Below are 144,179 nucleotides of genomic sequence, written 5' to 3' on the forward strand. Positions count from 1 at the left end.
AAAAAGTGAAAACCATGAGTACATTTTTATCCCTTTTTCGAACTCGTTAAAACTTACGAAAAAGTGAAACCTTGGAGTTCTCTTTTAAGCGCTTTTCTGACTCCTAAAATATGAAAAGATTGCCGAGCGTTTCTTTTACACTCGTTAAAACGGAATTAAAAGACGGTCCCCTTATAGCCCTTTTCTGACCGTAAAATCAGGAAAAGATTGCTGGGTTTTTCTCGTTTCAAACTCGATACGGAAATAAAACGACGTGTCTTTGATCGCTTTTTACTTTTCAGGTCAGTGGCACTAATTATGAAAGTACTCCTTGGTCGCAAGATCAAGCGGTTCCCCCAGGTATTATTTTATACTTTTTCGGGCTTGAGGGACACAAATCTACGAAAAAGTTCAACTTGGAGTCTTCTTAAGTTTTTCAGACTCTCTAAAATTGAAAAACACCGAGTTTCTCCTATACTGGGCTCGTTAAACATTTCACAGTAAAGGACCTGTTCAATTACAAACAGGAACGAACCACTCCTTCCTAGGGTTCGAATCAAAACTAGGTTGGACTCATCCGAAGGATGAGCTTATAATCAAGCATATGTTATCCTCCTCAAGCTTGTTAAAAATAAAGAGGTACTTGCCAGAAATGGTGGGGGAAAAGAGAGAAGAATGAACCTATTTGTTACCTTTTGTCTCAAAAGAAACTTTATTACCACTCTTGAACACGACACTTTTCATTCACCTGGGTTGGGAAATCTTTTACCTCACAGTTGATCAAACCACTTTGAAAGTCTTTAACCGGGTTCCGGGGATTAACTTTGAGTTATTCGTCACCAAGCCATCTGTCGTGTTGTTATGTGTTCAAGAGGTCTGCAAGCAAAACTTTCATCTGCAAAATACTTGTCATCCATTTGACCATCCCTGAGTCGGTCCTTACAGCAACATTTCTTCAACTTGAACAATGATTTCGTGTTGCGAGCTTGCCTGCAACGGGTCGCTTTCTATCGACATCAGCACATTATCTAGAGAGATGACTTAGAAATCGTCAGTACCTTGAAGTCTGCATGCATCAATGGTAGGTTTCTCGCCTTTGACGTCAGTTTACATCATTGACTTTCGATCGAAGGATTCCGTGAAATGTTCGACATCAACTCATTCATTCACATCTCATGGATTGTACTGGGTACTTTGAGAACCATTGACATTACTGGTGGTCTCTCTCACGCTTGTTAACAGTTTACATCATCGACTGGTAATCAAGTGGTTTCTACCATGTTCGACATCAACTCATTTATTCGCATGGTTAGAATCGTACCAATTCGGGAAGTAGAAATGAAGACCCTGGATCTAGTTTCCACCATCCAGGCTGCGAGGAGTTTTGTATTCATTATCTAAGTAGACTAATCATAAACAGATGGCTGCGTCCATACTGTGTCTACAAAAGTCTATGATTGTGATGTACTGCAAGATCATTCCTGTATCAGAGTAGTTAGTCTGTTAGTTAAAGTTTTAATCTGAGTATGGGAATGCCTACCTCAGTGATGATATAATCTTATACATGTATTTTGTGTTGAAAATTGCAGGTTCTGACCAGGCTCTCCGCGGGATAATCCTTGAAATGATAAAGCGCTTCACCCTTCCTAGATATTACAAACCCTAATCTATTCCAGGCTTCGCACTTTAGGGGGCAATCTGTTACACTAAAAAATGTCACCATGACTATTTACAGTTAGTATGGCTCAATCAACAGTCATGCTACCCTCTTAGGCAAGTCTTATGCCTCTGCTCTCCATGTCAAACTCCAAAAAGAGAGAAAGTCTTGTATAAATGTATTTATCTCTGGGGACGCAGGTTCTCTCAACCTTACCTGCGGGGACGCTCCCAATGTTCACAAAAGCTGCGTCCAAAGACGCTCTGTATGTAAAGGGACAGGTGCGTCCCCCTGTAAAGGTTAGAATGCGCAAGTTTCATCTTTAAAAAGTTACTTGTGGTCATTTCTAGAGCATTCTAGAAGGTTGTTCGACGTGTATTGGGCGCCTCCAGATGGTTCATGCACTCCTATCAAAGAGGAACTTATCCCATCAATAAGGGAGCTATCCCACCCAAAGAGGGGATTATCCCATTGATGGTGGACCTGATTAACCTCCTCTTGAGCACTATAAATACAGGCATTGGGCCAGAAGGAGGGGAGGTTGAAAGCTATACATTTCTAAGGGTAAATGCTGCAGGAATTAGGACTCCCATTTAGAAGCTTGTGAGGAGAGATTGCCATCTTTGCTTGTTCTATTTGGAAGTGGGTGAGCTTTGTCAAAGTAGAGGAAGACTCTTGTGGACCCTGGAAGGAGCTTGCACAACACCAAGGCTCAGGTTGTAATGGTTCCTTTTGATTACCTTTAATGCAAATTGGTCCATTCTTCTCAATAACTTGTTGTTTATGGGTTATTTCATGTACTCCTTGGTCTATATGTTGAATATGCTTTGTTTTATGTTATAATCAGGTGCTATTTAATTGTTTGACTGTTGGTGATTACAGGTTTTGGAGAAAAGGAGGAGCTCATCTAGATCAACAAAGCTTGGACTTCTACAACAGCGTTTGGACAAAGGTAAGAACGAAACACTTGATTTCTCATATCACAATGCATGTTTAGAGAAGGATAGTTCTAGTTTGTCTTGTTTGTCATTAGAATGTCTTAGACTTCTAGGAAGGTCGTTTGTGTCCGCATTTTTGACTGATTCCGTGTGACATGCCACAATATTTTCTGCTTGAGTTTACTCATTTTCCTCTTCTAATGGATCTTTCATGTCTGCAAATCTCCCAAAGTGTCATTTTCCAATCATTCCATATAATGGTGGTTGAGATTCCTTTTCCTTTTCTGCCACACGTGATTCATTGAAATCTCCTTTCCTCAAACCAACTTCTGGCATTGCATCTAGAAGAAATTGAAGAGCATTAATTCTTTGTTGAATAAAATTGTATTGTAGTGGGTCTCTTTCAATCACAATGCAATTTCTTCCTTTTTGTAGGCAACATGCTAGTGTTGTACCTAATCATCAAGAAAAAAACAATAAGTAAGTAAATTAATATAAACACATCAAAAGAAAAAAAGAAAATATTAAAATTCAAATTTAAATAATAAAACTTACCTGAACTTGAAAATAAATCCAAAACCCAATCTCCTTCATTTGAACGTAAATCTATAATATAGTTAATCAATGTTTGCGGTTTTTGATAAATGTTAACTATCTCTCCTTTTGCATCTTTATCCTCATATGTTAAATCTTTTACGACATCATCATGAACTAGTACTTGGCTATGACTATTTCCATCTACTTGGTTCAGAAGAATAGACTTATGGCTACCATCTTTTGCCCAACATTCAACATGGATGAACTCACAATCACTTGTAATTGAATGATCTCCAGAAGAAATAAGATTTGACTTTTTCCTGTAACACGACATAGTAAAAGTTCAATTAATTTGTAAAAAAAAAAAAAAATTAACATTAATCAAACATACAATTTCAATGTCTTACCATGTAAGTTGCATCCTTGAGTTTGATTTTCCCTTGAAGCTTGTTAATAACATTGAAAATTGTGTGTCTGAATGAAATGTCACAAATCTCCAAAGTGGTGATGTTGTGACTTCTTGAAAGCCCGTAACCACTTTATTAAAATCTTGATAACTGTAAGGCTCACTATCATATCCAATGTCTAGGAAATTGAAACCATGAGGAATGTCTACAATAATTAGGGCATATTCTCTCTTAGGTACGATTTTTGCGATGTCTTCACAATCACCTTCTATTAATTGATATTGGATAGTGTCGAGCCCATTCCAAATGAAATGAATAAGAGTTAGATCAAGTTCAACATTTCTAAGACGATGCTTTCTTAGCCTTTCTAACTTAATTTTTTCAATGAAGCTTTTGAAAGTATTTGGTACTCCATTCACATCCTTCTTCAACACCTTTAATAAAATAAACAAATATAAGCGTAAGTAATAAAATAAAATAAAATAAAAATATTATATATGAATAAAATGAATGTAAAAATCAACATACCTTTTTGAATGCAAGATAAAAATATTTAAGTGTTTTTGTAGAACTTGATTATGGGTAGCTGAGTATAACATCATTCCAACACTCCTCATTCAACATTTTAACCATATGTTCTTGTATTTTCATATAAATCTTATGGAAGAATAAATAAAGCAACAATTGTTAATATAGTGGTATGTATAACAAATAATACCAACAACAATATGCTATATTTAAAAAAAAATATAATCCAAGAAAAAGTAAAAATAATTCAACAAACTTACTTTTGAAATTTCGAGCACATTTCCTCCAATGACAATTCACTTGACATCACACGACATAATATTGATTTGACTAGTTTGTCATCACTCCTTGCAATACTCTCCAAGGTGTGATAGTCATATCATTTAGAAGTTGTTTCATTTCAGGACCTTCCTTACTATTGATACATATTATGGGTTTAGATTTTTTAACCTTCTAATTTTTATGGAAATATTCTCCCACATGTCGAAAATGTCATCAATCAATTCCCTTATCTCCCTTACTCTAAATTTCAGCTGGAAAATGTTATCTATGCCTCTGAATAGTTCTGAATTTACTTGCCACTTTTTTATTTGATTCTATCCTCAATTTGATTACATGTTTCGATACAACATTCATTCTAAAATCTTAAACTGACGTTTGTCTTATCCTCACAATATTTTTCTACAAAATCATTATGAATAAATCTGACCCTTTGGATGAAATTAGTCATTATTTGCATTATGATCCCATGCCAATAATTTTTCCTCTGTTTTTGTTAAACCAACATAAATGATGCATTTCACTGTTTCAAAAAGATAGTTTCCAGGATATTCCTTGACCAATTGTATTTTGGCCTTTGCTGAATGTTTCCCTCCAATTACATAATATCTGTAGTCAAAACATTGTGTCCTATCAAATGCCTCCTTGTTGGGAACTTGATTTGGATCAACAAGAATGACATAATCCACCACATGTGCATATGGATTGTACCTGAACAATGTTTTCAAATTATGGAAATGTAGGTGATATGCCTTTCTAATTTGATATTGAGATTTTCCTTCATCTTGCCTATAGAATTGTGTGACATTAAACTCAAATGTTTTGCCACCATTAATTAATTGATTCTTCCTCAAGTGATTTTGAATGTCATTTTGTTTTGTTTTCATAATGCCATCCTCTAAATCAGCACCTGATGTTATGATTTCTTTGCTGCCTTTAGAACTTTCACTTTGTTCTTCACTGTTGCTTATGATTTTAACAGATTCACCAATTTTTTATTTCTTCTTCTTCCTAGTTAACATATCTTCTTCTACATAAATAATCTCTTCATCATCAAGTGGAAGAGAGACATCCATGAGAATTTTTCTTTTTGGTGTTTTATTTCTTTTCTCCTTTTCAACAACAGTTCTAACCTCCTCCTCACTAATGGAAACATATTTTTGAGCTTCAGCTTCAGCTACAACTGCCACATCTTCAAAAGAAACATGTTTACCTTTGTTAGATTGACCCACCATATGGATTCTTTGTTGATCCCCTATATGTACCATTGCAGTGTCATGGATTGTTGATATTTGCTTCATTCTCTTTTCTTGTTTTGACTCTATATGGAAACTGCTGATCACATTCATAATATTTGGCTCTACATAATAAATACCCTCCAACATCATTGAAAGACTCTGAGCAAAATCCTATCAAAGAAAATACAATATGTCAATGATCAATCATTTATAAAAAATTAATGATCCTTACAATAATACTTCATACATAAATATAAATAAGCATACTTACAATGTTATTTGAAATGTTGGATGAGATTTCTTCACAAAATGGTGTAGATTCTTCATTTGTGTCATACTTGACCTTTGAGAGACGATATCTAATATTTTCATGTGACTTGGGAAATTTTGCAAGAACATAAACAGTGTTTGAATTCGTCACCAAACATATGTCTGGTACTCTGCCTATCACCTCATATGATTCACCCATGTAAATGATACCATAGTATAGATAGAGATGTGTACTATCATCAAATTCAACATCTTTAACATGCCATGTAAAATTTGTTTTATTTATTTCTCGTGAATTCATCAATTCAAAAATAATCTTTGGTGTACTTGATGGGCTAGTTGGTCGACTTTTACGATGTTTCTCAGTTTGGGTATGTTCGGCAGTCTTCATAGCGTGTCCACCTACAACTTTAGATGATGGAATTGTTGTCCTTGTTCCAAACATATTCACAGAAACCTTCCTTGATATCATCTTCCTGAAAAACATATATATATGTGTGTGTGTGTGTGTTAGTTAATAAAAAAACCATATATATTACCTGAAATTAAAAAAAAAATAAAAAAAATTAATAATAATAATTTACACTATAATTGTTATTTAAAATTGTTATAAAATTTATATACATATATATATATATATATATATATATATATATATATATATATATATATATAATTTTGAAATTATTAAAAAAATTATTAAATAAAAATTTAAAAAAAAATAATTTTTTTAAACAATTTATAACGACACTTTTATAAAAATATTATTATATATTAAATCTTAAATTATTAAAATAAATAAATTATATATATATATATAAATTATTATATATAAATTTTAATGTTAAATTATATATATATAAAAAGTAAAAAAATTAAAAAAAAATTATATCTAAAATTTAATATATAAAAATTATTTTAATATTTTTAATTTTTTTCTATATAATACTACCTAAGCACCCACGGGGGATTTGAACTGGTGACCTATCGCAAGGAGTGCCTTAACAGTACACCCATTCACCATCAATCCAAAGCCCCAAGGGCATTTTAATATTTTTTTAGTTATATTAAATTTTTATAATTAAAATTTTTATTTTTTATTTAATTTTATATGAAAAAAAAAAACATTGCCCTTTGGCTGTTGGCCGGGGACCAGACGAGCGGAGGGGGCCCGCTCGGGTCCCCAGCTAACGGCGAAAGGGTTGCAGGTCGGGCGGAGGGGACTGCACGCAGCCCCCCTCGGCCAACAGTCAAAGGGGGCAATACTTTTTTTTAATATTAAAAAAAATCAATTAAAAAAAAAAAAACAAAAAAAAATTAAAATTTAAAAATAAACTTTATTAATAAAGTGTAATAAATAAAATTTCAATTTAAAATAAAAATAACAAATATATATATAAAAACAATATAATATATATATATAATTGAATAGTTTTTTTTCCATCCAATTTTTTTAATGCTCCCCAAATGAAATTAAAAAATAAATAAATAAAATAGAAAAAAAGAAAGTAACATCCATTTTTCATTTCAAAAGCCTAAAAATTAAATAAATTCTTAAATTTTCTCCTAAAAATTCTACAAATTTGAGTCTTTTTCGTTTTCGTACCTATAAAACACACACACACACACACACATATATATATAAAAGAGTTTTTTATGTGGTTTTTCCTATAAAAGCAAAAAATTTCCCCATATTTATCTATAAATAGTCGAAATAGAAAGAAAGCTAACTTTTAAAATGCATAAAACTTCCATTGAATGTGCTACTGATTACAATGCAACTCATTCGCAGAATCGCTCCAGACTTTTTAACAAGACCGAGAAGACTTGATTTGATGTGATGAATAGAAACAATGAATTTTATTTTATAGCGATGATTGTGGGATTGTTTTAGCATTTATTGAATATGGGATTAAACTTAAATATTATATCTATATATATATATATATATATATATATATATATATATATATATTAGTTTTATGTTAGTTTTCATTTATTGTGGGATAAAGATAAAAATTAATTATAAAAATTAATTTAGTTACATAGTCAATGTTAAATAATTTAAATAGAAAAATTATTTTGGGGTTATGTCAATATTTTGAATAGAAACTAGGGTGAAATTTTTCAAAACCAAAAGTTTAGTAATATGTTTTCAAGCAAATTATAGATGAAAATTTTGGAGGGAAAATTTTCAGCAAATGTTTTTGGGGGAAACTTTGGGGGGAAGCTTTGGAGGGAAAATTTTCGGCGAAAAAATTTGGGGGAAAATTTAAATCTCTAAGTTATAAATTTTCAATGGGAGAGAGTGCATTTGTATGATTCGACATCTTCTGGTTGAAGGTCATGGATTCTTCTGATAGTGAATTTTTTCTTTCTTTAACATCGACTTCTTCGTCATGGAATAACTCTATTAATTATGATGAATGTAATAGGAATTATTTCACTATGAATAGATACAAATTTTCCACTTGGTGTTAATCCTAAGGATGATGAGAGTAGCATTGATGAAGGGTAGAAAAAAGAATTTCCCGTGAATAGAGAGTCAATTTTTCCACTTCCTCCCAATCCTAAGGATTATGAGAGCACCACTGATGAAGGGGGGATGAAGAATTTCTAGAGTCAAAGTTTCCACATAGTCCTAAGCCTAAGGATTATGAGAGCACCATTGATGAAGGGGGGATGAAGAATTTCTAGAGTCAAAGTTTCCACTTCCTCCTAATCCTAAGGATTATGAGAGAACCATTGATGAAGGGGGGATGAAGAATTTATAAGGTCAAATTTTCCACATAGTCCTAATTCTAAGGATTATGAGAGCACCACTGATGAAGGGGGGAATGAAGAATTTTGTTTCCACTTCCTCCTAATCCGAAGGATTATGAGAACACCATTGATGAAGGGGGGGATGGAGAATTTGCAAAGTTAAAATTTCCACATGGTCCTAATCCTAAGGATTATGAGAGCACCACTGATGAAGGAGGGGATGAAGAATTTGCACAGTCAAAGTTTCCACAAGGTCTTAATCCTAAGGATTATGAGAGCACCACTAATGAAGGGGGGATGAATAATTTGCAGAGTCAAAGTTTCCACATATTCCTAATCCTAAGGATTATGAGAGCACCACTGATGAAGGGGGGATGAACAATTTGAAAAGTCAAAGTTTCCACATATTCCTAATCCTAAGGATTATGAGAGCACCAGTGATGAAGGGGAGGGCGAGGATGAACAATTTCTAGTAAATAGAGATTCAAAGTTTCCAGTTAGTCCTAATCCTAAGTATTATGAGAGCACCATTGACGCAGGGAAGGATGAAGAATTTCCATTAAATAGAAATTCAAAGTTTCCACTTATTCCTAATCCCAAGGATTATGATACCATCACTGATGAAGGGAAGGATGAATAATTTCATGCAAATGATAATTTGACTATGAATGGAGAGTCATATTTTCCACTTAGTCATAATCCTAAGGATCATACGAGCACCAGTGATGAAGGGGAGGATGAAGAGTTTCTTGCAAATGATAATTTTAGAGGCACAAATGTGAATATTGCATTTTCTCTATGTGAGTGTTTCAAAGGTAGTCATGGTGATAGTGAATTGAATCCTCCAAGGGAGGTTTTCAAAAGTAGGGATGCAGATGGTGAAGAATTTCGTCTAAGTTAGGATTTCAAAAGCACAGATGTTGGTAGTGAAGAATTTCCTTCAAGTGAGGATGGTAATGAATATTTTCCAAGCAATGATGGTGATACATTTTCTAACTATGTTAATCATTATAATATTCCTCCTAATGATGATGAAAATTCTTCTGAAGAGAATAATGAAATGAGGTCAACGTTGCAAGCAAATATTGTATTTAGGAGTAGGAGTAGGCTTTTTCATATCAATCCAAAATATACCAGGGTTAGGAAAGAATATCTCACAAGTAGAATTTCTATCGGTGATCTGATTTCAAGTGAATGTTGTCGAAAGGATTGTTTGAAACATATGGATTTCAAGTTTGCTTTGGAGCAAAGGAATAAATATTTGTCAATGAATAAAAGCATGCAAAATTCATTTTTAGTGGGTTGCATGCAATCTACACTGGCAAGTTATGATTATCATATTGGGAATGTATTGGTCTGTAGAAAGGCTTTCAAAATGTTTCATTCAATTGGTAATTTTCGTTTGTCAAGAATCTAAGAAAGACTAGAAAAATACCCTAAATATTATTCAGAAGTATGTTATAAAAGGGAAGTTGGACCATCATCAATTATTGCAATGTCATGGATGAAAGGCTTCTTTTCAAAGCATGGGGAGTGTATGCCAAATAAAGACACAATACATATTCTAGATAATTTCTCAAGATGAGAAATCTATAGCTTATACAGAGAATATGTAGAAGGTGTTGAAGGAGATGGTAATTTTACTAAATATTCATATTTTACAAGGATATGGAAGAACGAATTCAATAATGTTCGTATTCCTAAGAAGACAAGGATGGAGGTTTGCAGTACATGCTCTTCTCTTCAATCAAAAAGGGATAAATTTCAAGGGGTGGAAGAGGTATGCATTCATAACATTATTTTTAAAAATTGGATAGTTATCAACTATGAAAATATATTTATGAATAGATTTATTTTATTTTATGTGCAGATTCCATTGTTAAAGCACGTCAAGAGCATCACAATCAACAAACAAGTGAAAAAGAAAAATTGTATAAGCATAGAAAAAAGTGTTATGATAATCCAAATAAATATTTGGGTTTGATAATTGATGCTATGGACCAAAAGAAAACACTCTGCCACATTTTTTCTGTACACCAAAAAATTTACAGGAAGAAAATTTTATTCAGTTTCACTTGGTTGGTTGTATGATCTTTAATGGCAAGATGTTGCCAAGGGTTTACTTCACAAATCCATATATTCATAATGATGCAAATCTTACCATAACTATAATCCATGACGTGCTTTCTCATTGGTCTGGTATTCTTCCTGAAGTTTTGTATCTGCAAGTGGACAACACAAGCCATGGAAATAAAAATCAAATTCTTTTTTGATATCTAAACATGCTTGTTCAATTGGGAATTTTTAAAAAGGTAAAGGTTGGTTTCCTTCTTGTTGGGCACACTCATGACCATATTGATCAGATGTTTAGTTTTTTTTCAGTAACATTGAGGAGGAAGAATGTTGGGAGCCTACCATCATTATTTGAATGTATTAAGAAATCATACATTCTAGAGCATGTTTTTCATGTGCTGGAAGAAACTATTGGCATGCGAAGGTTTATTCTGTGATCGCATGGTGAGGAGAAATGCACTGAAAAAATTAATGACATTAGCTTCGAACATCAATTTCGTATCAAAAAAATTGATGGCAAAACACTTATATGGGGCAAGAAGTATTCAACTGCTGTAGAATGGGGGGCGTCATTAGTTTTAGCATTTTTGAAGTTCATTCCAGATCATCCAATATTTGCATCAAAGATAATATTATTACAATCAGTTGTTGAAATCCATAATGCATGAAGGCATAAGAGAGAGAAATTATTCTAAATTCTTGCAAGAAATAAAAATATGTATTAGAGATACATATGAGTACTTTGATGTTGTTGATTCAGTTTGGTGGGAGTCTTTTTTCAATGATCAAAGTGATATCATTTCAATATGATGAAATTAATATACACTTTTGAAGGCTCCATTTATTTGGCCTCAAAATATGCCAAATGAACAAGAGGAAAGACATATTGTTCAACAACAACAATCTCAAGCCATTATTAATTCTTTAACAGGATGAGGAAAGATAAATCTATATTGGTTCTAGAAGATCGTGTCCACAACATGAAGCCATGGAAGACCTTTACATGGGTTTTATGCAGGATATTAAGGAGGGTTGCATGATAAAAATATTAGCATATGGAGATCCACTTGGCTATCCATCTTGGGTTTTGAAGGTTATAAAAGTCATTAAAGAAAATGAAGATATTACAGTTGTTGAGGTACATTGGTATGCCACAAATACCCACCCATTCAATGTTGTATATAAGCCAGAGATAGTAGTTGACAAACAAATTCGCAGAAATAGAAAAAGAAAGGGTACAAATATAAATCGTCGCCGCACAGACCTCTTAAAATTGGAGGATGTTGACATACTTGTCTTTGACTTAAATTTAACAAAGAGAGGAACTCTTTGCTTCAAAACCATAGATATTTTGAAGAAGTTGCTACCAAAAGGAACAATGTTGAGATGGGAGTCTGCTGAATCTAGCCATAGATCTAGAAGACTTTTGAAACCTGAAATGGTGGGCATGCATGTTGACTCAGATGGGGCTCTAGTTTATGAAAGAGAAGAATATGGGTCATCTTTATATACATCCAATCATTCATATAAATATGTAGATTTTGATGGTGTGCCAGATCCTATGGATAATTTTGAATAAATTTCTAAGTCACTTTATGTAAATGATGTTTGCATGGTAACTTGAAATAAATATTTTGACTTCCATATGATCTTACATGAAGTTACAAGTCATTTCTATGTTTGTTGGATTTAATGTTTTAATTAAAATAAATTCATTTCTTTAGAGATGTTTGCATGGTAACTTGAAATAAATATTTTGACTTCCTTATGATCTTACATGATGTTATGGGTCGTTTCTATGTTTTTTGGATTATATGCTTTAATGTATGTGATATTCAATCTATGAAAGTTGATATTTTGATTAAAAGTAAATAATTTTTAGAAATTAATGTTGATTTTTAAAATTATATAGTGATATTGCCATGATATTATTTATTGTTATCATTTGGTATAAGATAGTTTTAAAATTGTTGAAATTTTAATTCTTCATTAAAAGGGACACTTCGTTTTGATGGTTGATTTTTAGGTTTTTTGTTTCAATAGGATAAGTTGTCTTAGGCTAAAATTTGAAAAGAGCTATAGTTTTATCATTTGAAATAAAAATTACTCTTGGAATAATGAATCTTTCATTTTCTTGTTCATTTTTAAAATTTGTTTTAGTCATATAATTTGTCCATAATTTCATGGTTGAAATATGTTAAAAACTGAAGGTTTTTAATTACAAGGTTGAAAATTTGTCAAAATCTTAAGGTTTTTCTAAATTATGATATTTTATCTTTAATGCTATGGTTGAAAACAATTACAATTTCAAGGTTTTTTAAAGTCAAGATATTTTATCTTTAACAATATTGATGGAAATTGTTGGAATTATCAGGATTTGAGACATTATATTTTATCTTTAACATCATGTCCGAGAATTGTTGGAATTTTACAGTTTTTCCAAGCCTAGATATTTTATCTTTAACTCCATTGCTAAAAAATGTCAAAATTGTAACCTGATTTTTATTTTTTTAATTCCAGAATCAACACTTACTTTTTTAAGGGTGTTTTTTTCATCCATTTTGCAAAAAAAAAAAATGGTTTTTACTTCCATTTAAAAAAAATGTTGAAAATTTACCCTAAAAAAAACATCATTCTGGCATACACAATTTTCATTTTTGGGTTGTTTTTCATGTATTTTTGGGGTTTTTTTGCTAGAGTACCCATTTTGAAGTAATAGTTGCCATTTGATTAGTAACTTTGTATTTTATGCCAAACTATCAAAGTGGACCTTTGGTAAAAAGGAAGTTGAATACCTCAGACACATCTTCTATTTGATGTTTAAGTGGAATTATTGTAGATATGTGGACCATTTTTTATTTTGGTCATTATATAACTTTCTTTTTGAAAAGGTGGCCCAAACTCACAGAACAAGGGATGAACCAAGGAGAGACAACTTCAAGAAAACTAGCCCAACTCACAGATGAAGAAGGGTAATTGGAAGTCAAAAAAAGAACACTCGGAAGTGGTGTGAGTTCCACAAAATCCCCTAGCATAACAATGATGAATGTTTCTCACAATCATCATTATTGGCAAGGATTAAAGGAAAGGAAATATATTGTAGCTCTGATACAACCAATCCAATTTGTATAAGGAATGAAATGAAAGGCAGGAAAGGAAATGAAAAATACATACAAAGAAATATAATTGAAAACATAGTAATATGGTGAAAACCCAACTTATACATAAATGGAATAGAAGAATACTATAGAACAAAATCTGGTTGTAGTGGTGATCATTATCTTTAAAGAGAGAGAGATGGAAGGCACACACTTTCACAAAATCTATCACAATAGACCCAAATAATGAGCCTTTAACAAATGTGAAAATGCTCACACACGTAGTTAAAGTGTCTTCTCTTAATAATGACATATCCATAGATAATCATAAAATAACACAACGTTTTATGGATTTGAAAGTAAAATAACACGAAAATATCATCATTACCTCTAAATCATGAACCAAGACAACAAACACCCTAGGAGAACACACCAAAAGACCAAATGTGTGGAAAAAAGAACCAAGACACTATACGTCCTATGAGAACATTACCAAAAACTCACAATTATAGCAAATAATAAGTCTATCATTAACACAATATTGTTTTTCGCACTCTTCCTATCTAGACGTAATTCTCAAATGAGACTATGGCCCATGGCGATAAGGCTAAAAGGATAAATGTCCACTTTAATATGCCTCAAGAAACCTTACCCTTGCTAAATCACAATCTATTGACATATCTAACTTATGGGCTATTAAACATACTCTTGAGGTATAGTGAAAATTAATTAATTTGATTCCAAACTAAAGTATAATTTATTTTTACGAATTTTCAATATTAAAAAATTAAATTAAACAAAAATTGATAATGAGTAGGAAAGTATATATTCAACGCATGCAAGAAAGAATCAAATGGCGAAATAAAATGGATAATGATGTAAATAAGGGGAAAATAAGAATGGATGTGATATCGTGGGGGAAGGAAGCGAGGTTTGGGACTCATGGGGTAACCAAGGTGAGTCAAAGGGTGAATACTAGGGTGAAAGCACGGAATAAAATGATTGCATAAGATGTGGAAGGGTGGACAGCTTCACCTGGTCGAGTTGTGTTCCTTTACCAGTAGAACTTTTGCACTAAGTGAAATCTCGGTTGTGCTCCTTTACCAGTAGAATCCCTGTTGATCTCCTTCACCTAAGAAAGAGGGATTCCTTTCCCATGTGGAATACAAAATTGCTCCTTCATTAGGTGAAAACAAACACTTCTCTTTCGAAAGAGTGACTTTTCTTCACCATTCATGGATTAATTGACAATTGCGTGAATATCGATAAATTAAACTCAAGCTAGGGTCAACCACCTGAATAAATTGGTATGTCATCTTACGCTATTTTTATCTTTCATTACATTCAGTGCATGAAGCGTTTCTTTATTAAAGTGAGATGATTTTGCTTTATTCTACTAGATCCCTTTCGTGGTTGTGCGGTCAATATAGATATAATTTTTTGTTCAACTTTGATTTTTAATTCAAATTGCAGGTAAAGCAAGTAGTTTAGTCAAAATATAAGGTTTTCAGTCCTTTGTTATGATTATCAACATGGTTTAATGCCATATTCCAATGGTTGGGCCTGATATGTTTTCTCAAATATGAAATCGTTCCATTCATTGATTATGTGGGTTAAGTATTTGGTGGTCATCCATGACTATTCTTCAGTTAGAATGGTGCATTAGTCTTACTTTAGATATTTAGGTTAGATATCAAGCACTTAGTGTCCATGATAGCTATTTACAAGTACACATTCATATTTTTGACAAGCTACTTCTAGGCAAACTAATGGGTTTTTTATCCATTCACCAACCTCTATGTTTTGAGTTACTATGCTTTCCCTCTGAAATGATTGCATACACAAGGACAAAATAGCATATGTGACTTCGTAGTTTGTAAGCTATAGTCTTGACAAAAAGATAAAAATTCAATTTTTTCAAGATTGGGGAACATTGTGCAAAACTTGGTTGGACTGGGACAAAAACCCAAAATTGGAGGTTACATCCACAACCTCTCACATTTTCAAGCCCATGGAAAAATATATAAATAAAGAATAGTTAGATAAAATAAATCATCATCAAATTAAATAAATCTCATTTTAATCAAGCTCACATGTTTTTTGAGTTGTGGCTATGAGGGTTTTAAGACCCTTTCTTTTACTAATTTTGCTAGTGAAAAATTCCAACTAGTTAATAAATTTGTTTTTTTGTTTTTACTTTTGTTAGGGAAAAAACAGGGAATTATCTATCTGAAGAATAGAAAAGTTTTGGTAGAACATCTGAGGAAAAATTGTCACCAATCTCCTGAGGCATACTGATTCTTTCTAAGGAAATACTATCGGGATCCTTCTAAGGCTATGTGGATTCATTTTGGGGAAAAATAGTGGAAAATATCCTAATACAGGTAGGGACTTCATGAGAAAAGAAAACTATGATCCTTCTAAGTTTGTGCGGATTTGTTCCGAGGAAAAATTTATAACAATTCCCTAAGGAAATTTCGGTGCTTTTGGGACCGACTTGGAGGTGTTTCTGAGACACGTTGGAATTAGAATTAGGGCACATATTGCATAAAACCTTGGTCAATTTCCTGAGTAGTTTGGTCAGTCTTGAGGTGACTCTGTCCTCTTTGTGGACTTAGAATCCAGTGGAATTTTGGTCAATCCCCTCTGTAGCAGATCTCAGGCATTACCCTGAGGCTATTCGATCAACCCTGAACTAGAACCCACACGGTTCTATCTGCTTTTTCCAGGAAACACAAGGCATTCTAGGTCACTTTGTAGGATATTAGAGTGATGACAAAACTCTGTTATGGTTCAGATTTTATGTTGGAACTATTGCCAAGTTTATTGTGGTTGAATTACATTTACGTAATTGGATGGAATATTGTTTTACTCATTGTTGAGCAAACAATGCTAATTTTGGTATAAAAACTATGTTTTTTATTCATATGTTGTATTGTTGAGTGAACTGATACTGAATAAGTAAAGAAATTTTGTTGAAAACCATAGTCTCAAGAATTATTAAGGATCAAATTTCCCTAGGGAATTACATAGTTTGATCTTTCTTCAAGAGGGTGATTCAAATACCCAACTAGGTCAGGAGGACGACTCTTTTTTGTAAATGTGACTTAAAAGCTATGTTACTATAAATGAGAAATTGGAAACGAATCGAGAAACAACAATGGGATGAGAAACGAAGTTTGGAGGTTTCGTATTCCAGAAATGAGAAATGAAGTTTGGAGGTTTTTCATTCAAGAAACGAGGAGAGAGAAATAACAAAAAATTATAAAAAAACATGAAAAATATGCATGCTCAGGAATGTCTAAGATTTTTGGACAAGTTCTGGGTCTCCAAAAGGGCAAAAAACACTCAAAAAGTGCCCTCTAAGCCACGTTTTTGCCACACAGGAAGCAATCTTGGGAGATTCCATTTTTGAAGGGGAAAATGAACTCCAAATCCAAAAATTCAAGTTGTTCCAAAAGGTAGAATCACCAAGCTTTCCAACGAGCTATCTTGCACCTAATTTGGACTTCGGGAAGCCTTCCAAAAGTGGCCTGGAAAAAGCGCTACGCTTAGGATTAGTGATGTTGCGCATAGGAGAAATTTTGCCTGTTTTGCCTGTTTGTTCAGAATTTCACCCAGTCTAGCTGTCAGTTGACTTTTTCTTCTCTCTTTGGTAAAATAATGATGTAATATGATGTGATATGATGTACTATGATGTAAATATGATGAAAAATTACTTGAGGGGGTAGATACATCAGTTAGAATTGGTTGGAGGATGAATGAATCAGTTTCCATAATTTTAGAGGCAAGCTATTCCACTGCCTTTTTTGTAGTTCTTAGTTTAGATGTTGTTGAAACAGCTCCTTAACTCATGGATTCGACCCCTAATGGCTAGCATAGGTGGTTTGATGCCTATATCTTGTACTTTCTTAGTCATTTGTCAAGGTTGGACTCTTGTGGATGCATTGAGCACTATTGTAAATCACTTCTGCAGTTTGGCAAGGAAATGAACCAGGGTTTTGCAGCATTTTGTGGGATTCTTGTGGTAATGTGTCTTGGCATTGTTTTCTCTTCTGTAATTTAGTTTCTCTCATGTGTATTTTTTCCAGCATCTATTTCTTTCTTCATAACTAAATGAATCAAGAGAATTAGGTAGAATCCATTGATGTTCAGTGCTCTGCCTAGAGGATACATTTAGTTTTTAATGTTTTCTACTATTTGAGGAGGACTCATGAACCTTGAATGCCCTCTCCAACTCCTCACCAGTCTATAGACTCACCATCACATTCATTTCAAAGTGCTAAAACACTTTCCTACCTCGCCCCACAGAAATGTCTGCAAATCTGAGTTGATTTCCCAAACCCAAAGCTGCCTTCCTCATCTGATCTAGCAACCAACCATTAAAATCAATCAAAATCCTCTGAGAAAATATACCTAGCCTAAAATCAGCATTTACTTTCAGTCATCTCAAGCCTAATGTTGTAGGGAAAAGTATCCGACTCGGATGACCCTATCCCACTCTAAGGGTGATAGTACCTTAGCAACAACTGTAAAACAAACTACTTAAGGTTTACTTCTTTATGAAAGCAAAAGAGAATGGAGAAATGCACTAACCGTTGCCTTGCGCTTAATGTTGAATCCAAACTCTTCTCTTTGGCTGCTTGCTCCCAGCTCCTTGCTCTCTTGCTGGCCCAGCTACAATGAGATCCTGCAAAATAACAAAGAAGGAAACTAAAAGAAGCATGCAATCATAACTGGTTCAAGGATTAGTGTAAACCAAAAATGCAATTATCACAATATATTATTGAAACAAGAGCACATAGAAGAACCTCAATAGCTTTTATTAATGAAGAAGTAAAGGTTCTGAGAGTATTACAACCATTGAAGGCTCCAATCCAGCAACACCTCCCAGCAGAAAGAATTTCTCCTCTTCACCTCTCTCAAACAATCACCCAATAGCTCTATAGTGAAACCAACAGCATATCATTACTTTGCACCAAATTCCAGCCCCCCGAGCTCATAGGAGAGAGCTCAATATATAGATGAATTGAGAAAGGATGAGTCAGCTTGCAACTGATGTGTAGCTGCCTTGTGTCCTCTCTCTCTTCAGTTAATCTTTAGTTGATCTTCAGTTCTTGAGTCGACTTGGTGAACTTTGCTTCCACTTGGAGAAACAGAGCCTCTGACTCATCACAAGGCGAAATCCCTGATCCAAGTGTCATTTTTGGAAGATTCCAAAGCAATGACTCATTGTGCCACTTGTCCCATCTCGCTCAGCGCAGGTGGCCTTTGTCCCACTTGCTTTGCAACGCAGGTACACCATGGAGCAACTGAGTTTCAGCGCAGAAACCTAGTGGAGCACCTGCTTTGATTTCAGGATTGCTTGTTTTTGAGTGTTTTCAGGTGGAGAACTGATCTGAGAGCTGTTGGTTTGCTGACCTTGTTCCTCTAGGGGTAGGAACATCATGTTTAGGGAACTTTGGATCCCTTGGATTATTGACAATTCATGCTTGTTTCTGTAAGGCACAAAATTGTCTATAACAGATGCCCCTAAAGTATGAGGTCGTTTATCGGGTGAAATGCTTTATTGAGAGGATCCGAAGTTCATTCAATCTGTTGAGAAGTGTCCTGTAATAATATACAATACAATACATTATTTTTCATACATTTTCATGATCTAGCTGAGGCGGGCATTCCCATGCTCAGCTTTATAAATACATTTTGGTACATAGAACAGACGATCGTCTGATTGTAGACTGATAATTCTCTGCTGAAATTATCATCCTTTGAGAAGGATGATCATCTGCTGTAATGATGTACATATCAAATGTCTTTATGTCCTGAACATATATCGCAGCCCGGATGGATGAAACTAGATCTGGGGTCTTCAATCTCTTCCGATCTTCACTCGATGTACAAGTCGATCCATGTGAGAATTTCTTGAAGTCGAACATGGAAAGACATCGCTTGATTACCGGTCAATGATGTAAACCGTTAACAAGCGCGAGAGGAATCACCGATAAGGATGATGACCCTCAAGGTACAGCAGTACAATCCACATGGTGGGAATAAAGGACTTGGCGTCGACCACCATGCAAAATCTTCTGGTCGAAGGTCATTGATGTATACCTGTCGTCGGAAGTGAGAAACTTGCCATTGAGGCATGCAAGCTTCAAAGTACTGAAGGGTGTTTTCCTAGATCAACTCCTTGGATAATGAGCTGATGTCGACAAGGAGCGATCCGTCAAAGGAGGGCCTTAATGAATCCCACATCAGTGACACGGAACGGAGCTAATGATTGTGATGAGGTGAAAACAAACTGTGATGTATGATTCAGGGTGGCGGTCATGAAGTGGATGAAGGATAATGTATGGCAGTGGATGGGACGCGGTTGACTCTTTGCAGAACCACATCTCTTGAACATATAACGACACTGATGTGATGGATTGGTAGCATTATCCCAATTGTGGATGGTGTGGCGAGGACCATGGTTATGAGACCGGTGAATGAAACAACCCAACCCGATGTGATACGGAGGACAAAGTGTCATGTTCAAGAGCGACTTGCTACCATTAATGCAGTGAGGTTCTCCCAATTTTTCCCCAGTCATTGCTGACCAGTACCTCTTTATTTTTGTCAAGCTTGAGGAGGATAACATATGCTTGTTCTATAACCTGCCCTTCGGGCAAGCCCATCGCTATGTTTTAACGAGCCTAGCGATAGGGAAACTCGTTCTCGTCTAAAGACAAGTTTGTCGCTATTTAATCATTTTAACGAGTCTAACGACAAGGAAAACTCGGTCCTTTTCATTTTTAGAGAGTCTGAAAAGGTACGGAAAGTTAACTCCAAAATTCCTTTTTCGTCTTCTAATCCCTTAAGTCCGAAAAAGTATAAAACCATACAGAAGGGATGAATTTTCGATTTCTTTAACGAGCCGAACAAAACAAGCGCTCGATCTTTTTGTGCAATAATCCCTCAGGTCAAAAAAGATTAAAATCTAGAGGAGGGATAGCTCTTCCGGTCCTTTTAACGAGCTGGAAGGCCAAAACTCGGCAAACTTTTCATATTTTACGAGTCAGTGAAAAGAGCTCAAAGAAGACTCGTCTTTTGAGGAACAAGTGATGAACAGGGATAGCAGCAGATTCCAGGTACGGGTTGGAATTCTCCAATGACGGCAGTGTCACAAGGATGGCTAAGTGAAATCACTCTTCGCAGTTGTTCCTCAAAATGGGTAAACACACATATGGAGATGAACGATTGGCCAAAATGAACGGATGGAGGTGATGGCATATAAACACGACCAAGGGCTTTTAACATGGCTTTCAAAGGTTACTTTTCTCAATGGTTATTTACCGGTTCATTTTTTCTGAGTGAGCTTGAACTGCTAGGGAAAGATTGCTCACAATTTATGTTTATTTTTTAACGAGCATGAACTCTACACAAAAACTGCTCGGTTCTTGCGTTTATTTTTTAACGAGCATGAACATTGCTAAAACTGCTCAATTTATACCAGTCTTAATACAAGGAATGCTTTAGGTGAGGTAATCTTATTTAAGGAGCGATACCTCACTAATTACTCCAATTTGGCAGGTTTTAACTTTTGCCTTTCATCCTTTCTTTATGCAAGCTGGAAACGGCTAATCCTACGAGTTTAACGGGTTAGACCTACGGGTTTAAAGGGAGGACCTAAAAATTTAAAAAATAAATAGTCGTCCCGCGCTTACACTTCAAAAGGTTTGCATGCCCCCAGGTATAAAGTATAATTTCGAGATTCTGTCCTCTTACTTATTATCCGAAAAATGGTTTTGTTTGCTGCCGCAAACTAAACTCTCTTTTCGGCGATGTCTATCATTAGGTTGCTAAGGATGGTGACTACTTGTTGCCGCAATTTCCTCTCTTTCTTTGAAGACTGCCCCTACTCTCTTTCAAAACATATTGTTTTAATGGGTGAGGCTTGACATTCAAAGATGGTGCCTTCTTGCTGCCACAAATAGATCTCCTCCTTAGGAGAGCCTACTTTTTTAGACAAAGGGAGCGATTCTTCCGCTTCACATAACTTTGACAAAAGAATTTTATCCTAGAAAAACCCTCTCTTCCTTTTTCGGACGGGGTACGGACTAGTCCATTCTTCTGCGGAAATTAACTTTATACCCAAGGTTTCCTCTGCCCAAGGCAGGCCAGGGTGCATGCCCCTTGGGTCCCAGTTCTTTTCTTTCCGAATTACTCGCATTCATCGGGAAGTAGAACCGGGGGTGGTGGCATTCCTTGAGTGAATAAACCGTTAAGGGATGGTATTTGACTATTTGCAATGCGTGATCCTGGAAATGAAAGTTGGTCTACGAGCTTGACCACCCTTCCTTCGTGCGGAAAACAGATGACTCTAAAGAGCGAGGACACTATTGCCTCCATGCAATATATATAGTCTCGTCCAAGGAGTAAGTTATAAACCAAGGGTCCCTGGACGACCATGATGTTCATATGAACTGTCTTCCCTTTCAATGTAACTGGAACATTGGGGAGAATCCCTAACGGGTGACTGGTTCCTTTATCAAAACCTGATAGATTTCTCATCTCAGGTAAAAGCGTCGGGCAACCCAGTGCTTTCCAAGCAATAGAGGAAAGGATACTCACAGATGCCCCTTCATCAATGATAGTTCCAGCCATCACCATTCTGTAGATTTGGACTATGATTCTGAATGGGATACTGGCTGGTAACCGGGGTCTGCCTAGTTGGTTCCAATCAAAGGATACAACTAGGTTGCTTGGTGGTGGGACCGAATATACGGCCGGATACGACTCTGACGATGTTCCTTCCTGTGATAAAGGAATGGGCGCATTGCCCTGATGCTCATCAGAGTCTGTGTTGATGAAAAGGATATGGACGGTGTCATCTTTATCCTCTTCAGTGAGGGTGTCATTTGAAGACGGGTCTTCAATGACGGAGTCATTGGAGGATGAAACCTCTGAAGGAAGAACCGGGTCAACTGCCGTTTCGACCTTTAGACTTTCGTCTGGTCTGGATTCAGTAGGTTCATTTTCAATGACCGACACTTCAGCCGACCACTTGAGCGGGTCAGCTGGATTTTCAACTATCGAGGGATTAGGCGCGAGTTTTTGGTATCCAGGAGGAAGTCGTAACGGTGAAACTGGACGATCTTCCAAAACTCTCTTTGCCTCATCTAAGAATGGACATCGGTGGATGGCATGATCGCCTTCACACAACATACAGGGTGATCTTGGTCTCCCTCTTCGTCCTTCACTCTCGCTAGTTGATGGACTGCAATCAACATGACTACCAGAGGTTGATGCTACCGGATTGTGCAACCTTGGGGACCAGTCCCTTAGTATCCGGGGAATACAAGGACAATCACGATGGAAGTGGGTCCCTTTGCAAATGACACATGGCGATTTAGGCCCGGTCGGTGCAGTGTGTGGGTTTTTGTCAGCTGTCTTTTGCTTGCCCCCAGTCGCCTTCGCCATAGGCCCCTTCTGCTTCTTTTCTCTTTTCTTCTTTTCCTTCTTCTCCATGGGAGGCTGACTTTTGCCGGCTCTACCTTGTGAAGATGAAGGATCAGAGGAAGAATTGTAAGAAGTGGAAGGCTGGTGGGTAGTTTTAGACTGGTCTGACTGTTGATTCGACTGCTCAGGATTAGTGGCGATCTGAACTACATTAGTTGAAAAGAGCCATACAGGTAGGCCGATTGTCAATCCTGGAAGTGACAGTGTGGCCATATGAGGCGCACCAACATCTCCCCAAGAGGAGAAGGGATTTGGACTTCCGCCAAGGTTACCTCCTTGGTTGGTGGGCTCCATACTTTTCAATTGAAAGATCAACGTGGGAATAACAGGTGATTATGTTCCGTTTAAAATAAATTTTATTAACGACGCTTTTAGACACAAACTTGCTTTTTCATGTTTTAAGAGTCGAGAAAAAGCTAAAGATGACTCTAGTCGCCTTCGATGTTTTAACGAGCCCGAAGTGACAAATGCTCGGATGGACTTTTTCAGTTATAGAGTTTGAAAAAGGCCAAAAGAAACTTCTCTGGAGTTCTAGGCAGAGGGTGTGCCAAACTTTTCGCGAAACCACAGAATACGTTTTACGGTACGGGTGGTCGATCTTCGTGAATGCTGTGTTCACTGCATCGCGATCAGTAGGGCGGCCGACACGGCTTCCTATGGATAAAGGATAATTGCCTATAGGGGTCTCCCAATATATACGCGACGGTACGTGGGAGCACAAGTCCGTATTAGTGCCACCGACTCTCAGGAGGAATCACCCACCTTCGTAGAGATCGACAGTCACTATGTTTAACGACGCTGGAACACGTCTCTACCTAGACCTCTAGATGTTTGCGTTATGTTACAATGCGTTGTTAGGTTCATTCAGTATATTTTAAGTTGATCTTTTTAAAGTTTGCCTTTCAAGGTTCGCCACGAGATGTATATGACAAATTCCTAAATGCAGCCTAAGATGAGAAGCAAGCTTTTTCAAATCTTTTTGACTGATGAAAATCTTAACTACTGAGGGAGAAGAAAGGCAAATTCTTTTCACACAGTTCATACAGCACAAACTAATGCACTTTCTCCTAAATCATCATGCAAACTTTTTCAAATGCAAAATGCACAATGCATGTATTTTCTTTTCCCTTTCTTGATGTTGATGGATTACAAAAAGAAAGTGGTTATATAACTTTGATTTCGATTTAGAGCGAAAACAAACAAGTTTGTCCAAAATCAAAAGACACCTTAAGATTTACTTGCTTAATCACTGGAAATACATGAAATCAAACCATACTGACGAAAGTAAAAATGACTAATCAGCTATGGACAGCAAACAAGCTAACTCTTTAGACCAGCAAAACGCCTAACACAGGTTCAGATCTAAGAGGCCAAAAGCAAGACTAGTTTACTCTTCGTTATGGGAAATTGTAAATGAGTAAGAAATACAAAGAACAAGTACAATTTCGTTATATAACAGAGGCAGAATGATGGCAAGTAATATTGGTTTCAGAACAGGTGCAAGACTGGTAACAGGCAGCCAAATCAATAGTGAAAACAGGCAAGAGAAAGTGAGGAAACCCCAAATGCACTAGGCAAATTTGGGCCAACGCAGGTGCTGCACAGCCAATCTGGCTCTCAACGCAGGTAGCCCCTTCGGGACCTGTGTTGCAAAGCAGGTAGCCTGTGTACTACCTGCTTTGGAAAACGAGAATTGCGTTTTCACAGTTTCCGGGTCATAATTTTCTCAAAAATGCACAGTTTTTGCTCAAATCAGAAGCAATCAGTCAAGCACACTCAAAGGGATGATTAGGAAGGTGAAAAGCTATCTCTAAGAGCTTACAAGGATCCTTGTAGATCAGCTCTTCAAATCATGAACTTGCTCAGAAATGAGCTAGAGTAGCTGCCCTCTACTTCGCTTTTGATATAGTCAAAAGCTTTTCGATTTGGTACTCTTTTGTTCAGGAAATGAATAGCAAAATACTACAAACACAATCAAACGGATACGATCCCCAGTGGAGTCGCCAGTTTGTTGTAGGGAAAAGTATCCGACTCGGATGACCCTATCCCACTCTAAGGGTGATAGTACCTTAGCAACAACTGTAAAACAAACTACTTAAGGTTTACTTCTTTATGAAAGCAAAAGAGAATGGAGAAATGCACTAACCGTTGCCTTGCGCTTAATGTCGAATCCAAACTCTTCTCTTTGGCTGCTTGCTCCCAGCTCCTTGCTCTCTTGCTGGCCCAGCTACAATGAGATCCTGCAAAATAACAAAGAAGGAAACTGCAAGAAGCATGCAATCATAACTGGTTCAAGGATTAGTGTAAACCAAAAATGCAATTATCACAATATATTATTGAAACAAGAGCACATAGAAGAACCTCAATAGCTTTTATTAATGAAGAAGTAAAGGTTCTGAGAGTATTACAACCATTGAAGGCTCCAATCCAGCAACACCTCCCAGCAGAAAGAATTTCTCCTCTTCACCTCTCTCAAACAATCACCCAATAGCTCTATAGTGAAACCAACAACATATCATTACTTTGCACCAAATTCTAGCCCCTCGAGCTCATAGGAGAGAGCTCAATATATAGATGAATTGAGAAAGGATGAGTCAGCTTGCAACTGATGTGTAGCTGCCTTGTGTCCTCTCTCTCTTCAGTTAATCTTTAGTTGATCTTCAGTTCTTGAGTCGACTTGGTGAACTTTGCTTCCACTTGGAGAAACAGAGCCTCTGACTCATCACAAGGCGAAATCCCTGATCCAAGTGTCATTTTTGGAAGATTCCAAAGCAATGACTCATTGTGCCACTTGTCCCATCTCGCTCAGCGCAGGTGGCCTTTGTCCCACTTGCTTTGCAACGCAGGTACACCATGGAGCAACTGAGTTTCAGCGCAGAAACCTAGTGGAGCACCTGCTTTGATTTCAGGATTGCTTGTTTTTGAGTGTTTTCAGGTGGAGAACTGATCTGAGAGCTGTTGGTTTGCTGACCTTGTTCCTCTAGGGGTAGGAACATCATGTTTAGGGAACTTTGGATCCCTTGGATTATTGACAATTCATGCTTGTTGTTGTAAGGCACAAAATTGTCTATAACACCTAAGTTGCCATATCTTTTGAGATTGACAAGGAGAGAGCCCTCTCATGACCTGGTAGGGCTAGCTACCAGGTTAAGCGTGGTTTGATGTTACCCTAGATCGGACTGCCTTCAACCTAAGGTAGATTTAGGAACTGACATAGTGGTGACCATACTGGGGAAGAACTGAAAAATATAACCCCAATACTTGTAAGACAATTCTAGACTTTTGGATGATAGGTTTAGAATTTAGTAGGCTGAAAAGATTGTAATGTCCATTTGAAATTTTGGGAAAAATTCAACGCACTGGCTTCCAGATGATACACTAGAGCCAATCCTAATCCTGACCCTCATCCCGTGTATGAGAACCCAAATCTCATTCCAAGAATTCTCAGGCAAGAAATTTCTTTAAGTCCAGCACCGGTTTTCAAATCTCATTCATGCCCAGTCATTTTTCAATACCTCGAAGATCTCCCATTTGATGAACATTTTGATCTACCATTATTTGAAACTAAATCTGAAAGTGCACTTGCTGATATTGTTTTAAATCCACAGTTTGTCCAATATCTTGAAACTGAAAGAGCGAATAGATAAATTGATGCTTATATTTTGAATTCACTTCAAACATATATTGTGGCTACCAACATTCCCGAGCTCTTAGAATCTGCATCAACTACTCTTGGATCATTTTCTATTTGTTTAGCTCTAAAATTCATACTGAACCTCCTTTTATCCCCACCATTCCCATGCAGCCCACCATATCTGATCAAAGATCTGTTGTCTCTTCTCCCCCTTCAACACCTCAAACATCTATCATTTCTTCACCGCCTTCCACACCCCATACACCCATTTCATCGACTGCTATTGTTGTTATAAATCCTCCTGCTTCTCCAAGGCCAGTTTCCAATCCACCTCGAGCAATGGCTGCCAGGTATGCACCTCTCGTTTTTCCACAGAACTTGGATGATATGCCTGCTAATTACCAAAGTAAAATTCGATTGTTTGATCCTACCCAGGGTATCACAGCACAACAACATGTTGATAGGATGAACGACTTATTTGATCTTCATGAGATAGATGAAGAGAATGTGACTATGTGATTATTTGTGCAAAGTTTTGGAGGCGAGGTGTGAAAGTGGTTTAGAGCACTGCCCACGGGGACTATCAATACATTGCTAGTTCTTCATAAACAATTTCTGGATTGTTGGGAGGTAAAGAAAAATCCTCTCCAAATTCTTTTGGTGAAAGTGTTCAGGATTATTGTGGAAGATTCAATATTGTCTATAATTCCATTCCAACTGATATCAAGCCACTGATGGGGTTGGCTTTGATAAAATTTCCCAATGGTTTTTATCCCGACATGGCATACCAATTGAGAGAGCGAGATTCTGCTACATTGGAGGATATGTAGAAAATTGCAGTGAGTGTGGAGGCAAATCTGCTAGCTAAGAGAGATAGGACAAAGACCAAGAAGAAGGTGAACATAAAGGAAGAAGCTTCTTCCTTAGATAATTTTCTTTGTAAAATTGAGAAAATGTTTGATAGATTAACTATTGCAGATAAGCCCGAGACACAGATCAGAAATCCAAATTTCCGTGGTCAGAAACAGCCACAGTTCAGGATTAAACAACGGGAGCAAAGAGCGCAAGATCAATCAGCATAACAGCAAGTCAAAATACCTCTACAACAGAACTATGTGTATGGCCTGGAGTCAGAGGATGATGAGAATCCAATAGGAGAGGAGAATCGCTTTTTTACAGTAGATGGTTTGCCTATTTATATAACGGAGGATGAGGAATATTTAGAAAGCTTAGTTGTACAAAAATATGAGGATTTTATACTAGCCAATGAAACAATTTTGGAGGAAGAATCAGATGAATATCAAAGGGGACATATGAATGCACTCACAGTGCAGCAAAGACAGTATTCACTCTGGAGCAAGGATGTACTAATCAATCCACTTCAAAATCAGAAGGAAGCAGCACAACCAAAGAATGATTCTCCAAATGTTCATAAAAAAGGAAAGGAGCCAGCAGATCCTACTTCTAGTAAAGTGCAATCAGCAAATGACAAGTCAAATCAGCGAAATGCAGCAAAGGAAAAGTCTGAAAAGAAGGATGCTCGAGTCAAAGAGGTAGATAAAACTACAACCTTTAGCTTAGAGAATGAGATTTCTAAGTTAAAAGTGTCAATACCTCTGACTGAATTAATCAAGAATAGCAGTTATAAGAGTCAAGTGTCCAAGATTTTGAATGTAGATCCCATGTCTGATATGGTTAATGTGGAAGATGACCAACCCGAGCTTATTTTTGGTCCGGCATTAGAAGGCCAATCTGAGGATAGTGATGTAGCCCCGTTTTACATCAGCCTTAGATTTCATGATTTTGTCTTACACAACACCATGTTTGATTCAAAAGCATCTCACAACCTGATGCCAAAGGAAATTATGGAAAAATTGGGTTTGGATATCACTCGCAAGTATCATTATCTTTATTCCTTTGATTCTAGTAGGGTCAGATGTATTGGTCTCATTAAGTATTTGGTTGTGACTTTCGATCAGATTCCAACAAAGAATTTTCTCATGGATGTAGTTGTGGCCGACATTCCCCCTAGATTTGGCATGCTTTTATCTAGGTCATGGGGTGAAAACTCAAAGGGACATTGCAATTAGATTTCTCCTATGCCACTATTCCCGTGTTTGGTCAGCTGAAAAAATTATATAGGGAGAAAAAGATGAAGTATATGATCACAAGAAAGGAGAAACCTTTGAATCATCCGATTAATTATGTACATACAGATTTAGAATCTTTTGTTCTTTATTTTGAAAGTGGTTTTAATGATGGAAATAGTCAACTAGTTGAAGTGGAAGATATTCCAGAGATAATAGAAAATTTCAGGGTAGTACTTGATCAAGAGAGACAAAGGCTTGAAAGTACCGTTGAATAGTCTTCATTCCGCCAGCAATAGAAAATTGATGAACGATAGCCAAAGGTAGAAGAGCAGGCAGAATTCCAGCACTTGGAGGAAGAAGTCGGTTTGTGGAGTATGGATTTTGATGGAGCAGTAGGTAAGGATGTTGTAGGAATTAGTATTTGGATACGCAGCCCTGTTTTCCTACCAAATAAAGTCCCAAGTAATGTAAGAATTTGTTCATATAAATTGGCTTTTGATTGTTCAAATAACGAAGCCGAGTATGAGGCACTGATTATAGGCTTGAAAATCCTCAAGAAGTTGAAGGCAAAGAGAATTTCAGTTTATGACGACTCCGAATTAGTAATCAAACAAGTCAAGGGTGAATACCAAGCCAAACATCCGCAAATGAGGGCTTACCGTAATGCGGTTCTAGATATTTTGAGGGTATTTCCAGATCATACTTTGACATGTGTCCCTCGTACACAAAATGTTATTGTAGATTCTCTTGCTACAGCTGCAAGTAACTTAAAGATCCAAATGAATTCAAACAATAATTTTGAAATTCATGTGAAGCATTGCCTAGATGTCCCTAATAATCTAAGATATTGGCAGGTGTTTCAGGACGATAAAAAGATTGAAAATTTTCTGCAAAATGAAGGCAAATATAAAGATACTTCTATAGATGGTGAGTAAGATGATGGTGAACCAGAAATAGAGGTAAATTAGATGGAGGTTTTACAGTTGAAAGATAATGTCATCCCTGTTAGCACCTAAATCCACCTCAGGCTGAAAGAAGGAAAAATTCAGGGTAACCACAAACCATGCTAAGTCTGGTAGCTAGCCCTACCAGAACAGGAGAGGGCTCTCTCCGAGTCACACTCAGTGAATAGATGAACGAAAAGGACTGAGATGACTTTCCAACGAACAATTTATCTTAGGCTAGTAAGTGAAAATGAACATAAAGAGGGATTTTTATGAATGACTGTGTTTCTGGGATGTTATGGGACCACTGGACCTCAATGAACAGAGAACTTATCATAAAGGCGCAGATTATTTCGTGAGGCAAGGTAGGCGGAACGTATAGCAATTTTAGTTTTAAGATATGGCAGAATGGGGAGATTGATTAAGAAGGTGAAAAGGGCATGGAAAACATGAATCCTTTTCAACAGAATAATGAACACTGTACATGAAATTTTCCCACAGGTAGAGCAATAAAATTGAATTCTACCTAATCTCATTCCAAAAATTTCACCAGAAATGAATATGAAATGAAATATGGAACATAAGAAGATACATATGAAACATAAGGGACACACTTTCTACACTCACAACCATAGGAATCTCATGAAACAGAGCCGCTGCCTTTCATTAATTCTCTGTAAAAATATATAATGCAGAAACAAAGTTTCTTTCCCACAGTCTCCCAGAAGTTACAAGCCAGCCAACCCTTTGCAAATAAAATGTATACAATATATAGAATGTGTGGAGAAGAGATGGAACGCCCAGGGGTTGGGAAGTTACTCAAATCATTTTGAAATGGAAATGGAGAGCCAACCATCAGCTACAGGTGCAACGCTCTCATGCATGACATTTGGCTTAGGGTGACCCTTTGCATTCTTTGCCACTTGGATAGATGCCCACCTAGAGAGAAAACTCTTCAAAAGCCGCCTTTGGTGCCAAAAAACTGAAGAGTGGATGACCGGGCCCACTTGGAGAAGTCGCGACCTGAAATTTCGCGAAACGGGAGCAAACTAGGCAAAATTTCCTTTGTGCGCCGCGCGCTTTTCTCTGTGCGTCGCGCTACTTTGGGGCCTATTTTGAGGCACTTGCAGGTGTCCAAAATGTGCCAAAGTGGGCTTGTTGGAAAGCTTGGCCTATCTATTTTCTAACCCCACTAGAATTTCTGAATTTGAAGCTCATTATCCCCTCCAAAACTTCATTCTCCCAAGACTGCTTTCTGTGTGTCCAAAAAGTGGCAGAGAGGCGATTTTTGGGTGTTTTTTGACCTTTAGGAGACCCAAAACTTATCAAAATTTCTTGCCCGGACACCAGTAGATGTATTTTTTGATGCTGAATCCAAATATGTAAGCCATTACTCATTTAGAGCTCTAGAAGTTTAGCACCGCGCAGGGTGCACGACGCACAGGGAGAAAAACCCTGTTTTTTGACCAAAAAATTTCCAAAAACACAAAATTGCCCCCAATTTTTTGAAATTTGGGCTGGGGGCTCTCTATGGAGTGCCATGCTGAGCCAAGGAAGCCTCAGCCAAGAGTATAAGCCTGTCTTGCTCTTTTTCCCGTTTTGCCCTTCTTGTGGCTTTCCTCAATTTTGCTTTCAAACTCCTTATTCGGGCTCTCAAACTCAAGTTTCGTGCCCTGTAATGACGTGCCATGTGTTGTAGCAGTGTGTTTTCTTTGTCAGCCTTATTCAAAATGTTTACCAAGTGCATGTTGACTCTCTCGAGAACAGACTCACGATCATCCATAACCTGTTGCTCCAATGAAGTGAATTCAATCCTCCTCGGCTGGGCAGTTAGGCGATCCTCATGGATGTTCTGCAGTTCCATGATCACATGCTGGTCTTCCAGCTATTTGTTCCTCTTCTCTAAATACCTGATGTTCCATTTGGCCATCTCCAACTTGAGTGTCAAGGATTGAATCTCTGTCTCTTGCTCCTAGAAGATCTCTTTCATCTATGCGTTTTGTGGACGTGTATTTGCATCATCATCATCATGAATGAGAATGAATCCAGTCTCTTGTTTACCTGGTGGCACACCTGAAGGCCCCTCCTCATGCTTGGGCTTCTTGCCCTTGTCTCGTACCTGTATTTCCGATGTAGGAAGCGAGGCCCCTTCCACCCTGGGTGGAGATAACACTCGCTTTGCTACTGCAAACAAAGGCCTGGTGCCTTTCGGATAGCCTCTCTGATATGTGATGGAAAATGGCACCACAATGGTCTCATGGCCCTCATGCAATTGAGAAGGACCACCTACCTCATGCTTGACCTTCGATACTACCTGTGGAGCACTGAAGAAGTCACGGGAGATGAAGTCCTCCCAATCAATGCCCTGCAATCCCAAATGATGATCCACCAAAATCTGGATGAGAGCAAATTGATATACACTGTTGAGTTGCTGCTGAGGGGTCTTGTGCTGCATGAACTTTCTCATCCTCTCTATGTTTCCGCAAATGAAAAATGGGAGGTTCATCATACACACCTTGGTGAAGTGCATGAGTAACTTGATGTGATAGGCATAAAGGCAAGAAAACCTCCCCTCACAACTGAAGTATTTCATGATCAATCTCATGAGCGGAGCATAATCATCTCTCAGAAATCTGAATGGGAAAACTCTCGTGAGCTGACTCAAACAACTGGCCTTTATGTAAGGCTCATAAAGTTCCCTCTCCACCTTTATCTTCTTGTGCCACTGTTCTCCAACATTTGGTATGCCTGTTGCCACTGATATGGTTTCGGGTGTCAAAGTGAAAGTGACCCCTGCCAAGATAGACTATCCTCCATGTATGTGAAGTGCAAAAAGGCAGGCCAACTCATGATGAATTTTGACATTTTCCACCCTCTGACAAAATTTGAAACATGCCAAGTGCTGGAAACAAGACATAGCGAGAGGGCATGCCTGCAACTCAGTGAGGGTGTTTGGTTCATCCTTGACATGTATGCCACTCCTAGGTCTCCGGGGAGCCTGTTCTCCAGAAGTTGTGTCACTGTGAGTTTCCCCCTCATAATCTGATGAAACTTCTGATGCCATTCCTGCCGCTTGTACCCTGAATTTCTTCGCTTCCCTCTGAATCCAATGACACTGATGAATGCTCTGAAAATCTGTTACCAAGGGGACAATAAAACAGGGGAGTGTTAGGAGGGGAATGATGAAAAGGGGAATAGGGGTTTAAAGGGGAAATTTACCAGGGATTTGGGAGTGTTTGGGGTGTGATTTTGATGGGGTAGGGTTAAGGAACTTTTGAGCTATATGAGTAAAGGGGACAAAGGGATGGGACCGCGCTGTAGCTAGGGTAGCTATTAGGAAAACTTGCTCTAGGAGAATTTGGCAGATAGAGATAGGATAGGAGTATGTCAAGCCATTATGTTACTGTAGCAAAACCCTAGCTCCTTGTCCCTCTTTGTGTCATTTTGTGTTTGCTAAAAAAAAAATTGCTTTTCGATTTCATGGCCACCATAACATGTTTCTCTTTGAATTAAATGCCAATGATGAAGGTATTAGGGCCACTTCTCCAAATATGAGGGCCATACATAAGAATTTGGGCGATTTTGTGGTTTTTTAGGCTCACAGACCTGTGCACCGCGCGCTTTGCCCAGTGCGCCACGCACCGGGTATGCGCCGCGCCAGTGTATTGTTAACATTGTGGCCGGGCTCCCAGTGCGCCGCACCACATTGTGTGTGTGCCGCGCGCGGTCCAATGACACAATTTGGTTGGAAAAACAGGGCATGGGTCTTAGTGGAGGTTTTTGAGGGGTTTTCTTAGGAGATATGGGGGATATGGAGGTGAAAACGATGAGGAGTGAGTGGAGAAGGAGAGGGGAAACAAAACCTTGGTGGATTCTTCAAATTTACAAACCCCCATTATCATTTTTGCTTTGAGGATGATTGGCATGGATGCCAATATGTTTTGGATCTCATTCAACCTCTTCACAAATAGCATATTCTTGACAAAAATTTGATGGGCGGGGATGTCACAAAGCCTACCTATTGATTTGATCGCTTTTCCCAACTATTGAAGTGTTTTGGCACCGTTTTTGGGCCGTTGGACTGTGTGCCCCGCACTCTTCCCAGTGCGTCATGCGCCTTATATGCGTCGTTCCCTTGCTAATTTTCCACTGCAGGTCGGCTGCCAATGCACCGCGAGCTGTGTGTGCGCCGCGCTCACTGAAACCGACTCTCTCTCACTCAAATTCTCCCAATATCAACTTCGCCTTTGCAAATGTAATTCTCCAAGTCATGCAAGAGCTCAATGCCATTTGATTTGGGCAAAAACAAGTATATATAGGCTTGGAGGAGATGGATTTGATTTTTTCTTCCTTGTAAACCCATTTTCTAATGTTTGTGTTTTGCACTTTTTCATTGACCTTTAAACACACTGATTTTCACTTTTTCCTTGAAATTTTGGCTCAAATGCTGAAATCTTTGGCACATCTTTGCAGGGACTGTATGACGGAGCATATGGCTTTGAAATCCTTGACTGCATCTGAAAATGTCAATTGTCGATTTTTGGAAAATTTTGTCATAGTTGACCTTGTTTGACTTTTCTTCAAAACAGAGTTTTGAAGAAGAGTCGATGTCTCTTGCGGTGATGATGAAGCTTTCTGCACTGTAGGTGTATAAGATCTCCCTCTGGCCTGCGTGGCTTGTTTCTGGACATGTTTTTCAGGGACCAAACTGATGAATTTCTAGACTCAAACCATAAAAAATGAATCTGTCCTGAAATGGGACCAGACCTTGACTATCATGACTTTGATTGATTTTGGACCAAGACCTGAACCAGCAGAGGCTAGGCATGAGGGAAAATGAGCAGCATGACTTTCTCTGTCAGATCATGACATGTCCCTAGTGAAATGCAACTGAGTGAATGAAGCGGGACACCTAAAATAGAAATGCACAAAGAGCTTTGATCTCTGACGGAGGGCTGACCAGACCGACTCTAACATTGGCTCTAATGGGGGATGGTAGCTCCTTGGAGGTGCCAAGAATAGCAGATCTCTGGAGGAGCTAGATAGTGCCTCTTGGTCCATTGGGATATGGAGTCATCATTTGATAAACAACACAAGACTCAGACTTATTTACAAAACTGAAGTAACCAAAGGAATTGACTCAAACTTGACAATTGGAATAACTCAAAAACTGACTGTACATACTAAAACCAAACTGAAATAAAAATGGTATTTAAAATGACAGTGGAAGCAGCGTTGATAGATCAACAATGATACCACTTGAGCATCCGACCATTGATTAGCCCTCTAGGATAGTCTTCCCCATTCATTTCCTTCAGAAGAAAGGCATTTTGACCGCTATATGCTGCAATTTTGAAAGGACCCTTCCACAGATTTTCGGACTTTCTGTGCTTGCCTTTCTCTTCATTCCTTGCATCCCACTTCAGCACCACATCATCCAACTGAAATTTGTCCGCTTTAGCTTTTTTGTCATAGATTTTATTTATCTTCTCCTGCAACTTGGATGTGTTTTGGAAAACTTCTTCTCTTGTTTGCTGCAAGTGGATCATTTGATTCAGCCTTCTCTGCACGGGATCTTCCTCACTGCCTGCCTCCTGAAGAAGTCTGACCACCGGGGCAGCAAGGGTGGCTGGGAATACTGTGTCTACTCCATAAACCAGCTCAAACGGTGACATACCAATAGACTTTTTATGACTGATTCGATCTGCCCAAAGTGCATGAACCAACCTCTTGTTCCAACTCTTCTTATTAATTTCCAGCAGCTTCTTGATGATTTTGACCAAAGATTTATTCGAAGATTCAGCCAATCCATTGCCTTGTGGATGATAGGCAGTTGAATGACCCAAAATGATGTGATATTTGTGACAAAATTCTACCGTCCTTTTCGATTTGAAAGCTGCTGCATTATCGGTGATTATTTTGTTTGGACAAGCAAAGCAAGACAAGATGTTATTTTTTAGAAATGAGATGATTACCATGTCCGTCGCTTGTCTGGTAGGTGCTGCCTCAATCCATTTTGTGAAGTAGTTTGTGGTTGTAAGGATCCATCTATGCTGTCTGGAAGATGCGGGATGAATTTCCCCAATGAAATCCAACCCCCACTGCTGAAAAGGAGCACTCACTTCGATAGGCTTGAGTGGCAAAGGTTGTAATTTCTGTTTTCCTTCGAAAATTTGACACTTATGACAGCGCTTTACCATCTTATGCACATCAGTAAACAAAATAGGCCAGTAGTACCCTGCTCTCAAAATTTTGTTAGCTATTGATTTCCAAAAAAGATGACCACCACACTCTCCTCCGTGGAAATCTTCCATGGCTTTCTTTGCCTCCTCTTCCACCAGACAGTTTAAGAAAATGTCACCGAGGTCTTTCCAATACAATGCAGAATTCAAAATACAAAACTTGGTAGCTTTCAATTTAAGTGTTCTCGCTTTGTTTCTAGCCATGCCGTGCGGTGGTGATAGATTTTTCAGCACATATATTATATCAGAATACCATGGGGACAAAGCAAACATTTCGGATAAATGAACTGAAGTTCCTTCCTCATTCTCATCGGACATGGCAGCGATCAGATTTATGTCTAATGCATGCAAGTTTGATTCAGCCATTAGTTTCGCCAACCCCTGTCCTTTGACCAGCTTTGTAGGCTTTATCTCCACATCGTATTCTAGCAAGGCTACGATCCATTTGCCTCTTCTCCCTTCCGGATCACCCTACACCAAAACATTTTTTACAGCAGTATTAGGAACATAGGCCAGAATGTGAGAGTGTAGAATGTATACCCAAAAATCCTTCAATGCTTTCACCAATGCCAGAGCTTGTTTCTCAATGATGTTGTACTTTAACGCTGCATCCCTTATAACTCTGCTGAAGAATGCAATGGGTCTTTCATGATCATCCCTTTTCTACAATAATACTGCTGCCATAGTGTGTTCAGAAGCGAATGAAAACAAGATGAAATCTTGAGTGTAATCCGGGCTGACTAGAACTGGAGCTGAAGAAAGGGCCAATTTGACCAAGTTGAAAGATTTTACAGCCTCATCTATCCATTTCACCTGGCTGTCCTTCTTAAGCATGTTGGTCATTTCTTTCAAGTGTTCCGCAAGATTAGGTACAAAGCGACACAGAAAATTCATCTTACCATTGAATGACTGTATCTCCTTTTTGTTCCTAGGCAGATCGATTTGCTGAATTGCTTGGACACGTGCTGGATCTATGCAGATGCCATATTTTGAAATGATATGCCCAGGTAATTTGCCTTCCTCCATGGCAAACAAGCTCTTCTTAGGATTGAGCGATAAACCATATTTCCTGCATTTTTGAAAGACAATTTTTAGGTGATGCATGTGCTCTTCATATGATTTAGAAAACACCTTCAAGTCATCCAAGTACACCACCAAAAACACATCCTTCTCATTTGCAAACACCAAGTCCATTGCACGCTGAAATGTGGCACCTGCATTTTTCAAACCGAATGGCATAGTGAAATGTTCCCCATGGAGTTGTGAACGCTGTCTTATCTCTATCATCTTCATGGACAGAAATTTGGTTATATCCGGAATAACCATCAAGCAGCGACATACGAGATGCCCCCACTACTCGCTGAAGTATATGGTCCATCTTGGGCAGCGGATAGTTGTCCTTCAATGAGACCTTGTTTAGATTTCTGAAATCGATGCATAGGCGGATCTCACCGGTCTTCTTTCTTACGGGTACAAAATTAGAAATCCAATCTGAAAATCTGATGGGCACAATGATACCTGACTTGTACAACCTATTTATCTCTTTTTCAATGGATGGCAGTAGCTTTGGATTGATCCTTCTCAACTTTTGTCTAAATGGTTTTTGATTGGGTTTGATAGGTATGGTGTGCTGAATGATATTTGTATCATAGGTCTTCAAATCAGAATAATCCCAAGCAAATACATCTACAAATGAAGCCATCAAACTGATATATTTGTCCTTTATTTTTGGCGGTAATGCTTTGGAAAATTTCACCAATTTTGGATTTGTAGCTGTACCAATGTTGACTTCTTCTACACCTTTCTCCGTGGGCTGCAAAGTTGGCTTGCGGGCAACATCATCCTGATCGAAAAGTTCTTCAAGGGGTATCAAGCCTTTAGGAATGATGTTATTCTTCAGCTGTAATACGTCCATTTTATTGATCTTCACTTCTTCTGTACCATTCCCTTTGCTTTCATCGTTTTCCACATCGATTAAGGTTTCTTTGAACTTGCCTTGGTTGAGCAGAAAATCCTTAATCTCTTCATCATCTTGGAACACTTGCCAATGTCGCTGATTGTCGGGAATGGTTGGATGGTGCTTGACATGGATTTCAAATTTGTTGCTGGAGTTCATGGGGATCTTCAAGCTGCTTACTGCCTTGGCAAGAGCATCAGCAATACTATTTTGGATTCTTGGCACACATGTCAAGGTGTATTCGGAAAATAGTTTCAATATGTCCAAAACTGCATTTTGATAGGCCCGCATCCTAGGATGTTTTGCTTGATATTCACCTCTGACCTGTTTTATTACTAACTCGGAGTCACCATATATTGAAATCCTCTTTGCATTCAGCTTTCTAAGAATTTTCATGCCAACAATCAGAGCTTCATATTCAGCCTCATTATTGGAACATTCGAAGGCTAGCTTGTAGGAGCAAACTCTCACGCTGCTAGGTACTTTGTTTGGGGCGGAGAAAGGACTACGTACCCAAATGCCAATACCAGCTCCATCATTCCCTACTGCTCCATCAAAATCCATGGTCTATAAGCCTTCTTCTTCTTCTTGCAAGTGCTGAAAATCCTTTTGTTGTCCATTGTTTGTTTTTTGTCCATTGTTTTCAACTGATTACCCAATCTCTTGTTGCTTTTCTTGTCTTTATTTCTTCAAAATCTCTCTAAAATTTTCTATTATCTCTGGAATGTCATCTGCTTCTACTATCTGACTATCTATTTCATTTAAACTATCTGAAAACAAAACAAAAGACTCTAAATCTGTATGTACATAGTTTACAGGATGATTGATCGGTTTCTCCTTGCTTGTGATCATATACTTCATCTTTTGTTCCCGATATAGCTTCCTCATTTGTCCAAACAAGGGAATTGTCACATAGGAGAAATCCAGCTGTAGTGTCCCCTTCAATTTTGCCACCCAAGACCTGGAAAGAAGCATGCCAAACCTTGGAGGAATGTCTACTACCACTACATCCATCAGAACATTTTTCATAGGAAGCTGATCCAAACTCACAACTAAGTCTTTGATAAGCCCTATGCACCTTACTCTACTGGAGTCGAATGAATAGAGATCGTGATATTGCCGGGTGATGTCCAGACCAAGCTTATCCATGATAGACTTGGGCATGAGATTGTGAGAGGCACCAGAATTGAACATGGCATTGTGTAGCATAAAGTCATGCAATCGTAAACTGATGTAGAAGGGTGGCACCTCGCTCTCGGGAGACTCGCCATTCATTGCTGGACCAAAAATCATTTCAGTCTGATCATCTTCCACATTTACCATGTCGGATGTTGGGTCCAGGTTCAACATTTTGGAAATCTATCCTCTATAGCTGCTATTTTTCATGATTTCAGTCAAAGGGATGGATATTTTTAACTTAGAAATTTCATTCTCTAAGCTAAAAGTGGGAGTCTTTTCTACCTCTTTGACTGGAGTCTCTTTCTTTTCCTTTTCTTTTGATGTAGCTTGCTGCTATGATTGTTTTGCTGTCTTTGATTTGCTGCTCTCCGGGACCACTGCCTCCTTTCCCTTTCTTTGTGTAGATGATGGATCCTTCTTTGTTGTTTCATCCTCCTTCTTTTTCTGAATTGTTTTGACCGGCACATCTCTATTCCTCAGTGAATATCGCTGCTGTTGGGTGGATAGAGCATTCATATAGCCTCTTTGGTATTCTTCTGACTCTTCTTCCAACACGGTTTCATTAGCTAGAATAAAATCAGTGTCTCGGTGTGTAGCTGAATTTACTGCACATTCTTCTTCTTCGATGATGTAAGTAGGCAACTCATTTGGAGTGAAAAGGTGATTTTCCTCGCCTATTACATTCCCTTCCTCATCTGATTCCGGTCCATGAACAAAATTCTGCTGCAAAGGTGTCTGTATGGGCTGCTGCGCTGCCTGCTCTTGGTTTCGCTGATCTCTTTGTCTTATCCTATATTGTGGCTGCTGCTGCTGGCCATGAAAGTTAGGATTCCTAACTTGTGGCTCAGGCTTGTCAATTTTCACTCTTTCAAGCATCTGCTCCACCTTTTTGAGCAGCTGATCCATTGAAGAGGATTCTTCTTTCACCGTGGTTTTCTTCTCCGCTTTCACCCTTGCTCTTTTGGACAGCAGGTTAGCCTCAACGCTGACTGCAATTTTCTGCATATCTTCCATTGTAGCTAGTTCTCTCTCTCTCAATTGGTACGCCATGTCAGCATCGAAACGATCTGGAAACTTCATCATTGCTAGTCCCACAGGCGGCTTTAGATGATCTGGAATGTCGTTGTTAACTGCATTAAATATAACACAGTAATCTTGGACCGACTCACCTGCATTCCTTTTGATTTTCTCATACTCGGCCAGAATTTGAAGGGGATTCTTTTTCACTTCCCATATGTTCAAAAATTGTCTTTGTAGCTCAGCTAAGGTGGTGATACTTGCAGCTATCAAACCTCTAAACCATTTCCTCGCATCACCTGCAAATGTTTGTACAAAGAGCCTCATTTCCACGTTCTCCGCATCGATCTCATGAAGTTCATAGAAGTATGCCATTTTGTCTACATGTTGTTGAGCTGTAACACCGTTAGGAGTGCCATCAAAAAACGGAATCTTACTTTGATAATCATTTGGCATGTCATCTAGGACTTGGGGGAGAACAAGAGGAGCGAAATGGGCAGCCATCATTCTGGGTGGATTTGGCCTTGGAGGTGTTGGAGGAGTGTGCACAGTCTGCAAGGGGCTTGCACTTGGAGTTTGGGGCTGTGTGGCAATGTAATTATCAATTAATCTATTAGCTCTTTCTGTCTCAAGGTCTACAAGAAATTTAGGATCGGGGACGATGTAATCAACAGCCCTTTCGGATTTAGATTCAAACAAAGATATCTCAAATCATTCGTCAAACTCAAACTCTTCAAGGTATTCAAAAATGTCGGGACATGAAGGGGATTTGAATACGGGAGTGAAGGTGCTTTCTTGACGAAGGAGTTTTGGGATCAAATTGGGATTTTTGTAAATGTGAGGAGGATCTAGATCCGGATTCACTCTGGTATATCGTCTTGATGCTAGCATGCTATCGAGAAGAATTACGAGACACAACCAACTTACTCAGCCTTTCCAATCCTAAGCCCGTCATCCGGGAGCCTAGAATTCTTATGAAACAAGGGGATTTGATTTTAACCTTGTATTCCCCAGTGGAGTCGCCACTATGTTAGCACCTAAATCTACCTCAGGCTGAAAGAAGGAAAAATTCAGGGTAACCACAAACCACGCTTAGTCTGGTAGCTAGCCCTACCAGAATAGGAGAGGGCTCTCTTCGAGTCACACTCAGTGAATAGATGAACGAAAAGGACTGAGATGACTTTCCAACAAACAATTTATCTTAGGCTAGTAAGTAAAAATGAACATAAAGAGGGATTTTTATGAATGACTGTGTTTCTGGGATGTTATGGGACCACTGGACCTCAATGAACAAAGAACTTAACATAAAGGCACAACTTATTTCGTGAGGAAAGGTAGGCAGAAAGTATAGCAATTTTAGTTTTAAGATATGGCGGAATGGGGAGATTGATTAAGAAGGTGAAAAGGGCATGGACAACATGAATCCTTTTCAACAAAAGAATGAACACTGTACATGAAATTTTCCCACAGGTAGAGCAATAAAATTGAATTCTACCTAATCTCATTTGAAAAATTTCACCAGAAATGAATATGAAATGAATATGGAACATAACAAGATACATATGAAACATAAGGGACACACTTGCTACACTCACAACCACAGGAATCTCATGAAATAGAGTTGCTGCCTTTCATTAATTCTCTGTAAAAATATACAATGCAGAAACAAAGTTTCTTTCCCACAGTCTCCCAGAAGTTACAAGCCAGCCAACCCTTTGCAAATAAAATGTATACAATATATAGAATGTGTGGAGAAGAGATGGAACGCCCAGGGGTTGGGAAGTTACTAAAATCATTTTGAAATGGAAATGGAGAGCCAACCATCAGCTACAGGTGCAGCGCTCTCAAGCATGACATTTGGCATGGGGTGACCCTTTGCATTCTTTGCCACTAGGATAGATGCCCACCTGGAGAGGAAACTCTTCAAAAGCTGCCTTTGGTGCCAAAAAACCGAAGAGTGGATGACCGGGCCCACTTGGAGAAGTCGCGACCCGAAATTTCGCGAAACGGGAGCAAACTGGGCAAAATTTCCTTTGTGCGCCATGCGCTTTTCTCTGTGCATCGCGCTACTTTGGGGCCTATTTTGAGGCACTTGCAGGTGTCCAAAATGTGCCCAAGTTGGCTTGTTGGAAAGCTTGGCCTGTCTAATTTCTAACCCCACTAGAATTTCTGAGTTTGAAGCTCATTTTCCCCTCCAAAAATTCATTCTCCCAAGACTGCTTTTTGTGTGTCCAAAAAGTGGTAGAGAGGCCATTTTTGGGTGTTTTTTGACCTTTAGGAGACCCAAAACTTATCAAAATTTCTTGCTCGGACACCAGTAGATGTATTTTTCGATGCTGAATCCAAATATGTAAGCCATTCCTCATTTAGAGCTCTAGAATTTTAGCGAGGGAGAAAAACCCTGTTTTTTGACCAAAAAATTTCCAAAAACACAAAATTGCCCCAAATTTTTTGAAATTTGGGCTGGGGGCTCTCTATGGAGTGCCATGCTAAGCCAAGGAAGCCTTAGCCAAGAGTCTAATCCTGTCTTGCTCTTTTGTCCGTTTTGCCCTTGTTGTGGTTTTCCTCAATTTTGATTTCAAACTCCTTATTCGGGCTCTCAAACTCAAGTTTTGTGCCCTGTAATGACGAGCCATGTGTCACAGCAATGTGTTGTCTTCATCGGCCTTGTTCAACATGTTGTCCAGGTGCATGTTGACTCTCTCAAGAACAGACTCATGATGATCCATAACTTGTTGCTCCAATGAAGTGAATTCAATCCTCCTCTGCTGGGCAGTTAGGCGATCCTCACGGATGTTCTACAGCTCCATGATCACATGCTGGTCTTCCAGCTGTTTGTTCCTCTGCTCTAAATACCTGATGTTCCATTTGGCCATCTCCAACTTGAGTGTCAAGGATTGAATCTCTCTCTCTTGCTCCTGGAAGATCTCTTTCAGCTGTGCGTTTTGTGGACATGTATTTGCATCATCATCATCATGAATGAGAATGAATCCGGTCTCTTGTTTACCTGGTGGCACACCTAAAGGCCCCTCCTCATGCTTGGGCTTCTTGCCCTTATCCCGTACCTGTATTGTCGATGTAGGAAGTGAGGCCCCTTCCACCTCGGGTGGAGATAACACTCGCTTTGCTGCTGTAAACAAAGGCTTGGTGCCTTTCGGATAGCCTCTCTGATATGTGATGGAAAATGGCACCACAATGGTCTCATGGCCCTCATGCTGATGAGAAGGACCACCTGCCTCATGCTTGACCTCTGATACTATCTGTGGAGCGCTGAAGAAGTCACGGGAGATGAAGTCCTCCCAAGCAATGCCCTACAATCCCAACTGATGATCCACCAAAATCTGGATGAGAGCAAAGTGATATACACTGTTGAGCTGCTGCCGAGGGGTCTTGTGCTGCATGAACTTTCTCATCCTCTCTATGTTTCCGCAAATGAAAAATGGGAGGTTCATCATACGCACCTTGGTGAAGTTTATGAGTAACCTGATGTGATAGGCATAAAGGCGAGAAAACCTCCCCTCACAACTGAAGTATTTCATGATCAATCTCATGAGCGGAGCATAATCATCTCTCAGAAATCTGAATGGGAAAACTCTCGTGAGCTTACTCAAACAATTGGCCTTTATGTAAGGCTCATAAAGTTCCCTCTCCACCTTCATCTTCTTGTGCCACTGTTCTCCAACATTTGGTATGCCTGTTGCCACTGATATGGTTTCGGGTGTCAATGTGAAAGTGACCCCTGCCAAGATAGATTGTCCTCCATGTACGTGAAGTGCAAAAAGGCGGGCCAACTCATGATGAATTCTGACATTTGCCACCCTCTGACAAAATTCGAAACATGCCAAGTGCTGGAAACAAGACATAGTGAGAGGGCATGCCTGCAACTCAATGAGGGTGTTTGGTTCATCCCTAACATGTCTTCCACTTCTAGGTCTCCGGGGAGCCTGTTCTCCAGAAGCTGTGTCACTATGAGTTTCCCCCTCATAATCTGATGAAACTTCTGATGCCATTTCTGTCGCTTGTACCCTGAATTTCTTCACTGCCCTCTGAATCCAATGACACTGATGAATGCTTTGAAAATCTGTTACCAAGGGGACAATAAAACAGGGGAGTGTTAGGAGGGGAATGATGAAAAGGGGAATAGAGGTTTAAAGGGGAAATTTACTAGGGATTTGGGAGTGTTTGGGGTGTGATTTTGATGGGGTAGGGTTAAGGAACTTTTGAGCTATATGAGTAAAGGGGACAAAGGGATGGGACCGCATTGTAGCTAGGGTAGCTATTAGGAAAACTTGCTCTAGGAGAATTTGGCAGATAGAGTATGATAAGAGTATGTCAAGCCATTATGTTACTGTAGCAAAACCCTAGCTCCTTGTCCCTCTTTGTGTCATTTTGTGTTTGCTAAAAAAAATTTGCTTTTCGATTTCATGGCCACCATAACATGTTTCTCTTTGAATTAAATGCCAATGATGAAGGTATTAGGGCCACTTCTCTAAATATGAGGGCCATAAATAAGAATTTGGGCGATTTGGTGGTTTTTTAGGCTCACAGGCCTGTGCGCCGTGCGCTTTTCCCACTTGTTGTTGGGAAAAGTATCCAATACGGAATGACCCTATCCCACTCTAAGGGTGATAGTACCTCAGCAACAATCAAAGCAAAGCTATTCGATATTACTTCTTTATGAGATGTAAGAGAGGGGAGAAAGAGATCCACTAACCGTTGTCTTCCGCTAATGATTGATCCAATCTTCCCTCTTTTACATCTCATAAAGAAGTAATCTCGAATAGCTTTGCTTTGATTGTTGCTGAGGTACTATCACCCTTAGAGTGGGATAGGGTCATTCCGTATTGGATACTTTTCCCAACAACAAATTGGTGACTCCGCTGGGGATCGTATCTTGTTGGTTGTTTGTGTTTTTGCTATTCATTTCATAAACACAGGGAGTACCGAATCGAACTGCATTTGGATCTTTCAAATGCAAAGTAGAGGGCAGCTACTCTAGCTCAGTTTCTGGGCAAGTTTATGATTTGAAGAGATGATCCACAAAGACTCTAAATAGCTCTTAGTGATAGATTTTCATCCTCCTTTTCATCCCTTAGTGTGTACTTGACTGATAGCTTCTGATTTGGCCAAAAACTGTGAATTTTTGAGCAATCTGTGACCCGGAAACTGAGAAAAACGAAAGTTTGTCTCTTCAGTGCAGGCACTGTGAAGGCAGTCTGCATTTCAGCGCAGTTCCCGAAGGGGCTACCTGCGCTGAAGGTCAAACTGCCAGTGTACTACCTGCGCTGAACCAGTTTTGCCTAGTGCTACTGGGGTTCCCTCCTGTTTATTGCCCTGTTTTCACCCTTGTTTTTGCAGCCTGTTACCAGTCAATGTACCTATCTGAAACCAACTTTCCTTGCCACTATTCTGCCTCGGTTGTATAAAGAAACTGTGTTTGTTCTTTGTGTATTTCTTGTATCATTTGCAGTTTCCCATAACGAAAAGTGAACTAGTCTTGCTGTGGCCTCTTAGATCTAGACCTGTGATAAGTGTCGTTTTGATCTTAAGAGTTAGTTTGTTTGCTGTTCATAGCTGATTGAGCTTTTGCTTTCGTCATATGGTTTGAATTTATGTATTTCTAGTGTCGAAATAAGTAAATCTTAAGGTGTCTTTTGATTTTGGACAAGCTTGTTTGCTTTCACTTGAAATTGAATTCAAAGTTATACAACAGCTTTCTTTTTGTATTGCACCAACATTAAGAAAGAGAAAAGAAATACCTGCATTGTGCATGTGCATTTTGACGGTTTGCATGTCGATTTAGGAAAAAGTGCATTAGTGTGTGCTCTATGATCTGTGTGAAAAGATGTTGTCTTTCTTTTCCCCCAGTGGAGTCGCCAATTTGTTGTTGGGAAAAGTATCCAATACGGAATGACCCTATCCCACTCTAAGGGTGATAGTACCTCAGCAACAATCAAAGCAAAGCTATTCGAGATTACTTCTTTATGAGATGTAAGAGAGGGGAGAAAGAGATCCACTAACCGTTGTCTTCCGCTAATGATTGATCCAATCTTCCCTCTTTGCTGCTTGCTCCCAGCTCCTTGCTCTTTCACTGGCCCAGCTACACCAAGATCCTGCAAAATGACAAGAGAGGGAAACTACAAGAAGCATACATTCATAATTGATTCAAGGATTAGAATAAATCAAATATACAAGTATCAATACACCATTGAGACACATGCATATAGAAGAACTTCAAATGCTTTATTAATGGAAGAAGTAAAGTTCAGGAAGTGATACAACCATAAAAGGCCCAATCCAGCATCACCTCCCAGCAGAAAGAAATCTCCTCTTCACCTCCTTCAAGCAAATCACCCAATAGTTCTATACTCAAACCAACAGCACTTCCTTATATTCACAAGATTCCAGCCTCCCTAGACCTCATGAGAGAGCTCTATATATAGGAGATTTGGAGAGAGGATGAGTCAGCTTGAGCTTGGCATGGAGTTGACTAGTGTCCTCTCCCACTTTAGTTATTCTTCAATTCTTGAGTCCACTTGGAGGTTCTTGCTTCCACTTGGAGATCTAGACCCTCTTACTCATCACTAGGCGAATTCCCTGATCCAAGTGTCATTTTGGAAGCTTCCTGGGCATTGACACCTTGAGGAATGATTGTGCCACTTGGCCAAAATCGCCCAGCGCAGGTAGCCTTCTTTGCAGTTGACATTCAGCGCAGGTACAGAGTGGAGCAGTTGACATTCAGCGCAGATGCTCAGTGGAGCAGTTGACATGATCCAGAATTAGCTTGTTTTTGAGTGTTTTCAGGTGGAGAACTGATATTTAGTGTTGTGGTTTGCTGACCTTGTTCCTCTAGGGGTAGGAACAACATGTTTAGGGACTTTGGATCCCTCAGATTATTGACATTTCATGCTTCATGCTGTAAGGCACAAAAATGTCTATAACACCACTGTGTCGCGCCAGTGTATTGTTAACACTGTGGCCGGGCTCCCAGTGCACCGCGCCACATTGTGTGTGCGCCGCGCGCGGTCCAATGACTCAAATTGGTTGGAAAAACAGGGGATGGGTCTTAGTGGAGGTTTTTGAGGCGTTTTCTTAGGAGATATGGGGGATATGGAGGTGAAAACGATGAGGAGTGAGAGGAAAAGGAGAGGGGAAACAAAACCTTGGTGGATTCTTCAAATTTACAAACCCCCATTATCATTTTTGCTTTGAGGATGATTGGCATGGATGGCCAATATGTTTTGGATCTCATTCAACCTCTTCACAAATAGCATATTCTTGACAAAAATTAGATGGGTGGGGGTGTCACAAGGCCTACCTGTCGATTTGATTGCTTTTCCCAACTGTTGAAGTGTTTTGGCACCGTTTTTGGGCCGCTGGACTGTGTGTGCTGCGCGCTCTTCCCAGTGCACCGCGGGCCTTATATGCGTCACGCCCTTGCAAATTTTCCACTGCAGGCCGACTGCCAGTGTGCCACGCGCTGTGTGTGTGCCGCGCGACCTGGTGTATGCGCCGCGCTCACTGAAACGGCTCTCCCTCACTCAAATTCTCCCAATATCAACTTCGCCTTTGCAAATGTAATTCTCCAAGTCATGCAAGAGCTCAATGCCATTTGATTTGGGAAAAAACAAGTATATATAGGCTTGGAGGAGATGGATTTGATTTTTTCTTCCTTGCAGACCCATTTTCTAATGTTTGTGTTCTGTGCTTTTTCATTGACCTTTAAACACACTGATTTTCACTTTTTCCTTGACATTTTGGCTCAAATGATGAAATCTTTGGCACATCTTTGTAGGGACTGTATGACGGAGCATCTGGCTTTGAAATCCTTGACTGCATCTGAAAATATCAATTGTCAATTTTTGGAAAATTTTGTCATAGTTGACCTTGTTTGACTTTTCTTCAAAACAGAGTTTTGAAGAAGAGTCGATGTCTCTTGCGGTGATGATGAAGCTTTCTGCACTGTAGGTATATAAGATCTCCCTCTGGCTCGCGTGGCTTGTTTTTGGACTTGTTTTTCAGGGACCAAACTGATGAATTTCTAGACTCAAACCATAAAAAATGAATGTCCTGAAATGGGACCAGACCTTGACTATCATGACTTTGATTGATTTTGGACCAAGACCTGAACCAGAAGAGGCTAGGCATGAGGGAAAATGAGCAGCATGACTTTCTCCGTCATATCATGACATCTCCCTAGCGAAATTCAACTGAGTGAATGAAGCGGGACACCTAAAATAGAAATGCACAAAGAGCTTTGATCTCTGATGGAGGGCTGACCAGTCCGACTCTAACAATCCCTAAAGGTCTTATCCCTTTAGAGGAATTATTTGATCAAGATGATGTAGCCCAGAAACCAAGCTTAGTGCCAACCAAGAAGGGTGTTGAAGATGTAAATATCGGAACAACAGAAAATCCAAAGATGGTGAAGTTGTCAAAGGCATTACCTCCTTAGGTAAAATCTAAGTACATTAGTTTGTTGTCTTCATTTTCTGATGTATTTGCATGGGACTATATAGATTTAAAGGAGTACGACAAAATTATAATTCAGCATATCATTCCAACTAAAAGCCAAATCAGAAGCCATTCCACCAAAAGTTGAGAAGGATAAATCCAAAGTTACTGCCATCAATAGAAAAAGAAGTGAATCAATTGTACAAGGCAGGTATAATAGTTCTGATTAGATTTTCAGATTGGATCTCCAATTTGGTGCCCATGCGGAAGAAGACAGGTGAGATTAGATTGTGCATAGATTTCAAAAATTTGAATAAAGTATCATTGAAAGATAATTACCTGTTGCCGAAAATGGACCACATACTCTAAAGAGTAGTTGGAGCATCTCATATGTCACTACTCGATGGGTATTCCAGCTACAATCAAATTTTGGTTCATGAAGATGACAGGGACAAAACAACATTCACCACTCTGTGGGGGATATTTCACTATGCCAAGATGCTGTTTGGTTTAAAGAATGTTGGAGCAACGTTTCAGCGGGCCATGGACAGTGCCTTCGCAAATGAAAATGATGTGTTTTTCGTAGTGTATCTTGATGATTTGACTGTCTTTTAAAATTTAGATGAGGAGCATCTTTACCATTTGAAAATTGTTTTTCACCGTTGCGGAAAATATGGAATATCACTCAATCCCAAAAAGAGCTTATTTTCCATAGATGAGGGGAAGCTTCTCGGTCACATAATATCAAAAGAAGGAATCAGCATCGATCCAGCTAGAGTGGAAGCTATACAGAAAAACAAATTTTCCTCGTAGTAAGAAAGAGATCCAAGAATTTAATGGTAAGATGAACTTCTTACGTCGTTTTGTGCCTAATCTAGCCAAACAATTGAGGGAAATTACAAATATGTTGAAAAAGGATAGTGTGGTCAAGTGGACCGAAGAAGCCATGAAGTCTTTTAACCTGGTAAAGTTGGTCCTTTCTTCAGCTCTGATTTTAATCAGTCCGGATTATTCACAGGATTTCATATTATTTTCATTTGCTTCTGAACATAGTATGGGAGCAGTTCTAATGCAGAAAAGAGATCAGCTTGAAAAACCAATTGCCTTTTTTAGTAGGACATTAAGAGATACAGCTTTAAAATATAACATTATTGAGAAGCAATCTCTCGCCTTGGTGAAAGCTTTGAAATATTTCCAGGTATATATTCTGCACTCTCATATTCTTGCTTATGTCCCTAACGCATCAGTCAAAGATGTTTTGATACAAACAGATCCGGAAGGGAGGAGAGGCAAATGGATCGCAGCATTGCTAGAATATGACTTGGAGATAAAGCCAACAAAGCTAATCAAGGGGCAGGGTCTAGCAAAGCTGATGGCGGAGTCTAATTTACATGCATTGGACATAAACCTGATTGCAGCCATGTCTGAAGAAGATCAAGATAGTTCACTGATTCAGGTATCTGAAATTTTTCTTCTTTCTCCTTGGTATTCAGATATTGTATACATGCTTTAGCACCTTTCACCACCACCGAGGATGGCTAAAAATAAAGGTAGAACTTTGAAACTAAAGGCTGCTAGATTTTGTATTTTGAACAATGCACTTTATTGGAAAGATCCCAGAGGCATTTTGCTGAATTGTTTGGTTGAAGAGGAAGAAAAATAGGTCATGAGTGATTTTCATAAGGGAGACTGTGGAGGTCACTTATTTTGGAAGACGACGGCTAACAAAATTTTGAGAGCAGGGTACTATTGGCCTACCCTCTTTGCTGATGTTTATAAAACTGTCACAAGCTGTCATGAATGCTAGATTTTTCAAGGAAGGAGGAAGTTGCAACCTCTACCTCTTAAGCCGGTTGAAGTTAGCGCATTGATTCAGCAATGGGGCCTAGATTTTATTGGTGAGATTCATCTCACATCTTCAGCTCAGCACAAGTGGATCTTAATAGCGACAGATTATTTCACGAAATGGATTGAGGTGATCCCCACTCGGCAGGCTACAGACTCGGTAATAATTCAGTTTCTTGAAAATAATATTTTGTCACGTTTTGGCTATCCTAACAAACTGATCACAGATAACGCAGCTGCTTTTAGGTCCAAAAAGATGATTGACTTTTGTAGTAAATACAAGATTACCTTGGGACATTCTACTGCATATTATCCGGATTGGTTGAATCTTCAAACAAATCATTGGTCAACATCATTAAAAAGCTGTTGGAAACCAATAAGAAGAGCTGGCATAAAAAATTGGTTAATGCACTATGGGCGGATAGAGTAAGTCAAAAGAATTCAATCGACATGTCTCTGTTCGAGATTGTATATGGTATTGACACGGTGTTCCCGACATCTCTCGCAATCCTGGTTGTTAAACTTCTACAGGAAGCTGGCAGCAAGGAAGATCATTTTCAGCGGAGAATAAGCCAAATGATCCATTTACAGCAGATGAGAGAAGAAGTTTTTTAGAATACCTTCAGGCTGCAAGAGAGAATTAAAAGGATTTATGATCAGAAGGCAAAGGCAGACAAATTTCAGATTGAAGACATAGTGCTAAAGTGGGATGCTAGAAACGAGGATAAAGGCAAGCACGGCAAGTTTGAGAACTTGTGGAAGGGACCATATAGAATTGCTACATATCGAGGTCAAAATGCTTTTCTACTCAAAGAAATGAATGGGGAAGATTGTCCAGGAGGGCCGGTAAATGGTCGGCTTCTCAAACGGTACTATCTCTGAGAAGTTTTCTGCTATCACATTTTGTCATTGTACATACCATTTTATTTCTTTCATCGCAAAGTTTGCACTGTCATCATTCATTTAGTTTCAGGCCCGAAGTGAAGGCTATAAAGCTAAATGTTTGGCTTCAGTCTTTGGTTATTTAGTGTCAGTTGTTTGAGTCATAGTTGAGTCAGTTTTGAGTCGAGGTATTTATTTGGTGTCCTAAAGTTATTGACTCCATATTGCCCAATGGATGAAGGAACTTATATGCTTTTCTAGAGATCTGTGGTTCTTGGCACCTCCCAGGAGCTACCATCCCCATTGGAGCCAATGTTAGTGTCGGTATCTCCATCCCTCCATCAGTGATCAAATTTCTCTTTTTTGCATGCATATTAGGTGTCCCATCTAATCAGTTGCATTTCATTAGGTCAAGGATCAACTGATGGTAGTGGTTTTATGTCATTTTCCCTTGTGTCATTCATTAGCTGACCTGTTGTCACATTTTGCAGGTTATTTACTATCATCCAGTTTCATTTCATTCATAAAACCCAGTTTTAGGGTTTTGTCTCACTAGGTCTAGGGTTTGTCATCATAGTCATCAAAAACTGAATAAAAGTTCAGCAGGCACATGAGGAGGATAAATAAACTCATAAAATCATAAATTTTACTTTTGTTAGGCTCCTGAAAACATGGTTTTTTCCTTTTCATGTACAAATTTCATGTAATTTGAAATGTTTCTATATGTAATAAGTTCAGCCGCTGCTCTTGGTCACCTTGCCGACTCTAGCCACTACAAATAACAACAAGCACCTATGCAGCAGTCCATCAATTGATCAAGAAGAGTCAAACTTCAAATGAAAAACAGAGTTTTTAAAGCAAAGTGACGAAGACTTTAGAAAAGTGGGTTTCTTAAATGAAAAAAATTAAAGCCAAGGGAATATAAAGCTCATCTTTGTGTTTGAAGTCTTCATTTTTTGCAAGTAAGTGAGCTAAAGGCAAAAATCGTGTTTTTGGGAGAAAGAGGCAAAACTGAGCAAAAAACTCGAAATTTCACTGGCGCTGCGCACCTGGGCTCTGGCGCTACACACCTACCTGGCGCTGCGCACCTGGTGCAGGTTTTACATTGAAATTTGTTCAGGTGCTACACATATAAAGTGCACTGCACACCTAAGAGGCAATGCTATGCACCTGTCTGTTGAGCTTCAAAACGATTTTCATCACCTTCCTCTGCTTCAAATTTCACAATTGACCTCTCATCAAGTAATTGAAGCTTCTCATCTTGTCTAGCAAGGATTTTTTGATCAGTTGTGGTGATTTGTATGTCTCTAAAACTAAAACCCTAGCTATCCTCCAAATTGTCTTGTAAATTTGCATAGGGTATTTTCTTCTACTATATGTATTCCCTTACATTATCTTCCTACACTCCATTCCTTTACACTAAATTTCCCTAAATCATTAGCACTCACTACCCAAACCCCATTCCCATTTACCAAACCCTAACCCTTTACTCTATTCCCAAACCCTAACCCTTTATTCTATCCCCAAAACCCTATCTCCCATTTCCCATTCCCTCATCTACATTCATAATATCAGCCATTCCCTCGTTTCCCAAAAGAAAATGGCAGTCACTTCCTACATACATTACTCACCCTCATACTTTAAAAATCTCTTCATACTCATCATTTTTCACTCCAAATTCATAAGTATGGAGACAGATTCAGACTATGGGAGGGAAGATGAAACTTTCAATGATTCCTCCCGATAATTTCATGTGCCAAGAAGACCACATAAAGGAGGGAAATTCATCTGGGAGGAGCTCACCACTCTCACAGAATTACTTGCTTGCCCTCTTGCTGTAACTTGTTTTCAACACCAGTCTTGTTATCAGTTTTGTGAAATGGTGGAGAGGGTGAAATATCATCATGAGCTTGCTAGGTTATTTGTTCTTCATCTTCACAATGGCCAGGTGAACCTTGCTGGTGTCTCTTTCACCTTGACACCTGAAACCATTGCAGCAGCAACAGGCATCCCTAATGTAGGTGAACAGTGGAATAAGGGGCATCTTGTGGGCAGAGAGCATTATGAGCCTTACATTAAGGTTGGTTATTACAAGAAAATCAATAGGGTTTTTCCTTATAAATACTTGCAAAACACTTATGCTCCACTCATGAAACTCATCATCAAGTATTTTACCTGTGAAGGAAGGTTTTCCCATTTATATACATACCATGTCATATTGTTGATGCATTTCACAAGAGTGAGGATGATGAACCTCCCATACTTTATATGCAGGAATATTGAGAAGATGGCTCTATATGTGCAAAGGAAACCTTTTCCTTAGCAGTTCAGCAGCATTTACCATTTCTCATTGATTAAAATTGTTGTTTTGCATTAGCTAAGCTTGTTGAACATACCATGTGATACCTTCATTGCACATGGGATTTTCAAAGGCCCTCAGGTGATTCCATCGGTGCTTCAAGAGGAAGGAGGGCCTTCAAACCAGCCAGATGTTCATGAGACTGAAACTACAAGTGTGCCAGTGTTTGTTACTTATGAGAAAGGCACCAGGAGACTTTTTTCTGGTGCCAAACGAGTACTATCTCCACCAGGGGTGGAAGGGGTCTCGTTTGCTTTACCGGATCACAGTCAAATCCTGTCTTCACCAAGGGTGAAAGGGGATTTGCCTTCTTCTTCAACTGAACAGGTACAGGGCAGAGACAAAGGAAAGCAAGAGGTGCATGAAGAGGGCCCTACTGAAGGGCAAGACAAGGATTTTGTTTTGATTGACGAAGATGACATTGGTTTGGGCTCTCAAAGCTCAAGACTCAAGGATATGATCATCAAAGAAAAGGAGGCTAAAATCCAAGCCTTTTCACTTGACCTTGAGAGGGCCAAATGGATCATTAGCTTTCTTGAGCAGGATAACAAACAACTAGAGGAAAAACAAACTATTATGGAGCTGCAAACAATCAGAGAAAATAGGCAAGTGGAAAAAAGAAGAAAAATCAAGATGACATCTCTTGAGCAAGAAATTGAGGCTGAAAGGGAATCATGGTTAGAGAGGGAAAACATTCATCTGGAGAAATTGATTGAGAAATCCAACAAAGAAAATAAAATGTTGCGCCATATGGCCAACCACTACTTAACCCGGAACAAAATTTGCAAAATAAGGGTAAAGAGGTTAAAGGCCAAGCTAAGAAGAGTTTTGAGGAGAAAAAAAGAACAAGACAAGCTCAAGATCTTGGCTAAAGCATCATTGGCCTAGAAAAGCACATAAAAAGGATCACTCATGCCAAATTTCAAGGAATTTGGAGCATTTTTTGTCATTTTTGAAATTTTTAATGCAAAAAACAGGTTTTTTCAGCAGGTGCGTAGCGCCACCGACTCTATGCTTTTGTTGGGGGCATCCATTTGCAAAAAGGTTTGCATTTTTGGAATCATTGTGAAAAAATATGCATGCTCAGGAATGGTTGAGATTTTTGGACAAGTTTTGGGTCTCCAAAAGGGAAAAAACACTCAACAAGTGCCTTCTCTGCCACTTTTTTACCACACAAGAAGCAGCCTTGGGAGATTCCATTTTTGAAGGGGCAATGAACTCCAAAACCAAAAATTCAAGTTGTTCCAGAAAGTAGACTCACCAGGATTTCTGACGAGCTATCTTGCACCTGATTTCGACTTCGGGAAGCCTTCCAAAAGTGGCCTAGGAAAAGCGCTACGCATGGGATCAGTGGCACTGTGCATAGGAGAAATTTTGCCAGTTTTGCCTGTTTGTTCATAATTTTGCCCAGTCTAGCTGTCAGTTGACTTTTTCTTCTCTCTTTGGTAAAATAATGATGTAATATGATGTGATATGATGTACTATGATGTAAATATGATGAAAAATGACTTGAGGGGGTAGATACATCAGTTAGAATTGGTTGGAGGATGAATGAATCAGTTTCCATAATTTTAGAGGCAAGCTGTTCCACTACCTTTTTTGTAGTTCCTAGTTTAGATGTTGTTGAAACGGCTCCTTAACTCATGGATTCGACCCCTGATGGCTAGCATAGGTGGTTTGATGCCTATATCTTTTACTTTCTTATTCATTTGTCAAGGTTGGACTCGTGGATGCATTGAGCACTATTGTAAATCACTTCTGCAGTTTGGCAAGGAAATGAACCAGGGTTTTGCAGCATTTTGTGGGATTCTTGTGGTAATGTGTCTTGGCATTGTTTTCTCTTCTGTAATTTAGTTTCTCTTATGTGTATGTGTTCCAGCATCTATTTCTTTCTTCATAACTAAATGAATCAAGAGAATTAGGTAGAATCCACTGACGTTCAGTGCTCTGCCTAGAGGATACATTTAGTTTTTAATGTTTTCTACTATTTGAAGAGGACTCATGAACCTTGCATGCCCTCTCCAACTCCTCACCAGTCTTTAGACTCACCATCACATTCATTTCAAAGTGCTAAAACACTTGCCTACCTCGCCCCACAGAAACCTCTGCAAATCTGAGTTGATTTCCCAAACCCAAAGCTGCCTTCCTCATTTGATCCAACAACCAACCATTAAAATCAATCAAAATCCTCTGAGAAAATATACCTAGCCTAAAATCAACATTTACTTTCAGTCATCTCAAGCCTAAGTTGCCATATTCTTTTGAGATTGACAAGGAGAGAGCCCTCTCCCGACCTGGTAGGGCTAGCTACCAGGTTAAGCGTGGTTTGATGTTACCCTAGACCTGCCTTCCTTCAGCCTAAGGTAGATTTAGGCACTAACAGAAGAAGTGCACTAATTATAATTTATCCATTCAACCATGATTATTACATCTAAACACTACTCATTAATTGATTCAACGTGCAAATACAAAACAACAAACAAGAAGAACTCCAACCATTATTCTTATTACCAAAAGGTGCCAAATGCAGTACATATTTCCTTACCACATTGTTTCCCATGGTTTACCAACCTAGTTGAGAATAATATAATTATAGACTCAGCCCAATACCCAAGTGGCTCACTATAGAATGGCATAACCCAACTAACTAATCGACCAACCCTAATTTCATCTTTTTTCGATTTATATAAAATTACATGCATAAATTACCATGGGAAATACTCTGGTAAAAACCATTACTATGGGTAGTTAAACTATTGTTACTAAAACTAGACTAACCCAAAATGTGGGCCTTTGAAATATTTCAAATTTGTCAATTTGCCACCTAGTCACTCCTCTACTTCCACACCATTTATGACTACATAGTTCTCTGCTATGTACTGATGTTGCATGCTCTAGAATGTTCACACAATGTTTCAGTGTTTTGTTTCTACTTCCTCTAACTGCAAGTGCACAACCAAAACTCCTCCAAAACTTGCCTCCAATATGCCCCCAACATACATTTGTGTCTCATCTCAATCCATTCAACCCTTCTGTTATTTCAATTTCTTTACAGAGCCTTTATGCTTAGTGAATTGAACTCCTACTCCCCCATCGCACCTATGTTCGTTGATTGATGTTGTCGTTGTCAATTAAAGGAATTTTTGCAGACATGAAGGCCCTTGTTTCTTCATGAAAATACATATGCCACCTCTCAGCACATGTAAAGCTGGCTCCTTTTGGATGTTTTGGTCCACCCTCAAGTGACCACTGAAACATTTCCATCCAAAATATTCTTGCATATATACACCACAAATAGTGTTGTGATAAGTAATCTGACTCACCCATACCTCCCCACTTGTAATATCTCTCAGAGTGGTTATACTATAATCCAATAGTATCATATACTCCTTAAAAAGCACTCTACTCTTAATCAAAAGTATTGACATATCCTTATACAATAACTCAAATAATATTCCTAAACCTCATTCGATGCCTGACATTGCATCACCCCATAACCTCAACTCGTTTCCTATAAAACCCATGCTTCATTCTCACTGTTGCAATAAGTGAATAAATCTATCCCTTCACATTATATAAATAATTATATGCATTGTAATGCCTAGCAATTGCATGGTCATGGGCAGTCTCTCTCACTTTATCATGATGTGAACCCCCAATTCGTAGATTTTACTTACTTCAAAAATTTATGGCATTAAGGGAGGAGGTGGTGGTCGCGTGCCTAAGAATAGTAATCATCCTACCTCACCTCAGAACTATCAAGTCCAACTTCATGAAATGCCTCCAAACTATCATTCCATTAGTGAAAGAGCTAATAATATGACATGTTGTTGACAGGTATGCATGTCAATCCAAGCCATACAATCTCCAATATCATATCCTTGTAAGGTTTTCGATAGCCATATCAAACTACTAAATTAACCAATCCTTTCACTTTACTATCACATCCCCAACTATGTAAAGTATTGACACATGGCTTCTAGCATGGAGATTTCTCCCAACACTGTATGTTTTTCCTGATGTGATATGTTTACATAATCCCCATCCTTACTATGCAATAAAATTCGTTGTGCAATATGTATACATCTAGAAACCAATTTTAGCAACAATAATTAAATTTATCTATCCTAGAACACAACCAAAAAATAGCATTGCTATATCTTATTTATATTCAAAAGACATTACAAATGACTTCATCTACTATTGTGTGGAATATTTGTTGTCCCTATTTAGTTTTAGCTACCTCTTATTTACATAGCCTTCTAATGGTTCACCGCCCAGCATTTTGACTTGTACTACACCTTCGTTGGTCATAGTCCTAATCTTATATTAACCCAACCAATGCATCTGAAGCTTGTCAAGGTGCTTTAGGAACTTAATATCATAAAGTAACACAAGGTCCTTTGATTGAAATCTCTTTTTTTCAATACAAAAATCATGCCAAGATTTGTCTCAAGCCTTCTACAAATTTTGATGAAATCCTGTGAGCATGTGTTTCTCTTCTAACTGAATCAACTCCCCAAGTTTGTGTTGTAAAGCACCTCACTTTGTCATCTGTGTAAAAATAACAATGTGCAAAATAGGTACTAGGAACTCCATTTGAATCACCTCTTCTTGTTCATATACCAACTGAAAATGCGTGTGTATTATCAATATCTTGCAAGTTGTTTGGTATGCCCAAAGTACAACTGGAATTCAAAGATCCCAGTCATCTCTATTTGCATTGCATACTTAGCTTAGTGCATTCTCCAAAATTTTGTTGAATGCTTCCACTGTGTGATTAGCCTGGGGTTGGTAGGGCATACTCTTATAGTGATAAATCTCAAACTATTGTGTCAAGCTTTAATAGTCCTATTGAGGAAATGCACTCCCTATTCACTCATCAATATTCTAGGAAAACCAAATCTAGTGACAACATTTTCAAATAGAAAATGTGTAGCAATCTCAAAACTACAAACCTTTATTGGTGTTGCTTCATCCCACCTAATCAAATAATACATAGAAGTAATGATGTACCTTTCACTTGATCTCTTAGTTGGTGGGTTGATGGTACCCACAAAATCTAAGGCCCACTTATCAAAAGGTTGTAGTGTAACCTGTGAGTCCAAACGCATATCATCTCTCCTTGAAGATTTTCCAACACTCTCATAAATGTTTTAATTCCTAAAAAAATTCCTTACCATCAACATGCAACATTGGGCACCATAACCTTGCCCACAAACTCTTTTTCGCAGTAGCTCTCCCTGCATAATTTCCTCCCACTATGCCCTCATGTTCCTCTGTCAAGATCATCGAACACTTATGATGTAGGTGCACCTCCGTAAAATCCCATCAACCCCTAAGTTGTATAAGAAGCTTGCAATCAATTGATAATCCACAAACTTGACAACCAATTTCTTCTTATACACAAAATTTTACTTAGTTGGAGCAAACCTAATACTAAGGAACTAAGCAATCTTAGAAAAATGGTTGTCAACCATTGTAGCAGCAAATAATTGGGCATTTGGTAGGTTTTCTTTTAAGTTTTTAGCTTACTCTCCTATAGCAATCATGGATAAATGGCTTGGGCCTGTATTCAATTTCCTAGGTTTGACAAGCACTTCAAATTATTACTCCTGAAACAATAATAACCATCTATAGATGTGCCCCCCCAACACAAACTTGTTCACCATGTATCTTAATGTTGAATGGTATGTGTAGAGTTTAAATTTACTTCCTAGAAGGTAGTTCTGGTACTTCTGCAAGGCATAGACCATAGCCAACCCTTCGCACTTTGTAGTAGTATAATCCTTCTTAGTCATCGATAACTTTTTTCTTGCAAATGTGATTGGGTGATACAAATCCCCTTCCCCTAGTTGTGATAACATGGCTCTTAGAGAAATAGACAAAGCATACACATGCACATGAAATTTTTTGCTCCACTTAGGAAATATCAAAATTTGTGTTCTAACCGTCTTCTCCTTTAAAGTTTCTAGGGCTTACTGACATTATGCCATCCATCTTAAAGGTACCTCCTTATTCAACAAGCGCTACATAGGTGCAATTAACCTGGAATAACATGTAAGTTTCTAATGGAATTAGGAGAATCAAATCAACTATAATTGAAATATTTGCAGGGTCCACCAATATTCCTTGCTTACACACAATGTGACCTAATAAACTGTCGAACGAGGAACAAAAAAAGAAATTCTTGAGATTCAATTAAATATGAAACTACCTGCATTTTTCTAACATCAACTACAATACCTCTATTTTCTTTTTGTTATAAGTTGAACATCATCCAATAATCCAAATAGACCTCCAAAAACTTACGAATAAATTCCTTAAAAGTTGCAACAACAATTCTGGAAAATATGGCAGGTGCATTCCTCAGGTCAAATAAAATTACAATATACTAAACTCAACCCCACTTTGTTGCAAAGGTAGTTTTATGACAGTCTTCCTTAGTGATATGGATCAGGTGGTACCCAGAAAATCCATTAGTGAAAGATGTAGAAAATCTTGTAGATTCACAAGCTAATGCAATTTGCTAAAGCAAGAGACAAGAATCTACTTCTACCCTTTACAGCAGAAGGCCATAAACATCGAGAAAACAATAATAAATAGAGGAAGAGAATCAATGGCACATAACACAATAAATATTCGGGGAGAGCCACAACTCAAAACCCCACTATTTATTTTGTATTAATCTGGGAAATCAAGATGAAATTAGAATGCTTGTTCTCTCTAGAACAATCCCAACACTTAGCAAATTCAATCTGCAACTCATAAGCAAGCTCAAGTTTAAATTTTATCCTATTCACAAGCTCTCCAAGTCTCTATTCCAATGTGCAATTCCTATGGAGAATATCTTGTATTTAAAGGGAAACAAAGCCTCTAAAAACTACGCAATCCCTTAAGGATCAGTTCCTGAATGCATGCACTATCAGTGCAGCTCAAAAAATATAAAACAAATATTACATTGTTCCTGCACTCTAGTCTAGAGTAGCACTGGTGGAGTTCATTAGTGACACCACTGACTTTTAACTCGCTATTAGTTCTCTCAATCAGTTTGAGAACTAATTTAACTGAATTGGCTCATGACACTAAGTCTTCTATTTTACAACTAACAATTAACTCACACTAGACTCCTACAAAGTAGGGAGAACATACACATGCCGACATAAATACTTCTAACTCGTTTCCTAAGTTAAGTAAGTTTAATAAACTTAATTTAACTATTTTAAGTTGCTATGAGAATAGAATTAGAATTTAATTTCCAGTTTAATTCAAGGACAAATTAAACTGGACTCTCTTGTTTCCATTTCTCAACAAAAAACTTGTCCTGACGATGAACCACACTGGTTGGTTCGAAACGCGTCGACAAAAGATTGATTATGTGATTTTGCCGAAGACTATCTTAACAATGTTATGGATCACAGAAGTCTAAATTCCTTAAAAAAATACTCCTCTTGACCATCGAGATTTTCAAGGACTTCATCTATAAAAATGGTAGGAAATAGATCATGTACATAGGATTCATTGAGATTTTTGATATCAACAAAAATACTAATCTCCCATGTTTTCTTGTTCTAAACTACCAAAGGGCTTATCCACTCTAAATTCTCCACTAGCTCAATGATCCCAGCTTCCAAAATTCTATCCAGGTCTTTCTTTAACTTCTATTTATATATCAATTTTATCATATACAATATTTGTTTAACTGGCTTAGCATCCAACATGAGGAGAATTCTCATTTCACCTAGCACCCATCATCTCGGAAAAGGTATTAGGAAACAAGTATTAATACTCCCTTAGCAATTTGTTATCTTCTCTATGGTTTTCTCATCATATTAATCCCCAATCAAATCCATCTTTGGATTCTCTTCGCTACCAATATTTACCTTCTTTATTTTAATTGGCTTAGTGTAATCCTTCATTCCCAACTCGAGTCCAAATACAATGGCTTTCCTTTAGTCTCTGGAATGTACAAGTCCCTCAGATCCTCATTTTCATCAACGTCTTCTACAGTATTATAACATTCCAAAAATTGTCATACCTATTGAAAACGTTGATGGGTGGGACACACAGGCGCCATCTTCTATTCCTACCAACTCTATGATTAAAATATATTTTTCTTCATCACCTCAAATGTGTGATCTAACTCCTCATCTTTAGTTGTAAAGTTGAACATGGCCTTAAAATTTTGAGTCTTCTCCTCACATTGTGTAGTGCCTCTATGTGCTTCTAGTTCCACATACAAATTTCTTGGAATAGTATCCAAGGGGTGCACGAATCCGTGAACCCACTCCTCTTGTGGTATACTCCTTTTATTCCATGTTGTGATGCAACCTTTCACTTGGGTTGTGGGGTAGTCCTATCATAGGCACTTAACTCCCTTGACCTTAGATTGAGACCCAAACCAAATACATAATATATTCTTACATTTCGACCATGTATCTATAGCATCCATGTGTGTGACCCACTGGCATGAAGGAGTGGTTTTCAAAGTGACATATAATGCTAATAATGCCAATTACTTAGGTATCTTCTGTTCAAATTCATAAATAAAAAAAATCCAACATTAGTTAGACCATCATACCTTGGGGGATCATGCACTTTTGTCATGATCCACCTTACTCCATGAGTGATATGCACACACCTCCTGGTAGAAACCTCATGCAACTAGTTCTATCAATTTTCCATCCTTATTTAGAATCTGAAGCATGCAAACAAATGTTGCACCAACTCAACACACCATCAACAGTCAGGTTGACATAATATTCCTTATGCATAGTGATCTTATTGATCTCTTCTAGTACCTCTCCATCCATCTCTTCTCAAACAAACTCTATGTACTCATATTCTTCACTTGTATCCAATGGAAAATTCACTTATACATTCCTAAACTCGAAAATCATTTTCCTTTTCTTCATATTTATGATCACTTGATTGTTAAGGGCCTAATAAATCCCTAATGGAGCTAGATAAGGATCGATATCATAAACAATTTCAATAACTTCAAAATCGTCCATATTGGTAACCACATTATTATACCTCCACAATTGACAGTCTACCAATAGGAAAAATTCTATACTTATTTTCTAACCATAGTTGGATATGGGACCAATTCAACTTGGGTCTCCCCATCATCTCCCACATCTTCTTCGGTAGGATATTAACATCCGAGCCTAAATCAAGAATGATATTATCCATGTCATAAGCTCCAATTTGTGCACTAAACCTAAACTCTTGGCTATTTCTCTTCTTTCGCACAACCTTATTTATTGTGCGCTTGGATATCTGTGTTTCTCTGCTCCCTGGCTCCTTTACACTCAAATCGATCATATTGCAACTTCTATAAAACTCCATTGTCCTGCATCAAATCAAAGCAGCTCTTCAAAAAGGCTTTAATAAACTTATCTCCTCCATCAGGGCCCCTAGAAACTCAGTATTATCATATATTTTGGGAATACCATATACTTGACTATCTTCTGAGGCATCTCACTCTATCGTGACCATGTCCCTATGCACCTCTTTATAGGTGTCCTCTCCTTCTAAATATCAAACTTTGGGGGTGCATTTGTAGCTTTCACAACTGTTATTGGTTAGTGTTGGTCTGTTTTTCCACATCTATTCCAATCTTGATCCCTCCACATGTATCTTTTACCCGTGATTTATCTTGGTGTGGCTCTATTGGTACTTTATGCATGTTCTACCCCTTCTCCTAGATCTTCATAATTAGCAATGGGAGGTCCTCCATCGCATGATCCAAATATTAGCAATATGTGCAAGTTGAACGTCGATTAGGATAGTCTCTAGCAATACTTCCAAGTTGGCCATAGTTGTCATAGATAACTAGTCTCCTCCCTCATCCAGGTCCTACAAATCCTCTAGGTTCTCTATCTATCATATCCTAACCTATACCTAGTTGATTATAATTATGCACCATGTTATCTTGTACCTCCTACACCCTATAGGTATCCATGGTGTTATCTCGCATCAGTTCTAAATTTTTATAGGTGTTTTTCATTGATGTCAACCCAAGCAGCACAAGGAACTACCCTAATATTTGATGGAAAATTTGGCATGGAAATTCGTAGTTTCTTGCCTCCTAATCACTCTAGTTAGATTCTCATCGAAAACATATTTCTGATGATATGTAGTAACCCACACAACTCTTCCCGAATTAAGATATATTAAGGTTTAAAGTTAGTGCTCCACTTCTCTAGGCTCAAACCCCATTAGGAAATACTATTAAGGACAATTTAATTCTCATTAAAAGTAACAACTAATTAAATTAAATATTTCTTATCATTACATTAATTAATTAAGATCAAATAATGGTTCTATTTATTTAGATTGTAATATTATTATTATTAAGGATTTAGAATAGGCCTTCCCATATACACATACCCTAATACACAATACACATTTAAAATTTAATTAAATTTTATAATCTAATTCTCTCCTTAAAACACTCTCCAAAAAAATTTCAATGTTCACCGAAATATCTACCAATAACACCCTACCATCACTATAAAACTACCCTCCCTCTCACAAAAGGTCAAATGAGCTCAATGTTAATCAAAAGTATATGGTCTGAAATTTGGGCTTAAATCGCAGACATCTGAGGAAGTGCGAAAAAATTACATAAGTATCTAAGTAATGTGAGGGTTCCTCTCATCATTGTCTGGTGTTGGTTTGAACCTTCTATTTTGATCAAGACATGTTGAAACCTTTGTTTTAGGTAGCGAAGGATAAGAATTCCCACCATAGCTGATTTTTTAACCAAGCCTGTTGCATGAATTGGAATAGGGCATCGAAGGCTATAGTCAAATCCATCGTAGGCCTGGCTTTGGTGGTTTTTTGTTGAAGAATAGTTTAGTAGGGGCAACGAGGAGGTTAAAGTGTCAGTGAAAGGGCTAGAAACCTCTTCAAGAGTGATCACTTCCAAGATCGCAGACCTGCAACCCTTTTATAAGGTAGCGAGTGGCATCTTTAGGATTTCTCTGTGATGCTTGTTACATTAAGGTGATAAAGAACCCTTTGAACAACCAGTGAAGGGGCATCTGAGCTCTTAAGGAGTCATCCACAAGTCAATGTATGTAGAAAACATAGATGTTTAAGTATTCTTAGGGTAAATATATGTATTGTATAGATTCTTCAATGTTTTGATCAATTAGTCTAGGATTGTTGTGTATAGGGTATTAACTCTTGTGTATTGAGTCTTGTAGATTGTAATAGGGAAGCAAGTAAAGTGGCCTTGTCAAGGTTGTATACTAAAGTTTGTTATTAATGTATGTCTATAGGGTTGTATAGAGAGTCTTGTGATCCTATGGTTGTCAATATATGACAATGATTCAAGCCGCAATCTCATTGTGTGTAAGTTGAATAAATTCAAGAAATAAAGGCAGTGACCCAATCATTGACTTTGTGGACAATATTTCACATACACAGTGAATATGTTTCAAGTTTATTAGAACATTTCTGTATTATAGTCAGTCCAAGACTATTGTGTACCAAAATTTGTTTTCATTTTGTAGCTCATAACTAATTGGTGTAAGGTCTGCATAAATTTTGTCACAATCAGTCCCTTGTTGTAAAGTTTATGTGGTTATCTTTTGGAGTTCCAGTCTAGATAGTAATGTTTCCTATAGTTTTGTCAATATAAACCAAATTCATTAAAACAAAATTGTCACATATCCTGCATTAAGGGTCTGTCACACACCTTGTTTTAAGTCTATTATTAGGACTAACAAGAAATTTGCATGGTCTAGTTCTAGGTTGTAAACAAGTCAAGCATCTTTATGTGGAACCTTGAATAAATTTCTAGACTATGTAAGGACAGCATAAAAGGCACAAGCTACTACAGGTATGTTTCATTTATTAATATGTCTTCCATATTTATTACAAATTCTTGAATGGTTTTGTTATACTAATTGTAAAAAATATGCAACTACACTCAAATTCCTCTTTGGAATACTCATTTGATGGAGATGATGATGTAATTTAGTTCCTCTTTTCGAGAGGACCAAAATCAACCTAAATATCACCTCGTTTGGATAAGCAAAAGTTGGTTTTTTATTTTGTGCACCCACTCATGGATATTGGATCAGGTCGGCTTCATGCTTATGCACACTTGGACAAGTCGACCTCAACATCAAATGGACATTGTTGGACACCCCCTAAAATCCTATAAATACAAGTGAACTAGAGTCTCATTTGGACATCATCACATTCAAGCATCTTCTTCTCTTATATGTGATTTGGTCAGACACATTGGTGAAGGAAAAGGTTGTACAAGGGTCTGAAGTCACAGATCTGAAGTTTGTACAAAATTAGGGTTTTGTTCCAAATGTACACACAGCATTGGGAAATTTCGTCCACAGACGCATGCATGCTAAGGCCAAGGTAGCGTCCAGGGAGATACATATGCATGCACACTAACCTGAAGGGAGCATCCAGGGGTTTGACTACAGTTGACCATCATCTGAAGTTTTCTGAAGTTGTCTGAAGTCTGAATCAAGTTGTCTCTGATATATTCTGCCACTATAAACTAGTTTCTGAAGTTGTTGGGTTGTATTTTTATAATATTATATTGGGCTCATTGTACTCTCTTCTAAAAATTTTATGACAATCTAATAAAAGAATAATTTCAAAGGGTTTTCCCCCTAGTGGGGTTTTTCCCTAGTCTTTGACCAAATCTGGTGTCTCTTGTTGATGTGTTGATTTTCTTCTTTGTCATTTCATATATTGTTCTATCTTCAATTACTATTGATGAATGGAAAGACTAATTGTAATTGGAAATATTTCTAATTGAAGTTTGGAATTGGGCTAAATTAATTGATACATCATAGAACAATCTGAAAATTAACATGGGTTTAGAGCTAAGGTGAAGGGCAAGCCCAAAAGGAGACAATCGTTGAAGCACTCATCTTTGGAAGGTTGAAAGAACCAATCTGGTAAAATTCAAGATGACTTCCTACTTCAAGAGTGATGAGAATTTGGGTGACTCATCTAATTTTGTTGCATGGAAAGTTAGGTTGGAGATCATAGCTAATAACAATGATGTTTTGGACTACATTCAAGGAAAGGTACCTAAGCCTCTAGAGAATGCGTATGTTGTTGCCAAGAAAAAACACAAGATAGGTGAGTTGAAAGAAAAAAAATTATAGTTGATGGATTACAAGATAATCTACTGCATATGTTGGAAACTTGAAAAGGTCTAAATAAATGTATGATAAGGTAGCCGACATGTATGATGTCCATCAAATTCAAGAAATCCTCCTCCTCAAAATTCTAGTGGAAGAAAGGAATATGTGAACATTGAATGCTACAATTGTCGTAAGAAAGGGCACTATGCTCGAGATTGCCCCGAGAAGAACAATGGACCACGCTATAATACTAAAAGCAACAACAAGTTCAATGATCAAAGAAGGAGAGATGACCAAAGGAATGAACACAATGGAAGAAATAATAGAAGAAGAAAAGATGCTCCAAGTGACCATGAGGAAGATTTTCGTCCACAAAAGAAGTCAAAACTCCCCAAGTATGATAGTAATGTTGCAAATCAATCTGAATATATTATTATTTCCACTCTTACTAGTTCATCTCCTCCGAATTCATAGGATAGTTGGTTGGTTGATAGTGGGGCCACTCATCACTTCTCTAGTTACAAGGAAGTTCTCTCTAATTTGGTAGAGAGGGAGTCAAATTTGAAAATCATTCTTGGAGACAACTCCACTCATCTTGTTAAAGGTTTTGGATCCATAAAATTTCATTTGAATTCTAGGGAATATATTGTACTACATGATGTAATGTATGTTCCTAGGTTAAAGAAGAATTTGGTATCAACATCTGCTTTAGAAGACAAATGGATGAGGGTTTCTTTCATCAAAAGAAAGGTTCTTACTTGGCCTATTGGATCACTTATGAGAGATGCATTCACTTTGGGAATAAGATATGAAGGACTCTATAGGGTCACTGGAAGACCACTACTAGCATTGGTTCATAATACAAATCATCTAAGTGAATTATGGCATCGAAGGTTGGCTCATATTCATTATGATGCTCTTCTGAAATTGGAGAACTTAGTCTCAGGGATTGTGTAATATTCCTAATGGAATGTTTACAATGATAACAAAGACATGCACAAATAAATAACACAGAAAATTTCAGAAATGCATACACATTAACCAGAAATTTATGTAAATCCCCAAACTGGCCAAATTTTATTAATAATATTTGTTGTGGTACAAATTAGTTGGACAAATTGCACTTGGGCTTGCACAAGGCAAGCTACAAGCACTAGGTGATGAGTACGAGAAAGCCAAATAGCTGCAATAATCAAGACCTCTAGAAAATTGTGTTGTTGCTCCAAAACTACATTGTTGCCTGACTTCACCTCTTGATTTCCCCACACTAGAGTGCCCAGAAAATTCTAGAAATTTGGGATTATGATCCTTTCATAAAACCTAGAAAAACCCAGAAATGGTTTCCCTTGGTTCCTACTTTCAAAAATTGACTCTTCACAGCTTGGCCCTCCTCCAAATACGAATTTTTTTGTTGTGACTAATCTTGGAAATCTATGCACTCCCAACTCTATAAATCCTCCTCAAATGGCCCTCCAAATGATCTCCCAGCTACCCAACTCCAAAATCCCTGAGATAATGTTGCCCCAACAAATCTCCCTCCAATGACTGCATAGTGGTGGCTCCTGGTTGTGTGTTATGCTCCAGAAATGTGTATGACTTGCAACTGATGCTTCTTCTGGTCTTGGTGGTGAAGGAAATCCTTCCTATGGTGGCACTCGAAGTCCACCGAAGAAATCTTGAGCTTCTCTCCTTGGGAAGCTCTTGTGCTAAACAACACAATGTTAGCTCAGTTGAATAACTAAGGCAATTTCGATTTTCAAATAGACAAAAGATCCTTATTTCTCGCTCATTCCTTCCTTTTATAATTGTTGGCCATGTATTCCTTGTGGGTCCCTCAACCAATTTGATTTTCCTCAAGGAATTCGAATTCCTTCTTCCCCAAGTGTGTACTTCATGTGGGCCCTATATTCCACTAGCAATTTAATCTTTCCTTTTCCCTAATGTTGGTGGCCTCCATCTCTCCAAAAATTAAGTGGGGAATCCCTCCATATACTTTATCTAAGTTTACATGCAAAAATTTTTACCAACACCCAAATACAAAAATATAAATTCATCTTAGAAAAAATAATTTAATTGGGGACATTACAGTTGTCCCCACCAAAAATTGCTTGTACTCAAGAAATGCTTGAACAAGCACCCTCTCGATCAGTTGACCCAAACAGTCACTGCACATAATAATGAGGTCCCAAATGTACCAATGGGTCACCCTAAATCCATGCACCATCATGTCATAAATGAATCCCTTGATACTAGGGTCCCATGCTAATCTCAAAAGAATGCCACTATGCTGACGTTGCGCTACTTTGATTATAGCTTACTGCACATCGCGCCCTTGTCCTATCCTCCTCTCTTGGAACCCAATGGTGAAATGTGGGCAAAGGCCAAATACATATTGCCCATGTATCTCCATGATGCCAAAGCCTACCCATCCAAAGCTAACCCTAATTCACCTTCTCATGCAGGATCCAAATAATCCCTACTGAAGTAGAGGCACATGTTTATGTCACTCTATGAGGTAATGGACTATGATGCAAACCACTCCTTCGACAACCCGGTGCGACACTACACACCACTATGCACCATTGTGCACCTACGTGCTCCACTACATATCGTTGTGCACCACTACATTCCCCTATACACCACTCGGTTCCATGGCCTAAAACTATGTCTGTAAGTATCAATCCATATCTTGTCAGTATAATCATATCCACCCTCTCATCTCCATACTCTCGGATGAGGTGACCTTCCATCCTAATCCTCCCTAAGAGATCTGAAAGGAAAATCTCCCTATGTGCCTATGGTGGTGTCACTAGGGTGTTCCTCCTCAATGACCATTGTTCCCCATATATGCATGGGAAATCCACCCCTCCATACAAGGAACTATCTGGTTCCCTACAAATGCCACCTCCTCTTAAAACCTCCTACAAGGGTACACGAATCATCCAATGACCCCGTACATGACCAACATGCCAAGATGACTCATAGAGTCTGCTAGATCCCCTGTCAGCCCAACCTGTCACTAGTGTTGTCTAGAACTCTGATGGGAATATGAAAATGCGGGTGAGTCTGATCATCAAATCCACCATCCTGCTAGTAATCCCTCCATGATGTGGGCTACATCTCCTAATCTTCCCTGAAAGACCTGGGCGGTTTGACAACTCACATGCCAATGGGAATGACATTATTATGTCTATCCTCAGTAGCTCCAATGTATAGTATACCAATGAGATAGAACCATCTCCATGTAATGCCCTGTATAGTGGTCTGCCGATTCCACCTCCTCCTACCAGCTCCTACTAGAGTAGGCTAATCAGCTTGTGACCCCATGCACAATCAATATGCCATGACAACCCATGAAATCTGCTTGCTTCTCTGCCAATCCATCCTCTCACTAATGTTTTCAATAACTCTAAATGGGATACGAAAAGGTTTGTGCACCCAACCACCGAGTCCATCACATAGTTGCTACCATGACCTACCAATTCCACGATGTGATGGAGAATCCCACCTGGATCCCAATAATAGTCTGGCACTCGAGCCCCTCTGGTAATCCACAGCCTCTACTGAGTTGTGGCCATGGATGCATCTAACCGGCTAGCCAACTCCACCAGATACCAACTCAATATCCCTCACCATCCAACCCCAAGGGAAGGATCGAGAGCATAAACTCTCGTACATTAAACTAACCCTCCATCATGTGAAGGATGCACCCTGTGCAACTCATGTCGCCTCATCTCACCATCCTGGTCAACACATAAAATATGTCGAGGTGACTCTGCCTCTCCCTCTCCAATGTGTAGTGGTAACCTGCTAGCACTATCGACTTGTAATTTCTGAGTAGGGTTTCCCCATCACTCCAATGTGCACTCTAACTAAACCATTAGGGAACCCAACCATTCCCCAACGTAATTCAATTTGGTCTCTAACTCATCACAAACCTCTCTCATGCCCTCCAACTCCTCATTCTGTTGTAGAATGGCCTCTCACACTTTCATAGTCTTCTTTCTCAACGCTAGAAGTCTAGCCCGAAACTAATAAAACTGTGGAGGGCGGTTATCCTCTATAAACCCGGTCACTACCTTGGACCCCTCTGTCTCTTTTGGTACCTCCTCAATGACATGTATGCCTCTAGCCACCTCATCAACCTATTTTGGGTGGCTATCGTCTAGAAACTAGGTCATAGAATTGGGTACCTCATCAATTGTTGGCATCACATCAATAGATGGCCCTCCAAGTGTATGCTCTACTCCTTCAACCAAGGTGTCAGCTGGAGCTAACAAAGAGGCCTCCAAAAATGGTGACTCTTGTGCCACATCGGGTATATTGATGTGCCTCTCACCATATTGCGTGTCCTCCTACTCAACCTCTTCCTCGAGCTTCTGACATCTAAAGCCCGGTCTCCACTAGTAGAAATGCCTCCTGGTCTCATCCTCTAGCTTTCCTCATCCTATACACTCCCTTTGAGGGGGTCTGGTGTCATTTCGATCAAATCTCTCCACAAGCCTCTATGTGAACTCTTTGTAGGATGTGACACATACATGACCCAAAGGGATCAGCCCTTAGTACCATCATTCCATAGCATCTCCATCCAAGTGCAAAGTGGCATGTCTAATAGCATCTGCCTCCCTCATGGGGTTTAGCCAAAAATATGTGTCCATTTCTTGTACCTATTTTCTAACATAACTCCTAGCTGAACCATCAAAGTGGGTGAGGGTCATTTTTCCCTCAATGATACTCACTCTCCCTTGAGCCATGAGTTTGTCTATAGTTCACCCACCACAGTGCATACATGCCCAAATCTTCCATGATCTTGTTGGATACTCCACAACTAGCCAAGATCATGCTCTAATACCACTGTAATATTCCTAATGGAAATTTTACAATGATAACAAAGACATGCACAAATAAATAAGAAAATTTCAGAAATGCATACACATAAACCAAAAATTTCTGTAAATCCCCAAACTGGCCAAATTTTATTAATAATATCTGTTGTGCTACAAATTAGTTGGAGAAATTTCACCTAGGCTTGCAGAAGGAAAGCTACAAGCACCAAGTGATAAGTACGAGAAAGCCAAAAAGCTACAATAATCAACACCTCCAGAAAATTGTGCTGCTGCTCTAAAACTACAATGCTTCCTGACTTAGCCCCCTAATTTTCCCACTTAGAGTGCCCATAAAGTTCTAGAAATTTGGGATTGTAATCCTTGCCCAAAACCCAGAAAGGATTTCCCTTGGTTCCAACTTTCAAACATTGACTCTTCACAGCATGGCCCTCCTCCAAATACGAATTTTGTTGTTGTCACTAATCCTTCCAATATCTGCACTCCCAACTCTAGCAATCCTCCTCAAATGGCCCTCCAAATGATCTCCCAGCTACCCAGCTCCAAAATCCTCGGGATAATGTTTTCCCAACAAATATCCCTCCAATGACTGCGCAGTGGTGTCTCTTGGTTGTGTGTTATGCTCCAGAAATGTGTATAACTTGTAACTTATGCTTCTTCTAGTCTCGGTGGTGAAGGAAATCCTTCCTAGGGTGGCACTTGAAGTCCACTAAAGAAAGGTTGAGCTTCTATCCTTGGGAAGCTCTTGTGCTAAACAACACAATGTTGGCTTAGCTGAACAGCTAAGGAAATTTCAATTTTCAAATAGACAAAAGATCCCTATTTCTCCCTCATTCCTTCCTTTTATAATTGTTGGCCATGCATTCCTTTTGGGTCCCTTGACCAATTCGATTTGCCTCAAGGAATTTGAATTCCTTCTTCCCCAAGTGTGTACTTCATGTGGGCCCCATATTCCACTAGCAATTTAATATTTACTTTTCCCTAATGTTGGTGGCCTCTATCTCTCCAAAAATTAAGTGGGGGCTCCCTCCATCCACTTTATATAAGTTTACATGAAAAAATATTTCGCAACACCCAATTACACAAATATAAATTCATCTTAGCAAAATTAATTTAATTGGGGACATTACAGATTCAAAGGTTCAAGCTCAACATGATGGAGTATGTTCGAGATGTGCTAGTGGAAAAATGACAAGGGGACAATTCCCCTCTAGTGAAAACAAGACCACTGACATCCTCCATCTCATTCGTTCTAACATATGTGGACCAATGCCCGCGCACTCTATCAGTGGATATATCTTCTACATCACATTCATTGATGACTTTTCAAGGAAGACATGGATATACTATTTGAAGCATAAGGATGAAGCCTTCGAAACATTTAAGGAGTTCAAAGCATTGGTTGAAAATCAAATAGGGAAGAAGATCAAAATATTCAGGTTTGATAATGGTGGAGAATACATGTCAAATGAATTCATTGACTTTTGAAAAAAGGAAGGTGTCAAGAAGGAAAAAATTGTGCCATATACTCCCGAACAAAATGGTCTAGTTGAAAGGAAGAACAGGTCTATAGTAGAAGCCACTCGAGTGATGCTCCATGATCAAAAGTTGCCTAAATTTCTTTGGGCCAAAGCTTCACATGTTGTCGTATATGTTCAAAATAGGGTGCCTCATCAAGATTTGGAAAACAAAACTCCTGAAGAAGTATTTATAGGTGTGAAGCCCAACATTAGTCATCTCTGCATATTTGGATGTCTTGTATATTTCCATGTGCCGAAGGACAAAAGGAACAAATTGGAAGCTACAGGAAGAAAAGGTACATTTGTTGGGTATTGTGAAAATTCTAAAGCATTTAGAATATATATTCCTAGTCAAAGGAAGGTCAAAATTAGCAGGGATGTTACATTCAATGAATATGTCACTCTTGGAAAAGCAAGAGACCTTCCTTTGCCTCCTCCTCTCGAGAAGAATGGTGATATGGATATCTTGGATGGCCCGTCCATGCCCGAATCTGAGATTGATATTATTGATGATCCCATGGATCCCTTAGATTCTCCTCCTAGTAATCCTCCTACTAGGAAGAGACCACTTTGACTTCATGACACTTTTCAGGATGTTTATAGTCATGTGCTTGTTTAAAGATCACTTAGAGAAAGGAAGAAGTGCAGGTACCAGGGATATGTTGCACCCATGAGCACTATGATTCAAGTTGAACCTTCCACATTAGAATAAGTTGTAAAAGAATAAGTTTAGAAAGATTTAATGGCCAAGGAATATGAATCTATTATGAAGAATGATGTATGGGATGTTGTGCTAAGACCAAAGGGGAAATCCATGGTAAATTCGAAGTGGATATTTAAGATCAAGCATGGAATTGATGGAAGCATTGAAAAATACAAGGCGAGGTTTGTGGCTCGAGGATTCTCCCAGAAAGAGGGAGAATATTATGATGATATATTTTCACCTGTGGCTCGATATACAACCATTCATTCGATAGTTTCCCTTTCTACAAGTCAAGGATGGACCCTTCATCAGATGCACGTAATATTGCGTTCCTCCATGGCATGCTACAAGAAGAAGTATAAATTGAACAATCATAGGGATTTGAAGTAGAATATCGAAAGAGACACGTGTATATATTGAAGAAGGAATTGTATGGTTTGAAGCAAGACCCAAGAGCATGGTACACCCACATAGATAGTTATTTGGTGAAGTTGGGATTGACAAGAAGTAATGTTGATCCCAACCTCTACTTCAAGGTATTCCAAGGTATGCCACTGATTTTGGTTTTATATGTTGACGATATATTCTTGATAGGTAGTAATACTTTGATGATCAAGTGTAAGAGGGAGCTATCCTATGAATTTGAGATGAATGACCTTGGACTCATGCACTATTTTCTAGGCCTTGAGGTGTGGCAAAGGCTTGGTGAGATTTTCCTTTCACAAGGAAAATATATTGAGAATTTGTAGGAAAGATTTGGAATGATAGAATGCAAGTTCCTACCCACACCGATAGAAATGAACTTCAAAATTTATGTGGAGAAGGTGCAGGACATGATTTAGCGAATCCATACGAGTATATAAAGATTATTGGGGCTCTGATGTTCTGTTATGAAACCAGCTCACAAAAAGATAGAAAAGATAGATCAACGCCTTAGAATTCAGCCTCTTCGAGGGGGGAAGCTCCTTTACATTACACAAATGAACAATTCTTGGATGATATGAATGACAAAACCTCCTTTCTATATATAGGAGTCTAAGGGTTCACAATATAACCAAGCCAACCTAACAATAATAATATAAAGGCACAAAAATAACAATAGTGGGATTCTATGGGGCACAATAATAACAATAAGGGATAAAATGACAATAGTAATGGGGGAATCACTAGTATTATAGGGACCTAACATGCCCCTCTCCTTCAAAAAAGTGTTGTCCTCAACACTTGAGTAGTTCTGGATGCTTCTGTATAAAATTGTCATCCTCCCATGTGGAATCTTCAATAGGTAAGTTCTTCCACTTGATGAGATACTCTGAAATTGATCGATTTCGTAGTTGTCGAGTTCTTGTTTCTTTGATTACTTCAGGTTCCAATATGATTTTTCCTTCCTCATCAAGTTCTGGCAATATTGTTTGAACTAGAATCTTGTCACCTATAACCTTCTTTAAGCATGAAACATGGAAAACTGGGTGCACTTGGGATGCTGCATGAAGCTCTAATTTGTATGCCATAGTTCCTATCTTTTGCAACACCTTGTACGGACCGTAATACTTTAGTGATAATTTATTATCCTTCTTAGCTTTCTTAAGGGCCATATATTTATATGGTTGTATCTGTACGAATACCCAATCACCTACAACAAAACTTCTTTCATTGCGATGTTGATTTGCTTGTTGTTTCATTCTATTCTGTGCCAAGGTGAGGTTATCCTTTAAGATTTGGAGAACTTGTTGCTGATGCTCGATGTGATCTTCCACTTCTTGAACCTTAGAATTTTCTCTTAAATATGATGTGATGGATGGTGGATGATATCCATAAAGTTCCATAAATGGGGTCATTTTTGTTTCAGTATGGAAGGAAGTGTTATACCACCATTCAGCCAGAGGCAACCATTTGACCCATTGTGTCTGTTTATCAGATACAAAGAAACAAAGATGTTAAAGTTGGAAACTAGGGCCAAAATTCATGTGGGTCACCTTATTCATGGCTGATTATATTTTTCTTGGATTCCTCTCATTGAGAGGTGTAGGATTGATCTAAATATCATCCAATTCCGATAAGTATTTATGGAGATATGAATTTATTTATATTATGGACTAATTGTCAAATTCGGCCAACAACTTATGTAGGCTCAGAAGCCCAACAGTCGCATCTATTCAACCCCAACGTTTTGCATATAAATACAAGGAGTATTTTCATCATTTGCACACTTCACTCTCATCACATCTCTCTCTCTCCTACGCAGAAAAGAGTCTCTTCTCTCTCCTGTGTAAAAAGGACTCTTCTCTCAGACGTGTGGAAGGAAGGACACAGAATTTAGGGCTGCAACTGCAAATCGGAAGTTTGACCAACGTTGACAATCATTCTCTCTCTCTGGACTGCGCAGTAGGTGAACCTAACTCTCCTTGGAAGGCTACATTTTTTGGTGAAGGAATCAAGGCAATCTGACGATTTGTTTGCAAGATATTGATTGCCCTAGTTTAGGGCTGATCTAAGGTTTGTTACTGCTAATGTAAATCAGATTTTTGTATTATTTCTCTCTGCTGAATTATTGAAGATAAAAGAAGATTTGATCAAATGGTTTCCTCATATTGGGGTTTGTCCCTGGCTAGCTGCCACATCTGGTGTCTCTTGTCTTGGCTTGTTTTCTATCAATCATTTAATGTTCTATCTGCACTTTACTTTATGTACATGTGATTGCTAATCTATGGATAATAATAAGAAAGAAAAGTAAATTGCTCTAACAATAGAACATACCATAACTTAACATGGTATCAGAGCTAAGGTGAAGACAAAGCCCGAGAAAGAGCAAGAGAAATCACCGAAGAGAAGATTGGCCAATCCATCCTAAAATAACTATGGGGTCCTCAACACTCTTCCCTGCCGAAGACAAGCTCCGTGAGAAGTCTAACTATCATGGATGGAAGATTTCTCTCGATCTAACTTTAGAAGATCAAGGGGTGTTGGACCATGTGAGAGGCAATATTGTTGAGCCTCCATCAAATGCACCTGCTGTTGCCAAGAACAAATGGAAAACTGGTGAAGTCAAAACAAAGAAGATCATCCGGGACTCTATCGACAAGCGCTTGGTGGCCTATGTTTCTGAGCTAAACACCTCCAAGGAAATTTACAATAGACTGGTGAGTTTATTTAAAGTTAATTATGCAAATCAAGTTTTGTTTCTTAGAAATAAGCTAAAGGAAATCAAGAAGGGAAAAGATAAAATATGCAAGCATAGTTCTTAAGAATCACTGAGATCAAGAATGATCTCCTATCTATTGGGGAAGTAATTTCTGACAGGGAAATGGCACTCGCAACTCTTGGAGGACTACCATCTGAATGGTATGTATTCAGGACTACTCTCCTCAACAATAATGTAATTCCTAGATTTGAGGAATTAATGGCTAGATTCTTTCAAGAAGAAGGTAGAATGGAAGAACGGGAAATGCCCACACTTAAAGGTCATCCCGCTGCCTTTTCTTATCATGCTAAAAGAAGAAACAATTTCGGGGGTAAATCCAAAAGGAAGACTAGACCAAAGGGTGGAAAAGGATGATGTTACCATTGCAATAAACCAAGTCATTATGCAAGGGAGTGTCCTAATAAAAGGAACTCACACTGGGATGATGATCAAAATTCCTCTCAAGGCAATCAAAGAAATGGTAGGTCAAATGGCCGAGGTAAAAGGAGTGTTGGAAATCAAGGAAGAGGACAACCATTCAACAAGGCAAGAAATTCTAGGTATGAATCTAACACTGTTGGCAATAAGTAGGATGAATATTATCTACCAGCTTCTCTATCTACCTCTGCTCCTCAGGACTCGGTGGGAAATTGGCTTATTGATAGTGGTGCATCAAGGCACTTCACTGGTTACAAAGAAGTTCTCCATAATTTGATAGAGAAAGAAACCAACCTAGAAATTGTCCTTGGAGATAATATGAAATATCTTGTAAAAGGTGTAGGAAATGTCTCTCTTAAATTGAATCAAGGTAATACAATCCACCTATAGGATGTATTATATGTACCTGATCTAAAAAAGAACCTGGTGTCCATTTCGGCAATGGAAGACAAAGGCTACAAGGTGGCTTTCAGCAATGGCAAGGTACATGCATGAAAAAAAAATATTAAAGATGCCTTCACTCTTGGGTTTCAAGTTGATTCATTAGATTAGGTCAGAGGAAGTCTGCTAGGTGTCATGTCTTGTGACACATCTCTTCAGTCCAAACTATGGCATCGAAGGTTTGCTAACCTTCACTATAAAGCCCTACCTGGTGTAAGAAAAATGGTGGTCGGAATGCCCGAGTTCATATTGGAGCAAGAAGGTGTATGTCCCGGATGTGCTGAAGGAAAGCTAAAAAGGGGACCATTTCCCTCAAGCCAAAGCAAGACCTCTGATATATTATAGTTGGTTCACTCAGACATATCTGGTATGATTCCTATGAACTCCTTGGGAGGATATTCATATTACCTCACTTTTACAGATGACTATTCTCGCAAGACTTGGATAGACTTCTTGAAAAAAGAAGGATGAAGTGTTCTCTTGGTTTCAACACTTGAAAGCCTTGATCGAGAATCAAACTGGAAAGAAGATAAAGATCTTAAGGGCAGATAATGGGACTGAATATGAATCAAATGAATTTCATGACTTTTGCAAAGAGGTCGGCATTAAGAGGGAGACTACTACACTGTACACTCCTGAACAGAATGGTGTGGCGGAAAGGAAGAACCATACGATTGTGGAAGCTATCCGTGGTATGCTCCATGATCAAAGACTTCCAAAGTTTCTATGGGCCGGAGCTGCAAATAATGTCGTATATGTGCAAAACCAATGCCCCCATCAAGCATTGGGTTCCAAGACTCTCGAAGAAATGTTCACCGGTAAGAAACCTGACGTATCTCATTTTAGAATTTTTGGAAGCCCTGTATATTTTCATGTGCTGAAAGAGAAAAGGAATAAATGGGGTGCATCTAGAAATAAAGGAATCTTTGTGGGCTATAGCGAAAATACTAAGGGCTATAGAATCTATGTAACCGATCAAAGGGAAGTCGTGATTAGTCATGATGTCACCTTTGATGAAGACATGGCTCTCAGCAAGGTGAACAATATTCCTACTGTGAGGAGCTCTCAAGAAGCTGACACCAGGGAACCTAATGAAAAAGATGATGAAACAATGCCCGATGTGGAAGAACCCATGGATCCTATTGATCCTCCTCCACCTGAGCCTTCCTCTTCTAGGAAGAGGCCTTCATGGCTTAGGGGGACATTTGATGATGCTGAAGGACATGCTGCACCCCGAGGAACCTTCCGTGAAAGTAAGAAACCAAACAGGTATCAAGGATACCTGACCATCATGAGCACAATCATTCAAAATGAGCCTTCATCATTCTCATATGCCGTCAAGCATCAAGTATGGAAGGATGCTATGACCGAAGAATATGAGTCTATTATGAAGAATGATGTCTAGGAAGTGGTTCCCAGACCCTTGGATAAGACAATTTTCACTTCTAAATGGCTTTACAAGATAAAGCATGCAACTGATGGAAGTATGGAAAAGTATAAGGCTCATTTTGTCGCTCATGGCTTCTCCCAGAAGGAAGGTATATACTATGACAAGATATTTGCACCTGTTGCCAGATATACCACCATCTTTTGAATCATAGCCCTTGCGGCTTCACAAGGATGGAAACTACATCAGATGGATGTTAAGACCGCATTCTTGCATGGTTCAATCAAAGAAGAGGTCTAGTGGAGCAACCCGAAGGATTTGAGATTTATGATCGAAAATCTCATGTGTGCAGGTTAAAGAAGGTCCTCTATGGGCTGAAGCAAGCACCCCGAGCATTGTATGAGAGGATCGATAGCTACTTGATGAAGCTGGGATTCACTAGGAGTGAAGTTGATCCCAACCTTTACTTCAAGGTTGAAGATGAAAAACCTCTCATACTAGTGTTGTATGTTGACGACCTCTTTCTAACAGGTGCAGACCCTCTCATTCACAAATGTAAGAGGGAGTTGGCTTTTAAATTTGAAATGAAGGACCTAGGACTGATGCACTATTTCCTAGGACTCGAAGTTTGGCAGAATCCGAGGGAAATTTTCCTATCTCAGGGAAAATATGTGGTGAAGATATTGGAAAGATTTGGTATGGTGGATTGCAAGCCGGTAACTACCCCGATGGAGCTCGACTTAAAAAAGTTAAGCAGTAGTGTTGTTGGACCTGTTTTACAAAATGCCACCGAGTATCGTCAACTCGTCAAAGCATTAATGTTCTTAGTGAACTCCCATCCAGACATATGCTTTGCAATCAACAAATTGAGTCAACATATGGTTGAACCTCACCACATACATTGGATTAGTGCCAAGAATCTGTTGAGATATCTTCATGGCACAATTACTTATGGGTTAAGATACATTGCCGAAGATGTGAGACTACTTGGATATACTGATGTTGATTGGGCAGGCAGTGTGGTGGACCGTAAGAGCACTTCCAGGTGCTATTTCACCTTGGGATCTACTTCAATATCCTAGATGAGCAAGAAGCAGAATTTGGTGGCTTTGAGCACCGTCGAGGTAGAGTATATTGCCGCTAGCATGGCCTCCTATGAGGCAGTCTGGTTGCAAAAGCTCTTCAGTGAGCTATTTGGTATTACATTGGATACCATCGTGATTCTATGTGACAACCAGAGTGGGATCCGTTTATCATAAAATCCCATATTTCATGATCGCTCCAAGCATATCGATGTCAGGTATCACTATATTCGAGATATAGTACAGTGAGGAGCGATAAGGCTCCAACATATCGATACAGATGAAGAGGTCGCCGACTTTCTGACAAAGCCCCTAGGAAAGGTAAAATTCCTGACTTTCCGAGAACAACTTGGTGTCGTTCAGAAACCCTCCAATGAGGGTCAAGTATGATGTACTGAGCTCTGGGAGCTCCAGGGGGGCGCGGGGTACTTCTTGGAGTGACACATGACCACAAGGTGACTCACCATCCCCTGTTGGTGCACTTGGTACAAGGTAAAAGGTTCAACCTTCGCCTGTGACACCTCGTGATGACTATGGAACAGGATGATTAGTTCTCCTGTGGGCCTGGATGATGTGTTCTCCATGGAGATTGTGGACAGTATGATTCGCTCTCCTATGGATAGGATGATTCGCTCTCTTGTGGACAAGATGATTCGCTCTCTTGTGGATAAGATGATTTGCTCTCTTGTGGGATAGGATGATTCGCTGTCCTATGGACAGGATGATTCGCTCTCTTGTGGACAAGATGATTCGCTCTCTTGTGGACAATATGATTCGCTCTCTTGTGGGACAGGATGATTCGCTCTTCTATGGACAGGATGATTCACTCTCCTGTGGACAAGATGATTCGCTCTCTTATGGGACAGGATGATTCGCTCTCCTGTGGACAGGGTGATTATTTCTCTTATCGAGGCATCCTACCCATGTAGTCTGGGACTCATGGCAAGTACCTCTCATCTGATCATTGAGCAGGGAAATGAGGATAGGGACCATAGTAGTACCAATGGATGCATCATTGTATCTACCGTACTCCCTATGCTAGGATGACCTTCATTGATCTAGGATCAATGAGACTGGTCTGGGACCAGTGACAGTGGTACACACTCTGAGACTGACTTCGGGTCAGTGGAGGATGGTATGATACATCCTTGATCATTTCTTCTTCTTCATAATTCGAGTAAAGCAGAGCAGAACCAAGCAAAGCAGAGCAAGAAGGGTCCAGCCATACACAACAGTGCATTTGATGGATGGAAAGCAGTGACAGTCCGACAGATTGCAGATGAAATTCTCCCTAGTTGAGAGGGAGTGTTAAAATTGGAAACTAGGGCTAAACTTCATGTGGGTCACCTTATTCATGGCTGATTATATGTTTCTTGGATTCCTCTCATCGAGAGGTGTAGGATTGATCTAAATATCATCCGATTCCGATAAGTATTTATGGAGATATGAATTTATTTATATTATGGACTAATTGTCAAAGTCGGCCAGCAACTTGTGTAGGCTCAGAAGCCCAACAGTTGCATCTATTCAACCCCAACGTTTTGCATATAAATACAAGGAGTATTTTCCTCATTTGCACACTTCACTCTCATCACATCTCTCTCTCCTACGCAGAAAAGAGTCTCTTCTCTCTCCTGCACAGAAAGGAGTCTTCTCTCACACGTGTGGAAGGAAGGATGCAGAATTTAGGGTTGCAACCACATATCGGAAGTTTGACCAATGTTGACCATCATTCTCTCTATCTGCACTGCATAGTAGGTGAACCTGACTCTCCTTGGAAGGCCACATTTTTTGGTGAAGGAATCAAGGAAATCCGACGGTCGGTTTGCAAGATATTGATTGCCCTAGTTTAGGGTTGATCTAGGGTTTGTTGCTGCTGATGTAAATCAGATTTTTGTACTATTTCTCTCTGTTGAATTATTGAAGATAAAAGAAGATTTGATCAAAGGGTTTCCCCATATTGGGGTTTGTCCCTGGCTAGCCACCACATCTTGTGTCTCTTGTCTTGGCTTGTTTTCTGTCAATCGTTTAATGTTTTATCTGCACTTTACTTTATGTACATTTGATTACTAATCTGTCGATAATAATAAGAAAGAAAAGTAAATTGCTCTAAGCATAGAACATACCATAACTTAACAGAAGATATCCTTCCAAAAATTTGTTTACTATCTCAGTTTGCCCATCAGATTGAGGATGATAAGATGAGCTATGAGCTAACTAAGTACCAAGACAAGGAAATAATTTTGTCCAAAAATTTCCAGTGAAAATGGGATATCTGTCACTTACAATAATCTTTAGGTTTCCATGTAGCTTTTGAATTGTTTCCATAAATGTAGTAGAAACCATACTTGCTTTAAATGGATGAGATAATGCACAAAAGTGTGCATACTTGGTAAGTCTGTCAACTACCACCATGATAACACTCTTTCCTTCGGACTTGGGTAAACCTGTGATAAAATCCATTAAAACCTCCTCCCAACGTTGGTCTGGAATCGATAAAGGTTGTAATAGTCCCGGGGTCTTAATTGTTTCAACTTTATTTTGTTGGCAAACTAAACATTCCACCACAAACTTTTGAATATCTAATTTAAGTCCATCTCAAAAAAAATCCTTCTTAACCCTGTGGTAGGCTTTTAGAAATCCTGAGTGCCCTCCTAAGGGAGAGGTCTGCAATTACCTAAGAATCTTTTTTTTGAGTTGGGAATTCTTACATAGGTATAACCGATCCTTGTACTATAATGAATCATTTTTCCAGCTAAATGTATCAGATGTACTGGGATCTTGTTGTATCTTTTGAATGAGTGCCCACACTTCCTCTTCATTATTCCATTCATCCCTTGCTTCATTTATCCAATCTGGTTGGATAACAGAAATGGCGCAAAGAAATTCTTTCACATCCTCATCCTTTCTTGAGAGTGCATCTGCCACAACATTTTTCTTCCCTTTTTTGTAGATGATTTCAAAGTCATAGCCTAACATCTTTGTGACCCATTTTTGATGCTCTTCTGAAGATAATCTTTGTTCTAAAAATTATTTAAGACTATCATGATTTGTTTTTACCTTGAAGTGTCTTCCCACTAGGTAGGGTCGCCATTTCTTAAGTGCATGTAGTATTGCCAGCAGTTCCTTCTCATAAATATCTTTTTGTAAATACTTTCCTTTGATTGGACTACTTTCGAAAGAAATGGGTCTTTCTTCTTGCATTAAAATAGCACCAATTCCATTTCCTGAGGCATCACATTCCACAATAAAGGTTTTTGTGAAGTCTGGTGTAGCTAAGACTGGTGCTTGGCACATTTCCTCTTTAATATGTTCAAAGGCCCTTGTTGCTTCTGAAGTCCATGAGAATGCATCTTTCTTCAATAATGTTGTTAGAGGTGCTGCTATTCTCCCATAATTCTTACCAAACTTGAGATAATACCCTGTCAACCCAAGAAATCCTCGTAGATGCTTTATGGATGTGGGGATTTTCCATTCCTTAATGGTTTTAATTTTGCTAGGGTCTACGTTAACACCTTCATGAGATAAAATATGACCCAGATATTCCACCTTTTGTACTCCAAAGAAACATTTGGAGATTTTTGCATATAATTGTTTCTCCTCCAATAGTTTGAGCACCATGTCAACATGTTGGACATGATCCTTCCAAGACTTGTTGTAGATTAGTATATCATCAAAAAATACTAACACAAATTTTCTAAGGAAGGGTTTGAAAATGGAATTCATCAAACCTTGAAATGTTGAAATGTAGAAGGTGCATTATTAAGGCCAAAAGGCATGACAAAAAATTCATAATGACCCTCATGAGTTCTAAATGCTATTTTTGGAATGTCTTCAGTTTTCATTCTGATTTAATGATATCCTGAATGAAGATCCAACTTGGTGAAGTAAATTGATCCATGCAATTCATCCAATAATTCATCAATGACAGGAATGGGAAATTTATCTTTAATAGTGAGCTTGTTGAGCTCCCTATAATCTGGACACATGCACCATGATCCATCCTTCTTGTGAACCAATACTACTGGAGCAGAGAAAGAACTTTGACTAGGTTGAATTATACCAGCCTCTAGAATTTCTGCAACCATACATTCAATTTCACTCTTTTGGACATAGGGATATCTGTAAGGCTTGATGTTTGGAGGAACACTTCATGGAATTAAATTGATAGCATGATCATGATCACAAATAGGTGGGAGGCCTTTGGGAGTCTCAAATACCTTGGAATGATTGTCCAAGACTTTTTGGAGATCTAGAGAAATGGATGATTTCGATGTGGGAACCTCTAGTGAACATAATTGTGCAATTATGCCTCGTTGTTCTTTCTTTAGAAGATTTGTCATTCCGTTAGAGCTAATTATCTTTCTCGGTTTCCCTGTGATACCCCTTAATTCAACTTCATTTCCTTTTGTAGAGAATTTCATGAAAATTCCTTGAAAATTAAAAGCTGTTGTACCCAAGGATTGTAGCCATTGGACTCCTAGTATAACATCAGCACCACCCATTGGAATGGAAAGAATTGGGCTATTCAATACATATTCTCCCATGGATAGCTTAATATTATGGCACTTTCCTGTACAATTTATGGTTCCTCCACTTGCAACCATCACTTGACACCCTGGTGCTGGATATAGGAAGCAATTAAATTCCTTGGCTATCTTACAATGAATAAAATTATGGGTACTTCCTGAATCAATCAACACTATTACCTTTTTCTTCTTGATATGCCCTTCTATCTTGATAGTTTGAGGAGTGGTAATTCCAGCCAATGCATTACAAGATATGTTCGGATTCATTTCTTCTTTTTCTAGGGTTTGTTCCTGGAGTATATCCTCTTCTTTTGACATTTCTTGTTCCTTTTTTTCCTCCTCTTCACAATCTATGTAAAATAATTTCTTCTCGACAAACTTATGACCTTTAGTGTATTTGATATCACAATTGTAACAAAGCCCTTTTTCTCTCTTTCCTTCCAATTGTTATGGTGTCAAATTTGTAGGTTGTGGATGGCTAGGGGTAGTAACACTTCCATATTTATGATTGTGAGTGGTAGGCTTCCTTGTTTCCATAATTTTTCTTTCCATTTTTCTTGCCAACCTGAATACCTTCTCTAATGAATCTGGTTCCCAAAGGAGAACCTCATGTTGGATGTTATCTTTTAAAGTCCCTATGAACACATCAATCCTATGTTCCTCTAGAATATCTTTTACCCTTATATTCAATTTTTGGAAGTCCTCAATGTGCTCCATGATTGAATCCTTTTGTTTGAGATTTATCAATTGGCTAAAAAAAGTGTTTCTTTTTGTATCCTCATAATGTGCTATCATTTCATCCGTAAAAATAGCCCAAGTGACAATTTGTTTATGAGAGCAAAGCCATCGATACCATACAAACTGATTTGGTTCCAAATATAAAGTTGCAATGTGCACCTTTTATGTGTTTTGCACATTATGGAGATCAAAAAATTGCTCCATCTGTAGTATCCATGTTTTGGGATCCTTGCCATCAAACTTCCTCATATCAATCTTTGGAACATGGTGGTTCTTCGATCCAATGTTCGATTCTATGAAATCATGATTAACATTTATTTTGTTCTCATCATGAGTTTCCTTTACTACCCTTTCTCCATTAGTAAGCATTTCTTGTAGAAACTTTGTCAAATCTGTCTTCAAATCTTCCATGCTTGTCTTCAAATCTATCTTCAAATCTGTCTTCAAATAGTCCATCTTAGCTTCCACGTCATTCATCTTAGCTTCTACACCTTTCTTTAAACCATCCATCTTATCTTCCACGTCTTTCTTTAAACCATCCATCTTAGCTTCCACGCCATACATCTTAACTTCTACATCTTTCTGTAAACCATCCATCTTAGATTCTGTTACCTTTTGTGCGAGTGACATTTGTTGCACTTGGTCTCATAATTTTGATATATCATGTTGCATTTCTTCCTCTTCTTCATGAGTCATGCTAGAGCTTTAAGTTTTCTTACTAGTTGTTTCCATTTTCTTTCTTCGGGGCATCAATTATCGATAATAATTCTTCAATATTCCCTTTGAATTCCTTCAAACTAATTTTTCAAACCAAGCTTATGAAAAAATTTAAAAAAACTAAACACTTTTTGTTTTTCACTTTGTAGGAGCTTGATATTGAATTTGATGTATTTCTATAATTTTGGATCTCTAATGTCTAAAATTTCTTCTTGCGGTAACCCTCTGAGTAATATTTCTAACTCCACAAGTCCGATCAAGATTGGATTCTCCAATGAAAAGTTATGCCAAATCTCCCATGATGACCTGAGTATAGACTTGTTCAGTAGAGCGAACTTGTATGACGTTCCACGGGTCACTGTTTCAACCTTACGTTCTGAAAATGGTACCCAAAAAACTAAAGACCGTCCTCTTTCTACAACTTCTTACGAAAATTCAATCTAATGCTCAGAGAGAAAGTTATGACAATTTTCCCAATGTGACCTATTTGGAATGTAATTCGGGGGTATGCAAAAACCCTAACTTCCTCAGATTATACCTCCGAACATATAGCGAGATAGGATCTGAACTTCGGAGCCAAGGTTCAGACTGATTTCTTTTCAAAATGGTTTTTGCTTTAGCTTCTGAGACTTCGTAGAGAAAGCGTTATAGTGAAACTTCCATGTTGACTTGTTTTAGATGAAATTTTGGTGCTTGAAGAAACCCTAACTTCCTCAGATCATATCTCCGAAAATATAGCGAGATAATAAATGAAATTTGGACCTGAGGTTCAGCAAGATTTCGTCTCAAATGGATTTTTTTTTTCACTTCTAAAACAACGCAGAAAAAAAAATTATAGCAAAAATTCCACGATGATCTATTTGGAGCAGCGAAACCCTAGAATTGAAAGCTCTGATACCAAATGTTATGAAACCAGCTCACAAAAAGATACAAAAGATAGATCAACACCTTATAATTTAGCCTCTTCAAGGGGGAAACCTCCTTTACATTACACAAATGAAAAATTCTTGGATGATACAAATGAAAAAACCTCCTTTCTATATATAGGAGTCAAAGGGTTCACAATATAACCAAACCGACCTAACAATAATAATATAAAGGCACAAAAATAACAATAGTGAGATTCTTTGGGGCACAATAATAACAATAAGGGATAAAATGACAATAGTAATGGGGGAATCACTAGTATTATAGGGATCTAACATGTTCCTTGTGAACACCGAGCCTCTCCATGCACATTGGACCACTGCCAAACATATTTTGAGATATTTGCAGGGGATGATTACACTTGGTCTAAGTACTATGTCATAGATGTTCGACTTCATGGATACATCAATGTTGACTAGTCGAGAAATGTTATCGAAAGAAAGAGTGCATCGAGATTTTTTTATAGTCTTGGATCTACCATGATATCTTGGATGAGTAGGAATAAGAATTGTGTAGCATTGAGTATCGTCGAGGCATAGTATATTGCCGCTAGCATGGCTAGTTGCGAAGCAGTTTGGTTGAGGAAGCCCTTTGGAGAGCTATTTGAGTAGGTCCTAGACACTACAGTGATATATTGTGACAACAAGAGTGGGAAATATCTGGCATGGACTCTTGTGTTCCATGACAAGTCCAATCACATAGAGATATGATACCATTTCATTTGTGATATGGTATAGAGAGGAGTCATTCGACTCCATCACATATTGAAAGACTAAAAGATTGCAAATATTCTCACCAAGGATTTTCTGAAAGGGAAGTTCTTGGTCTTCAGAGAGAAGCTTGGACTGATGGATGTGACCCCTTCTAATAAGGGGCACCATTGATCAAGGACACTGATCCATACTCTCCCCCGTGGGTCATGTTTGAGCTCCCAGGGTGAGGAATTGAGATAGAGGGCTCCTAGGGTTGAGGGAACTCTGGTAAATAGGGTATCACCCATATCTGTTACCCATAGGGTTATGTTGTAGTGGCTACAACCACCCTCCAAAAATTTTCTTGGGCTTCATTTTGGAGCTTCCCTACCAACCATCCCTAGCAACATGTCTCGCACTGTCAAGGACATAGGCTTTAGCTGGTTTTCATTGTCTTGTAAGCCTGTGCATGTCATTTTGATTCACTTCCTTCATAGGCTATCTTCTCGGACTTAGACCATGTGTTGGCCAAGTAGCTCCTCCAAAAATTGCACAAATCAACTGGACAGCTTTTTGAGCTCAAGAATTGCACATAACAGTCTGTCAGGCTTCCCTCAGAAAATTGCACAATTTTGGGGGGGAACCAACCTTCCCTCCAGAAATTGTGCAAATCAATCAGGCAGCCTATTAGGCTCCAGAATTGCGTAGAATAGTCAAACTGGCTTCCCTCCCAAAACTGCACAATTTCTCCCGGCACAGCAGCTCAGCCCAGAAATTGTTCAATCCCTCTATGACAGCTAGCCCAGAGACTGTGCAAATCCTTCTCCTAGGCTTGCAAACTATTACATGTGGCTTTAGGTTGACTAGTCCCCTCCAGGACCGAGTGAAACTGATTTTACATGCATGGACTGTTGTTCCTGAAATAGCACAAGGCAGCATGCAAAGGCATCCAAAGATACTAGGGATCTATTTTTAGCAGTTGGAGGTTACATGAAAGGCTCATTTTAGAAACCTCCCACCAAGTGTCATTTTTCCTAGATTTGTAGCATGCGTGTCATAACCTCGATTTTATCAAAAATTATGAATTGGACACTACAGAGCTCATTCCTCACATCGATCTTGCATCTTTGACATCCCACATCACATCTACGATTCGTCGACACATTCAGCTCAGTTGTTTCAACGTAAGCCCACTTTTCATGTCTTGCATTGCATTTATGTCACTTTTTGTGTTTCACTTTGTGTGAATGTTGTTTGCTTGATTTAAATGAGTGCTTCTTGTCATTTCAATGTATGTTACCTTGTAGAAGCAACGTTTCAATTTTCGTTCACATCTCACTGTTGTTGAATGCATAACATTGTTTTTGCACCGACGGTCACCATTGCGAAGACTCGCTTCACACACATGCATTCTTTCTCATTTTCTGAATCCTGTACTTATTGTTTGCATGTATTATCATTCACTCTTGTTTACACTCAGTTTCACCATGCATCTAGACTTCTCATGTTTTTAGTCACTTGTCGGTGGGTCTGGGTTTCCTTAGCCCGAACCTTGCCTTGCCCAGCTAGCATTGCGCATTTTTGGGAGTGAAGGCTCTGCCTTCCCTCCAGAAATTGCGCAAGTCTACCCCAGTACTAACCTATAGGCTTGCATTGCATAATTCTGGGAGGCAGTGCCTTGCTAGCCCCAGAAACTGTGCAATGCAGTTTGCTGGTTTGCATGTCACTGCTGACTGAAATTGTGCATTGTGGAGTTTTAGTCCTCATCAGGTTAGGTTGGACTATGCATTACACAATTCCAGTAGTTATTCAGATTCCTGACAGCCCGGACTATGCCTTGCATAGTTTTGGCAGTCAGTCTCCCAACTTCCTGTTGAAAATTGTGCAATCTTCACAGATGGTTGCATAGGTATGTTGCATGTTAGTCCTTCAGTTCGTTTTGGTTTTCGACTGTCAGATTGATTATCATGATTGTTTCTATGTCTCCAGGTATCACAGGTGAACGTCTGCCTCTCAGCAATACAGGTACAATGGCTTCGAGGAGAGCAGAGTCAAAGACACCATTCAGAGCACAACTGGGATGCAATCGATCAAGTGTCTATGAACTTGCCTATCTATCAAGACATCAAGTTGTTCATGGAAAAGGATATCAAGATGAAATGGCAATAATGTCACAACGAGAAGCACCATCAGCAACAACATAAGGTAGCACACCTGCATGCGAGAAATGTAATAGGAAGGTTGTTGACAGCATAGAGGAGAAACAAAGTTGCAAGCTCAAGCAGATCCACTTGTGATGAAAGTAGCTTTTGTTAGGTCTCTTGTCATTTGTATCATCCAAGAATTGTTCATTTGTGTAATGTAAAGGAGGTTTCCCCCTCTAAGAGGCATTTTTCTAAGGCGTTGATCTTTCTTTTCTATCTTTTTGTGAGCTAGTTTCATAACAGCTTTGGAGATTGAGGCTATGAGGTGACAGCACGAATAGAGGATCACGCAAAGGAAGAAAGAGAAATAGAGAATGGGTTGTAGGTGCTCAAGGAAGAATAGGAGCTACATAGACAAGAGAAGGAGTTGCAACATGAACATGTATAGCAGGAGGCAAAACATCCACCGACCAAGGAAACTGCACCCATACAAGTTATGGATCCATACAGTAACTAACATGGAGTAGACAGGGTGAGCAATGTTTTTGATCACATCCAAAGGTGTTTATGAGCATGGATGTCATTTTATGCACACATGCGATCCCACGCATTTGGCACACTCACCGAGACAAAGACAAGAAGCAAGTCCGACTGGAGTTGAACATGCATTTTGACAAGTTGATGTGCATGGTCACCAGTGCACACTCGGAGATCAGCGTAGACACTATGCAGCAGTATGTTTCTGGTCCATCTGCACTCAAGATGATAATGCACATGTTGTCAGACGAGTTTGACAAAGGATCCATATCAGTGTACTCAGATGCAATGGAGGCAAGAGTTCGCTTTCAACAGGATGTCACCATTGAGCGCACAGACACCATCACGGATGACCAAGCTTGGCATTAGTTCGTCACCATCGACCATCATGAGGATGTCGAAGAGTTAGTCTTAGCACAATGGTCTAAGTGGTATGTAACATATTATCAAGTGGAAGTTCAAGTGTCAATAGTTGAATGTAACAGTCATAGAGTAGTTGAAGAGTCATGAGGGTGGATGAACGGTCACAAAGGGGAATGTCAAGGGTCACCCCACCCTTTGCTATAAATAATCCCTCATAACTCATTGTAGAGGCTTTTAGTCAGTCAAGCTTTCGGTAGGAGTATCTTAGAGAAAGCTTGGAGAGTATTGTAATGAGACTTGGTTTCTCCACAGTGCAAATCTAGTATATCTCTTTAGAGGAGTAGGTGGCAGTGACTGTAACGTTCCACTATTGGAACTAGTGGTTGGTCATGGTTGTATTGTATGACTGGAACTTTCACTTCTTAATATAATATATCCAATACGTTTCATGCATATGTTGTATTTTGTTTCACCTATCTTGTTTACTCTAAATGACATATGTATCTGTTTTCTTACGCATGTATGTATCGACCATCACTTTGGATTGCTAGCTTACTTGCCTTCCAGTTTGTGATGCATCTTTTCTCGTGTGTTCCCTTATTAACTACGTGCTTTCACAGGTTTCCAAGGGGTGCACTCACCTCACCCTTCGTGTGTTAGAACCGTTCATGCACCTTCCTTGACTTGTTGCATATGTCACAACCTTGCTACCAACAAGGACATCTTACTTACCTCTACGCCCAACTGCAGTCAAGGCGATACCGTACGACCCACTACTGGGACTCCTATACCAAATGGTCTGAGGTGTAATTGGGACTTCTTACCAGGGAGATCCCCTGACATGTTGGCGGGTCCAACAGCGTCAACATTTCTTGCACTAGAAGGAGAGTCAGATGACAAGTTGTGTCCTCTCATCCTGTTTTGAATCTCCACACATCCGTCATCAATACCATCAGAATCATCCCTCCGGAATCCTTCTCGCATATCGACCACCTCGATGTCACGAGGGAGTTTTTCAATCTCTTGTTGGAATTCATGTATGATGGTGAAGGCGAAGTGGCCTGGCCTGAGTATTTACATGAGTTTTATGCATTTCTTGACAATGCAGATGACTTCTCTAATGATGAGTCCAACATGTTGCTTGCGCGCACACTTTGTGAATCCCCACAACGATGGTGCTACAGTCTGCCACCTGGCAACGTGCACTCATTTGAACAGTTCTATGATCTCATTAATTCTACTTTCCATCATTTTGATCCAGAACCTCTTGACCAAAAATTGTTAAAACAATGGAAGGCCCCGCATGAATCGCCTATGGATTTTTGGTTTTGCTTCCATGATTTGCAATTTGAAGCTTTGAAAACCAGATGAAATTTCCATATCTTTGGGATAGATTCGAGTATTTTCTTAACAAATCAGTCAATCCCAAGAATAAGTTCAAGATCAAGCCTCACTCAGCATACTTCGATGATGGAGTTGCATTATCACAGACAAACATGGTCGTTGTCACAAGTGACTGTCCGCCATCCCCTCATCAAATAGCTCCACCACCGCAGAGTGATGTGGGAGAACATGCACACACATCTATTCAACTGTCACACCCTCCCAACATCACTTCGTTCAAATTTCACGCAATCTCGGTTGCAAATCCCATGGGTTATCACATGTATTTCATACCTCAACCTCTGTCTTTGTATTCTGATCATCCTTCAAATTGCATTGTCTTGTGTTCTTTCGTTCCAAACTGTACACCTATTTTTAACGAGGATCGATCTATCGACGAATTTGGTGTTGCGCAACCAACATGTGCTTGCATTCATGAAGAGTATTTCTGGGAGCTTGAACATCCACCCGTGGCAGAGGAACATTCCTCTCTGTCTATCCCTCCTCTATTTTTCCTAACATATCCGATGATTCTGCCATCCTTGATTTCGAATGTGTACCTCTTTCTACAAATGCACCCATTGTTGATCTTTTGCAGGACACACCAAATGTCAGTCCATCATCCAACAGCGAAGAGGACAAATCATTCATTGAAGATCCACTTGAATTTTCATCTTATTTTTTTGGAAACGCATAGGGTGAAAATCCTTGCTTCTCATCTATCCCTTTGTGTGATTCATCAAATCATGAGGATGTTGACAAATATCCAGAATTTTCTGATCTTGGTTGTCATGATCTCTCTACCTCTTCATCTGATCACAATGTTGATCCAATCGTTGTTAATCCATCTAAGGCACTAGTCTATGATGACATATATGTCGACGAAGTCAAAACACCTCAGAATGTCGAGGCACTTCAGCCTGATCTGATGGTTTTGTCAGGCCCTCATTTTCCTGGGGTTGGTTTCACTTCTGATCAGGAAACTGTTGAAACACTCTAGGCTCTTCATCACTCATCTGTATGCATTGAAGATCAATCACACACACACATATTTTGTTTCCTCCACTCAAATTGCACAATCCCATCGCTCTTGCATTAGAGGAATCTTACACGGCAAGCATGTGTGCATGACACAAGTTGTCTTTGTTTCTTTTGTTTGCTTGCATGTCATAGTTAAGAGTGTGCATTTTTTCAACATCTACACATAGGGTCACACCGCACCATGACGAGTCCATGGGCTGTATGTCATGCACTTGCACTCAGATTCGTCCTGTGGATGCATTTAAACATGGAGTGTGTTTGTCTTCATTGTTATATCTTTCACGTCTACTGGTTCGCATAGCTGTGTTGTTCGTGAACCATGCCTTCACCAACATGGGTCGACCAATGCAACAATGGTTGCATTGGAAGTATCACTTCACGTGAGATGACCCATGCACTGTTAGCGTAGGAGTATGAGTAGTGTTTTCTTTTGAGTTTGTTTTCTTGCATGCATGTTTTCTTCTTTCTTTGTGTGTTGCTTTCTTTCTTCTTTGTTTGCTTACTCATTTTGTTTACCCATTTGCTTCTACTTCCTACTTTGTTTACTTGTTTGTTTGTGTGTTTATGTTTGTAGGATAGTTTCGCATGGATCATGTGCGACTCTTGAAACAAGATGGTTAAAGTACAAGAGGACTTGTGTAGTTATCAATACTTGGTTATATGTCATCCTGCCTCTGTATGAAGAAATTGTTATCTTCAGTCCATGATACGTCGATAGAAAATACATATTGTTCAATGTTAACCTTGGTGAAAAAAAAATGTTTGCATGCTAACTAGTGTCGCCTACTCTAGTTAGTTGTTTTTGGGTTAACCCTTTTCAACCTAGTCAAGTAGAGTAAGGTGAGGGGGAAAACCTTAACAAGCATGTTAGAGGTATATACACACTACTTCTCTAAAGGAACAACCTCTTCTGCTCTCAATAAGTCGAGATCCCTCTTTTGCCTCTTAAATGAATAAGTGCTATGCACAATTATGAAAACGAAAATATGGAAATGTGAAAAATTTTGAAAAAAAATGAAAAATGAATAAGGTGAAAGAAGAGAAAGGCTTCCTACATATAGAGGTGATGCAAGTAACTCTGCTAGGGTACTGATCAGGCTCGCTGGTAGCAGAGCGATTCTTATGTTTCTACGTGACTCCGTCGGGGTACTGTCCAGGCCTGCTGCCAGCAAAGCAACACTAGAGATGAAACTAAAACTCTGATGACTATACTGCTTGTGCACTAATATATCCCTCATCCCCAATTGAAACAACTGTGTTGGCTTGGCTTGGAATGTGTGCTGGCCGATCAAGAGCTTGGCAGATGCTACATCTTACAACCAAGCAAGTGTGGAAACCAAGACGAATAGAAAACTGAACAATACTTCCAGAGGTGTTAAACTTTCTTTTCACAAACAAGGTGCATTCAGAGAGTTGGAGTTCTACTAGTGTGTTGCCAAGTGTTGTTGTGGCTACAAACACCCTCCAAAAATTTTCCTTAGCTTTGTTTTGGAGCCTCCCTACCAACCATCTTGAGCAGCATGTCTCGTACTATCAAGGACATAGGGTTCAGTTGGTTTTCACAATCCTATCAGCATGTGGATGTCAGTTTGCTTCAATCCCCTCACAGGTTGTCTTCCCAGACTTAGACCATGTGTTGGCCAAGAAGCTCCTCCAGAAATTGCGCAAATCAGCTGGCCATCTTGCCAAACTCAAGAATTGCGCAGAATAGTCTCACAGGCTTCCCTTAGAAAATTGCGCAATTCTGGGAGGGAACCAGCCTTCCCTCCAGAAATTACGCAAATTAGCCAGGCAGCCTGCTAGGCTCCAAAATTTCACAGGGCAATCAGACTGGCTTCCCTTCCAAAACTACGCAATTTGTCCCGGCACAGCAGCTTAGACTAGAAATTGCGAAATTTTGGGAGATAGTCACCTACTCATCCAAGAAATTGCGCAATCCCTCTGGGGCAACCAGCCTAGCTCAGTCCACAAACTGTGAAAATCCTTCTCCCAGGCTTTCATACTATTACGTGTGCCTTCAATTCGATCGATCCCATTTAGGACCGAGCGAAATTGATTTTGCATGCATGGATTGTTGTTCCCGAAATAGTACATCGCAGCATGCAAATGCATCCCTAGATACTAGGGATCTATTTTTAGCAGCTGGAGGTTACATCCAAGGCTCATTTTAGAAACCTCCTGCCAAGTTTTGCTTTTCCTAGATTTGTGGCATGCGCGTCATAACCTCGATTTTATCAAAACTTATGAATGAGACACTGTAGAGCTCATTCCTCATATCAATCTTATAGCTCTGACATCCCACATCACATCTAGGAGTCGTTGTCACATTCAGCTTAGTTGTGTCGGGGTAAGCCCTCTTTGCATGTCTTGCACTGTGTTTCAGTCGCTTTTTGTGTTTCACTTTGTGTGAGTGTTGTCTACTTGATTTCAATGAGTGCTTGTTGTCATTTCAATGTATGTTAGCTTGTAGAAGCACTATTTTAGTTTGCGTTCCCATCTCATTGTTGTCGCATGCATGACATTGTTTTTTCACTGACGGTCATCATTGCAACAACTCACTTCACACACATGCATGCTTTCCTATTTTCTAAATCCTCCACTTATTTTTTGCATGTATGATCATTCACTCTTGTTTACACTCAGTTTCACCATGCATCTAGACTTCTCATGTTTTCAGTTGCCCATCGACGAGTCTAGGTTGCCTTAGCTCGAACCTTCCTGGCTAGCATTGCACATTTCTGGGAATGAAGGCTCTTCCTTCCCTCCAGAAATCTCACAAGTCTAGCCCAGCACTGACCTCCAGGCTTTCATTGCACAATTCTGGGAGGCAATGCCTTGCTGGCCCCAGAAACTGTGCAATGAAGTTTGCTGGTTTGCATGTCACCGCTGACTGAAATTGCGCATTGTGAAGTTTCAGTCCTCAGCAAGCTAAGATGAATTGTGCATTTTCAAGTTCTAGTAGTCAGTCATCCTCCCGAGCCTAGACTGTGTCTTGCGTAGTTTTGGCAGTCAGTCTCCCAACCTCCCAAGGGAAATTGGCAATCTTCACAGATGGTCGCACAGGTATATTGCATGCCAGTCCTTCAGTTCGTTTTTGTTTTTGACTAACAAATTGCTTGTCATGAGTGTTATATGTATCCAGGTACCACAGGTGTCTGTCTACCTCTCAGCAACACATGTACAATGGATTCCAGGAGAGCATAGTCGAAGACACCATTTAGGGATGCAGTCAATCAAGTGTCTATGAACTTGCCTATCTATGAAGACATCGAGTTATTCATGGGCAAGGATATCAAGATGAAATGGAAGCTGTGTCACAGGGAGCAACACCAGTAGTAGCAATAGAAGGTAGCACACCTTCATGCGACAAATTCAAGAGGAAGATTGTTGACATCACAGAGTCAGAACAAAGTTGCAAGCTCAAGCAAATCCACTTGTGATGAAAGTAGCTATGGAGATTGAGGTTATGAGGTGACAATGCAACCAGAGGATCACGCAAAGGTAGAGAGAGAAATAGAGAAGGGGTTGTAGGTTCTCAAGGAAGAATAGAAGCTACACATAGAAGAGAAGGAATTGCAGTAGGAACAAGTATAGCAGGAGGCGCAACATCCACAGACCGATGAAACTATGCCCATACAAGTTATGGATCCATACAGTAGCTAGCATGGAGTAGACAGGGTGAGCAGTTCTGTTGATCACATGCAAAGGTGTTTAGGAGCATGGGTGTCATTGTTCACATGCATGTGATCCCACCCATTTGGCACACTTACCAAGACGAAGACAAGAAGCAAGTCCGACTAGAGCTGAACATGCACTTTGACAAGTTGATGCACATGGTCACTAGCACACACTCAGAGATCAGCAAAGACACTATGCATCAGTATGTTGCTGGTCTAGCTGCACTCAAGACGATTAAGTGCATGTTTTCAGATTAGTTGGACAAAGGAGCCATATCAGTGTACCTGGATGCAACGAAGGCAAGAGTTCGCTTTCAGTGGGATGTCACCATTGATCGCACGGACACCATCATGGATGACCAAGCTTGGCATCAATTCACCGCTGTCGACCGTCATGAGGATGTCAAAGAGTTGTTCTTAACACAATGGTTTGAGTGTTAGTGATGTCTTGCATGGATTTCTCAAGCCATTTTGTCTCACATGGGTACATGTACAGATTGTATGTAACGTCTTGTCAAGTGGAAGTTTAAGTGTCAATAGTTGAATGTAATAGACATAGAGTAGTTGAAGAGTCATGAGGGTAGATGAATGATCACAAAGGGGAATGTCAAGGGTCACCCAACCCTTTGTTATAAATCATCCCTCATAACTCATTGTAGAGGCTTTTGGTCAACCAAGCTTCCGATAGGAGTATCTTAGAGAAAGCTTAGAGAGTATTGTAACAAGCCTTGGCTTCTCCACAATGCAGAGCTAGTATATAGCTTTAGAGGAGCAGGCGGAAGTGACTGTAATGTTCGATGTCGAAACTAGTGGTTGGTCATGGTTTTATTGTATGACTGGAACTTTCACTTCTTAATATAACAAAGTCAGCACGTTTCATGCATATGTCATCTTGTATTTAAGCTATCTTGTTTACTCTAAATAATATATGTATATGTTTGCTTACACATGAATGTATGGCTTTCCCATATAAGTATTTATGAATCTTATTGAAAAGTGTTGTTGGTTTAACCAACACTTTGGATTGATAGCTTACTTGCCTTCCAGTTTGTGATGCATCTTTTCTCGTTTGTTCCCTTCTTAACTCCATGCTTTCACAGGTTTCCAAGGGGTGCACTCACCTCATCCTCCATGTGTTAGAACTGTTCATGCACCTTCCTTGACTTGATGCATATGTCACACCCTTTGCTATCAACAGGGACATATTACTTGCCTCTGCGTGCAACTATGGTCAAGGCAATATCGTATGACCCACTGTTGGGACTCCTATACCAAACGGTCTAAGGTCTAGTTGGGGCTTCTTACAAAGGAGATCCCCTGACATGTTAGTGGGTCCAACACCATCAATAGGTTAGAGTGGTATCTCACCCTATTATGGTCTTTGCAGAGTATATCCTAGTTGGCATCATACCCACAAGCTAGGCTTGTTGGGATTATCCCTCCTCATCTGGCCAATGGGTGAGGAGGACTGGGAACATGAGATCATTACCTTTAGTAAGTCAGGTATCTCACCCAAGCTAGGATTATGATGTAGGTTTTCTACCACATGAATCTTAAGGGTCATTATTGGGAAGATCGGTAGGCAATAGGATTGGTTGAGTAGTAGATCCCCTACATCACCTATTGTTTGATATGGGGTTGAAGTAGTAGCTCCTCACATGATATTTCCAAGTAGTAACCCAATGACAGAGATTTTTGGGTAGTAGCGTAATGACATATATTTCTGAGTAGCATCCTATTGATAGATATTCCGGGTAGTATCCCATTGATAGATATTTTGGGTCGTATCCTGATGGAGAGTGGGTGGTAGCTTTTTCTCCCCATGATTCTTCTTCTTAAGATTCGAGAATTTTTTAGTAGATAGATTTGAGCATATTTGTACACATGATGACAGGATGATGCATTGATCAATGGACATGTTTTACAGGTGGAATTCTCCCTAGTTGAGGGGGAGTGTTAAAAATATGCAACTACGGTCAAATTCCACTTTGGACTACTCATTTTATGGAGATGATGATGGAATTGAGTTCCTCTTTTCGAGAGGACCAAAATCGACCTAAATATCACCTCGTTCGGACAAGTAGAAGTTGGTTTTTGATTTTGTGCACCCACTCATGGATATTGGATTAGTTGGTTTTTGATTTTGTGCACCCACTCATGGATATTGGATTAGTTGGTTTTTGATTTTGTGCACCCACTGTTGGATATTGGATTAGGTCGGCTTCACTCTCATGCACACTTGGATGGGCCCGCCTCAACATCAAATGGAAATTGTTTGACACCCGCTATAAGCTTATAAATACAAGTGACCTAGAAGCTCATTTGGAAATCATCACATTCAAACATCTTCTTCTCTTCTACCTAATTTGGTTCGACACATTTGCGAAGGAAAAGGTCGTACAAGGGTCTGAAGTCATAGATCTAAAGTTCACACAAAATTAGTGTTGATGTTATGGATGCACGCACAGGACTGGGAAATTTATTCCACATATACATGCATATTAAGGCCAAGGTAGCATCCAGGGAGCTACATATGTACACACACTAACTTGAAGGGAGCACCTAGGAGTTTGACTATAGTTGACCATCATTTGAAGTTTTCTTAAGTTGTCTGAAGTTTGAATTAATTTCTCTCTGATATATTCCACTGTCAACTGGTTTCTGAAGTTTTTGGGTTGTATTGTTGATAATATTGTATTGGACTCATTGTACTCTCTGCTGAACATTTTTGACAATATAATAAAAGAAAAATTCCAAAGGGTTTTCCCCCTAGTGGGGTTTTTCCCTGGTCTTTGACCAAATCTAGTGTCTGTTGTTGATGTGTTGATTGTCTTCTTTGTCATTGCATATATTTTTCTATCCTTAAATATTGTTGATGAATGGAAAGACTAATTGTAATTGGAAATATTATTAATTGAAGTTTGGAATTGAGATAAAGTAATTGATACAACATAGAACAATCTGAAAAATAACACTAATAAGTGTATTGCAGGCAGAGGTAAGTGTCATTTTTGTTCTATCTTTTGGATTGGGCCTCGTCTTGGGAATCTTTGTGTCCAGGTAGAATAATTGTGTCTCGTCTTGGGAATAATTGTGTGCACGTGGAATAAGACTCAAGGGAATATAATAAATTCAAGTTACAATCAATAAGAATCCATCATCATCTCTTGAAGGCAGCCTTACAATAAGGACATTTCTTGAAGACATAGCAACCATCCTTGTCACAACATCAACAATTATCCTATGTATTGAGAATCATTCTAAAAAGTCAAGAGTCAAATCATTATAATTGGGCCATTTGCCTAAGAGTTGTAAAAGGCATTGTTTGGGAGTTGCTTCTATTTTCATTTTATATCAGTATAAGGGTATGGTCCTAGTGTTGTATGTCATTTGTTGAAAATCATTGTAACGTGGATCATTGTCCCTTGTACAGGAGTCCACAAATTTTATTTATTTTGTCTTTATAGGGTGGTAGGGTCGTGCTAGGAAGTTGAATGAAGTCACCTTTAGGGTGGGGCCTATAAACAATTCAGGGTGGTATGATGGTGTTAGGATGAGTTGTGGCTCGCAAGGGTGTTGGGACATCCTTTCAACTAACTGTTGATAAAACTAGGGCATAGGGTCGTCCTAGTGGGAGTTGGAAGAATGATTTTCTAGAGTTATTTTCAGTTGGGGTTGAGGATTAAAGAACTTATTAGAAAATCATTCGGTGGTTTTTGAATCAGAGGGCGTTTTCCACCTAAAAATATCGTGCCTATTATATCTATCTTTTGCATTGTTGTTTACTTCTTTTATTGAATTATTATAATAACTGAAGATTTACTAATGCTCTAAAAAATATTAATAAAGTTCTAATTGCTAAGAAATATTGATTCACCCCCCCCCCTTAGTATTTCCAACACTAAATACCTACAATGATGAATGTCATGACCAACAGACTTGCAGAAGTCACCAAAAAATGTTATTGCTACAGTATCATATTTCTCCATCATTGAACAAGTCGGGGGCATATGACTCAATACTATATAAATCATGCACCATAATCCCCATCTCTACACCATCATATTATATGCACCAGTCACCATATATTCAGTCAATACGGGTCATTCATTACTATGGTGCCCTTCCTTTTAATGGATTTTGGACCATACCTTTGTGTGCGGTCCTTTCCCCTTTGCCAAATCTTGTAACTAAATAGTAAGTACAGCCATTTGTGACTGAAGTTGAGCTATACCAGAATTATCTCCTCCTATCGCGACCACTAAAGAAACTTCCAATTTCAGTGTTATCTCCAAGGCTTATGATTGAGTCTGAATGTGTTTTTGAGTCAACGAAGCATGAATATGTGGTAGGGTACCCACAATAAATCATTGCTTATGTTGCTCATCAGGTATCTCAAGTGACAACCTTCCTAATAATACCTTAAATCACTAGCCATAGTCGCAAATGGAACCTTCCATCCTCTGTTTAATCTCCTTCAACTCTGTTATGCACTAGGATGCAAACTTAGGCCTACAAAAGTCCTTCATCATCACTTCCTTAATGTCTTGCAATGAACTTGGTTGTGCGGGTGGGGAATTTCTCTTATATTTCATGTACAAATATAAAGGATGATCTCTAAATATAGTTCACAACTATATAATATTTGCATTTTCATCCTGGACATCATTAGCATCCCAAATTACCTGACATATAAACAAGTATTATTCGAGGTCATCATTCCCAGCACCATGAAAACTAGTAGCTTCAAAGTGTCTGCCATTTTTCTCCATTTACTAGCTCCTGACGATGTTCCACTAAATATTGTTGAGAAACAGCAACAAGAAATTCCATTTTAATGTGTCCTTGAATTAAACTATGAATTAAAATCGAATTCAATTGTCATAGAAACTTGTAAATAGTTAATTAAGTTTAATTAACTTAATTAAGTTATGAATTTCAAGTTGGAAGTCTTTCTGTAGTCATGTGTATTTTCTCCCTAAATTTTAGGGTTCTAGGATGAGCTTATTTCAGTTGTAATTAGATTAACTTAGTTTACTAAGTTATGGTCAGTTTAATTAGTTCAAACTGTTTGTGGAACTAATAGAGGACAAATAGTCAGTTGGTACACTGGTGCATCCACAAGTGTTACTACAATTAACTAAAGATTCCCTCATGAGAAACTCATGCATGTCAGTTCAGAGAAAGACCCAGTTGAGACTAGAGTGTAGGGATAGTGTACTATCAGTTGTATGATTCACTGAGTTGTAAATATCATGCATGTAATCTTAGAAGGGCCTATGTTTGGATTGAGCAGTTTTGGAAGCATGAATTCCCTTTAAATACGGGCTATTCATCCTAGGAATTGTGCAAGAGAATAGGGGCTTGGCAGGCAATGGATATTGGCCAAGTATTGGCTAATAGCGGGCTTGTGAGGTAGAGAGTTGAGCATACATGTGCGGAATTATTCTTGTGAGAACAAGCTTTGTATCTTCACTCATATTTTTTATTAATGCAATACATATACTAGGGGTTTTGAGCAGTGGCTTTCCCCAGGAAAACTTACTGTGTTATGTTCCATTCATTTATCTTCTTCTTGTTCATAATGTTTTCATCGATATATTGGCTTACACTAGTTGAAAGTAGAGTTAGATTCTTGTCTTGTGCTTTACTAAATTGTATGAGCTTATGAATCTACTAGAAATTCTACATGGTATCGGAGCTTAATTCAATATACTTGAAGAGAGTTTTGGGTTACAGGTGCAATTTGAATTTGCAATACATACTTCAGGTTTGGCAGATGTTGTTCTATGGTTTACGGCTCTAGTATGCCTTGTAAGGTAGCTCAAATTTTATATCCTGGACGGATAGAATGGAGGTTGTGCTGGAGGATAATGGCTTGAAGGAATTCATTGATCAAGACATTCCTAAGCCAACAACATCAAATGCACAAAATCTAGTTGAATGGAAGAAGTGTGTGGCAAAGGCAAGGTAGATAATCCTTGAGGGAGACAAGACCACATTGTCTTGAGTCTCCATGGCAAAGAAACTTTGTATTCTATGTTTAAAGCATTGACGGACTTGTATCAAAAAGGAAGTTATCAAAGGAAATTGGCACTAAAGGACAAACTTCAAAAAATCAAAATGGAGAAAGGCAAGACTATTCCAAAATACTTGACCAAGTGCACTCAATGTCATGATGAACTTGGAAGTGTTGGAATCACAGTTTCTGAGGATGATATGGTGAGTCTTGCTCTTTTGGGACTCCCAAAGAGTTGGCATAATTATCAGGACACTGTCAATGGTCAGGAGAAGCTACCAAATTTTGAACAACTATGGTCAGATTTGATGCAGGAGGAAATCAAGAGGAACATCAAGGATGGCTCTTCATCAAAGACTGATAATGAAGAGAATTGTGCCTTAGAGATTAAGGCGAATAAGGAGAAAGGGAAAGCTTCCCATTCCAAATTGGATTCTTGTCGTGGAGTTAAGAAGAAAGACATGATGAAAGTGAAATTCTTTCATTATCATGAGGTGAGCCATTTTGCCAAAAAATATCCACTCGAGAAGTCCAAGAAGAAGTCCTTAGGAGGAGCAGCAGGTGAGGCTTTGGCCTCTCAATTCGAATTGGAATTTTCCCTCATTTTATGCATGGTCTCATCAATGATGGGAAGTGTATGGTACTTAGATAGTGGAGATTTATTCCACATGACTAGTGACAAGGAGTTATTCAGTGACCTGAAGGAGAAAGATCTCTAGATGCATATCGCAATGGGTGACGACAGGAGGTATAGTGCTACTGGATTGGGCATGGTTACTTTTCAGAGGGATCATGGGGCTCCACTCACCTTGAACAATTTTATGTATGTACCTAGGTTGAAGAAGAACTTGGTATCCATTTCCATGCTTTAGGATAGAGGCTATGATATGATATTCTCGAAAGGAAAGGCTTTCCTTAAACACATAGCCACAGGTCAAGTAAAGAAGATAGGGATTCGGGTGAAGAATCTCTATAAGCTAGAGGTAGAGGATTGTGTTGCTTTGAGCATGAAATTAGAGATGGTGTAGAGCCGAGACATTTCCGATTTGTGGCATAGGATATTGGGCCACTAGCTTCATGGGGCTCTGAAGATCATGTAGCAAATCACCACTGGTTTGCCCAAAGGTACACTAGAGAAGATTGATACAAGAAAGGGGTGTACTTTGGGTAAATACACCAAGTATTCCTTTCATGGTAGAGACAGACGATCAGAGGCTATTTTAGAGTGAATCCATTCAGATGTGTGTGGATCATTCTCAATAGCATCCAGGGCCAAACACAGGTATTATGTTATATTTTTCGATGACTTTTCTCAAAAATGTTGGATATTTTTCATGCAGAAAAAGGATCAAACCTTCACAATTTTTTATGAGTTTAAAGCATTGGTGTAGAAAGAGTCAGACAGAAGGTTAAAGCTCTATGGAGTGATAATAGTGGTGAGAATGTATCAAACAAATTTAAGAATGTTTTTGCAATGGAATGGATTAAACGGGAGTTGACGGCACCCCATAACCCTCAGCAGAATGGGGTGGCCAACAGGAGGAACATAAGTGTGGTAGGGGCAGCGAGGGCGATGTTGCATGATCAGGGTATCCCACTACACTTGTGGACTGAGGCATGCAACACAACATTTGATGTTCAAAACCGTAGCCTACATTGGATTCTTGGGATGAAGACACTAGAGGAGGCTTATTCTAGTAAGAGGCTAGATGTTGATTACTTCAAGATTTTTGGGTCATTCGTATATTTCCATATGATGAAAGATGCACAGAAGAAGCTTGAGACGGAAACAGAGTTGGGAATATTTGTGGGGTACACTGATACACCTCACAACTATCGGGTGTACTTTTCAATCAACAGGATGATAGTGGTCTGCAGAGATGTCAGATTCGATGAGGATAAGGTCATGCAACTTTCCCTTGAGAGGGAGCTTCAGCTATATGCAGTTGAGTAGATTTTAGCTCCTAAGTTTGAGGAGCCTTAGATTGATGTGGAGCAGCCACATGTAGAGGATCGGGGAGTGGAGACATCCACTCAGGCAAAGTCTTCTAGAGATGGGATAAAACGCACCAGAGAGGTAGATAGATTGTTATCAGATGCTAGAGAGAATGTGGGAGCACACACATCACAGCATAGATAGAGGAGGTCACCTAACAAGTACATTGGATACATGGCTCTTATGAGTGGATGTGTTGCAACAGAGCCATCTTCCTATGAGGAAGAAGTGTAGTAGCAGGTTTGGGTTGATGTCATGGTGGAGGAGAATGACTCCATAATTCGTAACAGTGTTTGGGATGTTGTCCTGAGACCATAGGATAAGTCCGTGCTGAAATCTCATTGGCTTTACAAGGTAAATCAAGCTTCATATGGTAGTTTGGAGAAGCATAAGGCTAGATTTGTGGCCCATGGCTTTTCACAAGTAGAGGGGATTGAGTATGATGAGACATTTTCTCCTGTTGCAAGGTACTCACTAATCAGATCTATATTGGAACTATCAACACAGATGGGGTGGAAGATACATCAGATGGATATAAAGACACCCTTCCTTAATGGCATGGTTGAGGAAAAGGTGTACATAGAGCAGCCTGAAGGTTTTGAAACCTTCAACTGTGAGTCACATGTGTGTCGGCTGAAGAGAGCGTTGTATGGGTTGAAGCAAGCACCTCGTGCTTGGTATACTAGGATAGACAGCTACTTCACTGGGTTGGGCTTCATGAAGAGGGAAGCGAATGTGAACTTGTACGACATAGTGGTGGAAGGTAAATTGTTGATCATTGTACTTTATGTTGATGATCTCATAATGACAGGTTATGATCTGTTGATCAAATTTTAAAAGGATGACCTTGCAAGAGATTTTGAGATGAAGGATTGGGAGCTCATGCATTACTTTTTGGGCATGGCAGTATGCCAGGGTGATGGGGAGTTCTTTGTGACTCAAGGAAAGTATGCCAGCGAGATACTTAGGAAGCTCCACATGGAGAGTTGCAAGCCTATGGAGACTCCTCTATCTCATAATTGGAGGAAGGATGATGTTACTTCGAGATAGGTAGTGGAAGCTATTGTTTACAAGTAGCTTGTGGGTTCACTCATGTACTTGGTGAACACACAACCAGATTTATGTTATGTAGTTAACCATCTTAGTCAAGTGATGGTTAGTCCTACCAAGTTGTATTGGAAGGCAAAAAAGCATGTATTGAGATACCTAAGGGGCACTACTTAGTATGGATTATGGTACAAATGGACAAAGGGAGTGCAGCTTAAAGGCTTCACAGATGCAGATTGGGTAGGGAGACCATCCTACATGAAGAGCACATCAAGAGGGATCTTCAATATTGAGGCAGTGGCAATTTCTTGGTACAACAAGAAACAGAGATTGATTTCACTCAGTTTGGCAAAGGCAGAGTACATGGCTGCAAGTCAGGCAGCATGTGAGGCCATCTGGATGAGGAATATTTTGGTTGTTCTATTTGGTCAGTAGATGGATCTAACAGTGATATACTGTGATATTCATAGTTGTATCAAACTCTCTAAAAATCAAGTTTTTCATGATAGGTCCAAGCACATTGATATCCGATATCATCATCTCAGAGATTGTGTATTGAGGCGGATCACGTTGTTAATTTACATTCCCACGGAGAAGCAAGATGCTGACATTTTGACAAAGGCATTGTCAAGATGTAAAATTGAGTTTCACAGAGACAAGATCAAGGTAGCAGATAATCCCTTTCTTGTTGAGAGAGAGTGTTGAGAAATGGAAACAAGAAATTCTAGTTTAATTTTTCCTTGAATTAAACTGTGAATTAAAATCAAATTATATTCTCATAGAAACTTGTAAATAGTTAATTAAGTTTAATTAACTTAATTATCTTATGAATTTTGAGTTGGAAGTCTTTATGTAGTCATGTATATGTTCTCCCTAAATTTTAGGGGTCCAAGAGGAGTTTATTTGAGTTGTAATTAGATTAACTCATTTTACTAAGTTATGGTCAATTAAATTAGTTCTAACTATTTGTGGAACTGATAGAGGACTAACAGTCAGTTGGTAAACTGGTGCATCCACAAGTGTTACTCCAGTTAACTGAAGATTCCCTCATGAGCAACTCATGCATGTCAGTTCATAGGAAGACCCAGTTGAGACTAGAATGTGGGGACAGTGTACTATCAGTTGTATGATTTACTGAGTTGTAAATATCAAGCATGCAATCAGAGAAGGACCTATGTTTGAATTGCACAGTTTTGGAAGCATGAATTCCCTTTAAATATGGGCTATTCATTCTAAGAATTGTGAAAGAGAATAGGGGCTTGGTAGGCAGTGGAAATTGGCTAAGTGTTGGCTAATAGCGGGCTTGTGAGGTAGAGAGTTGAACATACTTGTGCAGAATTCTTCTTGTGAGAACAAGCTTTGTATCTTCACTCATATTTCTGATTAATGCAATACAGATAGTAGGGTTTTTGAGTAGTGGCTTTCCCTGAGAAAACTTATTGTGTTATGTGCCATTGATTTATCATCTTCTTGTTCATATTGTTTTCATTGATCTATTGTCTTCCACTGGTAAGTAGATTCTTATCATGTTCTTTAGTAAATTGCATGAGCTTGTGAATCTACAGGAAATTCTACAAATACAACTATAATATATTATGATCCACTCCCTCCTGATTGACTAGCTTGATTTTTACTACTATGTTGACTCCCTCCACTTCCTTGGCTAATTAAAATATGCATCACACTACTAAGATAACTTACCCTTGTGTGAATAGGTGTGTTCAAGGTCGTGGGTTAAACAAAGGGCCTAATCTGAGAAGGATTCTTAGGATGCACATTCTCCATATTCTCAGCCTAGGCTACAAAGGTTCCCCTTACTCTCCTTCTATGAATTGTATGCCAACACATGTTCAATGTGGGCTTCTTTTCTCTCCATTACTCCTCCTTCTCCTATGACCTCTCATTGTCTCCTTAACTGGGTTTCGACCAATTGCAAGCTCTAATGCAGACCTCTATCCTCTATCATTGCCACCTTGAAATCTTCTACCACTGCACACAACACCAGCCTCAAACTCTGTCATACTTCTCCTTGCACATACCATTCAATTTATTTCCCTAGGAATACCCTTCTTATAGTCTTGATCAGGGATCTTTCACACCTCCTTTTTCCTTTACTTTCTGCTACTCCTGCGTCTCAGTCTTGTTCTCTTATATTACTCCCTGACCATCTCCCATATTGCCCTTAGCACACAAGGGGTTTAGCTACCCATAGTGTCAAATTACATCTTCAATACACCTTTGTTGCACTACAACATTTTCACAAAGTTCTACAATGCCCGAATAAACCATCCTTGTGGGCCTCCTAAGAATTTATGTTTAGCAATAGTATATGAGATAATAGAATCGATGGGAACCTACATAATGTATCCTCCAATCATGATTTCAACCCAAAAATCAACAACATGAGAAATATTATTATCCACCAACTGAAGTTTTTGAACTCGCTCAAGAGTCCAAATTCAAGGTTCAACCACATTCCAATGTCTATTATGGCAGTTGAACTTTTGAATCCACTCTGTAGGGAATCTAGTAAATTCAGCAAAGAAAATCTCATAGACTTAAAAAAAAAACATCATTGCAACCATCTATTGATGTTAATCGGTTGATTCCCATTTTCACTAGAAGTAAACTCATTTAGCTTAGTTTCAAACCACTTTCCAATTTCTTCCTTCGTAGGGTTCCAGTACCCTTTAATCACAAACCCCAGTCACAATAAAAGAATCATTTATTGTCATTTTTTAGTTTCTAACCTGGGTTTTTGCACATAATTCGACCAACACAATCCCTGTTGGGTATTGTCCCTTGCAACAACACCTATGGAAGAGGCAAGGTTGTTGGCATTATGGCACAAGTTTGGAGCTATGGCACAGGTGTTGTCCTTGATGGCAACTCTCCTTGGTGACAGATCTCAGGTCTAGATCTTAGTTCAGGCTTTCAGAATGAAGAAAAAGATATATACGCAGGTTGACCTAGACAAAGGCGCGTATACACGCGGGTTAGATGTTACAAAGGCGTGTATGCGTATACACGCACTTTCATGCAAGGAAAAGCGCGTATATGTTGGAGAACTTACTTTTGGTCCATGGTAGTTAGTCCTTGGTATTTGAACCTATGGTTTTGGACCATGGTATCTCGTCAGAAGTGTTGACCCCAAGTATTGGGTCCAAGGTATTGTTTATTATGGTTTGGGACCGTGGTATTGTGAAAGGCCTAAGACTATAAAAGAGGAAGGAGATCATTTGGCAAATGGTCATCCAAATTAATTGAATATCTAATAAGTGCGAGATCTGAAATATTGGTGATTAGGTTATGGTGTAGATCTAGATCTGAATGAAGGAGGAACATTAGCACAAAGAAGGATAAGTTCTATTGATGGGTCATAATCTTTTGGCTTGAATGATAATATCTTTGCGTCATTTTGATCTGTTATATGTGGCGCATGCTTGATCTATAAATTTGATAATCTGGGTTAATCAGTGTCTGAATATTTGAAAGAGTGAATTATCTTTTATAGATCTGTACGCAGGTTCAGTGAAGCGAAGGCGCGTATACACGTTGTTTCAGTGAATGAAAACAGCGTATACGCAGGTTTCTCCAAAGACAGAAGTGTATGCACGCAGGTTTCAGGTTATTAAAGTAGCGTATATCTTTTGAGTTGTGATCTAGCTACTTCTGTTTATTGCTGTAGTGTTTTGGGTTCAGAATTTGGTGTGTGGTTACACTTACTGTGTTTTGGGTACAGCTGTCAAAGAAGTATCTACTTGATTCATTTCTAATTGGTGAAAAGGAGGTTGTTTGATGCAGAAATTGTTTATGATTGTTTGATGTTCATGGATCCAGTCTGAAAATTTATGAAACGTGGTCCCTGGAAGAAAGAGAAGGTTGTAGCCTTCTGTAGGCCAGCACCTACGTACTAGTATCTTGGCTAGTGCAAGAGCTAAGGGGGTTGTAGCTCCCTTCCAAGAGAAGCTGGAGAACGAGAGAGGGTTGTAGCTCTCTGCAGGTTGCAGCTTATGTACTGGTAAAGGACTGCACCAGTACATTGTAAAAAGAAGTTTCTAATTAAAAGAAGATAGAGACGAATTGCAGCAGGTGGTTTTCACCCACATTGGGTTTCCACCTTATATCTTGTGTTCTTGTGTGTGATTGTCTTATGCTCTGTTTTACTGTTCCTGGTTACTGGTTATTTGATTCTGATACACAGATTAACAATCAACATCTGACAGATAAAGTAAATTATAAGTTTGCATTGTATATGCGGTTTTCTTTCGACATAGTTGCGTATATACGCGGGTTTAATTAACTGAAGTAGCGTATATTATCTGAATTTGAAAAAGGGAATATTTGACTTGATAATACTGATTCACCCCCCCTCTTAGTATTATTTCCAACAAAGTTCTCATTTGAGGCATCTATGGGGGGCTATAAGAACCGGGTTTCTATAGTTGGAAGGGAAATGGGAATCCATTTTGGGCCATTTTTCACCCACACATACGCTCTAGTTTTCGTATGCACTCCTTTTATCACTATTTACGGCATATGTGAGGAATTATTAACAAAAAAAAATTAAATAAGGGTTGCACCAATTACAGTTTATCTATTCAACCATGATTATCACATCTAAACATTGTTAACAAGGAAATATGTAAGTTTTTGTAGCATCATAGATGTTCTAGTCTCAAGGCTTTGTGGAGAGGTTAAAACACATGAGTTTTCCATAAGCCATAATTTTTTTTCTGGAAATTCCACCTAGAAGTGTCTTAGTTAGATTATTATCCTATTTTAAATATTTTCTAAGTCTAAACTTAAGAAAAGTGGTTAATTAATCAGTATTAATTGAGAAAGGTGAGAATTATCTAGAAACTCACACTGATCAATCTAGAAATGATCTCAAACATTGATTATGTTTTAATCTTGGCCGTTGGAGTCCCAAGTGGAGTGTTGGCTTAGTGGGTCCTGAACTGAGTTCGGAGTTTGTTGCGTGTTATCGGGAAATCTAGTGTCCGCTCGGATCTGCTAGTCCCACTAAGACTGGTAGCTATCTTAGAAACAAACAAACTAAAACCACTTTCGTTTTCCTTTATGAGAAGTAGATAAGAGTGGAATGAAGGACACCAACCTCAGTCTTGTGCTTAGTTCCTTGCTTGATTCCTCTCCTTTCTCACAGATCCTTGCCACTTCTCCTTCGTCTACCCAGCTTCAAAGAGCACCTGTGGGATCAAAGCAGCATAATACTATCGAAGAACAGAGATGTACAATCATAAACAATACAGGACCAGATATATATTGACCACACAAATGCATATATCATCAAACATATAAGAATGTGGAGGAAAACTTGAATAGCTTTATTAATAATCAAGAAAAGAAAAGAGGATTACAACCAATTGTTCTGACCCAGCGTCATCCTCCAGTATGAAAGCCCTTCTTTCACCTCATGAAAAGCTTAGATCACCCAACACTATGATATTCTGACAAGAAACCAACAACACTTCCTTACAAGATACAAAATTCCAGCCTCTGGATCTTTGGGGTGAGGGATCCATATATAGATGATTGCAGGGGGGTGAGTCAGCTTCTGGGATTTTGATTAGTGTCCTCTCTCTGATAGTTCTTTATTTCACTTGGAGATTGATGATCTCTTACTCATCCCTGGGTGAATTCAGAGAGGCAAGTGTCACAGGAGAAGTTTCTGGAAGATTCCATGATCATGCACCTCGCAAAATGCCTCTGCCATTTGTCCACTCTCGCCCATCGTACCCCATAGAAGGGATTTTCAGTATGCATCGCACCCCATAGAAGGGATTTTCAGTATGCATCGCACCTCCTGTGTGCATTAGGTGGGATGCATCGCACTTTGACCATGCAGCAGGTGAGATGGTCCAGTTTTGACCAGTTCTTAGTAGTTTTTCATGGAGAACTTCTGGGAGATGATGTAATCAACTGACCTTGTTCTTTTAGGGTATGGAACAACACTTTTAGCGACTTAGGAGCCCTTGGTTTATGGACATGTCTGATTGGGGTTGCATTGCCCAAAAATTTCTATAACAGTTGCCCCCTAAAGCATGAGGTCGTTAATCTTTTGATGTTGGGTGAAATGCTTTATCATGAGGATCTGAAGTTTTTTCGAGCTGGAAGGCAACCTGTAATAAGATACAATACAATACATTATCTTCATAATATTTTTCATGATCTAGCTGAGGTGGGCATTCCCATGCTTAGCTTTATAAATTCATTTTCATGTACATAAGACAGACAACCATCTGTGCGGGAGACTGATGATTCTCATAGAGTCATCATCCTTTGATTCGGATGATCGTCTGTGCAGCAACAATGTACATTTGATGTCTTTATTTTCCTGAATATATCGCATCCAGAATGGATGAAACTAGATCCGGGGTCTTCAAACTCATTCAATCTTCACTCGGAGTACAAGTCAATCCATGTGAAAGATGTTCTGGAGTCGAACATGGAAATACATCGCTTGATTACCAGCCAAAGATGTAAGTTGTTAACAGGCGCGAGAGGAATCACCGATGATGATGATGACCCTCAAGGTACTACAGTACAATTTGCGTGGTGTGAATAAGGGACTTGGCATCGAACACCGCGCAAAATCGTTCGGTCGAAGGCCATTTCTGTAAACCTATCGCCGGAAGTGAGAAACTTACCATTGAGGCATGCAAGCTTCAAAGTACTGAAGGGGTTGTTCCTAAGTCGACTTCTTGGATAATGAACTGATGTCGACAAGAAGTGACTCATCGTAGGAGGGCCTTAATGAATCCCACACCTACGACACGGAACAGAGTAAATGATTTTGGAGGTGAAAACGGTCTGATGATACAGAGTTCATGGTGGTGGTCATGAAAGAATGGAGCGTGAATGTATTGCAGCGGATGAGACACAGGTGAATTCTCTGAGCGACTTCTCTTGAACATACCGGCGACACTGACATGATGGATTGGTAGTGTTAACCCCAGATGCGGATGGTGTGACAGACCAATGGTGATATGACCAGTGAACGAAACAACCCAAACCGACTCGGATGCGGAGTGAAAGTGTCATGTTCAAGAGTGACTTGTTACGAATAAAGTTTCTTCAAGTTTTCTTCCCAATTTTTCCCCAGTCATTGCTGACTAGTACCTCTTTATCTTTGTCAAGCTTGAGGAGGATAACATATGCTTGTTCTATAGTTTTCCCTTCGGGCAAACCTGTCGCTATATTTTAATGAGCTTAGCGACAGTGAAACTCATTCTTGTCTGTATGGACAAGTTTGTCGCTATTCGGTTTTAACGAGTTTAACGACAAAGATAACTCAGTCCTTTTCAATTTTAGACAGTCTGAAAAGGGACGTAAAGGAAACTCCAATAATCCTTTTTTGTCATGTAATCCCTTTAGTCCAAAAAAGTATAAAATAATACGAAAGGGATGAATTTTCAGTAATTTTAACGAGCCGAACAAGGCAAGCACTCGATATTTTTGTGTAATAATCCCTCAAGTCCAAAAAGATTAAAATCTAGAAGAGGGATAGCACTTTTGGTCACTTTAACGAGATGGAGAGGCCAATCGCTCAGCAATCTTTTCATATTTTATGAGTCAGGTGAAAAGAGCTTAAAGGAGACTCGTTTTTTAGGAACGAGTGATAATTTCAGGTAGCAACTAATTCCAGGTAAGGTTTGGAATTTTCCAATCACGGCAGTGTCACAAGGATGGCTAACAGGATCACTCTTCACAGCTGTTCCTCAAAAGGGGTAAACAATCAAATGGAGGTGAATGATCGGCTAAAACAGAGTGGAGGTGATGATGAGAACATGACCAAGGCTCAAAAGATGATGATAATGCATTCACAATGGTTATTTACCGGAAATTGGTTCTTTTTTTAATGAGCTTAAACTCTGGGAGAACGTTTGCTCATTGCTTATGTTTAATTTTTAAAAAGCTTGAACTCCACATAAAAACTGCTCGTGATAATGGTCATTGATTTAATTTCACCGTTAATCACTTTGTTCCTCCAAAGGTTGTACCGCCTGTTCAATTGCTTCATCAAACCGATTAGAAATGGACAATATATGTTTCAAAAATGAGTTAAAACACTAATATTTTACTCGAATTACGTGAAAAGTAATTTAAAAGTGGTTTTTTACCCCTCATTTTACCATTTCATTTGAACTTTGGTTTGTTGGAGCTCTGGAGGTGCTTTTCCCCCTTGATTTTCACCAGCTGATTTCGGGAGATTCTGTGGACGATTCTTGGCACCGTCTGGACCAGGTAGGAGCTAAACCTGAGCTCTTCAGTTGCATTCCTTCCTTTTTGAATTTTGTGCATGTTTCCCTGTTTTTCTGAGCCTCTGGGGTTTGAAAAATTCACCCTGGCTCCATCGCACCCTTTCTACATCGAAAGGTGCGATGCATCCTGGCTTGGCCATTGGCCAGTCAGGATGCATCCCACCTAGTACACTGCTGGGGGTGCGATGGGCGCGAGAAGGGAAGTTTTTGCACTATTTTCTCATGGAATTTTTTCCTGTTTTTTGCCAAATCAGGATCCTGACTCTTCTCTTGCTTGTTTTGCAGAGATTTATCAGAGCAAAATGGTGGTTACATGGCAAGAACGTGAGCATGAAGACGAGGACATGCTTTCTCTACATGATCCGGTTGCAGTAACTGCACTGCGGAACTGTGGCATGTTCAAGTTTTTCCGCATTTCTAGCATGAGGCAACAAATCAACTTGTTGCAATATTTTCTCAATGCATGGGATCCTACCAACTGGGTGTTTCAGATCAAAGGCAAATCTATCCCCTTGACTGTCGTGGACATCTATTTTTTGACCGGTTTATCGAGGCGTGGTGCCCCTCTTTCACTATCAGGTTCCGCTCGTGGGGGCGAATCTGTGAGAGATTATATTCGTCGGTTTTGCAAAGAGGGATCTCAGCCGAGTAGGGATGGCAAGATCAACATCCGAGATGTCGATGACTGGTCCTTGAGGACCATTCTGTTCACTTTTACTAGACTGGCTGGTAGTGCAGCTCCTCACGTAGCTAACAGGTCCTATATGCAGTACGCCTTGGAATGCCTTGAACCAAAGGTGTTCAACTAGTGTGACGCGGTACTCCTTGTGATGAAAGAGCAACTGACCAAGGTAAAAAATAGAAAATTGAAGAACTTCGGCTATGGTTCTATTTTGACCACTTTCGCCTTGGAAAAGATCCCACTGATGCAGCCGCAGTACATCTCACTTGGCTTACCTCTACCGACTGAGCCACGGATGTAGAGATGGGTCGACCTTATGGCCCGACATGCTGGTCAGTCCCAAGTTTCCTTTTCTGACACCTTTTTCGAGTGGTTCAACCATCAGGAGATGGTTTTTTCTGAGTATCCATATGCTGGTATGGATTTCTGGGGTGACCCGGATTTGGTGCTAATAACTTTGATAAGGTTGATGGGCATAACCATTATGAAATGGTTGATGTTGCACGTTTTGAATATAGGGCTGCCCATTACTTGCAAAGACTTGGTGCTCAGATCCTTGGTAAACTTGTTGGAATTGTGGTTGTTGATATTACACCAGCCATGGTTGTGAGACCATGTGTTGTTGCCCAATACTGGTTGTTTGACCGAGATGAGGGGTAATGGTACCCGTTTGAGCCTGGGTCACTCTAGTTAAGGAGCCACTAATTGAAGATTATGGTGGCATCGTAGGGACAAGGGGCTATTGGATTGCGACCTGAGGGACTTGAGGTTGGAATACAATAGGTAATGCTTGTACTTGCGACACCGTCACAATAGCTGGTGTAGTGGGAATATTTGACATAGGCATACTTTGTTGCATTGAGTATACAACTCTTGATTGTTGAGGTATTATAGGCATCCAACCACTGGATGTAATTCCAGCATAACCTGAATTCTGTTGTGAACTCTCGTATGTTTGACGTCCTGGAGGAGACAATGAAAGGGCATATTGTCCCCCATACGGCAGTAATCTGGTGCTTAAGGGAATTATTTGCCTTTGAGGACCGGACTACCCAAATTAACATTGCAAAGGATCAATTTGCTGAGACTCAACATAAGAGATTCCAGATATTATTCCGGACGAACAACGGGAACAGACCATACCGTCGAAACAGCCCCTGGATGGACCCCATCCAGTGATTGAGAGCTAGTTGTGACAGACGGTATGCCGGCGAACATTGTTGGAGTAGCAACAGGAAGTTCTGCCGCTGCTGTGTCAGATGACACAGTCCTAGATGTCGACGGTTGTTCAGACATATCTAGTCTATCCAAAAGGTTTCCTAGCGATTCTATAGGAACTTCTGATAACGGTAGACTAATTTCTGAGGAAGAAGGATATAGAGTGACCCCTACGCCAAATTGCGATGGAGTACTAGATGGCAGATCCTCTACAATCTCTTCTATGGCAATCAAACCGGGTGGAAGAGGTAGACTGTCAGGTCCTTAAAATATTTCCGGTGCTGAAGAAGGTATAGATTCTGCAGCGACTGATGTTTGGGGAACAACACCTTCCAAATCAGCTATGGATGTAGCCGGTTCAGGTATAAAAGTGTTTACCTTCACACTAGGATCAGTTCTACTATCCTCTTGTGGCTGTGGAACTTCTTCTGTAAAGGTAGGGGTACCAGAAATGTTTGGAGTAACCGGAGTCTCCGAGGGTGTTGGAACACTTGTTCCAACCCGACCAGGGGACTTTGAGCCGGTTAAACGAGTTCGCTTTGTCCGAAATAGTTTTGATTCTGGGGACAAACACGAGTCTTTCTACTTGTCCTTCTTCGACATCCCCTTGTCCTCCCACTCGGAGACCACTGGCAATGAGCACCTCCTGTGGGTGAGACTGTCTATCGACGACCACTGGCGAATACCACCTCCTAGTACGACTCGTAAGTCTTTGCGAACGACGGGGTTTCATGTGACTTTCTTCCACGATTGCGGATCACTCGATCAACTAAAAATAAAAGGGAAAATGTTTCCGAATTAAATGAATTTTAGACGCTTTGACACAACTTGTTTTTTCAATTTTTAAGAGTCGAGAAAAAACAAAAGATGACTCTAGTCGCCTTCGATTTTTAATGAGCTTGAAGTGACAAGTGCTCAAATGGACCTTTTCTTTTAAGGAGTCTGAAAAGGAACGAAAGGGACTACTCTAGAAATCTAGACAGAGGGATTGCCAAACCAATCGCAAAACTGTAGAATAATTTTTACGGTATGGCAGTCAATCTTCCTGAATGCTGTGTTCAGTGCATTGCGATCGATAGGGCGGCAGACACGGCTTCCTATGGATAAAGGATATAGCCTATTGTGGTCTCCCAATATATACTCGACGGTACGTGGGAGCACAAGTCCGTACTGGCACTTGTCATCTCAAAGAGGAGGAATCACCCAACCAACAGTGAAAGCGACAGTTACCAGGCTTTACGACGTCGGAATACGTCTCTAGCCTAGACTTCTAGATGTTGTGCGTTAGGTTCCAAAGCATTTTTAGGTTCATTAAATTTATTTTACAGTTGATATTTCTTAAGAAATTTTCCTTTCAGGTTCACTGCGTGATGTAGATGTACAATTCCTAAAATGCAATCTAAGATGATAAACAATCGTTTAATCTTCTTTTTGCAATGAAAATCATAGCTACTAAAGAAAGAGAGATGGTATTCTTTCAACATAGAGCAGAGAGCACACACTAGATGCACTGTCCTAAATCAAACCAACACACAATCTAAATGCAAATGCACATGCATGTATTTGTTTTCAGCCTTCTTAATGTGTGAATGACAAGAAGAATGCTAAGTACAAATTTGAATTATTTTTCAAAGCGACAATACTAACAAATTTCTCTTCAAAACGAAAGGAAGATAATGATGACACTTTACTATTTTGAATTGAAAACTTCTTTCGACACTTGAAAAACTACTAATTCAAATCAAATATAAGAGTAACTGTATAATCGACCATCAAGAACAATAGAATTCCTTTCTTTGACTGAAAACGACACTTGCGACACTTTGAAATCAAAAGACGACAGTTCGACTATGCTACTACTTTGTAAAAGAGAACTGAAAATGGTGGAAAATACATAAAAAAATTCACAGTTCTTTGCACAATGGAGGCGGAATGATGGACAGGAAGAGGGTTTCCATAGTGGTATACTGATGACAGACAGCAAAACTCCAGAATAGAGCTGAAAAGAGTGAAGAAAAACCAAAACCTGGAGGCAAAATTAACCTTTTCTGATCATCGCACCTGTAACACAGGGAAACAGGGATGCATCCCACCTACTGCACACGAGAAGTGTGATGCATCCAGATTTCCTTGAAGAGAGGGTGCAATTGTACCAGGACGAGACTTTACTTGGCTCTTGGTCATAGTTTGCAGCTCAGTTCAGGGATTTAGGCCGAGCAAATGATGTACAACAAATAGAAATCACAGGGTCTGATCTAATGAGGTTACTAGAGCCACCACTAGGGCAATTAGAAAGTTTGTAAATCGATTGTTCAATTTATAAACAAAACCCAGAGATAGACTGAAACAGCATTGATCTACTTTGCACTTGCATAGAAAATGCAGTTCGAAGGCTAGCTGGCTTGACTTCAGGCTCCGTCTGTAAGTTTATAAAACAAACAAACAATCTATTCGGTCCCCAGTGGAGTCGCCATTTTGTTATCGGGAAATCTATTGTCCACTCGGATCTGCTAGTCCCACTAAGACTGGTAGCGATCTTAGAAACAAACAAACTAAAACCACTTTCATTTTCCTTTATGAGAAGTAGATAAGAGTGGAATGAAGGACACCAACCTCAGTCTTGCGCTTGGTTCCTTGCTTGATTCCTCTCCTTTCTGACAGATCCTTGTCGCTTCTCCTTCGTTTACCCAGCTTCAAAGAGAACCTGTGGGATCAAAGCAGCATAATACTATCGAAGAACAGAGATCTACAATCATAAACAATATAGGACCAAATATATATTGACCACACAAATGCATATATCATCAAACATACAAGAATGTGGAGGAAAACTTGAATAGCTTTATTAATAATCAAGAATAGAAAAGAGGATTACAACCAAGTGTTCTGATCTAGCGTCATCCTCCAGCATGAAAGCCCTTATTTCACCTCATGAAAAGCTTAGATCACCCAACACTATGATATTCCGACAAGAAACCAACAACACTTCCTTACAAGATACAAAATTCCAGCCTCTGGATCTCTGGGATGAGGGATCCATATATAGATGATTACAGGGGGGTGAGTCAGCTTCTAGGCTTCTAATTAGTGTCCTCTCTCTGATAGTTCTTGATTCCACTTGGATATTGATGATCTCTTTCTCATCCCTAGGCGAATTCAGAGAGGTAAGTGTCACAGGAGAAGTTTCTGGAAGATTCCATGATCATCCACCTCGCAAAATGCCTCTGCCATATGTCCACTCTCACCCATCGCACCCCATAGAAGGGCTTTTCAATGTGCATCGCACCTCCCGTGTGCATTAGGTGGGATGCATCACACTTTGACCATGGAGCAGGTGAGATGGTCCAGTTTTGACTAGTTCTGAGTAGTTTTTCATGGAGAACTTCTGGGAGATGATGTAATCAGCTGACCTTGTTCTTTTAGGGTATGGAACAACATTTTTAGGGACTTAGGAGCCCTTGTTTTATGGACATGTCTGATTGGGGTTACAGTGCCCAAAAATGTCTATAACATTGCGCCAAACAAATCCCTACACTACTGGCCCTTTTGGCATCAATCCACGAAGCACAGACTAGAGTCTCACCCGAAGTAGTATGGGGGGATGTTGGAACCAAGTTTCCGCACCCAGAGATCAGCGTGATGTCGTTTTGTGCCCTAGATCTATCTTCACGTAGATCAATATTCCCTTATGGCTTATCGCTGTAACTTCCTTTAATCATCCTTTAGACCTCCGCGAAGGTCTATGACTGGCTTCCGCAGACCTTGAATGGGTGAATTAGCTACTTACGCGCATCATAGATTACTCTTAACCCAGTATTTACTGAGATCTTCTTAAGTGTTTGATATTTTTAGCATACAACGATATAATATTTGCGTAAGCACTTAACATCAATTGAGTTTAGATAAAAATATAGATCCAGTAAATTCACGCATCAATACATCATTATTAAAACCATCATTTATCATAGCATAAAGTGCATTCATTTGTAACAAAAGTAAAGAGATAAAACATAGGAATTTCTAGAATAATCTTCTTTTATTGATATTAAGTTAAGCTTACAGACTCAAGACTTCCCTGCGCACTCAGCTGCAGGGGTCCACGCACTCAGTTGCGGACTCTACTCTAGGCCTCTGCACACTCAGCTGCAGAGCCTTTCTTCTACCTTCTACGCTAACTTAGACTCCTTTTGTCATACCCATAGACAACTTCTATTCTTCTATTATTATGCCTTAGACTCTCTAAGACACACATATTTATACAATCCCATGGTCCGCAAACCATGGGTAGATCTTCAAAAGGCCAGCTTAACTTACATAAAAGAGGGTAAAAACCTTTTTTGACTCTTTACTTAACTACGCACTCCGCGACCACAATTTGCGGAGACTTTCCATCTTTTTACATAAAACTTGGGCTTTTTCCCTAAAATTGACCCAGGGGACCCCATCCCAACATGCAGAATATAAGAGGAGGTCAATGGGTAGATGGAGACACACTAGTTTTAGATAGTCGGTGATCAAGGAAGTTCGATTTCCCAGTTGTAGGAGATTCAGCGGTGAGATCAACCTAGTGATCGAGTAGCAGGTGGTATAAGGGTAGAGTAATAGATTTATGGATGAGTTTCTAGTTCTAGAGGAGTTTCTAGTTTTGGAAGATTTTGCTAAGAGAGTGACAAGTTTTCCTCAAGGATTTGTGCAAGGCATGTGTAGAGGGTTTCTGGGGAGAGTTTGATTCAGTGAGAGGAGGAGTCGATTTAGCTGTTGCAGGTGGGGATAAATTATAGGAGACCTAGCGAGTCATTTTATGAAGTAGATACAATCATATTTGAACGATTCGTGCTTTTAGAAGGCATAGAATATAGATCATGTGCAAGCACAGCACAGAGGTTCACGCAATGGCAATTCATACAACCCAGTTTGGCCAGATTTTGGAGCAGAAACAGTTATGGTGTTGAGGCATTTGCCTCACAGATATTTTTCCAGTATTTCTCTCAGTTTAGATTTCTAGTTGGGCATCCATATATTGTACTCAGAATTTTTGCTGCCACTTAATAATAAAACCCTCATCTACTACATCGATTTTCCAGCATTGGGTTTTTTTAGGGACAATTGTCCCAAAATAATGGTGTCAATTTTTTTTTTATGTGTTGGCATTTCTCAGTTTCCAGTATTTTTATTTCCATGACGTTTATTTTATTTTTTGAAGAAATTGCAGTGTGATTAATTCAATATTAATCACAAAATTAATAAACTGAAAAATCAGTTAGGAGATCTAATTCGAGTTGTTGCATTTCATGGAATTTTTACATGGTTTTAGGGGGATTTTGATCATACAGGGAAGCTCAAAAGCATAGGAATAAATTCGTTATTTAGAGGGAGAATCAAGACAATATTATGGGGGTTACGCAGAGCCTAAGTCGAGCAATGCAAGTTGTTTGAGCAAGTTTAATTTTTCAGTGCAGGTTGGCAGAAAAATTCGGCTTGCCAGTTTGGATGATTCCAACAAGCAAAGGGGGCAACATTCCAGTATTTTTGCTAGGAATATTCCATGTTTGGGTGCAGGAGGGGTTTTCAGTAGAAAATTCAATGTTGAAAGGAAGAGAAATAGCACACTGGATTATACCCAAAATTCTTCAGTATGGCCATGGATCAATTTGACATACAGGGGGCTTCAGAATTGCCTTCCATATTGGAGGATGAATTTGCTTGCTTATCAGGCCCAGCTTCATGGGGTGTGTGGTGTATAGATAGTTGAGTGTCAACTCACATGATAGGGGTTATAGAATATTTATCTAGCTACAATGAGCAGATGGATTTCTATATTACGATGGGAAACAAAATAAAGTGTACTCGAGTGGGGAGAGGTACCATCGATTTTTAGAGGGAGTTAGGAGCAAGTACCAGTACTACAGATGTACTGCATGTGTCAGAATTGGCTGATTTCAGTATCCCAACTACAAGATAAGGGATATTATTCCCACTTTTTTGGGAAGAGGTTGTTTGTCAAACACCCAAGCTAGAAGAGGGTGATACACATTGGAGTTTGAAGCAATAGATTATATAGGTTGCAAATTGATTCTCCAATGGCACTGGTAGCAGTGACAGTAGTAGTGGGAAGGAATTGAATGAGATATGGCATAGGAGAATATGAAATTTACATCATGGAGCACTCGAGATGATTAGGGAGATAGTAACAGGGGTTCATAACTTTTCATGGAACACGATGATGTATGCATAGGATGCATCCTTAGGAAATATGTTAAGGCAGTGTTCCTAAGAAGTGACAACACAGCAGATGGCATGTTAGGAATTATACACTCAAATATTAATGGCCCGATGTCCACTAGAGCTCTTAGTGGGGCCGAATATTTCATGACCTTTATTGATGACCATTCCAAGAAAACCTGGATCTACTTCCTGAAGACCAAGGGTGAGGTCTTTGATATTTTCAAGGATTTTAAGGCTCTCGTGGAGAATAAGACAAGGAATAAGATCAAGGTGCTTCGCTTAGATAATGATGGAGAGTATATTGATAAAGAGTTCATATATTTTTATGTAAAGGAAGGCATGATAATAGAGTGGACAACTCCACATAATCCACATCAAAATGGGGTAGCAGAGCGGAGAAACACAACTATAGTTGGGGCTGCCAAAGAAATGTTATATGACCAGGATCTGCCAAAGTTTCAATGGGAAGAGAAATGTAACACAGTTGTGTATATTCATGACAAAACTTGTCATAGGGCATTAGGGGAAAAAATCCCAAAAGGAGTCTTCATAGGGAAGAAGCTCAAATTTAGTCACTTCAAGATCTTCAGAAGCATTGTTTATTTTCATGTGCAAGATGAGAAGTGCACCAAATTGGATCAGATTGTAGAGAAGGAGTTTCTCGTTGGGTATAGTGAAACCGCAAAGGCATACAGGACCTTCATTCCTAGCAATAGGAAGATTGTTGTGAGACAATATGTAAATTTCATGGAGGAATGAGCTTTCAAGAGATCTCATGAGATGTCTGAAGATGATCAGAATTAGCCAATAGAAACTCTATTGGTCCAACAGTAGGAGAATCCAGTGGGACCGCTAATAGGACAGTCACAAGGATCTAGTACTAGCATTTCCTCAAGTGCACGAGATCTAGTGAGTTCACAACAGATAGAGCATCAAATATAGGATGAGGAAGAGTTGCTTGAACCTCCCACCACTAGTGGTCAAGCCAATAGAGAGGTTCGTCAGACATTGAGAGATGTAGAGCAGTTTATTGGAGCTCCTAGGACGAATAAGAGAGAGCGTAGACAGTCTGACATGTATCGAGCATTAGTGGCTTAGGTTGTAAAACCTTCCAACTTTCAGGAAGATACACAGCATTAGGTGTGCATAGATTCCATGGTAGAGGAATACAACTCTATCATTACGAATGATGTTTGGGAGGTAGTATTGATACCTATGGATAGGTGAGTTGTCATTGGATCTACAAGATCAAGTGTGTTGCAGATGGTAGCATGGATAAGTACAAGGCTAGATTCGTGGAAAATGGGTATGCAATTAAATAAGGTATAAATTATGAGGAGACCTTCACCCCAATTTCCATATACACTTCTATCCAGTCAGTTATATCCCTAGCAGCTCAGATGGGGTGGCAGATTCACCAAATGGATGTCAAGGCAACATTATCGAATGGGGTGATAGAGGAATAAGTGTACATAGAACATCCAGAGGCCTTAGAGACGCATGGTAGGTGCACTCATGTGTGCAAATTGAAGAAATCTCTAGGGCATGGTATGGTCATATTGACAGCTACTTGCAGTATATGGGATTCATCAAGAGTGATGCTAATCCCAACCTTTACTATTTGATGGTAGAGGGTGAGTCACTCATCCTAGTATTGTATGTGGATGATATCTTCCTCACAGGGTCATCAAGGCTCATAGAAGACTACAAGAGGAACCTGGCAGCAGAGTTTGATATGAATTATTTGGGGTTAATGCATTATTTTCTAGGATTGGAAGTGTGGCAAAAGAACAGGGAGATCTTCCTTGGGCAAGGAATATATGCTACATATATTCTAAAGAGATTTAGAATGCAAGATTGTAGACCCATGTCTACACCCATGATCACTAATTGGAAGAAGATAGATGCATCAGATGAAAAGAATGTTGATCCCACCTTGTATAGACAACTCATTGGTTCTCTCATGTATTTGGTCAACACTAGGCCAGAGATCTCCTTCACATTCAATACCCTCAGTCAGTTTATGGTGGAATCGAAGAGGGTACATTAGATAGCTGAGAGGAAAATTTTTAGGTATGTTCATGGCACAATCGAGTACGGATTGAGCTATCCATGAGGGGATGATGTAAGACTATGTGGTTTCGCAAATGCAGATTGGGCAAGCAGTTAAATAGATAGGAAAAGTACCTTTGGGTACTACTTCATTGTTGGATCAAGGATGGTTTTTTGGTGCAATAGGAAGTATAAGTTTGTAGCACTGAGCTCTATAGAATAAAAGTACATGTAAGTGAGCACAGCTACATCCAAAACTATATGGATTTGGAAGCTACTGGTAAGCTTTCTCAAGCAGAGGATGGAGGCGACTAGTATCTATTGTGATAATCAAAGTTGCATCAAGCTCTCTAATAATCCATTGTTTCATGACAGGTCAAAACACATAGATATTCGGTGTCATTTCATCAGATATTATGTACAGCGTGGAGAATTCCAACTATATGTTCCCAAAGATGAGTAGGTTGCAGATATACTCATGAAGCATATAGGGAGAGCTAAGTTTGTATATTTTAGAGAATAGATGGGTATAGTGGAGAAATTTTTCAGTAGCAGGAATATAATATTTTGGATGCTTCTCAGTTGCATTAGTTGTAGTAACAGCAACAACAAATGAGAGGGATTTGCAGTGCAAATGCAAAGTTGGAAGTAGTACAAAAATGTCAGCAGTAGGAACAAATGAGAGGGAGTTGCAATGCAGATGCAGAGTTGGCAGCAGTATAGCAGTGTTAGCAGCAGCACATATGTAGCATCAAAGTTGCATAGTGGTTGGTGGGTAGTCATAGTAACCATACATTAGCAACGTATACAAAGGGTGATACAAAGACACGGTGTTGTAGCTGTAGTGCAGCACTAGAACACCTTCCTCACTAAGAGGGAGTGTTAGTTTTTCTAGCATTGGAGGTTTTCTAGTCTCAAAACTTTGTGGACAGGCTAAAACATGGGAGTTCTCCATAACCTAGAAGTGTGTCAATTATATTACTAGCCTATTTTAAATTTTTCTTAAGTTTAAACCTAGGAAAAGTGGTTAATTAATCAGTATTAATTGAGAAAGGTGAGAATTATCTAGAAACTCACACGGATCAATCCATAAATGATCTCAGCCATCGATTATGTTTTAATATTGGTCATTGGAGTCCCAACTGAATATTGTTAATGAGGATCGATGGGTAGCTAGATAGACACACCATTTGTAGATACTCAGTGATCAAGGCAATTTAATTTCCCGGATGCAGGAGATTCAATAGTGAGATTGAACCAGTGATCGAGTAGCGAGTGGCAGAGGGGTAGAGTAACAGATTTCCGAAGGAGTTTCTAGTTTTGGAAGAGTCAGCTGAGAGAAGGACGATTTTTACTCAAGTAGTTATGCAAGGCCTGCGTAGATGGTTTCTGGGGAGAGTTTGATTCAGCCAAAGGAGGAGTCGATTCAACTGTTGGAGGCCGAGTTAAATTACAAGAGGCCTAGCAAATCACTTTCTGAGGCCAACATAGGAAAATTTGTGGGATTCAGTGAGTTCTGGAAGTAGAGCAGAAAGATCCTGCGTAAGCACTGTGCAGAGGCTCGTGCAGGGGCAATTCGTACAACCCATTTTGGCTAGATGTTAGAGTAGAATCAATTGTCATGTTGAGGTATTTTCCTCACATATATTTTGCTAGTATTTATCTCAGATTGGATTACTAGTTGGGCATCCATACATTGTACTCATATTTTTTTTTGCTTCTTAATAATAAAACCCTCATCTTCTGCACCGCTTTCCTCGCATTGGGTTTTTTTGGGGACAATTGTCCAAAAATAATGGTGTCAATATTTTTTGTATGTGTGCTAACATTTCTAAATTTCTAGAATTTTATTTCTGCAACGTTTATTTTATTCTTTGAAGAAATTACAGTGTGATTAATTCGATATTAATCAGAAAATTAATAAACTAAAAAATCAGTTTGGAGATTAATTCCAGTTGTTGTATTTCAAGGAATTTTAACAAATTCAATGTGCATATACAAAATAACAAATGTGAAAAACTCCAAACATTATTCTTATTACCAAAAGGTGCCAAATGTAGTACATATGCCCTTACCACATGGCTCCCCATGGCTCACTAGCCTAGTTCAACATAATAGAATTACAAACTCAACCCAATACCCAAGTGGCTCACTAGCCAATTGACATAACCCAACTAACTAATCGACCAACCCTAATCTCGTTGGCTTCTGCCATTTTATACAAAATTGCATGCATAAATTACCATGGGAAATAGTCCAGTAAAAAAAATTACTATGGGTAGTTAAACTATTATTACTAAAATTGGACTAACCCAAAACACGGGAATTTGAAATTTTCAAATTTGGAAATTTCCTACCTAACCACTTCTCTACTTTCACGTCGTTTACAACTATGTATTTATTCGTTATGTACTGATGTTGCGTGATCTGCCATGTCTACATGATGTTCAAGCGTGTTGTTTTTACTTCCTTTGTCTGCACGTGCACAACCAAAATTGCTCCAAAAATTGCCTCCAACAATGTTACAAAGTTGTAACTCATGTTGGATTAGTGTTGATATATGAAATTGTTGTTGAAAAGCAAGAAGTGCATCTTTTGTACCTTATTCATTTTTTTGTTGGGACATATTGTGTGTAAGAAAGAGTTGGAGGGGGGAGATCATATTCATTTTCAACTTTCCTCTAACTAGTATAATATCAACAACGAAATCTACTTTGAGATGTATTACAAATAGTTTATGAGCTAACAGCACTAGTAGACGAGTTGTTATAAAAATGGGTATCATTATCTATACAATAGGTTGTGAGGTAGGATTTACATAATTGAATCAATGGATGGTTATTGTGTTGATCGTTGTGTTTCGAGCTAGGGAAAATATTTCATGTGCATGTGAATGCCTTGGTTATAGAATTTGGAAATCTATTAGTGCAATGAAGGGAAGAAACACTAGACCATTCAGTGTGTACTTTGCAAGTAGGAAATTATGCAATATTGAGTGGAATTATACAACCACAAAATGTGAAGGGTTGACAATAACATATGTGCTCTAGAATTTTTAGAAATATCTACTATGGACCCCATTTAAGTTTTTCACTAGCCACTAAGCATTGACATACCTCGTTGATAAGCCCAATTTGGAATGGTATAACTATCATTAGTTGTTATTGTTGTAAGAGTTGTATTTCAAAGAGGTCATGCAGCTAGGAAAGTGGAATGTGGGACCCATCATTTTTCTTTGGTACAATATGGGGAAACCATAGGGATAGTTGATGAACTGCTAGATGCCAACCTCTTTCATGTAGAGGCTATTTTAAAATTATTTATTGATATTGTTGAAATCCTCAATATAGTTTCAACATCTGAAGACTATAATTAGTAATTAGAATATAATGGTACATGTAACTAACTATTAGTTACTTACCAAAAAGTTGCATACATTGATGACGAATGAGAATCTGTGGAGATACATGATGGATCATGACTTCCATGAAACACTATGGGTGGCACGTGATGGGATAAGTGGTGGACACTATGGGTAGTAATATGGTATCTAAATTTATTTAAAAATTTTATAAAGGAAAGTAATGAAATGTTTTCCAACATTAGGGATGGCCCTTGGTGAGAGATGAAATGCCACTAAACCCCATTGTGATTGAAGAGTTGTTCCAATACTAAGAAGTGGATTTTATTGTTCCCATCAATCCATAAGCATGCTATACAAGGGCTCAACATATTATCAAAACTACAAATTATATAACATGATGGGTCAAGGTTGTGTCTATCATAGATTATTTAATGGATACTATGGTACATTTATTTCTTAGTTTAATAGTTACAAGGTTTGGATCTCTATGTACTCTAGTGACCGACATTGACACTTCATAGGAGGTTGCACAATAGTTGTGTAAGTAAAATAGTTCATGCCCATCATCATAAAATGACACCATATCACCCACAAGCCAACATAATGGCATACATTTTCATTAAAATCTTGTAACAAAAATTAACCAAGATGTGCTTGGTTAATCATGATGATTGGGATGAGAGGATCATTGTGGTCTTATGGGCATATTGGACTACCTATGAAATCCTAACGAATCACATGTCATTAAACTTGGTATATGGGATGTAGGTGGTGATGTTGCTCAAATATTCGATACTAATCCTCTTATAGGCCATAGCCATGTATATGTCCGACACATAACAATTGCAAGATAGGGTAGACATGTTGGTATAGTTGGAGGAACACAAGTTTTTGGGTGGGTGCCACCAAGTGGTCAATAGGTGTTCTCAAAATTTCTATCATGATCAACACACCTAACATAATCAACTTGAGTATGAATATATGGTATAAATTTATGACAATAAATGTTAGAAGCACCTTGGAAGCTAAAAATGCATGAATAGGGGCCCTACAAGGTGGTGTAGATTATTAATGAGGACATAGTACAATGAGTGGTGAATCCATGTACAACTAAATAGATATGTATGGATAATTCCTTCCTAAAACCCTATGTGGCACCAACCTAGTAGAGCCACCCTAAAAAAAAATTGAGGGAGGTTAGTGTACCATAGTAGAGCTCAATTTTTGCATTTATTTTTGACAATTTTGATTCTACAAGTTATTTTAAGTAATTTAAAGTTTCAGCATATTGAATTCACATTTAACTTTATTTTTCATTGCCTTATAGTTCTATGAATAGTAAATAATAACATAAACAAGGTTATATAAACTTCATACTACTCTACCATAGAAAATCTCTATGGTTGAGGTGTTTATAGGAGGTTGGGATCTACAAGTGGGATGGAATGGGTTTCATAGGAACAAAGGGAAATGTGAAGCTAATATATTTTAGAGAAGGGGGAATGGATGCTTATAATAGGTTTCCATGGGATGGAATTCACTGAGTGAAAATCTCATTATTGGGGGGGGGGGAATTTCGATTCAACTCTTTATATCATTAAATGAAATGATAGGTAGGTGGAATTAACTTAGGATTTTAATATCGCATATACTATACTTAAGATAGTCATGTGTGAATTTATGGTAATGAAAGCCATGACATAAGAAATTTCTTATCCTACATTAATGATGAGATATAGATAGGTTTTATTGGGGACTTAGGTTGGATAGATGAGATTGAGTAGAAGATAAAAGGTTCAATATGGTGCATGCTTCAAACTTTGTCGATCTCGAAGGAAAGTACATAATATAGGTATTTATGGTGTGATTTTTGGAAACAAGTTAGAGCATTAAAATGCACAATATTTGAGTGTGATAAGAATTTGGAAGCTAAAGTCTATACCAAATTACGGTAAAAATAAAAAAAAGGAGTATCATTAAGGGAGAATTGAATACAATTAGGGGAAGGTGGTATCTAGCATTAAATAGTACTACAGTATTAGAAGAACATTTCCATGAATAGGTAAGCCAATAAAAAGGAGTCCTATAGGTAGTAGGTTCAAAATAACAAGCTACAAGGAGAGAAGGTTTCTATCCTAGAAGTTCCAAACCCACTGTACCCCAGATAGAGATTGGTTTCATATGTTCATGTGAGTAAGAAGGAATACCTAAAGGGCTAAGTTGATTAGATTTAATTGGTGGATTATGATATCTACAACTATGCAAACTTGCCTAAATTTGCACCAAACCAATACATAGAATGAAGGGGGAGAAAACCAAGACATGAAATTTGTTCCAGCCCTTACTCAAGTGTGTCATTTTAAGATTGCTAATATTCTATATTTTAGGAATGATTTATTGATACAAAAGTGTGTAAGGTTGTGACAATTTTTTAGGATGAATTATGTATTTTACTAGATTGAAATGTCCTTATGAATGAGAAGGTAACCATGCCATGACGGGGTTACTGATGGATGGAAAATATGTTGTGGATGTCACTAGTGGTTGTCAATTTATTTATGTACCCAAGTACTATTACATTTTATTATTAGTCCAAGGTACATAAACTTATGAAATGCAAACACAATATTTGCATTATTAAATTAGTTGCAGTATGATCTACTTAAAATGATCAATGCTTATTCTACTTATGATTAAATTTGTAAAATCAATGGCATGAAGTAAATGAAACAAAAGACGTATACATTATTTAATAATATTTTATTGTATCCATAAGTGTTGTAATTAAAGTTGTAGTTAAGTATTCAATATTCAATATTTGAATCTTCTGCCATAATACTCCATTTGATATATTTCAAAATATAATTCAAGGAATAGATATATTGAAATACACCATATTTTATAAATCAAAATAAAGATTAACCACTCTTGGAAATGATCATGTACTTGGAACTTATCATTTTATTGTGTAGGGACCCTTAGGTTATCTCCTTGCGTGATTTTGCATGAACTATTTCTCCTGTTTTTAGCAATATTTGATAAAACGAGAATGTGCTTACATAAAGGAAACACACTTGTAAAATGAAATTAATAAGTAATAGCATTGAAAATTATTCTAATCTGATAACTCTTAATATCAAATATAGTCATGTCTACTCATGAGATTAGTACATAGGCATGATTCTACATAAAATCCATTCCTCTATTGCTATATTCAAGAAGGAAAGTTATCATTTGCCACATCTATTCAATCATGAATTTGAATTGCATAGAATAAAATGAAACAAAATACCACAATTATCTCATAGAGTGATCTTGATCTCCAAACAATCAAGGTATTGAAATAACACATAACATCATAAATCTAAATCAAGACATACCACATTTAAAACTAGAAAATAATTACAATCCACGTGGAAGTAAATATTAAAAAGTTTTATTGTGATGCAGATGGAACTCTCTTTTATACGTGAGCTTGATTGAAACTAAAATAGAAAATATATAAATATAGATCCATTCGAGAATAGGATATTCTCAAACGGTTACAACAAATATCTAAATATGGATCCAATTAAGGATAAGACATTCTCAAGTGGTTACAACTCAAAAATAATTCTAAGATTCATGCTAACTCCCAACTAATTGTCAAATTCAAAATTAGTTATGTGGGTTACAATAACTTGCTCAAAATATGTTCATAAATAGTTATTAATGGTGTTGGGCCCCGTTCACTCATGGTATATACATGGGAGGTATTTAAATCTATGGAAAACATGAATATGCACACATGGACACATAGAAATATTCCTTCCAATAATTAAAACCATTAAATATATGTTTTATTGTCTTCCTCAAGTTGTTATATGATTGGTAGTGGTCGATTTCCTCCTCTATGTCATGCTAAATATGCAATGTGTGGATCTACAAATGCTTTGCACCATTAAATCATTTTTTCTTCAACCTTGTGGCTTGTAGACCCATAGCATGAGAACTTGAAGTAATATCCTATAACAACTTGTCCACACGTGAGCCATTATTTTCAATGTAAATATATAATGCACTTATTATCCCTGGTGTTAATCATAATTCAATGAAATCTTAAGAAATGTAATGGGAAATAATTTGAACTTAGATTATGGTTTTGAACATTAAAAATGATAAATATATGGTTATGGGTAAAAATAAAGAAAAGAGGGTGTCAAAAAATGGTAGTTTGCGACTCAATAATGGTTATACCCATAATGTAGAAATATAGGGAAATTAAAAAAAAAATGGAAGTGTCACAAATGAATATGGAATGGAATTATGCCTTAAATTAAATGTGAAGGAAATTGTACCACGATTATGATTTGGTCTCTATCAACCCTTTTCTAGTTAGCATGGTAGTGCATCTACTATCTACCATGGTATTGTGGACCTATAGGAAAGGAGAACACTTGAAATAGGCTATTCATCGTGCTTATTTTTGTGTGAATGATCTAAGGTCGAATTGGTTGTGGTATCTTACTAATGAGGTATTACATAATGTGTTGGACTCTCAAGATAGGACCTAATACTTCTTATTATTGATTGCATATTTCCTATGATGGAGCCACCAGGAATTCAACCATCAAAGTGCGGTATGTAGAACAAGTTTGTTGCTACCAAATATGAGTATATGGCTTTCTCATTAGATAAGGCCACTCAAGTTTGTATTGAAGTTATATTTTAAAATTACTACCATACAACATGTGGAGTAATAGTGTAGACCACTAAGATTCCTATGGAAATTATTTATGCATATAGCAAATAGTATTATTCAAAGTGGCATAACATTATTTTGTAATTGACCACATGTATTAGATGGAAACATTAAATTACAAGAGTAGGTGGAGAAGTTGGAATTCATGTTGACACCAAAACTTGTGGAGTGGAAATTAAGGAGATAGACATAGGTGGTTGAAGAACAACAACAAAAAATATGGCAAGAGGTCATGGTGGAAAATATTGGTGAGGGAAATAGATGCATGAAAGAGACCCCAAATAAATGTAGAGGAGGGTGCCTAATCCAAATTAACTAAGTTATATGATGCAAAGGTGGAGATAAAAGAGTTTCCAACAAACATCCCACCAATCACAAGTTTAGAGAAGCATTTGAGATCATCAAACATCCCAATAATCTCAACAAGGATGGGGGTGTCAAGGTAAGTAGTATCTAGATTCCTTTAATCTCTCACAACTAACCCTCACTTTCCTTTCTCTTACTTCCTTCTTTCCCCTTTTACTTATCCTTTTTATTTTATTTTTTCCCTTCATTGGTTCTTTCTTCTCATTCCCTTGTAGATTTTTTTTTGGTTTTTGAATTTTAGGGTTTTCCTTTTTTCCTTTATTCTATTCATTATTTTTCTCTTTTTCCTTAATTCTTCTTCCATTTCTCTTTTTCCTTCCTTGGCCTCCTTGTTTTTCTCTTTTTCCTTCACCTTTAATTACTTGCTCTCTTTATTTCCCCCCTTTATGCTTTTTATTTTAGTGTTCTTTCCTATTTATTATTATTAGTTTATCTTATTTTATTATTCATTTTTTATCCTATTTTATTATTTTTCTTGTTGAGCCGGCATTCTCTCTTCTCCCCCGTTCCTTTCTTCTTTTAATTATTTATTTGTCTTCCTTTTTCCTTCTCTCAACAACTTGTCCTGATGATGGGTCCTATTTGTGACTCAAAATATCGATCTAAAATGTCAACTGTGGATTTATCTCCAAGACATCACTCTTTAAGATGTGTCATTTTCAAGAGACACCAAGTTTATCAATCTATCACAAGAGGAATCCCCACTGAAGTTGAGTTATGTAGGAGTGAGAATTGAAGGGGTTCTGTGCAAAATACATAGGGTATATTATAACATCTAGTGATATAATATAGTGATTATTATGTAATAACTAATAATCATGTAATAATGGTTATTAAACCAATATTGTGTAATCTTTGATGTGTACTAATGATAGGTCATGTCCTTTTCCAAATGCTTGACCTATTTCCCATCGTGTGTATTTATACACATATATTGAAATTAGTGTATCGTGATTTAGATATAAATTATTATGATAAATAATTATTTATTTATATGGATTAATTTATGTATTCATGATGTTCTCATGAAGTGAACTACTGGTTCACTTCACATACAATTTTATGTTCTTGTATGAGTGGGTTACAACTAGAAAATACCTTAGTATATTATGGAATCTTTAATAATCACTCAACTCACCCATATATATGAGAATTGTAATGAATATAAAAGAGGCTAAAAAGTACAGGGGAGAGAGAGACTACTATTATGGTAGTTTTGAGTCTAGAAATATTCACTCATTATGTTGAATGTGTTGTCATTGATGTCAAGTTCAGGGGGAGCTTGTTGAATATGTTGTCATTGATGGCATTGATGTAGTACTGAATGTATCTTGTCATGGCTTGCTAAGTATAAGTTGTATGGTAAAATATTCAACTTGACATCTCCATGGAATCATTGGGCTAAGATTCCATCAAAGCATTAGAAGGTAAGCTCAAGAGGGATGACAGCCTAAGTCACATGCCCAAAGTCTAAAGGTTTTGAAGGGCCAAGCATGCCATGAGAATTCCATGAAGGGTCAGCGAGCAAACAAACTGAGACATAAATCCCTTGTCGTTAGTTGATAGGAAATCTACATGGTGTCAATAGGTGGGATGATTATCAAGCCCTAAACACATCAGACCATGGCAGCAAAGCTTAGGAGGGATATCACCGAAGAAAAATTGGCTGAGAAGGTTGAGGGAAGAGGAGGTAAAGCCTCCAGTCATTGCCCCCCATCACAAAGGGCCAATAGGTTATCACCCATGGGTTGAGAGCCTATCAAGCTATTATTCCATCAAGTCATTAACCCTAGTTCACAAGGCATTAAACCAATCCAAACACCCCAACAACCTGAGACCCCAACATGCATGGATGGACAGTTGGCATAGTTGATATGGATGTCAATTGATTGACACAATGGAGCACATGTGTTGAATTGATGATGTGGTAGCATTTGAGGATAACACGTGGAAAGTGGATTCAACACTTTTAATGGGCCAAAAGGATAGTTAGAAAGTAATGCGTGGCAGGAACACGTCAACAGCTGAAAATGTGGCAAGCTCTTATTGAATGCAGTGAATGATGTGTCAGACATGGTGATAGGTGATGTGGTAATTGGGTCCCATATTAGTTCTTGAGTCACTAGTATCTGGACTTAAGTCTCCGAATGCAAGATATTTGTATCATGGAAAGTCAAGCATCTGATATCTGACAATACTAAGGTCACAACCCTTGGTCGTAAAGGGCTTGGAAATAAGCATTAAGGGGTTTATCAATCTCTGGACTTTAGTATCATACTCTAGCACATAAACGTTGAAACATGCTCAATATTTGATAACATATTTTAGGCCTTTGGTTATGATGACTGGTCACAGGGGGACTTGAATTCAAGCTCTAAGAGTTATTGGTTGAAAATGGAGAATGGTTACGATTCTAAGCACTCAATGCTAAAATACTAGATCCTCATATCAAGGCCAAAAACAAAAAATACTTAGTACATATTTTGAGGTGTTTTGGGCCCCACATCCACTCTAAAGTATTACCCTAGATATGAGACATTTGGTGGTGAATTTTAGATGTGAAATGAAGATGGGACTAGATACTAGATTCCAAATTCATCAGGATGCAATGATATCCAGGCTTGGATCATGTTTGGGAGTTTGCTTCCAAGTGTGGCTTAGAAAAAGGTTGGATGCTAGATTTCTTGAAAATCCATTATAATTTTGTTTAACCAAATCACGGAGGGCATTAGGCTAAGAACCTTTTGAGATTAAGGCTTTTTTTCTAGCCCTTGGTCTTGTGATTCGAGGTGGTTAAAACCTAAGTGTTGAGGCAAGAAATTTAATGTTTTCAAGCACCAAATTAGTTAAAGGATTGAGATAAACAAAGCTAAAATGGGACAATTTTGTTAGATCTATGTGTATAAATAGAAACCAAACCAACATGAGAATATCAGGTCCCATGCAAATCAACAAGAGGAAGTCACATGGATAGATAGAAGCACATGTTTTTTAAATTAATTAAATTAGAGAGTTGGGTTGTAACAGTAAGAGAAGTTGCATGCCAATTGGTGTATATCTGAGATAGAGTCTGTAAAGGTGTGTTGTGAAAAGGCTTGGTGAGAAAATTGGTTGAGATCTAAAGCCTCCATTTCAAAGAAAATTTGTAAAGCTAGATTGTTGAGGAATTAACTAAGAAACTTTCAAATCTCAGAATAAATATTGTTGTAAGAGTGATGTTTTAATTAAGGTGTCATATATCTTAGTATGAAAATTAATTAAAGAGGGATCTAAGTGGTTGAAACAAGTTGGTGCTTGTAGATCATGGGAGTGGAGTCTACTTCAGGTCGGTGCTAGTAAATATCAGGGGTTCAGTGCCTCCAGTAGGTTGGTTCCTACAAGCAAGTGGGATTTGGTGCTTCTAGAAAGTGGGCTCTTGGAAATAAAAATGGGGTTGGTGCCTCCTATAGGTTGGTGCCTACAAAATCAGTTGTAAATTGAAGTTGGTGCTTGCATTAAAAATAATATTTGTGGTTTTCTCTTGTATGGATTTCCACGTAAATATCTTGTGTTGATCTATGTGATTGTTGCATGGTTTTGTGAATAAATGTGTTTGATTGTCTAAATAATTGTTAAAAAAAGAAATAAAGTAAATTGTAATAAAGCATAATTATGTTTATTGTGGTTGAAAACTCGCTATGAAAATGATTGAAGGAAATCGATCGGTGGGTTGGAAGTGGATTGGAGTTCGATAAATGCCGAGGGTTTTTTAGCATGAGCTCTGCAATGGTGACATATGGATCAAAAATGGAGAATGTAGGATAGATGACCGACGCCTCCACCGAAGGTATGAAGATACATACATATTTTATGCAAGTCAGTTATTTGACCTGTTTCATTATGGTGCAGATCACGCCCCCCATCTGTTCAATTGGCCTCCATTATGCTCTGAATGGGCGTCATCCCCCCTAAGTCAAGGCATATTGCATGGATTGAGTCATGGAATTTCCAATCTAGCCATCTATTTTGTAGATCAGCCCCCACTCTAGCCAGATCTGGAAGCCCTAGCTCTAATTGGTGTGGCCCTCAATGGAACACAAATAACCCTCAATGGGAGATCTCATTTGAATAATTGGGCGATGACGATATTTGATTGGGATACACGTCATTTTTCTATATCTACAGCACAAGCGACTGCTCGCTCTAGGAAACCATCCTCTAATTATGATATGGTCGAAACGTTGTCTGAAATTTGTAAATGGATATCAGATCGGGTCAATCGATGTGAATCTGACATGCACTGCCTCAAACACCTTGTTGAAGGAAGAATTGGGGTCGCATTGAAGCTACGGGTAGAGCATATCTATGGTTTTATTCTATCAACTTCAAAAAGATCGTCAATCACAGTGTATACCAATAGATCTGCCTCACTCACACCAGATACAAGATCTATGCTCGCAAATGGAAAACCCCCACTCAAAAAATCAAATTCAAATTCCCTAATGGAAGCACCTCCAGATCAATGTAGGGTCTCTATAAATTGGACTCTTCATTACATTCTGCATCAATATTGGGATCCCAATATTGAGGAAGCAATATGTACAAAATTTTCTGGGGCAGATAATCCTTCAATGCAACAGGATATTGGGACTACACATAGCTTTAACTTGTGGGCGTCACGAGACAGAGTACACAATGACTCAGATCTCAAGAAAGCACCAAGGGTTGGGTGAGAACTTTTCCCTGCAGTCAAAAATCTTCAGCCGGATCTTGTAGACCCCACAACAGAACCACATGAAGGAACATAGAGCAATCTCTTTATCAGAACCCTCGAAGGAAAAACTGCATGTATGAAGATCGGTTGTTGGGAGGAGATAAAAACTCTTAAACACAGGATTCAAGAAAATATGGGTATATCAGCTAGCCTACAACTCCTAATCTACGCAGGGAAAGCACTGCAGGAGGATCTCAAGCTACAAAATTATAACATCGGTTGTGACTCAACCATCTTCCTCAATACAAGACTTCTAAGAGGATGTCCTAGGACAAGCTCTAAAGGACCAGCCACCTTCAAAGATGCAGTCAAAGGAAAGACAAAGCCACAAAAAAATAGAACAGTGAACCACTACTCTTGTCCCTACATTGTGGAGCAGATGACTCAAATTCTACCTTAACAATTACTCTGCTTGAGGTAAATGAGCTCCATAATGATTTTATCTCTAAAGTTGTGATCTGCAGATTTAATGGATTCTGGTCTAATGTGGAAGCCCTAAGACAATGGATTTTCTCCATATGGACATAAAATTTTGACATACACTTATGCTCAAAATTCTTCTTCAATGTTAAGTTCGACACAGCTAAAGAGAAGGAATATGCACTACATGAAGGACCATGGTTTTGGGGTAACGCAGGTCTCTTCATAACACCATGGTTTTAAAATTTGGATGCAAATACCTTGGTGGTTTCCAAAATGTCATTGTGGGTACGGATATATAACTTACCTCTACATTTTTGGCACCACAAAGTATTACCAGGCATTGGAAATTATCTTGGTAAATTCCTTAAAGAAGATGGAGATCAACTCACTAAGGATATCTTCACATTTTCCAGAATCTGTGTGCAGGTAGACCTTAGTCAAGGATTACCATATCGCATACTATTATATCATAATAATTAGCAATGGTCCCATCCCCTAGACTATGATAATACAACATTTAGATGTCGCATATGTCTACAAACTGGTCATCTATAAAGTGTCTGTAGAGCCTCCAAAATGTACTCAAAATATAATCCACTTTCACCTTTATCATCACCATTTCACTCACATGTCGCAACTCCATAGCCATATAACCTTTCTTTAGCCTCCATTTTCATAATCATATGGGTTACCTTTGTGTTTTCCAAAAGCTAATGATTTCTAGTATTATAAGTGAATTAAATGGTTAAAACTTAGAAAAATGGCATATACTTGATAATACTTAAAAGTGGATTGAGTTTCATGACATGTGTAGGTCATTTGGAAGCTTCCAAGGCACCCTTATGTGGCCTCCAATGCTCAAATTCGAATTCTCTTCAAGATATGAAAGAAGATTTGGATAAAGGTCAAAGAGGATATGTGTCTCATCATTACCTATTTGAATTGTAACTCTATGAGATTTTATAGGGATCTAGGGAGAGAATAATGGACCTCCATTAATGAGGTAGCCTCTTATATTTTTGTATAAATAGGAGAGCCTTCTCCTTTCAAAAGCATGTGTAAATTGGGGAAATGCTCATGTTTTGAATATAGAATTTGGAATTGGCACCATGCTCATGAGTGACATTTACTTTGATTTGGTTATGCTTGCATTTGGAGCCTCTCAACTTTCCATCTCTCATGCTTTTGGATTGGCCACCTACAATATGTGAGATTTATTGTTTTTTTTTTAGATTTATTGCTTTCATAGATTAAGATTTATTTCTTTCATATCTTTTCTATGTGAGAGGTTAAGAGTGATTGTTTTTATTTGCTTTCTACCTATAAGTTAAGAGCTTTTTTTTTTTTCATATCTTTTCCTATGTGAGAGGTTAAGAGTGATTATTTTTATTTGCTTTCTACCAGGAGGTTAAGAGTGATTGTTTTTATTTGCTTTCTACCTAGAGGTTAAGAGCGATTGTTTTTATTTTCTTTCCTATCTAGAAGTTAAGAGCAATTCTTTTTATTTTCTTTCATATCTTTTCCTGTGTGAGAGGTTAAGAATGATTGTTTTTTCTTTCATTTCATGTAATTTAAATTCCATGCATTGTACTATAATTGTACTATAATTTATTTTGAGTTGATTGTTGAATTAGAATAGATGAATTTGGTTTGTCATTATTTGGTTTTGTAGTTATATTGATCTAAATTGAAAGTTAATTTTTAGCATACACAGTGCATGCATGCTTCGCAAGTTTTACGAAACCCCTAGGTTGACAATTAAATGATAGGTAATTAATTTGCCTCGACATTTTGACGTCGTTGCCGGGAAGTGTGCATAGGAGCTAGCTTTCAGTCTAGAGTTCATATTTTTTTCAGTCTTTTTAGATGCATGATTAAAGCATGTAGATGCATAAATCATTTACTCGCATATCATTTAAAAAAAAAAAATCAATACTAACCATTTATGGACAAAGTATCTATAATGCAGATCAAATATTCTTTGGAGCACAAAGGCTACACTGAGGAATGGTATCGAAACGTGATTGTGCCACGATATTCATTCATTCTTCAAGAGATCTTTGCGACAAATCTAAAGGTTAAAACGATTTCTCATGTCCTCATACACAATCAAGTACATTTCACAAATTTGGATATGAATATTTTAGAAAGTTTAATCCGTAAATGGCTCCATTGGAAACATTCGTATACTTAAAGATAAAAAATAAAAATAATTTCTTTCAAGTAGATAAGTTAGGAAAAATAAAATCAAGCTTGATTACATTTTTGTTAAGTTCTTGATTGCATTTTTTTAAGTTTTTAGACTTTAAAATCTTTTAGAATTCTATTTATTTTCTTGCATTTTTTTCATTAACATCACAAATATTTTCAATAAAAAAAATCATATTTTTATTTTAAATAATTTAAAAAGAAAATCATGTGAGATTTTTAATTAAAAAAAAACATTAAAAAAAAATCTTCATGTTTTTGAATAAGGAAAATGTAATTTTTTTTTTTTAATTATCAATTCTTTTTTTAAGAGAATTGACAAATTGATAACTAGATCTCAAGTGACTTGTAAAGAAAAAAAATGCATTAGCTTAAAAATCAAAATCCAAAATTCATCATTTAATTAAAAAAAAAAGGAATAAAAAGAAATAAAATTAGATCTTGCTTTAAATTGTTGCATATTTGACTAATCATCTGTAGCTCAACTTATGCCTACAATTCAATATGCATTTGCACCAAAATTGCAAAGATCGACGATGCATATCTCCATTTTGGAATAGGTCATTCACGTAAGCAAACAGCCTCCATGTGCCATTGAGAATGGGACCACGGGAATCCTTCTACAGCGTCAAAATCTGAGAAATTGAAAATTTCATTTTGTCATTTTGGTTATCAGCCATAGAGGAACATTTGTTACCCAAATAAATTGCTCCCTCAAGTTCACCCAAATCGCAGACTCGAATGGTGGGCACATTGAGGTATGCATATCTCTTAGAGTCCACCCAAATGGGAGGCATATCAAGGTTGCGAAGTTCCAAGATGAATATCTTGAATTCTGAAGGTTACCAATGGCCATTAGAAAGGTACACATTAGGGGTCAGTTGCCTAGAAACATTGAGAAATTCTTATGTTTGTAATAAATAAAAAAATCATACGAATTTGGACTGGTTTGAGCAAATTCTGATGTTTGTAATAAAAAAATTATATGAATTTGGACTGGTAGTGGAGCCATGAATGCTGTTATTGCTGTGTGAATGCATTCGGCACAATTGTTGGCATCTTGTTGATAGATCGATCAAGAAGGAACAGATTGAGGTTGCCACCTTTGTCAGCTACTAAGGAGTATTCATTTCATGCCAAATCTCCAAATCTAGTAGTCATTCTGAAAAAAAATGCTTGAGCATTTGCCAAAAATGCGTAGCAGCTTAAAAACGTCATTTTTAAAACACGATTTTTGGCCAAATGAAAACGAATATCAAAACACTAAAACGTGAGTTTTTCTCATAATGGGGTTAATTACAAAACCCAGGAACGATTTTCTCAAATTCGTAACTGATTGGGAGATATTTGGGGTTCTCTGGAGCCTTACTTGGCAAATTGCGTGAGAAAAAAATGGTTTTCAATTAATACACAGACAACAGTGGTGGCCCTGATCTAATTTTCCTGATCTACAAGAGGTAGATCCACCATAGAGATAATCAGATGTTGGTGGCTCAACTCTTGATACACATCATGGTTTTTTTGTCGAGTATAGCAAGGATCGAGATTGTGATCTTGGTTTTCATGTGGATGATTTGGAAGTCACATTAAATATTTGCCTAGAAGTATTTTTTACTGGTGGTGGTTTTTTTTTCGTGGTGTACACTGTGATACGCATGTCAATCTTGACGTATTCCCGCAATAGTGAGGAAAAAGGAATTTCAAGATCAATTAAGGCGAAGCGTCGGTCTATTGAGAATGAAACACTTTTCATGGAAATTTCATTTTCCTATTATTACGTTGTTTTATTTGTTTTATTTTTTGTGTTATGTTTTATTTTTGTTATGTTGTAATTTTTTTATTTTTTATTTTTTATTTTTTTAAGAATGTTATATGATATTTATGTTATATGCTACATTTTTCTTATGTGTTTTAATGTTTAATGCATAATGTTATGTTTTTCTTATATTTTAATGTTATGTTTTTTTTTTTGTTATATATGTTATGTTTTAAATTGTACATTTATGTTGTAGGATTTTTTTTTATTTTTGTTAAATTTATTTGTGTATATAAATTTCAATTTGTACATGTTTTTTTCTTATTATGGTTTTCTTTTATGTACATTTATTTTACTTTTTAAGTTTTGTAAATATTTCATTACTTCTTTTTTAGATTGTATATTTTATTGTTTTTCAAGAAAATTGCCATGAGAAAATTGTCAAAACAAATTGATGCGAAATGTTGGGTCCCTATAATACCAGTGATTACCCCATTACTATTGTAGTTGCATCCCTTATTAATATTGTTGTGCCCCTATTATCCCCATATTGTTATTACTGTGCCCCATAGAATCCCTCTATTGTTATTTTGTGGCTTTATATTATTATTGTTAGGTCCGCTGGGTTATATTGTGAATCCTTAGACTCCTATATATAGAAAGGAGGTTTTGTCATTTGAATCATCCAAGAATTGTTCATTTATGTAATGTAAAGGAGGTTTCCCCCTCAAAGAGACTAAATTCTAAGGCGTTGATCTATCTTTTCTATCTTTTCTTGAGCTGGTTTCATAACATTTGGAATCAGAGCTTTGGATTCTAGGGTTTCGCTGCTCCAAACAGGTCATCGTGGCATTTTCGCTATAAAAAATTTTCTGCAACATTTTAGAAGCTAAAAGAAACCCATTTTAGAAGACATCATGCTGAATCTCGAGTCCGAATTTCAGAGCTTTTCGCGCTATATTTGCGGAGATATGATCTGAGGAAGTTGGTCTTTTTGCAGACTCCTGAATTACATTCCAAACAGGTGACCTGGAGAAAATCGTCATAACTTTCTCTCTGAGCATCGGATTGAAATTTCGTAAGAAGTTTCAGAAAGAGGACAGACTGTAGTTTCTTGTAGATAGTTTTTAGAGCCAAAGGTCGAAACAGTGACTCGTGGCACGTCCTATAAGTTTGCTCTACTGAACTAGTCTATAATCAAGTCACTGTGGGAGATTTCGCATAACTCTTCCTTGGAGAATCCAATTTGGGTCAGACTGGTGGCATTGGAAAGAGGACTTAGAGGGCTACTACAGGTCGCAATTTTAGAACTGGATGATTAGAAAGTACAGATATACATTAGAGGCAATATCGAGCTCCTTCAAAGTGAAAAAAGGTGTGTAGATTTTTTTAAATTTTTGCTTAAGCTTGGTTTGAAAATTTATTTTGAAGGAATTCAAAGGGCATAGTAGAGCATTATTATCAATTACTGATGCCCCAAGGAAAGAAAATGAAAACACCTAGTAAGCAACCTGAAAGCCCTAGCATGACTCATGAAGAAGAGGAAGAAATGCTACATGATATATCAAAATTACAAGAACAAGTGCAACAAATGTCACTCTCACAAAAGCTAACAGAAGCTAAGATAAATGGTGTGGAATCTAAGATAAAGGGCATGGAAGCTAAGATGGACGATTTGAAGATATATTTGAAG

Source organism: Pinus tabuliformis, chromosome 5_2 (genome assembly GCF_031772625.1).
Source record: "Pinus tabuliformis cultivar Carrire ecotype Pingquan chromosome 5_2, CPIR1, whole genome shotgun sequence".
NCBI classification, from domain to species: Eukaryota; Viridiplantae; Streptophyta; class Pinopsida; order Pinales; family Pinaceae; genus Pinus; species Pinus tabuliformis.